Genomic DNA, 144,179 nt, shown 5'->3' on the forward strand with positions numbered 1-144,179 from the left:
AGAAGCAATGTATTTACCTTAACAGAGTTCAAAAGTCATAATATATATATATCAGTTCATGACATCGAGTCTTACAAATTTCCTTTTTTTGATGGACACATGTCCAGATCGTCCGCTCTCAAAACTCTGCCATCTCTCTCCCCACATCCACCAATGCTGGCGGCTCACCTCCAACTGCGCAACGCTACGCGCTGTTCACATCCAGCTGCCCAACAATACAATAGCAAACATTCCAACAATGCCAACCAGCCACATACTGCACACAGCACAGCCAGTGATTATCATACAGAGCGCTACGTGGCGTTACCAACATAAAAACCTAAACAGCCTACTTACAAAACTAATACAAAACGTGGAGTCGTTCACACATTTTTTTTCAGAATGGTCAAATGCAGACCGCCATACAGGTCATGTAATAAGACTCTGGTATCCTAACAGACAGACACACAACAGTTTACAGACAACTATGCATCGTTCTTGGAGATTTGATTATCATAAATTAATATGATCTTACTCTTCAATTCTCATGAAGTAATTAATGTTATGTTTATTGACTGAGACGAGCATGAACTAGAATCTTAACGAATATTGTGTGTTTTAGAAAATTACTCATAAAGTGTAGCATGGGTTTGGGGCGAAGTGGGATTCTAGCTGTGGGCTGTGCAGGCTGGAACTGATTTTATAAATAATTTAACTAAACATAACACACCCTTTTTGATAACTGGCAAATAGTAACATAAATCAACTGAATTTGTAGCTCTACTTTTTTTTTGTTTTTTAACTTTTGGTTACATGCAAATATGATCCTGGGATATGCCCTAAATACCTAAATAAAATTTCCCCTTCCATACAAAGTTCACATGCATCAAATTACATAATCTAACCACACTTTTTAAAGTAACAGAAGAAGAGACGAAAAGCAGTAGCTTACTTTGCGCAAGGTATGATTTTGGGCGTAAACAGACACTTGACTCAGTTCCATGAATGTACTATGTTGTGACAAACACAAAAACTAGCATCATTAATGTGTAAGTGACCCACCTTGTAGCTAAGTTACGTGCAGTGGACATGTTTGGACCAGACTGCTAGCCTAACCATTCTACGAGGGGTGTTCAATAAGTAATGCAACACATTTCTTTTTCTCACCCAATATCAGTTGAAAAAATGTGGAATTTCTTATGGGATATGGTGGAATATTCCCGCTTCAGCCCCAGCAGTTTGTTGAAGTTCCGATAGGTGGCAGCACTATTGGTAGTCTTCAAAATGGCGTCTTTAATGGAGGTGCGTGAGAAGCTGAGATCTGTCACCGAGTTTCTTTTGGCGGAAAACCAGAGAATCCCAGATATTCGCAGGCCACTGCAGAATGTCTACGGAGAACTGGCAGTGGACAAAAGCATTCTGAGTCGTTGGTTGAGGCTTCTGTCATCATGGCAGCAAGGACGGTGCAAACGTGTCAGAGATCCCAAGTGCTGGACAGCCGCACGCAGCTGTGACTGTCAGTGTTGGAATGTGCGGACGCTCTCATTCGAAGTGATCGACGGATCACAATCAAACACCTCACTGCTCAACTGGACGTCTCTGTTGACAGTGCTGACACACTCTTTCACCAGTTGGCGTACTCACAGACCATAAAGAGCGCCTGTTACGATACTGATCGTGACAATTTTTTGGACCAGCGAATGACGCACCCTGCAGGAGGCAGAGCGTTGTTAATGGGGAGATTATTGATGCTCCGACGTCAACCAGTAGAGTGGTACCAAGTGGGGACACTGGCTCTTCCAGTATGATGGCGTAAGGCTGTCGCACTGAACGGCGATTATGCCGAAAAACAGGGTTTTGTAGCAAGAAGAATGGGGAGTAATATGGTGTACAGGAATCCCGAATAAAAACAACCTGCTTTCTAAAAAAAAGTTTTGCATTACTTACTGAACGTATCTGGTATTTAGAAGTCTGAAATCCAAAGACGCAAAGGAATCACGTCATAGCTGAGATGGCGAAGTAAGATCCAAGACAGTTAAAGTGGGCTTGCACAGCCAGCAGACTGTATAAACATCAAAAGGATTGCTCCTGTTCTGTGGTGTAACTGCCTTTTGCCATGTATCAAGGAACTTTTATAGCTGAGGGTGATCCGTTACACAAATACAGCGCTTAACATTATCTACTTGCCCCAGAGTGTCAAATAGTTTAGAGTTCCATGAATATAAATTGAGTATTAGCTCCAGTTTCTATCCTAAGAGGAAAACCGTCCGATAGAAATTTAATTAGTGAACTCTAGAGCAGTCTATGAAGGACGGCACGTGACTGGACACTTGAAGTAATTTTCTCTCAGAGGGTACTGGAGACTACATTTTACAGGAGGAGGGAAGCTGTGCAGGTATGCACGTTGTGGCTAAGCTTAACGAACTAAGTAGTTACGTAATGAACATTTATGTAACGCATGGAGCACATTCCTGAAACTACACTTACATGAAACACGCATAAACTACTTAACTTATGGTTCCATAGAACTAAACGACAGTAATGTACCGATCATTACCAGTCAGCAAAGATTTGTGGACCAAGGAAATGCAACATGGACGTGCAATTACTCACACACAACGAATTTTCATAGCCGGCTTGTACCTCTCAGCGCAAAGAAACGTGGAAGTTAACTGGGCACATGATACCTGAAGTGAATCGTGAACAATTAAGGACCAAGTTCAGTCCCATTTAACTTTATATAAATCGGTACTAAACGCATCATTTGCGAGCATCCTATACTGCTCTTATCAATTGATATTTATCATTACAGAGAATCCTAACTCAAAACTGAACTAACTCTCATTCAATAATTACAGTTCACATGTGCACGCAAACAGCACGCCATGCTTACTTGATTACGGAGCAGTGACTAAATACTGGGAGTCGACTTGCCCGCACCTCAGTCACTTCTATTCAAAAACCAAACTACCTCACCTCTGCGTGCAGTCAGGGAAAATATTTGGTGGGGGCGCAGTGACGGGTCAAAAAGACAAATTTGTCAGGGGTCCACGCGGTTCCACATATCAGAACACAGGAGAGGAAGCGCCTGGTTCCTTCAGCCTAAAATTGTCCACCCGGTTTAACGGCTGCAAATTTGAAGACTTTGTCCCTACTCTTGAATTCGAAGGGAGCAGTCGCAGGACCGCACGTCCAGGGTCGTGCAGCCGAGTCTGACCACCACAGTTGGCTCCAAAGAATACATTCAACAGCTGCTGCGAAGTTAAGCTGAGAACTTCCACCTGAATTTATCCAGTTGCTTGCATTTGTAATCACATCCATATTTATTCGAAACGAGTGATCATCCGTGTTTTGGACAGGCAGCTGCAGGCACACATTGTGCTATCTGTTGTGTCGGCTACTGTGGGAGTCAGCACCGACACAAACAAGGAGCGAGAGAAGTTGCGATGGCTGGTGGCAGGAATCCATAATCATCTGTACAAAACTCTTTCTAATTAAAGGAAGACTTTACTTCTAAAAAGAAAAGAACCATTACTTAACTTGATTACTCTACTTTCTGTCCTTCCTACATACAAGTTCTTCGCTCCCTATTACTACTCACAGAATGCAGGCTAAGTATAATTATACCTATTACTCAGTACTGTTGCTCTCGTAGTCTGCGACTGAACTGCGGCGAACAGCATTGGGCGGCAGTTGAACCAGCGCTGACAGAAGGCACAGAACTCTGTCTTGCTGGAGTTGTGGTGCTGCACGCTGTCTCCACTGGTGCACGAGTCAGCGCCTTCTTGATACCGTTTCGTGGCGCTGCGCTAGCCGGTATGCAGTCGCTGCTTTAGGACTGCACACTATCAACTGCAACTACGTTGAGAATAAACATTTTCAACTTAAGTTCCCGGTGTGATCTCCTTGCCAGGCATGGGGAGTGTGAACAAAAGCGGTCAGAGAAAAAAATACTGAACTTCATATAACAGAACGACACAAATACATGAGATAAGGACTGACTGACGTCTTTCAATATGTTACGGCTCAATCCACACTAGTGTGCAAGAAAACGACAAAGAACTGAGGATATAGAATCACTCACTGGAAAAAGGTTTACAATAATATCCGCTTGCACAATGTACTTTTGATTATGCAAAGTTTATCACAATTAATGTCCAAAACTGATACAGACAAAAGTGTGCGATAGTAAATCAAAAACGTCCCAGTAAACATAGGTCCCATAAAGAGCCATTGGCGACATAACTGCACGTTTGCGGTTATGGGGTGCCACTGATTTCGGCATAAAGTATTGTCTGGGCTGTTACAAAGTAGTCTAAAATATAGAGTATGCGATTAAACTTTTATCTTATTGGGCTTAGATTTCGTACATGCCCCTTTCACAGAGTTAGAGAATGTGGTACATGTATGATGAGGCCGTATCAATTTTTTCTGCTGCCGATGTAACACGACATCTAACGCATCAAAATGGGTCAGTCACGCAGGGTGTTTACATATGCATCCCTCAGCACTTGATGTGAAGCCTCTAGATTTTTCTGTCTGCAGTTATCTCAAAAGTGAGGTGTACAGAACTCCCCTTCATAATGCTGAACAGCTGGAGCCGCGATCTGTAGAGTCTTGTCAAGATATACGAAATGATTTGGGGTTGTTTCAAAGAATTATTAGCTCACTGAAGAGTCTAACGCACTACTGCATCCAAATTCGAGGACAGCATGTTGAACGCCTCCTTTAACTGGTCCGAGTGTACAGTAAATTGTAACATGTAACGTGTTTATGAAGAATTATACTCTTTTATAAGACAGGCAATGCCTTAAATATGGGCCCAACTAGACAGAAACTTAAAACAAAACTTTATGTACTGCAATACTTTTACATTAAGTAGCACAATAGTTTACACTGAAGTCAGAGTTGTTTCGTAACCACACACTCGCAACTATCTCACAACACGGCTCTCTGCAGGACCCATCTTCTCTGGTATGTTTTTGCTCCCAGTATCGTATATTGTCATCCACTTTAGTTTTCGATACTAATTGTGGTACACCCAGTAGAAGCATGGGACACCCTGTCCATTTTACAGAGCTACAGCTGACGTCGACTATGCAAATGAGACAAAATTTAATGAACACTACCAAGCGATAGTCCAAGGAAGGTATACTTTGAATGTATTACAGAGCCTTTCGTTAGAGGGTGGTAACCTACATCGCACTAATATTCTCTCTCCTTTTTCCATCTAAGAAGAAATATTTCGACGAGATTTTCGTCGAACAAAAATGCTAGAATTGCAGTTCACCCCAGAAACGTCCGTAATCCATTTCCCTGGTTTCCTGTTTCCCCTGATATTTCTAGACAAGCGTGCTGACCATCCTTCAGCTTTGTAGTTTATTTGCATTAAAAGCGCACAGTAACCATGTAACGTCTTTAAGCTCATGCAGTTGCATGTAGAAGCTAGTATGATTTTGTACTTCATTAACTATATGTCTTAGGGCGTGTACAGTTGTGTATAAATATTAGTACTATTTTGTAATTTAGTTATCTAATATTTTGCTACTCCCTTTCATAGTAAACAGTGTAATGTATTCATCTACATACAGTTGTGTACAGAAGTTAGTGTGATTGTGTAATTTAGTGTCGTAGTCTTTTACTACATTAAGTCTCGTTTTGACCGGTTTTCAGATTAAAATGTTTCCGTGATATTTATGTTGGTGAACATTGGGGTTTGTATGAGAGGATTACGTTCTAATTAGTACAACACATTTTCTAAAGTGCAGAGAAAGCAATGGAAAAAATAATTAAAGTAATTAAAATAATAAAAAGGGGCGAAGTCAGTTAATCTTTTCAGTGTAATTTCCAATTTTTGTGCATGCTAAAATGATGAGATCACCACAAAACAAAAGATGTCTTTCCATTCAGGACAAAATAAACGAAACTGAAGGAGTGCAAGAAGACCAATTGAACATAAAGTGAGCAACACTAAGCATTCCAAAATCCCATTGCTACCTTAAATGCAAAGAAAAGCTGATAAGATCTAATGCTTCTAGCAGAAGATAAATACGGCGAGGCTTCAGAATATTTGATGCATATAAATTAGGAGAGATCTGGAGCACGTTTAACCCTCTACTGCTGTATCCATCAACACATGAACTAACACCACTTTCTTCCCATTAACTAGGGCGGCTTCTGTCCCATTTTCTCCTCTAACGACCAGCTTCTGCACCTCACCCATCACCTATTCCGTCAACTCAACTCCTGTAAACGTTCTATTTTTGTCTCTCTCTGCCTAGAAAAGACCTAAGACCGTGTATGGCATTCCAGTCATCTTTTCAAGCTCCACATACTCGCATTTCCGATTAACTGCGTCCTCCTTGTTGCATCCTTCCTCTCCAATCACCCTCCATTGTCACTATTAACAATATCAATTCCCATACCTTCTACCCCACTGCAGGAGTGCCCCAAGGCTGCATCCTTTCTCCTCTCCTTTATCTCCTCTACTGCTGATGTACCCAAAACACACCCACCAATCAGGTTTCTTCAGTATGCTGTTGTCATCGCTTTTCTCGCCGTCTACCCTACACTCCAGAAAACCCAACGATCCTCCTAAATCTACCACAAGCAGTTTACCTCCTGGTGTAACCAATGGCTCCTCAAGAGCAACCCCTCCAAAACCCAACCAATAATCACAGGGTAAACCACTGGCACCTCCCACCTCCATAACTTCTACCATACGATTTACAACTGTCCTATCCAGGTAACTAACACACAAAAATATCTTGGTCTTACCTTCAACTGGGAACCTCACCTACTAACCATCCAACAGAAAGCCCACAAGAGTCTGAAACTACTAACAGGCTGAACTTGGGGGTTACAACCCTCCACTATGCTCCATTCCTACAGAACCATGATCCAGCCCATCCTATGCTATGCAAAAGCTGCACAGATCTCCTTGCCAGCAGAGTTGTACAACTCCATCCAAATCCCCAAACGCCATGCACTCTGGCTTACTTTCTCCACATTTTTACCCACCCATATATTCTACAATGTCATCAAATTCCCACCCCTTCTCACCCATATGGAACATCTCTGCATCTCCTATACTGTCCACAAATTAAATTACAATCACCCCATTGTCTCCCCTCTGATCACCAATCCTTGTGTACTGTTCCAATGCAACTTCAGCCTACTCCCTCTCCCTGACAACGAGACCTGTGCTGATGTTTATCCCTCTTCCCAACCCTAACTCTTCCCACACATCCCATTGCACATCAGGACTGCTCTCTCCTTTCCCTCACCATCTATCTCCATCCCTTTTCTCTTACAACCACTGTCCTACCCACACAACACACTACTCATCACCCTCTGTCTCTCCAACTGGCTATATTTCCCACTACCCACCTCAGCTCCTACCTCTCATCTCCACCGTTTTTCATATCTAACAGACCCCTGTCTTCCTACCCACACCCCTACCCATGGGACTATGCTCTTTCCTCCAGCAATATCTTTCATCCTTTTGCAGGTCCTTCAGTTTTAAGTGAAAGTGCAGTGCTTCACTGTTTTTGAATACTTGCTCACACTTCATACTATTGGGACTCTGTCATCAGGGAAGCAGTTGAAATTAGACTATGTGAAAATAATTTCAACAGAGACTCCGGATATGCACTCAGCAATGCATGGATGCACGCATTTGATAAAGAAAGAGCGCAGAGGGAGACTTCTAACACCCCTCGCAGTTCTCCGCCTGTTGCGATGGATTGCGCTGCAAGCAACGCTGGATAAAGCGCGCATACAAAATCTATGGACATAGAGACCGCCGCCTTCGTACGCGCCGTCTTCACCGTGACGTCATCCAGCCAATGAGAAGCCGTCCACTGCTTATAAGAGCGGAAGCTTCATCGATCCACGACAGTCAGTTTCACCCCTGATGAAGATGACGGAGGTAGTCATCGAAAGCTCGGGATTTTATCCAAATTTGAGGCGGCAAGTAAACTGAGAACTTTTTATGCAAGGACTTCGTCGTCATATTCGTGGTCACTTTAATGTTTTTATCAGAATTTCACTTTCCTGTGATATGTTTTTAAAATTTATATATTTCCATTTTTTAACTGTCCATCTTTGATTTTTAATTTAAAACAGAAAAAAACCTCAAGTCTTGTTTTTTATTTTCTCATTAAACAGTTTTTAATACGGTTGGCTGAAGAGCAGAAAACTGTATTGCAGACAGCCCATCTCCGCCCATATGGGTTGAGAGGAATGAAAGAACAATAAAGGAAGAAAGAGCACGTATACTCTCTGACACCTTCACCATCCCAGAAGACCCCCACTGTAATTACTCCTTACTGTCGACAGTCCATAAGCATACTAATACCTCCCCACCACCCCTTGCTTTTTGCTTCCAGTACCTCGACAACATCCCACAGACAGAACTCTAAACTCTAATGACAAGACATTCAACAGACACTCTACAAATGACTGCACTCCTTCATGGAAATCCTAGTCAGGTTGACAATACTCTTCCTCAAACCTAATAAACCTGCCACTGACACCTCCTCTTACCGTCCCATCAGCCACTCCTCCGTGTTTAGCGAGATCTCTGAGTCAATCTTATCCCTCTGTATCTATAAACACATACAAGAACACCTACCCATTTCTGTCCAGCAATGTGGCTTCCTTCCCAGTTTTTCCTCTGATGACCAACTCCTGTACCTTACTCATATCCTATCACTCCCAATCTATAATCGAATATTCGCCGTACTTTTCTCCCTCGATTTTGAAAACGCTTACGTCCGTGTGTGGCATTCCTGGCCTTTAAGCTCCAGACTTATGCACTTCCCATAAATTATGTCCACCTCATTGCCTCCTTTCTCTCTAACTGCCCATCTTCTGTCACTATCAATAACACCAACTCCCATATCTTCCATCCCACTGCACATGCGTCCAAAGTGTCTGCCATCTCACCTCTCCTGCGTGTTCTCTACATTGTTGATATGCCACAGCCTAAGTCTCCTTTCGCTGTTCATCTCATTCAGTATGCTGATGGCACCACCTTCCTTGCCCTCTACCCTACCCTCTATAACTTCCAACGATCCCTCCAGTCCATTTCAAACTGGTCATCTCCTGATGGAATCAGTGTCTCCACAAAATCAATCCTACCATAACCCAGGCAATAATTATAGGCCGAACAACCTACAGTTCCGCTCCCATGACTTTTACCTTACCGTTTACGACCGTCATATCCATTTAACTAACACACTAAAATACCTCAGACTAACACTTGACCGTTGACTAACATGGAAGCTCCATCTGTTAACCATTCAACAGAAAGCCCATAACAAACTAAAATTACTAAAACTACTAACCAGGCGAACATGGGGATTGCACACTTCCACAACCCTCCACGCCTGTAAAGCCCTGATCCGACCCGTCCTCTGCTATGCCAATGTGGCACGGACTCCTGCTCCTCCCTCCTTTTATCACATCCTACATATCCTTGAATACCATGCATTCTGTCTAGCCTTTCAGATCAGCTTACCTTCCACCACCAGGATCCACTACCGAATTATAAAATTCTCCAGCGTACCTTCCATCTTGAACACATCCTAATGTCCTATGTTACTTGTAAACTCGGCAGTATCCATCTCCCAGTTTCCTGCCCTGCACACTGATCCTGGTATTTTGCTGCGCCTCTACCATAACATTCCACCAACACTATATCTCCACATCTTCCACATCCTCTCCCAAAGAAACTTTAATCGCCTTCCCTTACCTTACCATGAAATCCACTCTGATGTAACCCCTCCTACCACATCTAGGAGGTCCCAACTACCCTTCCCTGTCAGGGATCCCTTCCCCTCCAGTCCTCTCCACCCACTTCGGAACTGCATCTCTCTCCATTCTTCTCCCATCCCTCATCCAAACATCCACCCACACAAACCCCCTCCTATTCACTAACTTTAAATGCTGTGTTCCCATAATACTCTTTTCCCTGGCAGTCTACATCCACTCATTTCCTCACTTATCTATGTATCTATTTCAACTTTTTAATTAGTCAACAGATTGGCCTTTTCGTTTTACTTTGTGCAACTGTCTATCAGTCTTTGTACGTTAGTATGCGACATTCATTTTACATTCATCTGTGTCTATATGGTAATCATTCACTAAATCAACCTTTTATATTTTAAGTTATGCAAGCGACGATTTGTCTTTGGCTGAAAGATGGCAAATTGTGTCCGTTGACGGTCCTCCCCCTGCCCATATGAGGAGGAAGGGATGAAATAACAACAGAGAAAAAAAGAGCATGTTTTGACCTTTGTGTTTGGAAGCATGCCATGTTTTTAGCGTTTCAAACGATGTCCTAACGCGCTGGAAGTACTAGAATAGGTATGCTCTCTAACTATCTAACTAGGGTGGAAAAATCTCTGCCTGATTTACCAGTGTAAAAGTAGTCACAGTTCCTGCATTGTTATCGTATGCACTCCAGTTTTACCAAACGTATTAAGTTCTTCAGCCCGACATCATGTCTCAAACAAGAGTAAGTTTTCCATTGTATATTGAAGGAAACATTGATTTTCTCCTTTTTTATTTTTTTAAGATGTTAGCATTTTTTTCGCAATGAAGGACAAGGTAGTAAGTGCGTGCTCCTTACTAATCGGCGCAAGGTTGCACTGCGGGTTTACCTATTTTCTTAATTGCTTAGTTACTATTTTAGTTACCATGAATTTCAAATGTAAATTTTGTCATCTATCTGTTTTTAGTCTTCTGTGACTTAACATTGCCAGCATTGATTCTGTTCATAAGCTGTCCTAATTTACAACTTGTCACTCTTGTTACCTTTGGCGGTGCTTAGCTAGTATCTTCTTTATTGAAATTTGTGTCATCAATTTGATTCGACATTAACCACTGTGCAATTCTGTCGTGTCAGATGGTTTAACGTTTAGTAATTGATAATACTCTGTAACGCCTTCACCACGTACACTGTTGTGGTCCTTGTGGCCTGACTAGGCCAGTGCATTAGAAATGGCCTTGTTCGTCTTGCGCTGTACGTACGTCGACATAGACAATGTTATTCCTATGGTTCTTTGGTTCTTACTTTTAGCATTTACTCTGATGCAATCTTGTGGCTACTCGGTCACCACTGTTGGTGTTATGTTTATTTTATTCGCTGATTTTATGGATGACATAACATGCATCTCATTTCTTATTACTTATATTTGGCCCTGATAAACAACATTTCCTGCTATAAAGTTGGGTTCAGCATAAGAGCATCTTAACTGTATTATTAGAGCGTGGCCGGCAGTTTCAACAATTTACCTGTCAATTTATTCTCGTCATTTATTGCCTGTCCTTCCTTTTACTTTATGATCTTAATAATAACACACGAGAAATTCAATCTGTTACTTTTGCCTACATTGTAATTCGTTTTCAGACAGTTTTTTTCTGAGCATAAATTGTAATTTATATGATGCAATGTCACATTCTGTGCCCACATTGTAACAGTTATGAACGTAAGTTACATTATTTCTGTGTCTTACAACTTGCATGCTGTTATAGTTTACTCCATAATTGATAATTGCTCTCTGTTTAATAATTATACTTCTTTATATTTTTAATTTTTATTCTGTGCATTAGGAATTTTTTTTTAAATATTATGCCTGCATGGTTCCTGCGTGGCTTTCAAATTGTATGCCGCATAATCGATGTTCAGTGTATGATCTTGTATTGGTTACATTTTTCAATAGTCATTGAAGTGATCTATTAGTTGCCAAGGCCGTCTGATGATGACAGTTGTTTTTCTCACCATTAGTTGCTTATATACTTTCAGTCTGACACTGGGACAATATAATGGAAGGAAACATTCCACGTGGGAAAAATTATATATAAAAACAAAGATGAGGTGACTTACCGAACAAAAGCGCTGGCAGGTCGATAGACACACAAACAAACACAAACATACACACAAAATTCAAGCTTTCGCAACAAACTGTTGCCTCATCAGGAAAGAGGGAAGGAGAGGGGAAGACGAAAGGAAGTGGGTTTTAAGGGAGCGGGTAAGGAGTCATTCCAATCCCGGGAGCGGAAAGACTTACCTTAGGGTCCTGTCCTTTTTTCCCCCTAAGGTAAGTCTTTCCGCTCCCGGGATTGGAATGACTCCTTACCCTCTCCCTTAAAACCCACTTCCTTTCGTCTTCCCCTCTCCTTCCCTCTTTCCTGATGAGGCAACAGTTTGTTGCGAAAGCTTGAATTTTGTGTGTATGTTTGTGTTTGTTTGTGTGTCTATCGACCTGCCAGCGCTTTTGTTCGGTAAGTCACCTCATCTTTGTTTTTATATATACACACACACACACACACACACACACACACACACACACACACACACACACACACATATATATATATATATATATATATATATATATATATATATATATATATATGAGCTATTTTTCAGTATCTCATGTGTCCACTGCTGTATGGCTGCGTGGCTCATTCTTGTATTTCTTTGTAAGTGTCGATGCAACGGCTGACCACCCTGTGTGCAATTGTTCTGCACCATTTCACATTGTAATTCCTTCGTTTCCTTTCTAAAACAGCTATCAATAAATTAAACTGCGACCAATTCATTAAGTGCCAATTTTGAATAGTCGGATACCCCATAGATGGAAGCTTTTACCTATCAAGTGAAGGAAACGGTACTCTTTACCCAAAACGTAGTTGGTTCAGATAAATTGCGACAACTAGTGATTGGGAAGTCAACGAAGCCTTGATGCTCCCAGAGAGTAAAATCATATCCCACCGACTATGAGGTAATCAACATGGCATGGATTACAACCCCCTTCAAGAGTCACCACAAAGCTTGGTGTCCACATGCATCATGAGAAGAGAAAACTACTTTGCTTTTGGACAACTGTTCGACTCATCCTCAGGCACTGTAGTTGAGCAACATGGAACTTGTATTTTTACCAGCAAACTGCATGAAACATGTTCAGCCCCTAGATTGCCACAATGAAGACCACACGGAAAGAAGGGGATAAGGCCATTTTATAGATTTTTCAGGAGAGCAATTTCAAAGTTTAAAAAGGTAGTTTCATTGGTTACTGAAATATGCTTTTGTAGTTTTTACAGTACATTCAACGTCCTTTTCTTTAGGATTCCTTAAAAGTGGAAAAAATATATTTTTAAAAATTGTACCCTATATGTCTTTTTATCTGAATGTCTATTTTTTAATTTCTTTGTATAATGCACTAATTATATTGTAAAAGTCGGAATGTAATTTGATATTGGGACGGTACTTCACTATAAAACGTCCCTCTAACTCCCTTGACAAAGATCTATTCATCTTTGAGTCTAGTCATTATTGTGCAGGATGTTAATGACTAATCAGGTTTTAGGAACAATACTCAGGGTGTATATGACCCGGGACAACCTAAAGATCCGGGAAAACCCGGGAATTTTTTCATCTGGGAGAAAACCGGGAAAAACCCAGGAGTTTCTTAGAATTCTGGGGATTTTCATTGTTTTAATTTTCAGTTTTGTCTGTAATACTCTCTTTCAAATTCTGAAGGTGGCAGGAGTAAAATACAGGGAGCGAAAGGCTATTTACAATTTGTACAGAAACCAGTTAGCAGTTATAAGAGTCGAGGGGCATGAAAGGGAAGCAGTGGTTGGGAAGGGAGTGAGACAGGGTTGTAGCCTCTCCCCGATGTTATTCAATCTGTATATTGAGCAAGCCGTAAAGAAAACAAAAGAAAAATTCGGAGTAGGTATTAAAACCCATGGAGAAGAAATAAAAACTTTGAGGTTCGCCGATGACATTGTAATTCTGTCAGAGACAGCAAAGGACTTGGAAGAGCAATTGAACGGAATGGACAGTGTCTTGAAAGAAGGGTATAAGATGAACATCAACAAAAGCAAAACGAGGATAATGGAATGTAGTCGAATTAAGTCGGGTGATGGTGAGGGAATTAGATTAGGAAATGAGACACTTAAAGTAGTAAAGGAGTTTTGCTATTTGGGGAGCAAAATAACTGATGATGGTCGAAGTAGAGAGGATATAAAATGTAGACTGACAATGCCAAGAAAAGCGTTTCTGAAGAAGAAAAATTTGTTAACATCGAGTATAGATTTAAATGTCAGGAAGTCGTTTCTGAAAGAATTTGTATGGAGTGTAGCCATGTATGGAAGTGAAACATGGACGATAAATAGTTTGGACAAGAAGAGAATAGAAGCTTTCGAAATGTGGTGCTACAGAAGAATGCTGAAGATTAGATGGGTAGATCACATAACTAATGAGGAGGTATTGAATAGAATTGGGGAGAAGAGGAGTTTGTGGTACAACTTGACTAGAAGAAGGGGTCGGTTGGTAGGACATGTTCTGAGGCATCAAGGGATCGCCAATTTTGTATTGGAGGGCAGTTTGGAGGGTAAAAATCGTAGAGGGAGACCAAGAGATGAATACGCTAAGCAGATTCAGAAGGATGTAGACTGCAGTAGGTACTGGGAGATGAAGAAGCTTGCACAGGATAGAGTAGCACGGAGAGCTGCATCAAACCAGTCTCAGGACTGAAGACCACAACAACAACAGTTTTCAGTTAACTTTTTGTCATTTTGAGTGGTAAGAACCGATACTCTAGCAAAGAAAAATACTGTATCCAGCTACTGCAGAATAATAATGCAGCAATAAAACGTGAATGAGAGATAAAAACGAAAGCAAAACTTAAATTTTAAAGGAAATGCGCCGTATACAACAACTAAACACAGTGCTCATACAAGCGTCTGCCAACAGCAAAATGTGTCAAAAGCCTTATGAAGACTATGCGATGCTTCATAACAACGAATTGCCTCTGATGAGCGTGACGTTACAACTGGTTACCTTAGATTCGTTTTAGCAGTTACGAGCTGGCTCATGCGCATGCGCAGTTGATTCGCGTGTGACTAGTACTTTCTCCTGCTTCTGGCTACAGAAATGTGGCGGTGGCTGTTGGCTGTCTAAGCCGTCGCAGCAAGCAGCTAGAAGTTAGCAGGAAAAATTTTACTGGCGAGCCCAAGCTGCCAGATTCACGCAATCGCAGCAGGTCCGGTTATAGGATGGGGCGGGGGAGGTGGGGGGGGGGGGGGGGTCAACCGAGACCCAGGTGGCAATTCTGGGGGCGGGGTGGAGTCAAATTCATATTCTTGAGGGGGAAAAAAACCTTGTTTCGCAAAGCACCTAGCATCCAGAGCACGTTGGTCTATCGATTATTCATATGATTTTACAACGCATCCTTGTTGGTTTTTGAACATTTTTGAACACATTCTAAGCTGATTTCTGAATGAATCATAAGTTTATTTTTGAATGCGTGCATAGTGTAAATGATGCCCCTGTCAGTGGAATCCTCGTCGCATCTAGAAATAAACTTTCCTGTAAATAAAAAGGGTCGGGGTTATACGAATTGAGCGGAGTAAAGCCAAACGGATGAATGCCAATCGCTGACTGATTATGTGGTTAGCTGGGTGTGTGAATGGTCAGCGTTGTTATAATTACTAGCGAAATCCATAGATTCAGACTATCAGAGTGCAAATAAAAGACTAACAGGTAAGAAAGATTACGTATCTCAATTGTTCTTTTTTCTGCTCTTTTAATAAGATTTGGTTTAAATGAGAAAAAGTTTATTTGATTAAATAAAATTAATGTAGTCGAAAATATAATGAATAGGGAGAATCATCTCTGTGTATTCAAGAAAATGAAATTTTGGCAGAAAAGTTTTGGCCAGGTCGCTGCACTAGCCAGGGCCCGTTGTACAGTCCCCGGCTAGCAACCGGTTAAATTCTATTCTGGAAGTAGCGCGGAAAACGCGTTGTACGAACATGTAACAACGCCTAACCGGAGAATAATCGCGGGATATCTAAATCGCTGATTCTGGCAGGGTTAGTGAATTTAACAGGCGAATAAGTTTTGACAGCGGCAGGGATAGATACAGAATTAGCGATGACAAGATTGTTTGTTAGAACGAGGAAGGGGACATCACACATATTACGGAAGAATATGACTATTCCAAATTTATATATAAATTTCGTGCTACTACTTTTGATCTAATGCTTGAGAAACTGGAGCGTATAAATTAAATGTGAAACTATTTCCTAACATAAAGCTTTTTGCTTGTAGTAGGCCTAATAGGCATTTGACATTGGAACTTGGTGAATTATATTCTGTCGTGTTATAAAAATGTTAATTTGTGCCAAAACAGTCTCGTTTATTTGGTGTGTGTTACATTTGCTGCATATTAGAAAGGCCTACTTTGTTTTATCTAGCAGACAGTGACAAAATAGGCGAAATCAGATCGAGAAACCACACCAGTCTTGGGTACTATTTGTATTAATAGCTTTTTCAATATTAGATGACGATATTTTGACGAACTTTGATGAGGTAACAGATTCTTTCGCAGAAAGGAAAGCACGCCATATAAAGCTGTAGCAAGGTTAGAGAGAAAAAAATATGCTAGGAGCTAAGGATTGTTGAGGATTGAAAAAATGTGTACTGTCTTGCTTGTCTCTTGTCTTTACTGGTTTTGTGTTTCCTATGTTTAATTTTATGTCACACAAAACAACAAGTTATTAGCTAATAGTCAGTAAAGAGTAGAAGTTTTTCTGAAGAGTTCTTGTTTCTCCCAATTACAAATAATGCCATCCAGTATTAATTGAAAGCTTGTTCTTCTTTTTTTTTTTTTAAAAAAAAAAAAAAAAGGGGGGGCAGGATGTCAAACCGACCGACTGGAGCAGGAGACGCACCACAGAGCATTTTAATGTCCACTGTCCTGAATGTAGTTTGATGGCAACCATTACAAAAAAACACATGTTTCAATTCCACAAGGCGAAATACAGTGACGTTCGATAGAAGAATGCTGTGTGAATGGTACACTTAAGATCAAATAACATGTCTTAACATTTCCTCAACACATATGTTTTATATATCAGACTCCTCAGAAAGATGTGCGCTACAAAATGAACATATTTCTTAAAATTCGATTTTTTTAAATTTTTGACGTCCTATCTCAAATGCTCGAGGAAGTTGGGGGGGGGGGGGGGGGGAGGGGGGTGCCACTATCTATCTCCTCGGTTCGGAAATATCATAGATCCGGGGCTATGCGTAGAGCAGTCTGAATTATAGGTGGGGAAGTGGGTGGCCTCCAAGTAACTCGTGTTTACATTTAGTGATTTTGCTGTTTCCTCTTCGTTTACTGCTCTCACGTCAAATGAAAACAAACCGGATTTCTGTGGCCGGGAACTATCAAGTGAATTAAAATACATTCACATAATTATGGAAGGCTAAATATGTTATTAGTTTCAGATTTTATTTTATTTCCACCTTATAGAACAATGAAGTTATTTTTGTCGGTTTTGCTAAAAAAATTTGTCTTTATTAATCTTTTCATCTGAGGCAGTCAATGTATTTAAAACGAAGTGTTTAATTCCACACTACGGGCTAGTTTCAACAATTCGCTGCATTTCAAGTGTACGTTTTCATCTTCTAGCACGTATGGCACTATGCCGTAATAAAGAACCAAACATGAGATATCACAGTACTGGTACTCCAAGAAAATTTACATCCCAGAAAACCACACTGAAAAGCTTGATATAAGGTAGAGGCCTAATTCATTGGGAATCTGGACATATGAATGTGCTCTCTAAATATGCACATCAGATGTGCACATTTTACTATGGTTTACGAAATTCCGATGCTCTTGGAGTATCCTCTGTTTCTTTTGTGACATCATGTAAAACCTTTTAATGTTTTACACATACGAACATACGGGCTTCCTATGTCATTGTAGCTGCGGTGCAGTGGTGCCTCTTATCTGGCGCTCTCTGGCAACTGCTGAAAAGAACCTATTTCTAACACGTCGCGGGAAAATATTGCGAATAGTGGTTTGAAAAGCGTTACTTTCAAAGTAGATTTCCTTTTACACAAGTTGAAATATGGGAGAGAATGTACGATGAATTTCTTAATTCATTCACAGAGCGTTTGACTCTCATTTAAAAATCATCTCTTTGATGACGAGCCGTTTAGAAGAATTTCGAGCCCAGAAGATCAGACATTTATGTTGTTATTAAAAATTTTACTGACACATTTGTGTGGTATATCTTAAGGTGTAACACGCGCAAAAAAAATCAACATTTTATGTGAAAGCTTAGTATTAGTATTAGAAAGCTTAGTATTAGAGATCAATATTATATATTAAAGCTTTGTTTTTCTTGTAGCAACACCAGGTATATTAATTTAAACCATTAACTTTTCCTGTTTTTGTGTTCACACTAGTTAAATGTGATGTTGCTATTGGCTGACTACATCACGTGTCCTATGCTCTGAATATCCGCTGTCACCGGCTGGCGAAATCACGTGACATGAGCTATGACTGGCTTACAAAAGCACATCGCAATCTCGATTTCAATGCTTCGGAAGGTAACATCGGTGATTGTTGCAGTTCATATTTACACATTTGTAAAACGAAAATATGTAGCGTGCATGTTACTGCAAATCAAAGATCTTTCCAAAGCGTGTTTTTTTCCCCTGAGTTTCGTTTTCTAAAGTGCCAGGAAATTTTATGCCCATGTATACAACCATAACCATTCAAAGGATTCATAAGTTTTACAGTTCTGAGGGAAAATATTCTGTCAATTAACACGAAAAAGCGTGTTTTCACCTGAGAGAAAGTATATTTTTAACTGGGAAATCTGGGAATTTTTTTTTCTTTGTCCGTGTATACACCCGTATACTGTTTATCAATATTCTGTTTTTATTTTCACTGAACTCATGTAAATTATAATGATTAATAAGCCCATGCTTCAACTTTTGTATCTTTAAATCACCTGGTATACAACTACCAGCAATTAATCAATAAATGGTTAATAGGACGTAATTTTAGCTGTCAGCATAAATGACAGTTTTGATAACCCACAGTCTTGATTTGTCCCTTTTTACTTATTACAAACTAATAACACAAAACGTGTTTGTAAATTCACTACTTGAAAGGAATATTTGTATAGTATTCTTGGGCCCTGTGTCACAGAACACCTTCAGTTCTTTCAGATCACTATACTTCTCCTTGGTGATAGGTAGCAGTCCTGAAACATTGGACATGCGACCTCTTATTAGCATGGTATCTCAATAGGTTTGTTATAATAAAGCAGGACCTGCTATTTCACACACTAATATAATCTAGTTTCATTTCATTACTGTGACTAAAGTCTATACCAGCCTACCTTCGTAACTGGATGAAGGGAACAAAAACCCTCCTTCTGCAAGTTCTGGTTCGTCTTCCATTCATCCAACAGATACAGTAACAATTAATGTGATCCAAGATCCATTGTAAGTATCACAATAGATGATAAGCCTTGGATGGTGACGTTCTATCTTCACCTCCTTAATAATTCGCGATGGGAATGGACATTTTGGTCGGTACCTTGGTTCCAAGAAATCAGTTCAGTCACGTATCATTGAGCCATTAACTTCAACAACCTGAAAAGAAGTGAGTTTCGCATGTGTATCTTTAATTATGTCTGTCGAGTCCTTTGGGAGCTCAGCTTTCGTTTTACATTCCAGGTAGGAATGTCCTGTTTCTGGGAATGTCACACAAATTGATTAAAATCGCTTTGCATGATGGACAAGATAATGGATTAACCTCAAAAGGATGTAGTTTTGTTTTGACCACCACATGATTCAAAGAATATTTCCAAATTTTTAACCTCAGGATCCGGAAACGGGGTAACGTAATTATGCAGGAAAGTAACACGTTCATTTGAACCTTTCTTCCCTATAGTTTCAGGATAAACAGAAAAAAATGCATCAGCTTTATGCCGGTGCAATTCATATTTAATCTTCTCTGTCTTAATATTACTTTGAATGTCTGATCTGTTGCATCTGTGAGTTGTGCTTCTAGAGCTTTGAACGTAACAGAAAACTTACTACAAGTACTGTATGTATCACTTCGAAGGAAACCGAATGAGATATTAAATTTTGCATTAAATATTTTACAGTAAGTTTCAAATGATATGGAACAATTAGATGTGTCTCTTGAAACATACTGAGCATCTTCTTGATTGTGAATTCGTCAGGCAACTACTGCTTTTGTGTTTTATTTATGCTGTAATGACTGGACCATCCTTTAAATGACTTGATGTGAGCGCAGATATTTTGCTCTGTTTCTGTTGAAAATTAATGAATTAGGTTTCTGTGTTTCCCTCGTTTATCAACTTCCGCCATGCCCTCATTTTTTAAAGAATTCCTGATAGTTTACCAAGCGAGGTGGTGCAGTGGCTAGCACACTGGACTCATTCGGGAGGACGACTGCTCAATCATGCGTCTGGCCATCCTGATTTAGGTTTTCCATGATTTCCCTAAATCGCTCCAGGCAAATGCTGGGATGGTTCCTTTGAAAGGGCATGGCTGACTTCCTTCCTCGTCCTTCCCTAATCCGATGACCTTGCTATTTTGTCTCCTCCCCCAAACAACCCAGCCCCTGATAGTTTCTAATCTTTTCTTTGAAATACCATGCAGTGATATAAAGGCCTTTTGAGAAACAGATAATTCTGTCACAGTATTGTCTCTCGTTATTCTGACCTTATAATGAAATGTATAATCACGCAAAGTAGCTACTGTCTCATCTCTGTGAGGCCTTCAGCATTGTACATTGTCAACAGAAATCAGTCCTTTCAGGTGATAACTTTGCTCATTCCAGCCCTTCTGCAGACTGAAATCAGATATTAATGTTGATTTCTCTGTATCAATTAGCATATTAGTACAATTCCTCTTGCAGTTACAATGCTCTCCAATTTCATGTGACATTGTTCCTAGCTTTTTAGATACTTCAGATTGCCTACCATAGCTCTGTCATTTTATAGATTTACCTTGGCAGCCTGACTCTGGATACTCCGTCACCACTTGAAACACCGACCTCTGTTGATTTTTTACGAAATTCAATTCTATCTACCACACCACAAAGCGCTGAAGCAGTTGTGAAGGCTGCTCTATGTTAGCACAAATCATGGCACGTAATTCAGTTCCACCACAGCACAAAGCAAGGAAGCCAATGTCAAATCTGCTCAGTGTTAGCTTCGATAAAACATAAGAAAGATCAACAATGACATTGCATTTAACAGAGTCAACAATGAGACTTCCATAACAGCAGACAAAAAAATCAATACGGCTCAAAAATCCGCACATGCTGGACTTCACCCTTTCTGTCGCTGTATAGGATGGACTTGACCCGTTTTATCCATGTATACCATATTTTAATCTGGCTACAACTCGGTGACTATACCCATCATGTTCACTTAAGTTCACCCAACAGAAAGTACATCTGATGAACTTCATAATGATACCACTAACTCCTTTTCGTGAGATTTGGACTTAACCCCTTCTTTCCACGTAGTCTTCAAATGCAAAGTACAGGAAGATGCCGGTTCAGTGTTCATTGCACATCTCCACAGTGGGATGGAAGATCCTACAATTGACGTGTTGCAGGTAACCCAAAAGATCGCGTCATAGGTTAGGATACTGTTCACACTTAGGCTCCCTATATTACATATGTTTAGCATTCCCCATCATTTCCCTCTGAACGTCACTGAAATATTTAGAATACATTTTGACTTCATAGGCTTTCCCGCTGTAATAAGTGTTAAAAATCTCCTCGAATTTTCTGCCAGATCCTAAAATCAACTCGATTCAATATTTCGGCAATTTTACTGTATACCATTTTAATAAGAACGTTGCTTCTCCTGAGTCCCGCTGGACACAGCTGCCGAGCTGCAAATCGACGTCCTTTATAGGCCTCCGTACCATACACGGCGCATGCTCCGCTCATCATAGTTGCCGCCCTCTAGGACAGAGCAGGTGGCGCGCCCTTAGTAGAACACCAGCGGCAACGAAATATCGCACTCAAAGACCATTTCAAACACTCTGACTGTACTCACCGAAGAACGTTGTTATGATGCGGGATGGAACACAGTTTCACATCCAGCTAAGACGAAAGCTATTGTCTCTATTATCAAAAGATGAAAATCGAGCCGAGCCCAGAAACATTGAAGGTATTGATGTGGATTTTCATGTACCAGAATATTGGGGTCGTATCTAAAATGGAATCGCTTTTGATAATTTTGTTGACTGTGATGCTGATGCTGCTGTGTGTTGAGTGCAAAATGATGATGAAATAATTGAAGAAGATGTGCAGCTGTTAGCTGTAAAATCTAGTTCTGAGATATCTGAAGGAGTAGATGGTGAATCTGTGGACTGTCTTAGTCTGGCAGAAGCACTTAATGCATTGGAAGCAACACAACGTTTCTTAAGATCGAGAAACATTAGTGATAACAAGATGAGGACAGTAAATGCGTATACACACGTGATTATGAAAACAGTGTTGCTTCCAAAAAATGTACGACAGTTGATTCACTCTTCAGGCCTAAGTAACTTCAACCGCCCATAATTTAGGGATCAGCTTATTTGGACAACGATGCCTACTACTATACAGTATGTGTATTTTTGTTTGGCATGCATGTAAAATTACACTACTGGCCATTAAAATTGCTACACCAAGAAGAAATACAGATGATAAACGGGTAGTCATTGGACAAATATATTATACTAGAACTGACATGTGATTACATTTTCATGCAATTTGGGTGCATAGATCCTGAGAAATCAGTACCCAGAACAACCACCTCTGACCGTAATAACGGCCTTGATACGCCTGGGCATTGAGTGAAACAGAGGTTGGATGGCGTGTACAGGTACAGCTGCCTATGCAGGTTCAACACGATACCACAGTTTATCAAGAGTAGTGACTGGCGTATTGTGATGAGCCAGTTGCTCGGCCACCATTAACCAGACTTTTCGATTGTTGAGAAATCTGGAGAATGTGCTGGCCAGGGCAGCAGTCGAACATTTTCGGTATCCAGGAAGGCCCGTACGGGACCCGCAACATGCGGTCATGCATTATCCTGCTGAAATGTAGAGTTTCGCAGGGATCGAATCAAGGGTAGAGCCATGGGTCGTAACACATCTGATATGTAACGTCCACTGTTCAAAGTGCCATCAATGCGAACAAGAGGTGACCGAGACGTGTAACCAATGGCACCCCATACCATCACATCGGGTGATCCGCCAGTATGGCGATGCAAATACATGCTTCCAATGTGCGTTCACAGCGATGTCACCAAACACGGATGCGACCATCATGATGCTGTAAAAAGAACCTGGATTCATCCGGAAAAATGACGTTTTGCCATTCGTGCACCCAGGTTTGTCATTGAGCACACCATCGCAGGCGCTCCTGTCTGTGATGCAGCGTCAAGGGTAACCACAGCCATGGTCTCTGAGCTGATAGTACATGCTGCTACAAATGTCACTGAACTGTTCGTGCAGAAGGTTGTTGTCTTGCAAACGTCCCCATCTGTTGACTCAGGGATCGAGATGTGGCTGCATGATCCGTTACAGCCATGTGGATAAGGTGCCTGTCATCTCGACTGCTAGTGATACGAGGCCTTTGGGATCCAGCACGGCGTTCCGTATTACCCTCCTGAATCCACCGATTCCATATTCTGCTAACAGTCATTGGATCTTGACCAACGCGATCAGCAATGTCGCGATACGGTAAACCACAATCGCGATAGGCTACAATCCGACCTTTATCAAAGTGGGAAATGTGATGATACATATTTCTCCTCCTTACACGAGGCATCACAACAACATTTCACCAGGCAACGCCAGTCAACTGCTGTTTGTGTATGAGAAATCGGTTGGAAACATTCCTCATGTCAGCACGTTGTAGGTGTCGCCAACATTGTGTGAATGCTCTGAAAAGCTAATCATTTGCATATCACAGCATCTTCTTCCTGTCGGTTAAATTTCGCGTCTGTAGCACGTCATCTTCGTGGTGTAGCAATTTTAATGGCCAGTAGTGTAATACGGGTGTCGTTCGATAAGTAATGCCCCACATTTTTTTTCTCACAACATATTTATTGTTATGAGCTAGAATTTGGTGACAATATACATCGACATGTATTGTCCATGTCCTATTTTCCTACGTAGTCTATCACGTTATATGGATGTACACTAACGTTGTGGAAGATCATGTATTCCCTGCTAGTTACAGCTCTTGTCCTGTACGCATAGCCATACTTTCACTGTACATCATCTTCAAAGTGTGTTTCTCTTAGAGAATGTTTAAGCGGCCCCTAGAGATGGAAGTCCGAGGGTGCCAGCTCTAGACTGTAGGATGGATGAGGAAATTATGTTCAACAAAATTTGGCGATGTGTTCCTGTGTTTTCACACTTGTGTGTGGGCGTGCATTATCATGTTGGAGCCAGATTTCTGCTGGATTCTTGTCCGTACGAGCATATCGGAAACGGTTCTTGAGTTTGTTCAGAGTATTCACATATGCCTCTGAATTGATGGTTGAGCCTCACGAGAATGGCACCATGACAATCCCAGAAGACTGTCACCATGACCTTTCTGGCAGAGGGGGTGTCTTGAATTTCTTCTTTTGTGGTGAATGAAGATGAGGACTGCCTTTTTGCTTTCGGCGCAAAGTGGTGCACCCAGCTTTCATCCACCCATAACTATCCATGACAGAAGGGCCTCTCCATTGGTCTCAAAACGCTTCAACAATTCAGATGAAATGGCCTTTCTTTGAATCTTGTAGTTCACTGGGAGCATTGGTGAAACCCATTGTGAGCACCTCTTTGAATATCCGAGAGTCTCGATCATTGCAGATGCACTTCCAACGCTGAGCGACAACTGTACATCCAGTTGACGAGTTCTGAAGCGCCGGTCGTACACCAATAAAAATGTGACTCATATATAACCTTTCAAAAGAAATCTCGTAATGTGACCTTTCAATAATTAACCGACTGAATCTAAACTGGATGTCAGCAGTGCTGTGTCATGGCCCTGAAAAATCTTTCTAAATAAACTGAAAATTCTTACCTCAATGATGTCGCCGGATAACGTGTATATATCTGCTCCTGTAAGACATTTTTCTGGCACAGCCCAGTGCAATTCTGGCCACTAGATTTTGTTATGTATGAAAAAGAACTGATTTTCTTTACGATAATCGGCATGACTACGGATAGGAGAAATTAGTAAAATCATTAAATTCAGATGAATGACTGTCATAACTTCTCTTTATAAGAATGATTATTATTGAAAGATTTTTGACATAACAATAGTATGTAGCAATTAACATATGCACGCAGCAATAAAGAACAATAATATTTTGCTTTTACCTTATACTATATTGCTCAGGCACCACCACCTTTCTCCACTACCAGCCTTGGTAATTCCGTAACTCTACTGCTCTTCTCGAGCTACAAAACACCACTCTCTGTGAGCTATACAACTCGAGAACTGCTCTCTACAAGCGACATGACCCAACCGCCCGACTGTGAGCTACTACTACTACTACTACTGCTGCTGCTGCTGCTGACACTGCTCTCTGGTCTGCGATTCTATTGCAGCTTAAATATCGCAGGCAACGCGTGAGGAATCCATCGAAGTTACATCTGCACGAGTGCGCTAGCAATAAATTCCTTAGTCATGGACCTCTTACAACATATACACGAGTTTCTAGTTTTGTAACTCACTTTTAGGAATAGTTTTCAAACTTTTTGTATAAAGTTTCCTAAGTCATCGTTGAACTTTATTTGCACAGAGTCAAGCAGTACAATGGTATCAGCAAATCGTAGGTGCTTTGTAGACACACACAGTCCATTAATTTGTATTCCTCCTTCGTTTTTCCAGTATCTGTAAACTTGATGTAACGCTGCTGGGAACTGTCTTTGTAATAATGAAACTGCCCGACTCATCTCCCCATTCTGAAATTCACGCTTTCCTGACGAAATCTACTGAAAACTGAAGTAAAGGTGTAAAAATTCCTCAGTGTATTGACGCAGGTTGATCCAGCGCTTCGTTTCTCAAGCACTGTGAGTATATATTTTGTGGAAACTGAGGCAAAAGCTCTCTCAAAATCTAAGATCCAAAGACCGAGTGGAAATTTCTACTGATTTCTTCATTCTGGTAGTTCACCCTTGACTTCTGAAAGGTGTATTATGTTATACAAGGGTCATTTAGAGATTACATTTTCCTATTTTCATAAAAAAAATTTTTAGGCAACAGGTGCAACAACGTTTGAGCTGTTTTAGACAGTCATCACCAGAACCGAGTCACTTGTCATTTTGTAGGAACAACTTTTGTATTCCTGTGTCGCAGAAGTCCTCCGTCCGAGAATAGAACCTCCACTTGACAGCCATCTTCAGCTCTCCGTCATCGTGAAAGTGCTGACTGAAGGACAACTCTGATATGGGTGACCAAGTACTTCACAGCTGAAGTCCCTTACTGTCTGCTAAGCTGTATGTGCGCAATCAGTCTCAAGGATCAAAACAACACTTGCACCGAGGATTCTACGCCAGTTGGCCAGTCGCAATTTCAATCATGTTTTGCAGTACACGTCAGCGTTTACTATTTACTCCCTGGGTAGCAGGACAATGAAAAGAATGTCCTCCCTCTCCCAGAAAAATGTGCACATCACTTTCCACACAAGATGCATGTAGCTGAGATTGACTGTTCCCAATGCATGGACTCCTGCTCAGTTTCTGGGGTAAAGCAAGCAACCCTCGTCTCATCGCCTGTGACGAACCTGTCATCGTCAACATGATACAGAAATGTTGATGCTGCTCCTAAGTGATTCTTCTTATATTTGGGTGCCAGATCTTTCGGCACCCACCTGGCACACACTCTCTTGAACAGCATGTGCTTAGTGAAAATCTGAAGCAAGCAGAAAGGCGATATTTGCGGAAAATCGCTGCTATGATCCATAAATGTGGAGAGACCTTCAGGAAATTGCATGCACCAACAGCGCACCATCTGTCTGCTCAGGTCCTTCGGCCCGCACATCTCAAACAGCTGATTGTTAATTTTGATTGGTTCTAAAGGATAAGAGCCGCCATTTTCAGCCCCTACCATAGTGCTCCTGACTCCAATAAATTTTTTTGCGATTGTCATACGACTGTTAGTTCTGTCGCACTCGCGTTCTATTTCCGGCTAAAAATGCTTACTTTAAAAAAATTGGGAGAGTTACTTTCTGGATTATTCTTGTACCTGCTTCTGATGACAGTTCGTTTGCTTGATGGAAATATACACACATCAAAAAATGTTTTGCATCACCCCAGTTCCCAGAACTCCTGAAGATAGACTTTGACTGTGGATGTTGTATCACAGACACAGTCTCTTTGACTGTTCAGAGGTGTCACTAAACACGCCCAAAGATGTAAACAACCACGCATGAGCAGCACGTAATAGACGGAGAGGGTCCGACAGCTGTTCAGTTACAGTCATTCCACCAAGAAGGAGGTACACGGTTCGTGTTGTCTGTAGTTCAACCATGCCTAGACGGTCAATACCATGCTTCGATCGCGTCCGCATCGTTACTTTGTGCCAGGAAGGGCTTTCAACAAGGGAAGTATCCAGGCATCTTGGAGTGAACCAAAGCGATGTTGTTCGGACATGGAGAAGATACAGAAGACAGAAACTGTCAATGACAGACCTCACCCAGGCCGCAGGACTACTACTGCAGTGGACGAGTGCTACCTATGGATTATGGCTCGGAGGAACAGTGTCAGCAACGCCACCGCGTTGAATAATGCTTTTAGTGCAGCCACAGGACATCGTGTTACGACTCAAACCGAGTGCAATAGGCTGCACGATGTGCAACTTCATTCCTGAAGTCCATGGGAAGGACCATCTTTGCAACCACGACACCATGTAGCGTTGTACAGATGGGCCAAACAACATGCTGAATGGACAGCTCAGGATTGGAATCACCTTCTCTTGTCTGATGAGTGTCGCATATGCCTTTAACCAGTCAATCGTCGGAGACGTGTTCCGAGGCAACCTGGTTAGGCTTAACACCTTAGACACCCTGTCCAGCAAGTGCAGCAAGGTGGAGGTTCCCTGCTGTTTTGGTGTGGCCTTATGTGGGGCTGACGTACGCTGCTGGTGGTCATGAAAGGCACCAGATGTGCAACATGTGAATGCCATCCTCCAACCGATAGTGCAACCAATCAGAAGCATATTGGCAAGGCATTCGTCTTCATGGACAATTCACACCCCCATTGTGCATATCTTGCATATGACTTCCTTCAGGATAACGACATCGGTCAACTAGAGTGGCTAGCATGTTCTCCGGACATGAACCCTATCGAAAATACCTGGGATAGATTGAAAAGGGCTGTTTATGGATGACGTGACCCACCAACCACTCTGAGGGATCTACGCCGAATCGCCGTTGAGGAGTGAGACAATCTGCACCAACAGTGCCTTGATGAACTTGTGGACAGTATGCCACAACGAATACAGGCATGCATCAATGCAAGAGGACGTGCTAATGGGTATTGAGGTACTGGTGTGTACAGAAATCTGGACCATCAACTCTGAAGGTTTCGCTGTATAGTGGTAAAATATTCAGTGTGTGGTTTTCATGAACAATAAAAACTGTGGAATTGATGTTCATGTTGATCTCTATTCCAATTTTCTGTACAGGTTCCAGAACTCTCAAAACTGAGGTGATGCAAAACTTTTTTTGATGTGTGTAATATTTTTCCTAAGAGATTGTTGATACCTTTAGTGAAAACTGTGTTTGTTACGGAGAGGAAGCTGAATGGGATGTAGGGGAAAGAGGACCTAAACGACTTTCTAAAGTGTTAATTGTGTTGCACAGATCATTTATTCCAATAAAAATTACGTAAATGCAATTTTACTTTAGACTGAGGTTTCTAGTGTGCCTTACGCATAAAGAATTCAACATAAAATAATTAAGTTATGTTGGTAATTTTTACTTTTGGGTCATCTAATTACAACTGCATGAAACATAATTTTTGTCCCATACGCGCTTCGCCTGTATTCTTTGCAAGGCATCTCCAGTGGGCTGGAGTATGTACATATTTTTACTATAGATCATGTTCTACATGTTACGTTTTTGTTAAATTTTTCGCTCTTTCCAGAAGTGAAAATTACCACCATATTGTAATATTACACACAACTGAGGACGACAGGAATACAAAAGTTGAAGATGTTAAAATAATTTCAGTAAGAATTCGCAGTTTCAAAAATGTTCTCAGTTTGTCATTCTGGGCTCTACGGTGGGGCAAAATAACACACCTTTTCTCTTAGCAGAGTTATTTATTCATTTTTGCTCCTTATTGTTACTGTAAGCTCAAGTTATAGCACAAAGATGCATCACAAGTTAATTATTAGACATAAGATCCTAACAAAATAACAATGTGTATTAGTAAAATACACAAACATTTTTGGCAAAATGTTTTCAGGAACTTACAATAGTATAATATTAGTTGTGTCTAGTCACTTTCCAAATTACTAATAGGCTTTTTACCAACGGACACACTGCATTTTAGTAAATGATAAGGGATGTGATGGAGCAGTGCAAAATCGACATAGACCCGTATCTCTTTCCCCACTTCAACCTCGACAACTATCAGACACACAATGAAAATGTGGCTACATATTTATATACGTATTTTTATAAGGCATCACCGTGACTTTAAATCTCCATCACAAATAGCCAACATTGCACAATTTTAATATTTCCCAACAGAAACATTGGTTTTGTTGACTTTGGTAATGGTTTGCTGCATCTCACGTCACCAAATGGAAGCATGGAAAGATTAATGGCTCGTGGGCCAAGCGTAGGTACCACAAGCAATCAAGTAAACCAAAGAGAATGATCCTGTCAGTCGCAAATTTAAAAAAAAAAACAAAAAAAACACTGTAGTAAAACAAGGCCGTTTCTAGCCCAAAGTGTGTCACCAATGACTTCACTGATGATTCATGGGATTTACCCATGCCCACCCCTACCCTGTCTGAAAAATGCCAATTATTGTATGTATAAATGGTCGAAATTCAGACTTTGGCAGTAAATTCAAAATTTTGGCAGTAAATTCAAAATTTTGGCAGGAGATTAAAAAAATAGTCCAGTTGCACTAGAGTATTTCACATTGTAGTAAGGCTGTTGTCTCAACTCTAAATTAGCAGGAAATGAAAACTGGTGCACTGGAATACTGTCCGTGGCTCTATTACATCACACTCCAAGACTTTGAATACGAGCACCAGCTTTAGTATGATGTCAGTATTCAAGATGCCTGACCTAGAATACAAGAAGGCAATTACATCATACCTTTGCAGCTTTATAATGTCACAATCCAACTCAGACTTGCTGGGTTATTCGTAACAGTGAAATCTTGTTAAGACCTGTTACACTATTTTTATAAAAGTATGGACCTCTGGCTCAGACCTGAGATACTGCCTCAGTCCTACTATGAGCTACTATTCCCTCTACGGTGTATGGTCACTGATATGCTAAGTTTTGATGTGCGTTTATTGCTGCACCTGTATTGCCACCCTCATTCTGATACTGCCACCCCCTCCGCCAACCCACCTGTGTCCACTCGCATCAGCTGCAGGAGCACAGCATGTCAGACTGCTATCACCACTGCCAGCCCATGGGCTCTGCAGCCAGCATCTCACCTGCAACTCTCTCCACAGAATTATCGCTAAGTCCACTACTCTCCCCGTCTGTCTGACATCTAAGTATACATGCTCCTATTTCAGTAGTTTTAGTGAGCACATCCTTATAAAAGGACATTTGCAGTGTAGATGTCTCTGAAAACTGTAAACAAATTTGAACAATTAATGCAGCTGTATCTGCTTAAATTAAAGTGTAAAGAAACGCATTCTTAACGAAAGGACACACAAAATGTAGATGTAAGTGCACATTGTAAAACAATTACATATATAAGAGGGTTGAATGGAAGAAAGCACGCAATGCTTCAAATACGTTCACAAGAATACCGTTCTTTCAAACAACCCTTTGTCGTTTCCCTTTTAACTTTTCAAATAACTTATTCGATAAAACCTTAAATTTATGATTTTTTTTCAACTGTATCCTCATAACTATTATTTTTTGTACCTTATGTAATATTGGATTAAGATATTTGTAAGAAAATTTTGTACAAATTCAGAGGATTTATTTTTCTGACTTTTTTGAAATACAGAAAATAGTCTGAAAATACCTCTAAAAAACACTATTAGCTAAATTCTTTTGGTGCGACAGGTTTGTATGCATGTCAAACTATTAGAGGGAGAAGGAAAAATAAAAATTAAATTACTTTTTTAGTTGTTGTTTAGGCGAAATTTACACTGATTGTCATGAAACTTTGCATGCACTTCTTATAACAAGTTCCACGTCTCAGCCCAAACAACGTCTGCACACACCTTTTTCTATGCTTCTATCTTCAGCAGACTGTCTTTATAATCTTGTGATTTTATGCTGCAGAGACCGGGATATTTCTCCACTTCAATTATTATCAGTTCACTGTCCACATGATCAACTGGAACAACATTTACAAAGTTTTCAGACATTGCCACATGCAGATGTGACCAAACTGAGTACAGTATCCTTGTGGCTGCTGCTTGACTGGTGATGATAACAGACTAGTGTGGCAGGGATGCTGACGATTACTGCCACACTATAAATAGGCCTGGGTCCATTCGACAGTGACAGTCGCGTGAGGAAACTTAACAGAGTGACAATTACAGCCCAGTGTGGCACCTTCCATTTGCAACATAGAGTTCCATTTCCAGTGTGCCAAACTCATTGACCCTCAGGGTAGAAAATCGCCTAGTGTTGCATTAGCCTTATCAGGGTGTGTAGGTGGGCACTGGATATCGAAAGATAGCAAAGATGGATGTTTGACATTTTAGGGAGGTGGGAGCAACAGTTTCAAATGTGGTGCTGGACTCTTGTGCCAGCTGATGTCACTCAGATCTGCAGTGGGCAGACTCGTAGTTCAGCCTTCTCTGATTGGTGCCAGAGGCTGTATAAGCAGAAAATTATACCAGCCCTGGCAGTCAGTGGTTTTTACTCCTGAAGACAATGGCAGAGACAGCCATCGAAAGCTTGAGTGTTTTATTCGAACTGATGTTTGAAACCTGAGAAGACTTTATTCAGACGAGCCATCACAAAAGACTGAGGAAACAAATATATGTATGCTTTAACACCACAGGGTAGGTGGTTGGCCACAACCTTGAAGTGACTTAGGAAAAACTAATCAAGATGGCCAGATACAGCAAACTTCTCTAAGATATCAGGATATTGTCTTCACAACTACACTGTCTCAGTCAGTTGGTCCCTACTGTAATTTATTTATTTATTTATTTTTTTTTTTTAGATAAACTCAGTTTTACTCTTCATCACTGCTCTCATAGGACACCCCCCCCCCCTTCCCACTCCTAACAGATGAATCTGGATTCTTCATGTCCTCCCCCGAGTCCATCTGAAAAACAGTGTCAACGTCATCCCCCTCCCAAAAAAAAAAAAGTGAGATGTTGAACTCAGAAGAATGATAAATCATTACTATCAAGCACTATAGATCTTGGCTCATGATTTCCTTGCAGAATCGTTATGGTATTGTGATGTGATGTGAAATGGTGTTGTAGTTATCTCCTTTAATAATTAATCACTATACAATCCTATAACTAATCTTCAATTGTGAGTATGCGTTACTTTAGTGACCTTTTTCACTTCCTTATTCAGTTTATTCTATAATTTTATTCCCCGATAGAAAATGCAATTTTGAGTTTTTTGTTTGTTTTTCCTTCATAACCTTTTTTTTTTTTTTTGTTTTTTTTTTTTTTGTTTTAGGGCGCAAAACTTCTATGGTCATTAGCGCCCAGCCCGTGACGTAGAAAAAAGGAAAAAAACGAAATTTAAAATCAGCAGCAATGGGAACAAAGTCATAAAATTTGAGAAACTAAAGGCAGAAGGAATGCTTAAAAATCCACTATAGAAAGGGGTTGGTTGTCCCCAAAAAAAAAATCAAATGACTGACGTCATTTCACTGTCACTAATAAACTGTAGAACGCGGTCAGCTGAGCGCGTGTCATCTGCTAAAATCAACGATAGATCAGGCGATAGCTGTAGACGGGAGCGTAACGGATTAAAATAGGGGCATTCAATTAAAAGGTGTCTGACCGTCCACAGCTGAGAGCAGTGGGGACAGAGTGGGGGAGGATCACCACTTAAAAGATGTCGATGGCTAAAAAGACAGTGCCCTATCCGGAGTCTAGCTAAAATTACCTCCTCCCGACGACGCGTTCGGGAGGAAGAGGTCCAAGCGCAAGGAAGGGCTTTCACTTCCCGCAATTTATTATGCGGAAGTGTTGACCAATGCGCATGCCATAAATGAGCAACTTGGCGACATAAACCGCTCCGTAGATCGGTAAACAGAAGAGACTGAATAGCTGGCCGAGGAAGAGAGACTGCAGCCTTGGCCGCTATATCGGCCGCCTCATTCCCACAGATACCAGCGTGTCCCGGGAGCCAGAGGAACGCCACTGAGACGCCCCCCAGGTGGAGCAAGCGCAGACAGTCCTGAATCCGGTGGACCAGAGGGTGCACAGCGTAAAGCTCCGCAGTATAAACCGAACACTGGTCGGGAAGCCGAAAGTGATTTGGGGTGTCGCCAACAATATAGGCACTCCCTACACCTAACGATGTTTTCGAGCCGTCGGTGTAAATAAATGTGGCTTCCGTCATTTGTGCACATAGAGCAGCAAATGCCCGACGGTAGACAAGTGTAGGGGTACCATCCTTGGGAAATTGACATAGGTCTCTGAGCAAGTCGATCCGGGGACGGAGCCAAGGCGGTGCTGTACCCCAAGTTGTCAAGGTGGTTTTAGGAAAGCGGAAGGAGAGAGAATGGAGCAGTTGACGGAAGCGGACTCCTGGGGGTAGTAGGCAGGAGGAGCGGCCTGCATACCCGACATCAAAGAAGGTGTCGAAAAAAAGGTCATGGGCTGGATTAGCAGGCATGGAAGACAGATGGCTAGCATAACGACTCAGAAGGACTGCCCGCCGATTGGACAGCGGAGGTTCAGCAGTCTCAGCATAAAGGCTTTCCACAGGGCTGGTGTAAAAAGCTCCAGACACTAAACGTAATCCACGGTGGTGGATAGAGTCGAGACGCCGAAGAATAGACGGCCGAGCAGAGGAGTAGACTATGCTGCCATAATCCAATATCGAGCGCACTAAGGCGCGATAGAGGCGGAGAAGGACCACTCGGTCCGCTCCCCAGGAGGTACCATTCAGGACACGGAGGGTGTTAAGGGAACGCAGACAGCGAGCCGAAAGATAGGAAACGTGGGAGGACCAGCACAGTTTTCTGTCAAACATAAGACCCAAGAATTTAGCGACGTCGGAAAACGGAAGGTTGACAGGACCTAGATGTAAGGAGGGCGGAAGAAACTCCTTACGTCGCCAAAAATTAACACAAACGGTCTTACTGGGTGAGAAACGGAAGCCGGTTTCGATGCTCCACGAGTGGAGGCGATCGAGACATCCTTGAAGACGTCTTTCAAGCAGGCTGGTCCGTTGAGAGCTGTAGTAGATCGCAAAATCGTCCACAAAGAGGGAGCCCGAGACATCAGGAAGGAGACAATCCATAATTGGATTAATGGCGATGGCAAACAGTACAACACTCAGCACGGAGCCCTGGGGTACCCCGTTTTCTTGGGAGAAAGTACGGGGGAGAGTAGTGTTCACCCGCACCCTAAATGTGCGCTCTGCCATAAATTCGCGAAGAAAAAGGGGCAGCCGGCCTCGAAAGCCCCAAGAGAACAGTGTGCGGAGGATGCCTGTCCTCCAACAGGTATCGTATGCTCTCTCCAGATCAAAAAATATTGCTACCGTTTGGCGTTTCCAGAGAAAATTGTTCATGATATAAGTGGAGAGAGCAACAAAATGGTCAACGGCAGAACGATGCTTTCGGAATCCGCATTGGGCTGGTGTTAAAAGACTGCAGGATTCCAGCCACCAAGCTAAACGGTAATTCACCATACGCTCCAAAACCTTACAGACACTACTCGTGAGAGAAATGGGGCGATAGCTAGAGGGGAGATGTTTGTCCTTTCCAGGTTTCGGAACGGGAACGACAATAGCTTCCCGCCATCGCCTGGGAAAGGTACTGTCGGTCCAAATTCGATTGTAAAGGCGAAGGAGGTAACGCAGGCTATGGGTTGATAAATGCAGCAACATTTGGACATGGATACCATCCGGTCCTGGGGCGGAGGAGCGAGAAGAAGAGAGGGCATGTTGGAGTTCCCGCATGGAGAAAACAGTATTGTAGCTTTCGCGATTTTGAGAGGAGAAAGCAAGATGTCGCACTTCCGCTGCACGTTTCTTCGGGAGAAACGCTGGCGGGTAATTTGAAGAGCTCGAAATCTCAGCAAAGTGCTGACCCAATGAGTTAGAAATTGCGACGGGGTCCACTAAGGTATCATGCGCGATAGTGAGCCCAGAGACCGGGGAGAAACTAGGCGCGCCTGAGAACCGTCGAAGCCGACTCCAAACTTCCGAGGAGGGAGTGAAGGTGTTAAATGAGCTAATAAAGAATTTCCAGCTTGCCTTCTTGCTATCGCGGATCACGCGACGGCATCGCGCACGGAGCTGCTTATATCGGATACAGTTGGCCAAAGTTGGATGGTGACGGAAAATGCGAAGAGCACGTCGCCGCTCACGTATTGCGTCACGGCATGCCTCGTTCCACCAAGGAACTGGGGGGCGCCGGGGCAATTCGGAGGTGCGTGGTATTGAACGTTCCGCAGCTGTGAGAATAACGTCGGTAATATGTGTGACCTCATCGTCGACGCTGGGAAAGCGACGGTCATCGAATGTCACTAGAGACGAAAAAAGTGTCCAGTCGGCTTGGGCAAACTTCCAGCATCGCGAGCGCATATATGGCAGTTGAGGCTGCAGTCTAAGAACACATGGAAAGTGGTCACTCGAGTGTGTATCATCAAGGGCGAACCATTCGAAGCGCCGAGCTAGCGGAACAGTACCGACCGCAAGGTCCAAATAAGATAAATTTGTCGTGGAGGCAGACAAAAATGTGGGGACCCCAGTGTTGAGGCAGACTAGATCCCGTTGGTGGAAGACGTCTAGCAATAGTGAGCCACGTGGACAAGGATGTGGAGATCCCCAAAGTGGGTGGTGGGCATTGAAGTCCCCAACCAGCAAATAGGGGGGTGGAAGCTGACCAAGAAGATGAAGGAGATCAGCTCGTGCCATTGGTGTGGACGATGGAATGTATACCGTACAAAGAGAGAACGTGTATCCAGAAAGGGAAAGACGGACGGCGACAGCTTGGAAGGAACTGTTTAAGGGGATTTGGTGATAATGGAGAGTATCGTGGAGCAGAATCATGAGTCCTCCATGGGCTGGAGTGCCTTCAACAGAGGGGAGGTCATATCGGACGGACTGAAAATGAGGGAGAACAAAGCGGTCATGGGGACGCAGCTTTGTTTCCTGAAGACAGAAGATGACCGGCGAGTAGGATCGGAAGAGGATCGACAATTCATCCCGATTGGCTCGAATGCCGCGGATATTCCAGTGGATAATGGACATAGGGTGAACAGAAAATGGAGGAACGTGACCAAGGGTGCTGTCAACTCAACGACTGCTCAGAGCTTGCGACCGACAGCATGGAATGGCATTCAGTCGAAGGCAGAAGATCCTGATCTATAGGTTGGTCAGGAGCAGCTCCAGCCACCAACGATCGGCCAGTTGACCGGCCACCAGCAGTGCGCCTCGGCGACACAGAAGACGGCCGAGGGCGATTTCCGCCAGGTGGTGCTGTAGATGGGACACGCCTTGGCGGAGAAGGAGAGGAACTGTGTTTCTTCGTAGCCTTCTTGGAAGTATGATGTTTAGATGAAGGAGGAACCGATGGTTGTGAAGTTGCGGTACGTAAAAACTCTTCACGAGAATGCTCTTTTTTGGAAGACTTGGCGTCTGACTTTTGGGCTCGAGATTTAGCAGAACCCAACGAAGGGTGAGCCATTGAGTGGGCAGGCGGAAGTGGTGAGGTTGAACGGGCGATCTTTGCGCTGGCCGATCTGACGACCGTGGTACTAAAGGTGAGGTCGCAAGTCTGCGTGGCCGCCTCCTTTGTTGGCCGAGGAGAAGCAAGGACAGAGCTGTATTTTCCTTTCTGAGGCACAGTGGGCTGTCGACTGGCGAGTAACTTTCGAGCAGCAAAGGTCGACACCTTTTCCTTCACTCTTATTTCCTGGATGAGTTTTTCGTCCTTAAAAACGGGGCAATCTCGAGAGGAAGCAGCGTGGTCACCCATACAGTTGATGCAGCGAGGGGATGGAGGTGGACAAGCACCCTCATGGGCATCCTGGCCACACGTAACACATTTGGCCGGATTGGAACAGGACTGGCTGGTGTGATTGAACCGCTGACATCGATAGCAACGCGTGGGGTTTGGGACATAAGGGCGAACGGAAATTATCTCATAGCCTGCTTTGATTTTTGATGGGAGTTGAACTTTGTCAAATGTCAAGAAGACAGTGCGGGTTGGAATGATGTTCGAGTCAACCCTTTTCATAACCCGATGAACAGCTGTGATGCCCTGGTCAGACAGGTAGTGCTGAATTTCTTCGTCAGACAATCCATCGAGGGAGCGTGTATAAACGACTCCATGCGAGGAATTTAAGGTACGGTGCGGTTCCACCCGGACAGGGAAGGTGTGGAGCAGAGAAGTACGCAGCAATTTTTGAGCCTGGAGGGCACTGTGTGTTTCCAACAACAGGGTGCCATTCCGTAATCTGGAACAAGACTTTACAGGACCCGCAATTGCGTCGACACCTTTCTGAATAATGAAAGGGTTGACCGTGGAAAAGTCGTGACCTGCGTCAGACCGAGAAACAACAAGGAACTGTGGCAACGATGGAAGAACCGTCTGTGGCTGAGACTCAGTGAACTTACGTTTGTGAGCAGACATAGTGGAAGGTGAGGAAACCATTGCGGAAGAATCCCCCATGATTACCGGCGTCTCCGATGGCGCGCTCCTTCCTTGTGGGGGCCCTCACCGAGGGCACACCCGCCTTAGGTGATTGTTCACACCTCAGGTCACACCTCCCGACAAACGGACGGAGGGACCAATCGGCACTTTCGGAAGGTATCAGCTCGGGTAATCACCCCTCCCTGGGCCTGGCCGTTACCAGGGGGTACGTACGTGTCCTACCTGTCTACCCGGGGTGGGGAATTACGCGTTACCCCCGTCACCGGCTACGCATGGAAGTGCGTGGGTCGGCCTTCAGACACGCACAGGGAGGAAGAAAGAGACAGGGAAAGGAAAGAAGAGAGGACTCAAACGCCGCAGCGGAGAAAAGGGTAAAGAGAAGAGGTAAAGAGAAGAGGTAAGGAAAAGAGAAGGACGAAGAAAGATGAAGACATACAAGCAAGGAAGGCGAAGAGTGCGGTACATTTACAAGCGTCCGTCTCCGGACGTAGGCACAAACCATACTCCCAGAGGGGGAGAAAGGGAAGGAAAGAGCCAGAGGTGAGGGGGGAGGGCGAAGATGGGGGACGGGGAAGGATACGGAAAGGGAGGGTATGCAGCCCGGAAAGGAAGGAGGGCCACATTAGCTCGGGGTCCCGTGCTCGCTACGCACGTGTCCACAAAAGAGTTGTGGACCCCCTGGGGGGCCCTTCATAACTGTAAGTCCAAACTGCTCATGTTCCACAATTATGTAAGGAACTGTTAGTGAAATACTTATAATGGTATCCCTGCCACGAACCTGTTATGGTGTCATAATAGAAGAGGTGCACTCCTACATGGTGCATCCCAGGTGGTGGATAGGGGGGTCCTCACCAGCTTGCTGGCGGACTTTAACGAAATAAAACAGCTTTCGCAGACCAAACACACATCCCATCAATTTCATTTTTTACCATCCATAATTCACCCATCACCTTTCCAGATAACATCTGGCCTTGGTCAGACACTTTATCATTGATCAGACAATCAAACAAATATGACGAGTCCTCTATAGAAAGAATCCACTGGTTTGGACAGTCACGATGAGATTATCCAGGCGAAGACACGATCCGGATACGGTGGGGTGTCACAACAAACATGCAACATATTCCACATAAGAAGGTGCTAAAAAAAATTAACAAACCAGGAAGATTTTCGTATTTTGCAATAGTAAATATTAATTCTTAAAGGAAAGTTGGTAAATTGAAACATTTAACAGATATCTTAGATCAACAGAACATAATTATCACAGCCCTTCAAGAGTTACAAAATACTGACCAGGACCCAATCAAATCAGGAGGATATCGACTTTATAATGGACCACCACGAGAAAGGGTAATAGAAAATGTTCCCCAATTTGGTGTGGATTTCTTGGTACATAATAGAATATTGGATTCCACTGAGGCTTTTTCATACAATTCCTCAAGAATGGCATTGTTAACAATTAAGGTGGAAAAAAAAAAGACACACACTGATAAATATTCATGCTCCAACTAATGTTAAAAATAGAACTGACAAGGATGGAACAGAAAAATTCTGGGATGAACTTGATCAATTAGTAAGGATCATACCCGATACTAACATTAAAATTCTGCTTGGAGACTGTAATGCGAAGATAGGACAAGAGAAGAAATTTCGAGGTGGTGTGGGGTGACGGCCAGAGCATAAACTTACAAACAAGAACAGGGAATGGCTAATTGAATTTTGTACTACAAATGGATTGGTTTTGAAGACAAGGTTTAAGAGAAGATCGCATAAGTTAATGACATGGAAATGCCCTAACATCAAGCTAGGAGAGCTCCAGATAGATCATGTGGCCACGGATCAGAAATTCCATAAGGAAATCTACAATGTTAAACTGCTGCGTGGCATCGATGTTGCTTCCGACCATTACATTTCAAAAATTAAAAGCAAACCGACACCTAAAAGAAAAAGAAAACCTCAAAAGTTAGATAGAAAGAGAACATATGACCCTAGTTATATTATTAATAATCAGATGTATTATGAGAGATCAAGAATACCTTTAAGTGACAATCTAGATGCCACTTTCAATCGATTGAAGGACTTGGTTGAAGAAGCAGCTCCTGTATGGAAACACAAGAAAAATGCAGGGAGGAATGAGGAGTGCGATGTAGCGATTCAACATAGACATGAGGCCTGATTAGATGACTAACAAAAGAGAACTGAAAACTCCAGGTAGGAATTAATAAATGATAGATGACCAACTGCCAAACAAATTACAAGGGTCAAAAGGCAATTTCATAAGGGCTCGCTAAAATCTATCAAGGGTGCTTTCAATTGCCACAAGACAAGAGATTATTATCAGACATTCAAACAGTACCAGTCAAAATACACTCCACCTATTCTTATGATGAAGGATACAAACGGAAAGGTAGCACAAAACAATGATGACAATTCAATGATACTGGCTAAATATTTCAAACAGTTACTACATAGTGTGAAACCTAAATATCATTTGGAATTTGACCCCTATCCAAGAAAAAACGCATTTAGAAAGAGTTATACCACGACATCTAGATGAAGTACAAGCACGATTATCTTACTTCAGAATTATAAAGCAGCAGGTGGGAAACAACTAGTGGCAGAACTTTGGAAATATGCAAATGTACAAACTATTATGAACTTACACAAACATCTTACAGACATTTAGAATACTGAGAAGTTACCAGAGGAATGGAAAGTTGGAATGATCCATCCACTACACAAAAAAGGAGATAGATCGGAACCAAACATAAAATTTTTTACAAGATTCTGTATTTCAGAATTCATGAACAGCTTGATGATGAACTAGGCAAATATCAAGGAGGCTGATCAAATTATTAGTCTCAAATGGATAATGAAACATCAAAGGGTCAGGAACAATAACCTAGTGATCACCTCTGTCGATTTTAAAAAAAACCTGCAATAGTATCCATTGTGAATTTCTACTGTCAATTCTTAAAGAATTTGGTTTACATCAGAAACTTGTCAACCTCGTTGCAGTCACCCTTCGAAATACCAAAGCTAGAGTAACGTTCAGAAATGAATTCTCTGAACCTTTTGAGTTTCATACTTGCCTTTGACAAGGCGGTGGATTGTCTCCATTAGAGTTCAATTGTGTGCTGGAGAAAATCATGCATGAATGGAACAAGATATGCCCACCATCTGTTAAGATTGGAAGAAAGATTCGATTTAACTGCCTTGCATTTAAGATGATTTGGCGCCGTTAGCAAAAAATATTGATTAAGCAATGGTTCAGATAGAACAACTAGAACGATTAGCGGCGAAGGTTGGACTGCAGATTTTGTTTGAGAAAACAGAAATGATGCCCAGCTTCCCAGTTGACACATCCCATATAATACTCCATAATGATAAAAAAATTGAAGTAGTAAAAAAGTTTAAATATCTTGGTGAGATTATTACCTGGAATGCTAATGAAAGAGCATCAATAGATAGTAAAACATTAAAACTACAGTGAGTGCAGAGAACCACATGGCCAACCTGTAAAAAACGATCTCTCTCAATAAATGCTAAATTTTGACATTATTCCTCCATCGTTAAACTGGAAGCAATACATCCAAGTGAAACACTATTCAAACTAAATACTCAAGCAACAACTGACGAATTGCAGAAAGTTGATAGAAGAATACTTCGAACACTTATCAGTAAAAAAACATCTAGTTAATGGGCAGTGGAGACTTTTGCCCAATTCAGTAGTGTATAAAGAAAGTGACTCCATTATTGATACATTGCAGAGGAGGAGGATTGCATTTTTCAGCCACATATCACAACTACCAAATACTAGAATCCTGAACCAACTTTTTGACTACTTCTGGAACGCTAAAACAAAAAACATCTGGTTTAAAGAAGTACAAAATGATCCGGATGAATTGAACATCACCACACACCAAATTCAACACAGATAAGAGAAACTGGTTCTGAAGAACAAATACACATGGCTGACATTACAACCATCAGAACGGAAGAAGTATGTCATATCTACAGAAGAATGAGCAGCTAGATCACAACGAATGAAGAAATTTTGGGAAACGAAGAAACTGCTGACTGCTAAGACTTAAACTCAATCATTGTAGACTCTGTTGTATTATGTTTGATTTTAGTGCTCCAATTCTGGCATAAACTATGTAAATAAATAAATAAATGGTTTCCCTGATATGCACAACTGATTGACAGATGGACGCACTAGGTCCAGTAAAGACACCAGTCCCCCCCCCCCCCTCCCCCCCCCCCCCCCCCCCCCCCAATTAGCCCAACTATTACTTCTAGTTATTACTCTTATGATCCGTTTAACAAGTTTAAAAACTGTACCCATGTTTTGTGCCTTCAATCCCCAGAACAGAATCCCATAGCTAAGAACTAAGTTTGCATAATGATAGTATGTCAAAACAAGACACTGACTGTTACAAATTTATGATAAAGACCTACGAGCAAACCATGCAAATAATATTATTCTTGTCCACTCTTGTGTGTTCATTCAACATTAATCGACAATCAATATTCATTCCTAAAAACCTTGTGCTTGTTCTCTTTATAGCAACTGCATACAGTTTCTTTTGTTATGTTCAGTTAATTTATTACATACTGCCCAATCGTACACACCCCTGAGAGTTTCATTTGCTTTTTCTAGTAGTAGTTCTGCTGCTTTATCAGTGACTATGATGTAGCTGTCATCAGCAAAGAGCACATTTCCTCCATGTCCTATACTGTCCAGAAAGTAACTGATATACACAGCTCAAAACTACTGTGTGTTTCAAAAAGAATATAGGTATTACAAAGTATTATTTTGTCCAAACTATCGATTGCTGAGCCTTGGCTTGGCTATTGGAGAAACAAATACATAATCTAGTTTATATTAATAGCTGCTAGATGTCAGTTGTTTTCTGTTTTGCTTGGTAACTGTCATATGTTTAAAATGACTACTCTGCAGCAGAAACCATTTTGTGTTCTTGAGTTTGCGAAGTGAATTTCCACAATTAAATTGCAAAGATGTTTCAAGCTGAGGTACCAAACTGATCCTCCAAATGGGTGGAACATTCGCAGAAGGTATTGATAGCTTCTTGATACAGGATATGTGTGTGTGTGTGTGTGTGTGTGTGTGTGTGTGTGTGTGTGTGTGTGAAGGAAAGAGTCCTGGCTACCCTCTTGTTCCTGGAGAAAATGTTGCACAAATTCAAACTTCTTTCCAACGTAGTCCTTCAAAATTAACTCATCGTGCCAGTGGTGTTTCATTAAAGACAATGTTTATGTACCACCATTCCCACAGAACCTGGAAGAGTTGAAGAAACAGATCCATACTGTCATAACATTAGTGACAAAGGACATGCTTGCCCGAGTATGGGAGGAATTTGAGTATCAGTTCGATATTGTTCATGTTGCTGATGGAGGACATATTTAACATCTGTAATCTGAACTTGAGAGGTTTGTAAATGTGTGTTAAAGTTTCATATTCATATGTCTTAAAGTTTAATAAATATATGCATTCAAAATATGTATATTCTTTTTGAAACACCTTTTATTAGGGGAACATGAATTTGGGAATCTGCATAATCCACTGAGAAATAACTGAGGACGGGTATTGTAACATATTATTCCTTGATCTTTCACAAGTTAAATACACAGCACATCATCGTTACATCCTCAATTGTTTGCATACAAAGAAATGAAATATCTGACAGGTGATGAAAACAAAATGGAAACAATCATTCACCCCATCATCCTAGGTGATCTTCATTGGACTTTGAGAGACTCACTAACATGGATGGTTGCCGTGAGTATTTATGATTGTGGTATCCATTCACATTCTTCAATGAGAGACCATGAGAGTTTCTCAACAAGACAACAACAAACACATCTGTCAAGCATATCCCACACATATACAATTTAGGTATGGGCTCACTGCCAGCCATTCGATTACTTCAGTGTCCAGGCTTCGGAGGACATCCATGCTGATGCCAGCGACATGGGCTCTGGCAGTAGAAGGAGTTCAGGTCCAATCTGTTCACTGCATGATATCTGTTCAAAAAGCCTGGAGCTTTGTACACAAAATTTTTCTATGCTTATCTTTTACTTATTGTGCATGGTCTCCTTCAAAATACTCTCCTCCACAATTGATACACCACCCCTGACACAATTCCTCATCCAGAAGCAGTCTTGGTACACCTCTTGCTGGATCGCGTGAAGCGTCATCTGCGAATTTTCTTTTATCTTGTCTGTCATTGTAAATCTTCATCCTTTCAATAGGGTTTTCAACTTTGGAAATAATATAAATCTCATCACCAGTAATCATTCTTTTAAGGAACATCTCGTACTCATTTGCATTATCCAAAAACTCTTCACAGATTGTGAGGTGACAGTCTTTCTGGTCTTGACTCATGAGTCATGAGACAAACTTGGCAGCAACATGATGCATTCGAAGATACTGTCAGGATTTCATGGCATGATCCACTGAATCTCTCGGACAGTCAGTCTTCAGTTAGCATGCACAATTTCGTTGACATTCCTGACATGAGCGTCATCAGTAGACGTCCTGATCGAGGGTCATCTTTAACTTGCACCTGGCCATTTTTAAACCATGTAAAACATTCACAACACCGAGTACAGCTTCAGCATTCATCACCACAGGCTTCCTTTATTATTCGGTGCGTCTCTGTAAAGGTTTTCTTGAGTTTCATGCAAAATGTAATGTAGATGCATTGCTCCTCTAATTCTGCCATCTTGAAATTCGCAAACTGTGTGACGTAAGTTCTACTCAATACATCACTGAACAATTACTAACACACATACAACAGTGAAACTTCTGGCGTTACACATTAAACAGAGGCATTTGTTGTTGGTTGGTTTGTGGGATTAAAGGGACCAGACTGCGATGGTCATCGGTCCCTTTGTCCAAAAAAAATTAAAACCGCCCAAAGACAATAAAAAACGAACAGCAGGAAAGACGTCAGACGACACAGGACGAGAAACACTCCGACAGAGATCAGACAAAACAAATTAAAACACACAGAGTGTGACGGTGGTTGGCCGACCATAGAGAAAAAAAAGGAGGAAAAGCCGACCACCAAGAACACATTAAAAACTCAGTTTAAAATCAGAGGCTAAAAGCCAGAATCAACACTAAAAACAAACACTCAGATTAAACTATAAAAACCCCCTGCCCGAATAAAACGCAAAACTAAGTCCACCATGGCAGAGTCATCTAGTAAAAGGGCAGGGAGCATATCAGGCAGCGCAAATGTTTGCCTGAGCACAGTTAAAAGCGGACAAGTTAAGAAGATGTGCACCACCGTCAAAACCGCCCCACAGCGACAGAGAGGCGGGTCGTCACGACGCAATAAATAACTGTGAGACAGTCGGGTGTGGCCAATGCGGAGCCGACAAAGAACAACTGAATCTCTGCGAGTGGCTCGCATGGATGACTGCCACACACGTGTCGTCGCCTTGAGAGAACGGAGTTTGTTTGGCGTGGGCAGATTGTGCCATTCAGTGTCCCAAAGCGAGAGAACTTCGCGGCGGAAGACTGCCCGCAAATCAGTCTCCGGGAGGCCAATGTCCAGGGTGGGTTCACTGGTGGCCTGTTTGGCCAGGCGGTCAACACGTTCATTGCCCAGGATACCGACATGACTGGGGGTCCATACAAAGACCACAGAGCGGCCGCAACGCGCAAGAGTATGCAGGGACTCATGGATAGCCATCACCAGACGAGAACGAGGAAAACACTGGTCGAGAGCTCATAAACTGCTCAGGGAATCGCTACAGATAACGAAAGACTCCCCTGAGCAGGAGCGGATATACTCTAGGGCACGAAAGATAGCGACCAGCTCAGCAGTGTAAACGCTGCAGCCATCCGGCAAGGAACGTTGTTCGGAATGGTCCCCTAGAGTTAGCGCATACCCGACACGACCAGCAACCATCGAACCGTCAGTGTAAACAATTCCAGAGCCCTGATACGTGGCCAGGATGGAATAAAAGCGGCAGCGGAAGGCCTCTGGAGGGACTGAGACCTTTGAGCCCTGTGCCAAGTCGAACCGAAGGCAAGGGCGAGGAACACACCATGGGGGTGTACGCAGAGGTGCCCAGAAAGGAGATGGAACAGGGAAAAACCCAAGCCCGGAGAGAAGCTCCTTGACGCGTACGGCGATCGGACAACCCGACCGGGGCCGACGGTCTGGCAGATGGACGACTGACTGCAGGAACAGGACACGGTAATTTGGATGCCCGGGCAAGCTAAAAACATGGGCAGCATAAGCAGCCAGTAATTGTTGGCGTCATAACCGCAGTGGAGGGACACCTGCCTCCACTAGTATGCTGTCCACAGGGCTGGTGCGGAAAGCACCAGTGGCAAGGCGTATCCCGCTATGGAGGATTGGGTCCAGCACCCGCAATGCACATGGGGAAGCTGAGCCATAAGCCAGGCTCCCATAATTCAGACGAGACTGGATTAACGCCTGGTAGAGCCGGAACAGGGTAGATCGGTCAGCGCCCCAGCGGGTGTGGCTCAAACATCACAGAGCATTGAGATGCCGCCAACAAGCCTGTTTGAGCTGCCGGATATGAGGCAGCCAAGTCCACCGGGCACCGAAAACCACCGCCAAAAACCTGTGTGATTCCACCACTGAAAGAAGTTCGCCGTTAAGAGAAAGCTGCAGCTCCGGGTGGACAGTACGTTGCCGGCAGAAATGCATAACGTAGGTCTTGGCTGCCGAAAACTGGAACCCATGAGCTACAGCCCAAGACTGCACCTTGCGGATAGCACCCTGTAGCTGACGTTCAACAGCTGCAATGCCAGTAGAGCTGTAGTAAAGGCAGAAGTCGTCAGCATACAGGGAAGCGCAGACAGAATTTCCCACGGCCGCAGCGAGCCCGTTAATGGCTATTAAAAACAGGCAGACACTTAAAACAGAACCCTGCGGCACGCCGTTCTCCTGGACATAGGAGGAACTAAATGAGGCTGTGACTTGCACGCGGAAGGTACGATACGACAGGAAATTGCAGATAAAAATCGGCAGAGGGCCCCAAAGACCCCATCCATGAAGCGTAGAAAGGATGTGATGACGCCATGTCGTATCGTACGCCTTCCGCATGTCGAAAAAGACAGCGACCAGGTGCTGACGGCGGGCAAAGGCAGTACGGATGGCCGACTCTAGGCTCACCAGATTGTCGGCGGCGGAGCGGCCTTTACGGAACCCACCCTGAGACGGAGCCAGAAGGCCGCGAGACTCCAGTACCCAATTCAAGCGCCGGCTCACCATCCGTTTGAGAAGCTTGCAAAGAACGTTGGTGAGGCTAATAGGGCGGTAGTTGTCCACCTCCAAAGGGCTCTTGCCCGGTTTCAAAATGGGGACGACAATGCTCTCCCGCCATTGCGACGGAAACTCACCCTCGACCCAGAGACGGTTGTACTTGCAGTCCACTGAAAGGTGTTTCAGCATCTGACAGTGGATGCGATCGGGCCCGGGAGCGGTATCAGGGCAAGCGGCAAGGGCACTGTGAAATTCCCGCTCACTGAATGGAGCGTTGTAGGATTCAGAAGTGTGTGTGCGAAAAGAAAGTCTCCGACGTTCCATCCGCTCTTTAATGGAGCGGAAGGCCTGGGGGTAATTCGCAGAAGCGAAACTCATAGCAAAATGCCCTGCTAAGCGGTTTGCAATGACGTCGGAGTCAGTACAAACTGCTCCATTCAGTGAGAGCGCAGGGACGCTGGCAGGGGTCCGATAGCTGTAGACGCGTCGAATCTTGGCCCAGACCTGCGATGGAGTGACATGGAGACCAATGGTGGACACATACCGCTCCCAGCACTCCTCCTTGCCTTGGCGGATAAGGAGGCGGGCCCGCGCACGCAGCCGTTTGAAGGCGATAAAGTGGTCTAAGGAATGGATGTCGCTTGTGACGCTGGAGCGCCCGCCGGCGATCTTTAATCGCTTCAGCGATCTCAGGCGACCACCAAGGCACAGCCCTCCGCTGAGGGGACCCAGAAGAACGAGGAATGGCAGATTCGGCGGCAGTAACGATGCCGGTGGTGACCAATTGAACCACCGCATCAATGTCATCACTAGAGAGAGGCTCAATAGCGGCAGTGGAGGAGAACAAGTCCCAGTCAGCCTTATTCATAGCCCATCTGCTAGGGCGCCCAGAAGAGTGACGCTGTGGTAGTGACAAAGATCGGAAAGTGGTCACTACCACACAGGTCGTCATGCACACTCCATTGGACAGACGGTAAGAGGCTAGGGCTACAGATCGAAAGGTCAATGGTGGAGTATGTGCCATGCACCATATTGAAGTGTGTGAAGGCACCATCATTTAAAATCGAGAGATCGAGCTGCCACAATAAATGCTCAACGGTGGTGCCTCGACCTGTCGCCACTGACCCACCCCACAGAGGGTTATGGGCGTTGAAGTCACCCAGTATCAAGAAAGGTGGCGGCAATTGGGCTATCACCGCAGCCAGGACATGCTGCGAGACATCACCATCCGGTAGAAGGTAAAGACTACAGACGGTAACAGCCTGTGGCGTCCACACCCGAACAGCGACAGCCTCTAAAGGTGTTTGGAGAGGGACAGACTCGCTGTGCAGAGTGTGAAGGACATAGAGGCACACGCCACCAGACACCCTTTCATAAGCTGCCCGGTTCTTATAATAACCCCGATAGCCACGGAGGGCGGGGGTTCCCATTGCTGGAAACCAAGTTTCCTGAAGAGCAATGCAGAAGAAAGGGTGAAGGCTGAGATGGTGGTGGAAAAAACCGCTGCAGTTCCACTGGAGGATGGCATTGTCCATGTCTGAGAAAGGCGTGACGGGACTGGGAAGGCAGATTACGCCGCTGGGTCACCTGCTGCCTCCGATGGAGCACCCGTGCAAGTGCTATCCATTGCGTCTGAGGGACCAGCGAGATCGAGGTCCTCAGCGGACGCAAGGATCTCCACCTCATCCTCAGAAGCAGAGCTTTTAGGTAGCGGTGGAGTAGGTGCCACTGCAGGTGTCTTGGTCTTACGGGTCTTCAAAGTCGTTTTCTCTCGCTGTTCCTTTGGTTGCCATTGTTGAGAGGGCTTATTGGAGTCAGTCTCCGGGACCAAAGAGGATCGCGAAGCCCGTCGACCAGCGACCTGTGGCTTCTTCAGCCACTGGTTGGTGTCTGCTGTGCCGCTGGTAGGAACCTGGGAAGGGAGTGACCCAAGGGATCCCTTCCGAGCGAGAGACGCCGAAGAAGACTTACGCTTCTCCGGCTTAGAAGTGGGGACTGGTGTCCCCAGTGGTTTAGTGGGTGCTGCTCCTGAGGTAGATGGTGTGGGAGCAACAGCAAGAGAAGGGGGCCCCATCGTCAAGGGGGCAGGTGAGGTCCTCTGACTCTGAGAGCTGACTGTAATTCTTGCAGCTGAAGGAGCTGGAGCAGGAGTGACAGTGGAGGCATAAGATGACATCATGCGCACGGGATGTAGCCGTTCAAATTTCCGCTTAGCCTCAGTGTAGGTCAGTCGGTCCAGGGTCTTATATTTCATGATTTTGCGTTCTTTCTGTAAGATACTGCAGTCCAGCGAGCAAGGTGAATGAGGCTCTCCACAGTTGACACAGACGGGAGGCGTAGCACATGGAGTATCGGGATGAGATGGGTGTCCACAATCTCGACATGTGAGGCTAGAAGTACAGCGAGAGGACATGTGACCGAACTTCCAGCACTTAAAGCACCACATCGGGAGAGGGATATAGGGTTTGACGTCACATCGGTAGACCATCACCTTGACCTTCTCTGGTAATGTATCACCTTCGAAGGCTAAGATAAAGGCACCGGTAGCTACCCGATTGTCCCTCGTACCCTGATGAACGCGCCGGCCGAAATGTACACCTCGACGCTCTAAATTGGTGCGCAGCTCGTCATCAGACTGCAAAAGTAGGTCCCGATGGAAAACAATACCCTGGACCATATTTAAACTCTTATGTGGGGTGATGGTAACGTTAACATCCCCCAACTTGTCACAAGCAAGTAACCTGCGTGACTGGGCAGAGGATGCTGTTATTATCAAAACTGACACAGAGCGCATTTTGGACAAGCCCTCCACCTCCTCCCATGGTGTGGCCAGGGATGGGAACGATTTGGGGTCATAAACGTTAGCTTTAAAATGAGCCCTCGAACGCTTAGAGACTGCTGGTGGCTGGCCACCAGCGAGAGATGATGTACCACGCTTCATTGCGGGTCATCCGCCCTGATGCCACCTACTCCGACCAAGGGCCCTCTCCACGGGCGCCACCCAGCCGCAGCAATAGCCACCTGGCAGGATGGCCATTGCCGGGAGTCCTGATGCCCCAGGGAGATGGGCATCTACTCCTTGGCATACGTGGGGAGTTAACGGCGCAGGCATCAGTAGAGCGATCCCTGTGTTGTCAGGGAGCTACAACCAACAGGGTACATGGCGGCCCCACCACAACGGACTGGCTACCGTGCTGGATCTTAGGTGCAAAAATGTCCAAGGTCGTCGTTGCAGTTAAAAGCAACACTGCAGAGTGCAGCGTGGTAATCGCACCCAGGGACGTATCCTTACCCAAGAGATGGAAAACGAGCGGGACACCATTGCAACAACGAAAAAGCCGGCTAAAGGTCTCAATGCACGGCGGATACAGTGCACCATGTAAGGCGCCCTTCCCCAATTGGCTCGCTCTTCGGAATAATTTCGAAAGATGGAGGTCAAACCCAAAGGGGACCATCACATAAGGCCGAAACATTTGAGACTCCTTTTAGTCGCCTCTTACGACAGGCAGGAATACCGCGGGCCTATTCTAACCCCCGAACCCGCAGGGGGAAACAGAGGCATTTGCAGGGATGCCAACTGCATTTCACTCCAACACACCTTTGGTGCGAAATAACAAATGTTTCAGAATTTTTTCAGCAGACCTCATACTGCCTGGAAAACAATAAGATACATATGGTTCTCAACACTGAAGCCTCCCCACATCATCAAATAACTTTAGAAATCTGTCAATTTGCTGGACAACATTTGGCAACTAACACTAACCACGTGCATCCACACACGAATGTGGCCATCACCTCGCATCACAGGATACCTGGACTCTTCTATGAATAAAATGTTTCACCAGTGGCAAAGTTGCCAATTGACATGGGAATGGCAGAAGTGAAGGAGAGCTGCAAGATATTGTCATGTCAAGTGGGGTACTCAAACGGGATGTCTGGGGCATATGGTCCTTTCTCATAACCTGTTCATTACAGTCTGATCAGACACAGCAGCTCCAGTGACTCTTCCAAGATCACCTTGCAGTGCTCTGGCAGTATCAGTATGCCACTGTAATGCAAAGATGGCCAGGTATTAGCTTTCACATGGGGTTATAATGTCTCGGCAACCTTATCCACCTTTCCTTGTGTGCTGACGTGTCTCCCTGTAGTGTGCCCACAACCTATAGATGACAAATGAAGAGGCATTGCCTATCTGCAGCAACGTGACTGGAAGTTCATCCTTTTTTGATCAAACAGATTACTCTTGCAACTTGCACTGCATTAAGATGTTGCACTGCATGTGCTTGGTTGAATATGACATCCACAAATGGCAACAGCTATCTGTGTACCTCACTTGAAAACATTGGGACACTGGAACCCACTTCCTGCTGAGGGGGTTATCTGACACTGTAATGCACAACACAGCCAATAGGTGGCAAATAATTGCTGCCTTCTCTAAAAGTGAAGCCTTGCAAAAAGACCAAAGGTACTGACTGCCTATATCAAATCAAATTTAACATATCATACAGAAATACATGTGTTCCCCTAATTCTTTTGAGAACACCTGTGCTGTACTTTTCTTAGCAGACAATCATTTCAGTAAAAATTTATCAGTAGATCTACCTTCTGTTTTCCAAGTAAGACTGAAACCACTTGTTTCTGTTCCTCTTACACCTAGTGCTTCTAGTTTGTTTTGTAGTATTATATGATCAATAGTGTCAAAAGTCTTGTTCACATCTAAATATATGCCAGTGACACAGTCACCCTTGTCAAGAGCTTCAAGTAACACTTTTGCTAATTCTGTACTGGCCAATATTTTACTTTCCCCACTTCACAAACCAACCTGTGCTTCATTAAAAAGGTATCTATTCATGTAACTCATTAGTCTATCCTTCATGACAAATTCAATCATTTTTGAGAATGAAGATACAGTAGTAGTGAAACTGACCAGTGATTTTCGATTCTCTCGCATTACCTTTCTATAGTAAGAGCACAATTTGTGCTTGCTTTAGGCACTCTGGAAAAATATGGGCCTATATGCGCTCTGTGCGTGCCTTCAGAACAGAGACTGGAATCTCATCTATACCTCTTGACTACATTTCTGTATTGTCTTCCTGACTTCAAGCACTGTTGTGGTGAACATCTTCAGTGTGCTTGCTGTATAAGTCACTATGGATGCTACATGTGTTTTGGAAGATTTTGTTGCAGCTTCCCCACAATACCAAAGAACTTTTCATTTACAAAATTTGCCAATTCCTCAAGAATTTCTATTATTTATACCCATCTTTGATTTGGATGTTATTATACCAAGTCCAGAAAAATGACCTCCCATATTTAGTGAACTGTAGTGGGGCTAACAATGTGGAGGGACATTGTTCGATAGCAGTATACCTGCCACTTTCAATAGGTGCAACACCTTGGCTAGGTGAGCATCATACTTTTGTTGTGGATGAGTATATTCAAGGTAGTTCTGTGATTACTAGTCAGCAAGCATTTCACATTTGGTTCAAACTTGACTGACATGATTCTGTTCTTGATAGAAAAACCATTAATAGTTCAGGTATCAGACTTTAGAGCATCAGGCTCTGCACTAGAAAGAAAATCTACGGGCCGACCTCAGACAGTAAGAACGCTGGAAAATGCAACGTGTGTCAGTGTGTCCATCCACAAATCTCTAATGCATTCAGCACTTAAACATACAGTTACCCTGTGATTGTCCGAGAGGAATGTAAGAAGAATCCTGCACAGAGATCTTCACAAGCACCTCTAAAAATTATGGGAGAGTTGTTTCCTAGACTGCTCTTCGCACAAAGACATTGGCTGGCTCCCAAAGTCACTCGATTTATCACCCTGTAATTTTTTTCTTCGGAGCCACTTCAAGGCACAAGACACATTGCTCTACAACCCTGCACGCATTTAAGGAGACAATCACCCAGGACATAGATGCCATTCCACCAGGAATACCACGAATAACTACGGACAACATCAGGGAAAGGGGAACACAATTTACCAGACAATTTCAAAAACCAGTTAATGCAAAATAACATCGTATTTGCTGTTCACAAATAAAAGTATTTCCTCTGTTCCTTGTTTGTTTGTAATTACTTTTGAAATATGGGAGGTCTTGTTGCCAGATCCTGTACCTGTGTCTGCCTTTTCCAAGCTTTTATGATATCCCACACTACCTGGCTTTTATTCTTTGCATTGTGCTATGTGTTATTTTGTCCCTGAATGATATATACATATATTTTTCCTGCAAGCAGTACTCTCCTCCCTCCTGCATGTATATTTTTTATACCTGTTATAGTAATCTAAGAACTGTAAATTAGTGTAGTGCTTTTGTTTTGTAAAGAAAGGAAAAATTTAAGTGTCTGAGAGGACTTTCTAATAGCCATAGTTATCCATTTATTTTCCTTAGCCACTGCTGCTGCTGCTGCTGCTGCTGCTGCTGCTACAGAAATGGCTACTTTTGGAAATACCTCCTCAAAGATAAATATAACACACTGAGTGCCATGTGGTCACTGAGTGTCATAGCAGAACTGCACACTTAATGCTGTATGGCTGCCAGCAGTCCCAGCTAAGCCTCACACCTAGCACTGTGTGCCTAGCCTGGTGAGGAATCCATCATTAAGCATGTTGCAGTAAATGAGTTAAACAATGTGTAGAATTTAGAGAACATAGCATCCACCTTGTTTTCCATACACACTACTCCCAGCTTTTATTTGACATTGCACTAGAAAAAGTATGTATTTTACATTCCAAGAAGATCTTTTTGTAGGCCTGCAGTTTTGCAGGTCTGACAGAGCCTGTCTTTGGCTTTATTAAACTGACAATAATAATCAAACAGACCAAGTTCTCTTACAAATATTTCACAGTTTTCCCTGTCAATATCTGTAAGCATATGGTCTCAGACTGATGCTGAACTTATTTATTACCCTAGCAGCAGTGTTTACCATTTGTATCATGCCAAAAGTGTTCAAAATCTTTAGAAAGTTATTACTAATTTCATCATGTCTCCACACAATATTATATTAGTTATTCAGTTAATTTGGTTACAAGAACTGACAAATTTGATAAAGTGCCCACGTTACCACTAGGTGAATATTACACATATAAAGTGTGATTCTATTTTTTTTTATCATTCATTCAGAAGTGTAATATACAGACCGTAAGCTTTAACCTGGCCCCTGAGTGGAGGATTCTGGGAAGAGAAGCTTGTGATTGGCTCTTAGTGTGCAGACTTTTGGGACAGGCCCCACCTCTTCCTCCCATGTAAAGGCTTAATGCACTGCAGAAGTGACACAAAGGTATACAGCGAGCCACTAGTAGGACCAGGAACAGCCTCTTAGCTCATTTTTGTAAATACACAAATGCATTAAAAAAATGGCACACCACAAAGGAATTATATGAATGGGACAGAAATCAACAGATGTGATGTACATGTACAAACAAATAATTACAATTTAAGAAAAATTGGATGATTTATTCACGAGGATAAGCTTCACAAACTGAGCAAGTCAATAATGTGTTGGCCCATATCTGGCCCTAATGCAAGCAGTTGTTCAGATTGGCACTGATTGATAAAGAGTTGTTGGATGTCCTTCTGAGGGATGTTGTGCCAAATTCTGTCCAATCAGTACACTAGGTCGTTAAAATCCCAAGCTGGTTGGAGGGCTCTGCCCACAATGCTTCAAACATCCTCAACTGGCGCAGATCTGGAGACCTTGCCGGCTAAGGTAGAGTTTGGCAGGCACGAAGGCAAGCAGTAGAAACTCTTGCCATGTACGGGTGCCATTATCCTGCTGAAATGTAAGCCCTGGATGGCTTGCCATAAAGGGCAACAAAACATGGCGCAGATCATCATCAATGTACTGCTGTGTGGTACAAGGCCAACAAAACGAGGCATAGAATATCATAGATGTAAGGCTGTGCTGTAAGGGTGACGCGGATGACAACCAAAGACGTCCTGCTATGAAAAGAAATGGACCCCACACCGTCACTTCCAGCTGTTGGGCGGTATGGCAGGCAACAGCCATTTTGGTATCCCACTGCTGTCTGTGATATTTCCAGACATATCTTCGATGGCCATCAGTGATCAATTTGAAGCAGGACTCATCACTGATGACAATTCTACTCCAATCAATGAAATTCTTGGCCGAAGACAATCTTGTGTTGTCCGCGACAACAGTGGGATCCCAAATTGACTGTTACCCGTCATTCAGCCCAACTTTATCAACTGAAGACATCAAGTCTTTATCTCAAATCTTCCAACGTGACAAAACAATTAAAACATAGCTGTAAGTGTAGGGTAATTAACAAAACAGTGACTATTTATAACAATTTCCGTAGCTGATAATACAATTGGAATGGGATTTCAATGGTGCTGCCGCATGGCTTCTCTGTATAATTTTCTTGTTTTCCTGCATTGGAGCTTGTGGAAGAAGGCCCAACCTCTTCGCCATCAGTGGCTGGTGCCCATGACTATACACCAAGCTGCCATGGCACTTTATGCTGCTCAGAATACTAGGTTTCTGAATACAGCAAAATAAGCATTCATGTTAAACTCATTCTGCTCATTCAGCAGTAATTGCAGTTACTCTTTTCTGTGTACATAAATTTACATTTCTCCAAGTCATTTCAGCGATTTTCCCTTTAGTACCTTATGTAACACTTCCGTATTATTCTCTATGCTTCCTGCTACATGATTTTCTTTATCCAAATTTGTACCAAAAGTGCTCTTTTTATCGACTATATATATGGTCTCTAAAACATGTCTTGAAATTTCTTCCCGACTGACTGATAAAAAACTTCTCACAGCCTTGACATCAGATTTTGTAATCACCAGACTCTGAATATTTGTTGCTGTTATTGCCAACTGTGCGGCATAGCCTAGAACAAATTGTACCTTCCATTTGAAATCCAATTTTTACTTCCATTTTTCTGAAGGCTTGGGCAGTTCTGTTGGAAAATGCACCATTGTAAGACACTGCAAGAAACGTCTTGCCTTCTGGATCTATTGTATCCTTTTGGGTCACATATTTTTGACTTAAGTTTATTACACTAAAGAGCCAAAGAAACTGGTACACCTGCCTAATAGCGTGTAAGGCTCACACGAGCACGCATAAGTGGCACAACACAACATGAAATGGACTCAACTAATGTCTGAAGTAGTGCTTGAGGGAACCAATACCACAAATGCTGCAGCATTGTCCATAAATCCTTACGAGTATGAGGGGATGGAGAACTCTTCTGAACAGCATGTTGCAAGGCATCCCAGATGTGCTACATAATGTTCATGTCTGGAAAGTTTGGTGGTCAGTGGAAGTGTTTAAACTCAGAAGAATGTTCCTGGAGCCACTCTGTAGCAATTCTGGACATGTGGGGTGCCGCACTGCCCAGCTGGAATTGCCAAAGTCCATCGGAATGCACAATGGATGTGAATGGATGCAGGTGATCAGACAGGGTGCTTACGTACGTGTCACCTGTCCGCGTCATATGTAGACATATCAGGGGTCCCGTATCACTCCAACTGCACACCCCTGACACCATTACAGAGCCTCCACCAGCTTTAACAGTCCCCGCTGACATGCATGATCCATGGATTCATGAGGTTGTCTACCCATACACATCCATCTGCTCAATTTGAAATGAGACTCATTCGACCAGGCAACATGTTTCCAATCATCTAAAGTCCAATGCTGCTGTTGATGGGCCCAGGAGAGGTGTAAAGCTTTGTGGCGTGCAGTCATCAAGGATACATGAGTGGGCCTTCAGCTCCGAAAGCCCAGATCAACAATGTTTCATTAAATGGTTCACACACTGATGCCTGTTGATGGCCCAGCACTGAAGTCTGCAGCAGTTTACAGAAGGGTTGCACTTCTGATTTGTTGAATGATTCTCTTCAGTTGTCATTGATCTCATTTTTGCAGGATCTTTTTCCGGCCACAGAGATGTCAGAGATTTGATGTTTTACTGGATTCTTGATATTCACGGTACACTCGTGAAATGGTTTTACGGGAAAATCCCCACTACATCGCTCTCTCGAAGGTGCTGTGTCCCATCGCTGGTGCGCTAACACCATGTTCAGACTCACTCACATTTTGATAACCTGCCATTGCAGCTGTAGTAACCGATCTAACAACTGCGCCAGACACTTGTTGTCTTGTATGAGCGTAGCCGACAGCAGCGCAATACTCTGCCTCGTCTACATATCTCTGTACTCGAATACGCATGCCTATACCAATTTCTCTGGCACTTCAGTCTATGAAATTTCATTACATCGTGATCCTTATACCCATTTGTCCTGGCTACTTGTCTAATTACATTTAATTCATCCGCTTCATTATTAGGGATGAGTGGTCTTACCTGTTTATCATGGCTCTCAGGTATGCTCATTTACGCATTTATAATCCTTTCAGTAGCTGTTGTCTTCCTAAATATGCTAATCTTATGCCTTCCATCTCTTTTAGTCAACCTAAGATCCAAAAACACTAGCAAACAAATTTAAATTTTTTTCTGTATCTGGTTTGTAAATGGATGGATTTACCTAATTTTGGGTTCCTAGACACATACCAGAATAAAAATTGGTAATAGCACAAATTTACGCAATTAAGTCAAACTAAAATAAACATTCAGAACATTTGAAATCAATACTACTTTGTGTGTGTGTGTGTGTGTGTGTGTGTGTGTGTGTGTGTGTGTGTGTGTGTGTGTGTGTTTCTTGTATGATGCTAATAAAAGGTCCAAATTAGTTCAGAAGATATTTTCACCTTTAATCATCTTTGGTTCAAAAATGGCTCTGAGCACTATGGGACTTAACATCCGAGGTCATCAGTCCCCTAGACTTAGACTACTTAAACCTAACTAACCTAAGGACATCACACACATACATGCCCGAGGCAGGATTCGAACCTGCGACCATAGCGGTTGCGCGTTTCTAGACTGAAGCGCAGCGCCTAGACCCGCTCGTCCACAACAGCCAGCTAATCGTCTTTGGTTCTGAAAAATGCAATGATGGAGCTTTTCTTTTGTTAGCCGTTTCATCACTCTTCCTAACAAGACCCCAGCAATAGTCATCCATCATCAAAGGGTTCCAAGGGCCTTGGTAAAGGTGTTCTATGGTAAGAATATCTTGGTGAAAGCGTCACAATGCTCATCACTTATGGCTCGCAAATTTTCCGGGAAGAAATCAAAATGAGAATGTAAAAAGTGAATTTTAAGCAACATTCTACACCCCACGTTCTTAGTTGTCCAACAGATCATTCACAATGGTAACAAAGTTTTTGTCTTTTGTGTTACCCAAAAAGCCCTTCACCACTGCTTTAAAAGAAGACCAAGCAGCTAATTGGATATCTGGGGGTTTAGTGTCATAGATTAGATCTTTCAGCAATTTTCTTATAGGCCATTCCTTGACTGCATAGTGGTTCCTGGTGTCATGGTTGTCCCAAAGCCACAAAAAGCAGCAGTATTTCATGAATCCAGCCTGTAAACCTGTAAGAGTGCAACTTTTAGATCACAGCAAAGCTTTTTTTTTTTTTTTTTTTGTTATGGTTTTAGGGCGCAAAACTGCTATGATCATTAGCGCCCAGTCTGTGACTTAGGAAAAGGCAATAATGGGAACGAAACTCAAGAAACTGGAGAAACTAAAAATAGAAGGAAAGCTTAAAAAAACACTATAGAAAGGGGTTGGTTGTCCCCAAAAAGAGCTTCAAACGAGTGACGTCATCTCACTGGCACTAATAAACTCGAGAACGCGATCGGCTGAGCGCGTGTCATCTGCTACAATGGAAGATATATCAGGCGACAGCTGTAGATGGACGCGTAACGGAGTAAAATAGGGGCACTCAAGTAAAAGGTGTCTTACCGTCCACAGCTGAGAGCAGTGGGGACAGAGTGGTGGAGGATCACCACTTAAGAGATGTCAATGGCTAAAAAGACAGTGCCCTATCCGGAGTCTAGTTAAAATTACCTGCTCCCGACGACGCGTTCGGGAGGAAAAGGTCCAAGCACAGGGAAGAGCTTTCAAGTCCCGAAATTTATTATTGGGAAGTGTCGACCAATGTAACACAACGACATAAAACACTCCATAGATCGGTGAAGGGAATAGTGGGAATAGCTGGCTGAAGAAGAGAGACTGCAGCCTTGGCCACTATATTGGCCGCCTCATTTCCACAGATACCAAATTGTCCTCCTGGGATCCAGAGGAACGCCACAGAGACGCCCCCCAAATGGAGCAAGTGGAGGCAGTCCTGAATCCGGTGGACCAAAGGGTGGACAGGGTACAGAGCTTGGAGACTGAGGAGAGAGCTGAGAGAATCTGAACAGATAACATACTGTATCCGCTGATGGCGACGGATGTATTGGACAGCCTGGAGAACAGCGTAAAGCTTCGCAGTATAAACCAAACACTGGTCGGGAAGCCAAAATCGATTTGGGGTGTCGCCAACAATATAGGCACTCCCTACACCTAACGATGTTTTCGAGCCATCAGTGTAAATAAATGTGGCTTCCTTCATTTGTGCACATAGAGCAGCAAATGCCCGGCGATAAACAAGTGAAGGGGTACCATCCTTGGGAAATTGACAAAGGTCACGGAGCAGGCAGGTCCGGGGACGGAGCCAAGGCGGTGCTGTACCCCAAGTTGTCAAGAAGGTTTTAGGAAAGCTGAAGGAAAGAGAATGGAGCAGTTGATGGAAGCGGACTCCCGGTGGTAGTAGGGAGGAAGGGCAGCCTGTGTACCCTAAATCCAAGGAGGCGTCGAAAAAAATGTCATGGGCCGGATTAGCAGGCATGGAAGGCAGATGGCTAGCATAACAACTCAGAAGGACTGCTAGCCGATTGGACAGTGGAGGTTCAGCAGTCTCTGCATAAAAGCTTTCCACAGGGCTGGTGTAAAAAGCTCCAGACACTAAACGTAATCCACAGTGGTGGATAGAGTTGAGACGCCGAAGAATAGCCGGCCGAGCAGAGGAGTAAACTATGCTTCCATAGTCCAATTTCGAGCGCACTAAGGCGCGATAGAGGTGGAAAAGGACCACTCGGTCAACTCCCCAGGAGGTACCATTCAGGACACGGAGGGTGTTGAGGGATCGCAGACAGCGAGCCGAAAGATAGGAAACGTGGGAGGACCAGCACGGTTTTCTGTCAAACATAAGACCCAAGAATTTAGCGACGTCGGAAAACGGAAGGTTGACAGGTCGTAGATGTAAGGAAGGTGGAAGAAACTCCGTCCGACGCCAAAAATTAACACATACGGTCTTACTGGGAGAAAAGCGGAAGCCTGTTGCGATGCTCCAAGAATGGAGGCGATCGAGACATCCTTGAAGACATCGTTCAAGAAGGCTGGTCCGTTGAGAGCTGTAGTAGATCGCAAAATCGTCCACAAAGAGGGAGCCTGAGACACTGGGAAGGAGACAGTCCATAATTGGATTTATGGCAATGGCAAACGGTACAACACTTAGCATGGATCCCTGCGGAACCCCGTTTTCTTGGGAGAAAGTACGGGAGAGAGTAGTGTCCACCCGCACTCTAAATGTGCGCTCTGTCATAAATTCGTGAAGAAAAAGGGGCAGCCGACCTCCAAAGCCCCAAGAGAACACTGTGCGGAGGATGGCTGTCCTCCAACAGGTATCGTATGCTCTCTTCAGATCAAAAAATATTGCTACTGTTTGGCGTTTCCGGAGAAAATTGTTCGTGCTATAAGTGGAGAGAGCAACAAGATGGTCAACTGCAGGTTTCGGAACAGGAACGACGATAGCTTCCCGCCATCGTCTGGGAAAAGTACTGTTGGTCCAAATTCGATTATAAAGGCGAAGGAGGTAACGCAGACTATGGGTTGATAAATGCAGCAACATTTGGATGTGGATACCATCCGGTCCTGGGGCGGAGGAGCGAGAAGAAGAGAGTGCATGTTGGGGTTCCCGCATGGAGAAAACAGTATTATAGCTTTCGCGATTTTGAGAGGAGAAAGCAAGAGGTTGCACTTCCGCTGCACGTTTTTTCGGAAGAAACGCTGGCGGGTAATTTGAAGAGCTCAAAATCTCAGCAAAGAGTTGACCCAATGAGTTAGAAATTGCGACGGGGTCCACTAACATATCACGCGCGACAGTGAGCCCAGAGACCGGGGAGAAACTAGGCGTGCCAGATAACCGTCGAATCCGACTCCAAGCTTCCGAGGAGGGAGAGAAGGTGTTAAATGAGCTAGTAAAGAAGTCCCAGCTTGCCTTCTTGCTATCGCGGATGACGCGACGGCATTGCGCACGGGACTGCTTATAGCGGATACAGTTGGCCAAAGTAGGATGGTGGCAGAAAACACGAAGAGCACATCACCGCTCACGTATTGCGTCACGGCATGCCGCGTTCCACCAAGGAACTGGGGGGCGCCGGGGCAATTCGGAGGTGCGTGATATTGAACGTTCCACAGCCGTAAGAATAACGTCTGTAATATGTGTGACCTCATCGTCAATGCTAGGAAAGTGACGGTCATCGAATGTCGCTAGAGACAAAAAAAAGTGTCCAATCGGCTTGGGCAAACTTCCAGTGTCGTGGGCATATATATGGCAGTTGAGGCTGCAGTCTAAGGACACATGGAAAGTGGTCACTCGAGTGTGTATCATCAAGGGTGAACCATTCAAAGTGCCGAGCTACCGGAACAGTACTGACCGAAAGGTCCAAATGAGACAAATTTGTCGTGGAGGCAGACAAAAATGTAGGGTCCCCAGTGTTGAGGCAAACAAGATCCGCTTGGTGGAAGACGTCTATCAATAGTGAGCCACGCGGACAAGGATGTGGAGATCCCCAAAGTGGGTGGTGGGCATTGAAGTCCCCAACCAGCAAATAGGGGGGTGGAAGCTGACCAAGAACATGAAGGAGATCAGCTTGTGCCATTGATGTGGACGATGGAATGTATACAGTACAAAGAGAGAAGGTGTATCCAGAAAGGGAAATACGGACAGCGACAGCTTGGAAGGAAGTGTTTAAGGGGATTGGGTGATAATGGAGAGTATCATGGAGAAGAATCATGAGTCCTCCATGTGCTGGAGTGCCTGCAACAGAGGGGAGATCAAATCGGATGGACTGAAAATGGGGGAGAACAAAGCGGTCGTGGGGACGCAGCTTTGTTTCCTGAAGACAGAAGATGACCGGCATAAGAGGATCGACAATTCATCCCGATTGGCTTGAATGCCGCAGATATTCCAGTGGATAATGGACATAGGGTGAACAGAAAATGGAGGAATGTGACCAAGGTTGCCGTCAACTCAACGACTGCTCAGAGCTTGCGACCGACAGCATGGAATGGCATCAGCCGAAGGCAGAAGATCCTGATCCATAGGTTGTTCAGGAGCAGCTCCTGCCACCAGCGATCGGCCGGTTGATCGGCCGCCAGTAGTGCGCCTCGGTGACACAGAAGACGGCCGAAGGCGGTTACTGCCAGGTGGTGCTGTAGATGAGACACGCCTTGGAGGAGAAGGAGAGGAACTGGGTTTCTTATTAGCCTTCTTGGAAACATGATGTTTAGATGGAGGAGGAACCAATGGTTGTGAAGTTAGGGTATGTAAAAAATCTTCACGAGTAGGCTCTTTTTTTGGAAGTCTTGGTGTCTGACTTTTGGGCTTGAGATTTAGCAGAACCAGATGAAGGGCGAGCCATAGAGTGAGCAGGCGAAAGTGGGGAGGTTGAACGGGCAATCTTGGCGCTGGCCGATCTGACAACCGTGGCACTAAAGGTGAGATCATAAGTCTGCGTGGCCGCCTCCTTTGTTGGCCGAGGATAGGCAAGGACAGTGCTGTATTTTCCTGTCTGAGGCACAGTTGGTTTTCGACTGGCGAGTGATTTTCGAGCAGCAAAGGTAAACACCTTTTCCTTCACTCTGATTTCCTGAATGAGCTTTTCATCTTTAAAAATGGGGCAATCTCGAGAGGAAGCAGCGTGGTCACCCATACAGTTGATGCAACGAGGGGATGGAGGTGGACAAGCACCCTCATGGGCATCCTTGCCACACGTAACACATTTGGCCGGATTGGAACAGGACTGGCTGGTGTGATTGAACCGCTGACACCGATAGCTACACGTAGGGTTTGGGATGTAAGGGCGAACAGAAATTATCTCATAGCCCGCTTTGATTTTCGATGAGAGTTGAACTTTGTCAAATGAAGGGGTCGGAGAGATATAGTCATAAGCCACATCAAACTAGTTTTGAGATACAGCGAGTTTAAAGTTCCATAGAGATCTGAAAATGTTTAATACACAATAGAAACCTTATTTCTACTGCAAACACTTGCTTAATACTTGCAAAGCATGTTGTTAAATAGTCAACTCTCTGCATGCTATAAAATATTAATTTTAGAATGATTCTAATTAAGATGTAGTCAACAGTGGCTTATGACTATATCTCCCAAAAAATTGTTTAAAGCATAAAGTATGAATTTGTAAGGATTTATTTTAACTACTCTTACTCAGCAAGCAGAATATATAATTTTTACACATTAATATATACATATCAGGTATCTGTGATGTATAAATTACTTTTTCATTTACACAGTCACATCAAGGAAGTTCCTCTACCTCATTATTGTACACGTTATTTCCAGTACATGACCAAAAGAGAGCTTGATTTGCTGCAGGTATGTATGGCATAAGAGACAGTACATCATCAATTTTTTTCTGGATAATTGGTAGTGGCTTTCTGTACTTTATTGGAAGCTGATATGGATTTGGTTCAACTAGCTTTTCTTTTTGACACGAATATCCACTGAATGAAAGCTCCCATGTCTGAATAAGAGTGCTTTACACTTAGCTTGAAGGGATCTTCAGACTCAAACTTAAATTGAGTAGCTTCACTGAAATGGTGGGGATCTCCAGGCGTGGATTCTGTACGTTTTGAGGTCAATGTCTTCAGGTTTTCCAAACTTCTGAAGTCTTCTCTTTCCATTTTAGTTACAATGAAATGTTTTGGACTCGCAGATTTTATTACTTCTGCCCATTCATCTGGAGTGTACACTATTGGCCGTCTGTTTCTTGCATACCGTTTAATGAAACCAAAATCACAATCGCTAGGTACCATGGTGTGACCTACCACAGGGAAGTAATGCTGGACAGAATCAAATCTTTTGGTAGCAACAAGGGACCTTTCCAAAGCAATAATAGTCCAATTCTTTGTCTGACCCTTGCAGTTGTCTATGATTATTTGGAAATGTTTTGTCTGAGGATTAGTTATCTGCAAGTACTTCAATAAGCAGTTCCCAACCTCATCTGTACCCCGTCCTCCATCTTTCTCGCTCCACAGAAACATATAATCATTATTTGATCCACAGTCGTGGATACCATAGTTGTATGTCCATATTTTCCTCTTGTAAAATTCTGGACCTGCTGTTAGTTTAGGTGTGGGGAATGTTTGCTGCATGTCCATTGCTATCGTATGATGCTCTTTCGAATTTTCTTTAGCCAGAACAGTTAAAGAAGCAATCATATTTTGTCCTCTGTCAGCCTTTTTGAGATGCAGTTCATATTGTTGTTTCTTTTCTGTGACTTCTTCTGCACATAATTCTGGGTTGTTTATAGCAATTAGAAATCCATCACATTTTGAACAGGTGTCACTTTTTGGTAGTTTGAAGCCTACATTAAATTCAGATACGAAAATTTCTCTGAATTTACTTTCAGATACTGCAGGAACCTACTTTTCCTTGTAGTATTCTGAGTATTTATCTCGAAATAAGGAAGCAATTGTGAGATCACAATCCAAATACATTTTATTGGGGTTCTGTTGCCTACTGTAATGACTGATATATTTCGGTATTGCGTTGAGAAATTCTCTAACACTTTGTACAGCTTTGTCTTGAAATTTATATGGGTAGTTTCCATGTTTTCCTGAAAGAAAAAAAAGATGAGCTTATATCCTCTTCCTACTAGAAATATTTGTATAGTACTCAGTTTGAGTACATCCCTAACTTATAGCACAGAGTGACATACAAACCTCTTCCATCTTCTTTCGGCACTGCAAATCCCTGCTTCATTTGATGTTGCAAATTCCTCACTCTTCGTGAATGTATCTGTAAGCCATGAACCCTTAGGAAAGCTTCCTTGCAGATCATGACTTCTATTCCGCATACCCTCACATTATAAGAAAATGTAACATCCCTGGATGATATTTTCTTGGAAGTCTTTCTTGGATAGCTTTGAAAGAAATTATGACAAATATAACAAAATGAAATAAATGTACAAAATATTAAACCATTTGTATTTAAATAGTGAACAAACCTCCGCTTTTTCGGTTCCATTTTCATACAGCTCATCAGGTAAGTATTCGGGGCATTAAAGTTTCTTATGTCCCAAAATGAATGAAAAATGTTTTCTTCCTCTGCAAGCAGTTTTGTGAAACATTTAATTGAACAAGTACAGGGACTTCCTATAGTAGCAGCCTGAACAGTCTTGTGTGCTTTTAAAGACTTATACTGCTGACCAGCATTTCGTCGACTTTTGCTTTATTTTTCTTCCACTGATCAATATTTCGCTTTCTCTGCCGTGAAGGCTTTGGTTTTTCAGATGATTCTTCATTTATTCCACTTATTTCAAAGTATAATATGAAGAGCAAAATAGTCTAAGAATGTGTGTGAGATATAGTCATAAGCCACACAAAACATTAAATTTCGCTAAAATCACATTAATAAGAAAATATTTTTTACACATCTTTTGCCTTTGAAACTACATTATTGCACCATTAAGCAGTAATATAAATGTGCCCATCAAGTTTCATCATTAACACACAGGATGGCTGAGAAATGCGTTGCCAATGTTGAGAGAAACAAAGTCACAAGCCACAGGAAATTAATCACCAGAAATAAACCATTTTATTTCCTTATCGAAACATCATCTGAGCTGGAACTGCTGGTCAATGGATGCCAAGATTCATCACTGTCAGGATGCAAAGGGTAAAGCTCTTCACTTCCACTACTGTCTGTGTCAAATATGCGTTGAAGACCCGAAGACGCTTCAGACGTTCCTGACCCACCCGCCATTTTGCCGTGGCTTGTGACTGTGTATCTTCTGAAACAACCACCAAATGGCACAGCATAGAACTGCACTCCATCATAGCCTGCCATCTGTTGCAGTAACACGGAACTTTTTCAACTTATTGTGAAGAAGACATGGTTAAGAATGCCGCAACATGAATAACTCAATTTCGTGAAAGTTGTGGCTTATGACTATATCTCCCCGAGCCCTTCAAATGTCAAGAAGAAAGTACGGGTTGGAATGATGTTCGTGTCAACCCTTTTCATGACTCTATGAACAGCCGTTACACCCTGGTCAGACAGGTAGTGTTGAATTACCTCATCGGACAATCCATCGAGGGAGTGTGTATAAACGACCCCACGTGAGGAATTTAAAGTGTGGTGTGCTTCCACCCGGACAGGGAAGGTGTGTAGCAGTGAAGTACGCAGCAATTTTTGTGCTTGGAAGACGCTGACTGTTTCTAACAACAATGTGCCATTTCGTAATCTGGAACAAGACTTTAACGGACCTGAAATTGCGTCGACACCTTTCTGAATAATGAAAGGGTTGACCGTGGAGAAGTCGTGACCTTCGTCAGACCGAGAAACAACAAGGAACTGTGGCAACGATGGAAGGACTGTCTGTGGCTGAGACTCATTGAACTTACGCATGTGAGCAGACATAGTAGAAGATGAGGAAACCATTGCGAAAGTATCCTCCATGATTACCGGCGTCTCCGATGGCGCGCTCCTTCCTTGTGGAGGCCCTCTCTGAGGGCACTCCCTCCTTATGTGATTGTTCACACCTTAGGTCACACCTCCCGAGTAACGGATGGAGGGACCAATCAGCACTTTCGGAAGGTATCAGCTCGGGTAATCACCCCTCCCTGTGCCTGGCCATTACCAGGGGGTACGCACGTGTCCTACCTGTCTACCCGAGGTGGGGAATTACGCGTTACCCCGTCACCGGCTACGCATGGAAATGCGTGGGTCGGCCTTCAGACACGCACAGGGAGGAAAAAAGAGAAAGGGAAAAAACTAAGGGAAAGGAAAGAAAAGAAGAGGGGTCTCAAACGCCGCAGTGGAGAAAAGGGCAAAGAGAAGAGGTAAGGAAAAGAGAAGGACAAAGGAAGGACGAAGACTTGCAAGTAGAGAAAGCAAGGAATGTGTTACATTTTCGAGCGTCCGTCTCCGGATGTAGGCACAAAACATACTTCCAGAGGGGGAGAAAGGGAAGGAAAGAGGCGGAGGTGAGGGGGGGGGGGGGGCGAAGATGGGGGATGGGGAAGGATGCGGAAAGGGATGCAGCCCAGAAAGGAAGGAAGGCCACATTAGCTCGGGGTCCAATGCTCGCTACACACGTATCCACAAAAGAGTTGTAGACCCCCTGGGGGGCACAGCGAAGCTGCCATTCATGATCCTTGTATTTGATTGCCTCTAGCAGCAAAGCCATGGTTTCATAAGTTTCTTTCATGTCTGCTGCATAAGCCAAAGTTACTGATGGAAATGCATTGCCATTATGCAGTAGTACTGCTTTCAAGCTGGTTTTACTGGAGTCAATGAATAGTCGCCACTCCTGAGGATTATGTTATACACCTAGCTGCATCATCAGAACATTGACATCTCTACATACACACACTGAATTCTGCATATCGAAATACTGAGCAGAGGAAGCACCTCTTGATCTGAAACAGGAAATTTTTGTCCCTGGAGCTAGAAGGTTCCGCTGTTGCAGTCTCGACCAAGTGTTCAGCCTACGGTTTCGAAAGTTGTAGATTGCGAACCAAATCGTTCAATTCCTGTTGATTAACGAGCTGAGGCGAAGTGTCATGATACTGAGGGCAGTGCTCTTCTGTATGTTCAACATTTGCTGATTCACTTGGTATGGTGTCTGGTTCCGTGGCTTTCAACTTGCAGACAGGAACAGGTAATCCCTCATCATGGGGCACAGGCAAATGCACTGAAGATACATTTGGATACTTTATTTTATATCTAGTTTTGCTTGAATGTCCAAAAATATTTGTAATACAGAAGTAACAGTCTGAATAATGGACTTTAGGCTCACACCACACCATTGGAACAGCGAATGGTATGGCTCGGCGTTTCCCTTTTAATCATTTTGTTAAGGTTGTTGTATAGGTTATGCAGGCAATATGAGGTGCAAAATTTTTGTCTTTATCACCAACAGGACAATCATAATTTATATGCCATCTAAACCAAATCAGTGATTGGTTTTCTTTGGGCTGTTTGAGCGAATTTCCCACACACAGAACAAAAGTTGTCGGGGTGGCTTGGACAGCAGTGAGATTTACTAGTTGTCATTTTTTCTTAGTGTAAGTCTTAAACACAAAAAGTTTGCGCTATCTTTCACAGGAAACACACACTGAGGATCTATTTCACACCACTGCTGGATTATCACACCAACCATTTACTGATGATTTGTAGATCTTCTAGCTCTCCTCTGCAAATCAAAAACAAACATCAAAATAGAAGAACAGCAAAAAGCGAAACACTGAATACGAAAACTAAAAAGCCTTTAAAAACTGAAAAATGGCACATGCTAGAACATTTTGAGAGGTATATTTGTATTCTACATACCAAAATAATACTAGCTGATGTATCACATCCCAGTTGCAAAATGGCTGTTTACTAGTGAAATCTTACACGTCATCCTCCTTCCAGTTCCACTGTCAACTTTTTTTTTTTGTGCATCCCACTCATTCTTTCGGCTATCTCATGTATTTCATTTTCATCACCTTTGTACAGTAGCATGCATGAAAAAATTAAGTTCACAGTGGAACTGGAAGGAGGACGATGAATAAGTTTTTTGACCTTAGGTTAACTAAGAGATGGGACCCATAAAATTAGCACATTTAGGAAGATGACTGCTACTGACATGATTATAAATGCAAACTCCAATCAGACTAAGAAGCATAGATGAGCATACTTGAGGGCCGTGATAAACTCAATGCTAAAACTACTGCTCACCCCTATAGACAAAGTGGAAGAATTAAATGTGATTAAACAAGTAGCCAGTGCAAACGGGTATAAGGACCTTTATGTAATGAATATTTACAATAAACTAAAGTTAAAAATATGTGACAAGGCTGAGGCAATAAATCCAGAAGGCAAGAAGTTTGTTGCAATGTCATACAGTGGTGCATTTTCCTACACAACTGTGCAGGCTTTCAGTAAAATGAAAATAAAAATTGAATTCCAAACAAATAGTACAATTGGTTCTAGGCTATGCCACAAAGTTGGCATTGGCAATAACTTTTAGAATCTGGGAGACTGAAACAAGTTATATATTGGTCAGATGGGAAGGAATTTCAAGACTCATTTTAGAGACCATACGTAGAAGAGCACAGTCGGTACACATTTTTATAAGGAAAAACCATGTGACAGGAAACAGAGAATAGTACTGAGGTGTCGCATAAGACCCCAAAGGGACAATTACTGAACCTGCTTGAAGAAATGGAAATTTATGTGCTCAGAAAACGGTAACTGAAATTACTGCGGAATGAATAGAATGAATTTAACCTGAATCTTTATTTTAATGTATTCGGAAACTTATCAGTCTGAGCAGCATCACGTGCCATGGCAGCTTGGTGTGTAGTCACATCCACCAGCCAATGGTAGCAAAGAGATTGTGCCTTCTTCAGCAAGTTCCATCACAGAAAAGCAAGAACTTTGTATTGAAATCCCACTCTGGATGTCTTATCGACTGTTGAGATTTTCATTAATAGCTTGTTTTGTTAATTACCTTATGCTCGTGCATATTTTTTAATTGTTTTGTCATGGTGGAAGGCTTCCATTTATAGATGTGATGTTATTTTTAAATTTCTTATTCTGACTTTTACACAACTCAGTATATTTACTTTGCTAGGCTCAGAACTTCCCAATATTACTCTTTACACCTTTCATGTGGATTTTTTTGAATATGGATATAATTCCACATATTGTATGTCAGTATGTTTTATTATCGGACACTCATTTTGGCATGTTAAGTAACTTAATTAATGGCCATGCATACTGCATTTTAATTATTAAATTTAGGATACTGGTTACTCATGTACCCTAGCTATAGTGCTCTCTGCTGGCCTCATATAAATACCAGATGCATACAGGCCATCACCAGTACTTACTGTGTATCCACAAAGTATAGATTTTGAACTGATACCTACATCAGAACATTTTATGGTATACATGGCTGTTAATTGTGTAAATGCTTTTTATTTTTCTTATGTATTACCACTATGATTTTGCTTCAGCTAACTGAACATAGCTGGTTACACCACTGCTTTTTATTTTTTATTTTTTATTTTTATTTTTTACGCATCTGAAAGTGGCAGTAGCTGAAACCAGCAATAATGTACTGTAAAATACACAGCCCAACAACCAGGAGTGATGGTCTGGATAGCCATTTCTTTTCTTATCAAGACCCCTTTGGTTGTCATACACAGCATTCTTACATCACATTGGTACAGCAATGATGTTCTATGCCCTGTTTTGTTGCCATTCAAGGTAAACCATCCTGGGCTTACATTTCACCAAGATAATGCCTGCCCACACACAGCACGAGTATCTACTGCTTTCTCATGCTTGCCAAACGCTACCCTGACCAGTGAGGTCAGCAGATATCTCCCGAACTGAGAATGTTTGTAACATTGGGCCCTTCAATCAGCCCAAATTTTGACGACCTAACACGCCAATTGCTGTTGGTTTGGTCCAGCAACACATTCTAGTGTCCTTTATGGTTTGACAAAAAAATATGTATTGAACAACCCCAGTTCATACTGACTTTTCTGAACATTAGTGATTATATTATCAAGATAGAAAAACTTGTATGTGAATTGCCATTAATGCAGTACAAACAAACTTTCACATGTTGTTCAGAGATATCCTCCATTTATATTTATATAAAGGACACATGGTCTCTGGCAGCTGATTACAGAGTAATAATGTAGTTATGACTTATTCAGTTTGTTACTGCAATCACACTAATTTATTTGGAACAGCATGCCTGACTTAAGAAATTTGTAATATGCAATAACCAAAATGTACAAAACAACACAAGATACAGAGTAATGAAACAGCCACAAGGCATATGTAAAAGTAGGTGTGGTGCCACTGCTGTGGGAACACCTCAGCACAATGCCATGTAGCATTCAGTTAAGCCATACACAAGGTGCATACTAGCTAGCTCTTCACCAGTAAACCATTCCTAATGCTGTGAATCACTGTTAGCACACAATTAACACTGCCAGAAAAGGAAACCCAAGGCAGAACCAAGCAGTACTGAATACAAGCTCGAGGGTGAGACAAACTAGGCATTACTGTTGTCAACAGCAAGTACCGTGAGTGAAGGGAAAAAGTTTGTTTACAGGCAGGACACAGCACATATTGTTGACATTTTTACTGCTGTCCAGGTATGGTCAGTGCAATACAGATAACTGGGATAAGAAACCAAACGAGCTGTGATATTCTACAATGAGCTGCCAGGGACCACAGGTTCCTTACACCACAATATTCAGAAAGCATCCCTGAACAACTTCTGAATGTTTGTCAGTGGAGTTCTGTGTGCGATTGTGAGTACATATACACACACAAATCAAATTATCATCTTCCAACATAACCCAGCCATTGGCCTATGCTACAGATCAGCCTACAACCATAACCAAATGGATATTCAGTCTCATCATGCCCATATTCGTTTAGGCACATAAAATAAATGGTCGCATAATCTGAAAGTTCATTGGTTTATGGACTAAGTAAGAAAACAGCTTTTGAAATGTTATATTATGAAAATGTGCTCCAGATTATATGGAGAGATCAATAACTAAGAAGGTGATACTGAACTGAATTAGGAAGTGAAGAAATTTATGGAGTAATTTCACTAAATGAAGGGGTCAATCGGTGGGACACATCTCGAAGCATCAAGGAATATCACTTTTGTAAAATTTGTAGAGGGCATAAATTTGTAGAGGTATGCCAAAGATTGACTATAATAAGCAGATTCAAACTGACGTAGGTCACAGCAGTTATGTCAAAATGGAGAGGCTTGCACACGACTGACTCATGGATAGCTGCAACAAGCTAGTATTTGTGCTGAAGAAGAAAGCAATGACATTATCTGGAAATTCTGGAGTTTACATTTATATCCCAATGCATTGAGATTTTTTCCCCCTCTGTGTAATTTGCAGGTACATGTTTAAATTATACTTCTTTTATATTCAGTTGGCGCATTTGGTCAATCAGCCTCAATTTTTCTTCCACTTTATTAATTTACAATTGTCTACAGACAGTTCAAGACTCATCAAGCCTAACATATTTAAATGTAAGCCACCATTCCCACACAGACTAAAAAATGTGTTAGGATCAAAAGATACTGCAGCCAGGTCTTTTACAGTTGTAATGTTTAAGTTTATTTAGCTGAGCGAAACACTTTCTTGCATATACAGATATATCTTGTTCAGACATTGCATCTTTTACATAACAGCTTGCTTAGCAGTGTGCTTTATAATCAAATTTATCAGTTTTCTGAGTCAACTAATTATAACTACACCATAAGTTTTAACAGTTTGACACTGTCATGGGTTTGTGTATAAATAACTGTCAGGGTTACTTCTAGTGGATATAAAATATATTTCTGGATATTTATTATTTTTAGTGGTACTACATACTATCAACAAACATTTTAAATAATACAGGGTATATGCAGAGTCATTTATAACATGGCTCCAGCATATTCAAGAAAATATCGTGATTCAATTTTAAATGTGTTCTGACGAAAGAAAATTAGAATGCAATTGATTTGCACCATTTCCTTTCTGTATTTTGTAACTCACCAGCATTTTTACACTAAAAACATTAGATACAATAATTTTTATCTATTCTGTTCTTCCAGTATTTAGTTTTCCCTTCTAATACTTCTTATTGTTCCCTTCAAGCAGATTTTTGGGTCTCTAAAATAAATAATTTGTGTGTTACAAAATAAGTGACTGTTTCAGAAAAAAAAGTTAAACAAACAGAAATTTCTTTTCAATGAATTAAGACTCTGATATATACATTTCATTGCAGGAAGCAAGTGATACAGGACAATCCCTCGTAATGAAATCGGCATCCTTTGGTAGTACTTTCAGTCTGTGAATAGTGTTACAAATGTCTGTACCTCATGCTCAGATTCCCTACGAACTAGTTAAATCTAGAAAATTAGAGAAGATAAATCTCAGGAAATATTTTAACTTTAAAAACAATTCTAATTCAACAGTTTTTTCTTACTGCATTTTTGCTACAACTGAGTAATAAATATGGAAAAATGCAATTGTAAAGATTGTAGTAGCAAATAGATCTACTGATGACTACCAATACTGAATGCACATCTGCATACATGCTTTGCAAGCCACCATAGGTGCACAGCAGGGGTACCTTGTACCACACCTCATCTCCTTTCATTTTCCAATAGCAAACAGTGAGAGGGGAAAATAGCTGTCTACATACCTCTACATGAGCCCCAACTCCTCTTACCTTTGTGATCTTTACACAACATGTATCATTTATCATTTGCAGCAGAAGAGTAGTTTGCAGTCAGCTTCAAACGCTGGTTCTCTAAATTTTCTCAACAGTGTTCCATGAAAAGGATATTGTCATCCCTCCAAGGATTCACACTCGACTTCACGAAGCATCTCCGTACTACTCACCTGTTGATAAAACCCACAGATAACAAATTTAGCAGCTCACTTCTATAGTGTTTACAAATTCACTTTTATACCAACTTCAGGATATACTTATACTTTAATTATGAACAGAAGCAAAGTCACTTAGTCCATTTGATACTGAAATAATGAACTGAATATTTCAAATATATCAGGGAAAGCTTGTTATGATAAAAGTAGGAAGAAAAATAAACAAATATTTATTTTCTTTATTAACAACTGTCAGATTTTCACACTGCCATAAGACGTACTCATTTTTATGTGGCACATTTCCCTAGTAGTACTATCGACCATGATTTGAATTGAGGACAAATCAAGTTAATTCTTACACTCTGTATGATCAGAATCAGCACACACAGTCAACACTTCACTGTTAGATGCTGACTGCCACTTATGGCAAAATCCCTGATGACAGAGGGCCTGCTGAGTCATGCCGAGTAATGCCCCTTTACTTTCTCTGCTTATTCAGTATGGATGGAGTGTCTCCCATCACCCAAATTCCTCAGTGAAGTTACAATTTCCACAGTTTTATCTGTAACAATTCAATAATTATCCCAACCATAAACATATTATCAAAAAAACACTCCTAACTACACATGACATCCTAGTGTTAATACTGTTCTGTCAGGCCAAATCTTGTGCAGCAGCACATGGTCTGAACTGAACATTTAACAGAACACCTATTTACTGCAAGGTAAATACTTACTGCTGTTCAGGAAGGACCGCAAAACAGACTAATTTCAATTTAAGCGGGATATACAGAAATTACATTTTTAACAGTACTGAATGGTGTTTGAATTTTTACTTTTAGTTTATGGAAGAGACATAGGCAGCACTAACATGTTTGACTGTGTATAAAAGGCTACAAGGATTTGGCAGATATACATAGCCAAAATACTGTATACTGATGTACACTTACTAACAACATACACCCGAGTAATATATTTACTTTACTCCAGGGGAACACAGATAAACTAGAGGGTTTGATACCATACATCGACTTTGCCCAATGATGTCATATCAAGCCCCAAGATGCAACACAAACACTATTTCAAAATGGCAACAGTAACCTTAAACCTTTCCATAGTGCACAAATATAAACAAATATAGAATGGTACAAGTTCTTCATAATAATCACTGAAGCTAATGAAACTATCACAGGAAAATAGGGTTCTGTGCTAAGACAAATTGAGACCTGACATAATATCCGCAAAATCACAATACCAGAGACAAACAAAATGCAACAACAGAAACGTGATAAAACAATAATTTCAAAAATGCAGAAACTGTGCAATGAGAGATAATAAACTATAACCGCTACCAACATTCGATGAGCTACACTGCTCAACTTAAAACCGTGAAACAGACCGCACTACAAACAAAATCAAAAGTCAAGACTGACACACATAGCGAAAAACAATGGAAACTGGCAACAGGCAGTATTGACAACGCCAGTTGACCTATATAATTCAACTTTAAATACTGGTACAGAGAGGCCTAAACTCTCACAACAAAAACAACTTCAACAAAACCAAGAATCAAACTTACCAGACACCAAATTCCTCATCAGAGGTCCAACTCAAACACAGATAGCACAAAACATAATGAAAAAATGGTGTGAACAATAATAAAATAACAAAATTCACCAACCAATTTAAAAACACAGAAACAATAAGAACACACACCATAGTCAACAGAAAACTATGCAATACATGAAAGAAACTCATTCCAAACCTCCCCCTTTCCATTTAAAAAACAAACACAAAAACACACTACCACCCAACTTAACCCATACCCCATCCTACCAAATAGAAACAAACAACAAAAAACATGCCACCCACTCCTATTTAACTCACAAGCCAGAGCCTGTACAACTTGTCCATTAACTACACAAATACCTGAAAAATACGTATCTGCAGTACACTTTTACCACCAGCAATACCCACCAAGATGAGCTTGTAAGGCAGAATAGCACCTATCACCACCACAACAAATTTGATGACGCCCCCTCCCCCCAAATCCCACAATAGTATTAGCAAAGGTCCCAGTCTCAGTCTTTAAATTCTTTATTGTGGCTCACAAAAAGGGGATTATTTCACCTGTTGCCCAACTCCTTATATAAAGCAAACCCATCTAACATAATAGTACACCCCTCTGTTACACAGCCTTTTCCACTGTTAATGACTTCAGAATATGCTTGCTGCAAGAACCACCCAATGAACATCAGAATCCCCGTCAGAAACAACGGCTCTAAAAACCCAAAACCAACATCTTTTACGGCCTCCACCACTCTTCCTCTTACCAAAGCATGACTTATCTACTTCCATTATCAGCCTTAGCCCTCCTGATGATCACCTCTACTTAATAGATTCGCCCACATCCTTTAAAAAAAAAAAAAAAAAAAAAAAAAAAAAAAAAAATCAATTACCCTACTTTCAGAACCATCAGTTTCTTGCATGGTGTATTTGAATGAGAGCTGTTAACAAAACTAGTATGTCAGCATAACTATAACAAAGACAGTCTCAAGCTGTCAAACCATGTTCGGCATCTGACAGACTGCTGCAAATTATCCTGGCAACACTACCATATGTAGCCATTGGAAGAGTGACGACATAGCCTCTTCGTAAATCTCTTATTATTCTCATACATGTGATATTTACAGTATCCCTTAAGAACATCAAACAGTTGCAAAAATTTAGTAGTTTATACAACACACCCTATCTCAGCCCATAAAACTGAACTACTGAAGATTAATTTTGAATCTCTGTTGCAAAAAATAACACAGCAAGATTACAAGTAAACTAAACCAAACAATCCTTATACCATAGACCATATACCTTATTAAAAGCAAGAGAATTTACCTAGAAATAAAAGAAGGGATACAATAAATAGAACTAAGACAACAGAACATCTGATCACCAAATGTAATTACTACGGTGAACAAAAATTTCATTTCAAAAAATAAAATTGTTGAGCTACTATTCAATATAAAATTCAATTGCACTTACAATTCGCAGTTCACATGAATTCCAATCTTAGTGTTCTCCAGTTACTAAGACTAGCACTACACCCTTGTAAATGACTGAGCTTTTTTGCCAAGCACATACAGTGTACACATACCAACAAAGTATGTCAATTTAAACTCACTTTTGAAGTAAACAGTATTCATGCATGCTATATTTTGATTCTAGTAAGAAAGGCTAAAAATACACTTAAAGCATTTCTAAAATTGACTTTGGAACTGTGAGTATTCAACAAGAAGAAGAAGAAGAAGAAGAAGAAGAAACAAAACAAGGATCTGATCCTGGAAATGATTTAGAATGAGAGAAAAATATATACATTACAACCTGTTAAAGAGAATGTTACACAGAAAATCTGATTATTACATCAGCTTCCTGTGAATGGACAGTGAAACATTTAATATCTTGTTTAAGAGCTAATTTTGTCCTCTGAGTGACAAACTACCCTCAGTGAAAATTTATTCTCCTCTGCCCCTAATAACAATTCATAAAAATATTATGACTGTGAGGGCATATAGCTTACATCATCCAGGGGCATATAGCTTACATCATCCGTGGAAGAACTGAAGCGCTCATATGTTATATTTTATTGCACTACTCCTTGTATGCTGCGTGTAGAATATTTATTCTTTTACAAATTTCCCCTGTGTAATGTATGCTGGGAAAGATGTGACAACTCTACCATTTTGGTAACTGTCACTGCTAATTTATTTTTAACCACAATTTCAGTTTCCATAGTTGTGGAAACTCATTATACAGTAAGATAAATTGTAATAAAACTATTTTTCGCCAAATATATCCAGCAAAGTATCAACATAAAAAATGTCTACCATCTTGTCAGATATTCCCATCAGTGAAAACTTCTGACAAACTCACTCTAAATTTGAGAAGCACATCAAATGGTACCGTACACTGTCAAATATTTGGCAAACATAGTACAATTTGAAGTATTGTCTGGCATGGGCCTATAGACAATATTTAATCTCTGGATACTTATTGGCTTAATATTGTAAACAAGTGACATCATGGCTCAATGCAGGATGGCTACTCAAACTTGGGGAAAAAATGTCCTAAAAAAGGCGTGTGGAGGGAAAGACAGAGTAAAGAAGCTCCTGATAAATTAATATGGAGAGCAGAGGGGGAGGGGGGGGGGGGGGGCAGCATACCACAATGACTTCTTTCCTCTCAGCTGAGCTATATGCCAGCCATAAGCAGTAGTTCAACTGGAGTTTTTAAGCATCATTAATTAATATGTGATAATATTCATGTAATTAATGCACTTTGCAGTATTACATATTTTAAAATTTTTGATTTATAAAACTCAATAAAATTCAGTTTCAATGCTAGGTTAAAATGTTGCATTCCTTGAGACCTTATGAAACTCCTGAAATTCCCTGAGATTTCCCCAATTTTTTCCAGGTAAAATTTAATTCCCTGAGAATTCCAGGTTTTCCAGAAGAAACATCACTATGTCAATGCCAATAAGTGGTATCAAACATTTGAGTTGACTCCAAACACTATCTGGAACAGAAGTGCGACACCCAGTAGGGCAAAACAATTACTACAGAGTATCCATACAAATCTGTTCTGAGTCAGCCATTTTATGATAACAGACCGACAACATTCACATAAACATGGGTGATTTCTGACATGTTCTGTTAATTAATGTATTATATTTTCATTACGTATGTTCGTAACTTCGTACTCTGCTAACGTACTGATTTCAAAACGTGAATGCCTATGCTAATTTGTAAGAATCCAGCTAAAACTGTCAAAAATCAATGCACAAAAAAAGTATTTTATAGAGTGGCAATATTAATCCAAAATCAGTCTTACACTAAGGAGAAAAAAGGCTTCAAAACTAGTACAAATGAACACATTGCAAGAACAGCTATCGTATAAAATACAGACTACACCCTTTATTATTTTCAAAAATTCTGTAAATTACAGTCATAGAAAAATCTTCAGTACATTATATTTAAATACATTCAACATAAAAGTCAGAATAAATGTAATGAAACATCACTTAAGGAAATTAATTAAAGACAATGTTATATACATGCAAACCAGCAGAAACAGAACAACACATGAAACTGTGGTTAAAAATACCAACAGTGTTCTGGACTACAAAGCGTCTAAACATTTAAAACCCAGTTGCACATCAAGATATACAGTACGGAAACTGGAAGATCTAATTGTGAGCAAAAGTAAGGGCAGGTGCTGCAGAAACATACTGGTGAAAAATCTAATCAAAGTATGGCATTCAAACTATTATTAAGCCAATGCTCCCCTCCGCAAATTTTTTTAATAAAAAATATAAACACTTTTAGCCTCAGTGGTTTCTGGTTTGAGGCAGAAGCCCCTATTTCTCATATGGTTAACAGAAGACCTGACTGCAAGTGATACTGTTATATCAATGATACTAAAAACATATATGACAACATTCTTAAAAACATCAATAATATCTTACTTAGTGTTCATCTTCATAACACAAGAAATTAGTTTTATGCCTAATTCCTAAAAATTTTGGTAAAGAATATATGAACAAACAAATCAGAACAGTTAACAATACTTTAGTGCAAACAGCAAACTGTTTGCAATCATGGAACAAAAGCAGGGATAAACTATGAAATTGAATGACTAACAAGTGATAAATTCACAAATCACAATTCTCACTTGAACAAAAAATGGAATGGGAAGGAGCTTCTTTCATTAATTAAAATTATCAGTTGTACAAAACAACTGCAGCCATCCTTGAACCAAAAAGTCTGGCTGAAGACATCTGTGTTTCACCAGCAATAAAAACAGAGTAAAAGCCAGTAAAGTATGAGTTTTTGTTTTGTTTGAAGGGGCAAAAACAACTGGGGTCATACGTGCCCAAGTCAAAACTACAGAACATGAAGAAACAGAGGAGTTAAAAAATTACTATATGTCAGTCCCACTTGACATAAGAGAAGACAGCTAAAAGCAGGGAGGTGGAGAAAGGGCTACAGAAGACATCATACAGAAATGGAGGTCCAAAACTGACAATTAAATGGCCTTCGCCATATTGCCTTGATGGATAAAAAGTAAAACATGGTCGACAGTCCGCATGTCATTTGATAAAACAGGCGATAACTCAGACGGCAAACCCAAGTGGGAACGTAAACAGTTAAAAAATGGGCATTCTATTAGAAACTGATGGACAGTTAAAACTTGGGGGCAATGTGTACAAAGCGGTGGGGGACCATCACCTATCAAATGACGATTACTAAAAAGAGTGCCCAATAAGCAACCTAGTTAAAATGACCACGACCTGGCGGGAGGACCGAGATGAGGACATCCAAGCCACTGGGAGTGGCTTAATAAGCTGGAGCTCATTCCCATGAAGAGAGGACCAATAGCAATGCCAAAGGGACACCACCTTCTGACAGACAGCAACACAGAGATCATTGGAGGGAATACAGGAACTAGTGGGCTAAGGTACAAGGACTGCAGCCCTGGTAGCAGAGTCAGCAGCCTCGTTTCCTGGCAGACCGATATGACCAGGAACCCACATAAACATCACATTGGCTCCACCAAGAGTGAGCAAGTGACAGTTTTCCTGGACCCACTGAATTAATGGATGGGCAGTGTACAGCGCACATAAACTCTGAATGGTGCTGAGTGAGTCTGAGCAGAGAACAATTGAAAAGTGTGTGTCACCAGATGTACGCTGTGGCCTCAGACAGGGCGAAGAGCTCGGCTATAAATAATGAGCAGTGTGCCAGAGGACCAATATCAAAAGATGGGGTCGCCAATGATGAACGCACACTTGACACCACTGTCAGTCCAAGAGCCATGAGTGTACAAAAAGGTACTATCGCAAAGTTCCAAGCGAAGGTAGTGAAACTGAAGGTGATAGAGTGAGGCTGGAATAGTGTCCTCAGAAAATTATTGAAGGCCATGGTGAACACTGGCTGCCACAAAAAGCCAAGATAGTAAAGCATTGTCACCCACCGGGAAAGTTGCAGGTAGCGTGAAGTTAAGCTGCTGGAACAAGAGCCGAAAGCGAACTCCAGGAGGTAACAGAAGAGGGATGCGCCCCATACTGGCGATCAAAGGAACTTTCGAAGAATGAGCATAGGATAGGTGGCCACGCATGGCAGACAAACGGAATGCATATCTGCTGAGGAGAATGGCAGTAGGACAGAGGTAGTTCAGCAGCTTCTGCATATAGACTCTCAAATGAGCTAGTGTAAAAGTCACTAGTGGCCAAACAGATGCCACAATGGTGGATAGTATTGAGACAGTTTAAGAGGGACAGATGTGCAGGTGCATTAACGAAACACCCGTAGACTAGTATTGAATGGACAAGGGACCGGTGCAAACAGAGGAAGATGGTTGGTTGGTTGGTTTGGGGGATTTAAAGGGACCAGACTGCTAGGGTCATCGGTCCCTTTTTCCAAAGACAAAGAACACCCACAGAGAATAAAAACGAGTAACAGAATAGAGCACAGACGACACGTAACAAGAGAAACTGAGACAAAGACCAGACAAAACGAACTAAAAGCACACAGAGTGTGACGGTGGTTGGCCGACCAGAGAAATAAAAAAGGAAAAGCCAACCACTAGAAACACATTAAAAAATCAGTTTAAAACCGGAGGCCAAAGGCCAGAATCAACACCAAACAATAAGAGAAAAACAGAAACACTCAGATTAAAGAATAAAAACCCCCTGCCCGAATAAAACGTAAAACTAAGTCAGCCATAGTCGAGTCATCTGTTAAAAGGGCAGGGAGCGAGTCAGGCAGTGCGAACGACTGCCTGAGCGCAGCTAAAAACGGACACTCCAATAAAACATGAACCACGGATAAAACAGAGCCGCAGCGACATAGAGGCGCGTCCTCACGGCGCAATAAGTGGCCGTGCGTAAGCCGAGTGTGCCCAATGCGCAGCCGGCAGAGGACAACAGACTCCTTGCGAGAGACCCGCAAGGAGGAGCGCCACACACCGGTAGCCCCCTTGATGGCCCGAAGTTTGTTGCGTGAAGGCAGGGCGCGCCATTCAGTGTCCCAAAGGTCCAGAATTTTGCGGCGTAGGAACGCTCGCAAATCTGTCTCCGGGAGGCCAACGTCCAGAGATGGTGCACTAGTCGCCTCTTTCGCCAGCCGGTCAACATTCTCGTTGCCGGGGATCCCAACATGGCCTGGGGTCCACACGAAGACCGCAGAGCGGCCGTAACGCGCAAGAGTATGCAGGGACTCCTGGATAGCCATCACCAGACGGGAACGAGGAAAACACTGGTCAAGTGCTCGTAAACTGCTCAGGGAATCGCTACAGATGACGAAGGACTCACCTGAGCAGGAGCGGATATAATCTAGGGCTCGAAAGATGGCGACCAGCTCAGCAGTGTAAACGCTGCAGCCAGCCGGCAAGGAACGTTGTTCGGAATGTTCCCCTAGAGTGAGCGCATAACCGACTCGACCAGCAACCATCGAGCCGTCAGTGTAAACAATGCCAGAGCCCTGATACGTGGCCAGGATGGAATAAAAGCGGCGGCGGAAGGCCTCTGGAGGGACCGAGTCCTTCGAGCCCTGTGCCAAGTCGAGCCGAAGGCAAGGGCGAGGAACACACCACGGGGGTGTACGCAGAGGCGCCTGGAAAGGAGGCGGAACAGGGAAAAACCCAAGCCCGCAGAGAAGCTCCTTGACGCGTATGGCGATCGGACAACCCGACCGGGGCCGACGTTCCGGCAGACGGACGACTGACGGCAGGAACAGGAGACGATAGTTAGGATGCCCGGGCGAGCTTAGAACATGGGCAGCATAAGCGGCTAGCAAACGTTGGCGTCGGAACCGCAGTGGAGGGACACCTGCCTCCACGAGTAAGCTGTCCACAGGGCTGGTGCGGAAAGCACCAGTGGCAAGGCGTATCCCGCTGTGGAGAATTGGGTCCAGCACCCGCAACGCAGATGGGGATGCTGAGCCATATGCCAGGCACCCATAATCCAGACGGGACTGGATTAACGTCTGGTAGAGCCGTAACAGGGTAGAGCGGTCGGCTCCCCAGCGGGTGTGGCTCAAACATCGCAGTGCATTGAGATGCCGCCAACACGTCTGTTTGAGCTGCCGGATATGAGGCAGCCAAGTCAACCGGGCATCGAAAACCACCCCCAAAAACCTGTGCGATTCCACCACCGAAAGAAGTTCGCCGTTAAGAGAAAGCTGCGGCTCCGGGTGGACAGTACGTCGCCGGCAGAAATGCATAACGCAGGTCTTGGCTGCCGAAAACTGAAACCCATGCGCTACAGCCCAAGACTGCGCCCTACGGATAGCGCCCTGTAGCTGACGTTCAACAGCTGCAATGCCGGGAGAGCTGTAATAAAGGCAGAAGTCGTCAGCATACAGGGAAGCGGAGACAGAGTTTCCCATGGCCGCAGCAAGACCGTTAATGGCTATTAAAAACAGACAGACACTTAAAACAGAGCCCTGTGGCACACCGTTCTCCTGGACGTGGGAGGAACTATACGAGGCCGCGACTTGCACGCGGAAGGTACGACACGACAGAAAATTGCGGATAAAAATCGGCAGAGGACCCCGAAGACCCCATCCATGAAGCGTAGAAAGAATGTGATGACGCCATGTCGTATCGTACGCCTTCCGCATGTCGAAAAAGACAGCGACCAGGTGCTGACGGCGGGCAAAAGCAGTACGGATGGCCGACTCCAGACTCACCAGATTGTCGGTGGCGGAGCGGCCTTTACGGAACCCACCCTGAGACGGAACCAGAAGGCCCCGAGACTCCAGTACCCAATGCAAGTGCCGGCTCACCATCCGTTCAAGCAACTTACAAAGAACGTTGGTGAGGCTAATGGGACGGTAGCTGTCCACCTCCAGAGGGGTCTTCCCAGGTTTCAAAACGGGGATGACAATGCCTTCCCGCCATTGCGACGGAAACTCCCCCTCGACCCAAAGACGGTTGTAAAGATCGAGAAGGCGCCGCTGGCAGTCCACTGAAAGGTGTTTCAGCATCTGACAGTGGATGCCATCTGGCCCAGGAGCGGTATCAGGGCAAGCAGCTAGGGCACTGCGAAATTCCCACTCACTGAATGGAGCATTGTAAGATTCCGGGTGGTTGCTGCGAAACGAAAGGCTCCGACGTTCCAGCCGCTCTTTAATGGAGCGGAAGGCCTGGGGGTAATTCGCAGAAGCGGAACTCATAGCAAAATGCTCTGCTAAGCGATTTGCAATGACGTCGGAGTCAGTACAAACAGCTCCATTCAGTGAGAGCGCAGGGACGCTGGCAGGGGTCCGATAGCCGTAGACGCGTCGAATCTTGGCCCAGACCTGCGAGGGAGTGACATGGAGGCCAATGGTGGACACATACCGCTCCCAGCACTCCTTCTTGCCTTGGCGGATAAGGAGGCGGGCCCGCGCACGCAGCCGTTTGAAGGCGATAAGGTGGGCTAAGGAGGGATGTCGCTTGTGACGCTGGAGCGCCCGCCGGCGATCTTTAATCGCATCAGCGATCTCAGGCGACCACCAAGGCACAGCCTTCCGCCGAGCGGACCCAGAAGAACGGGGAATGGCAGATTCGGCGGCAGTAACGATGCCGGTGGTGACAGATTGAACCACCGCATCAATGTCATCAGTAGAGAGAGGCTCAAAAGCGGCAGTGGAGGAGAACAAATCCCAGTCAGCCTTATTCATAGCCCATCTGCTAGGGCGCCCAGAAGAGTGACGCTGTGGTAGTGACAAAAAGAGCGGAAAGTGGTCACTACCACACAGGTCGTCATGCACACTCCATTGGAGAGACGGTAAGAGGCCATGGCTACAGATGGAAAGGTCAATGGCGGAGTAGGTGCCATGCGCCACACTGAAGTGTGTGAAGGCACCATCATTTAACAGCGAGAGATCGAGCTGTGACAACAAATGCTCAACGATGGCGTCTCGACCTGTGGCCACTGACCCACCCCACAGAGGGTTATGGGCGTTGAAATCGCCCAATAGCAAGAAAGGTGGCGGCAATTGGGCGACCAGTTCAGCCAGGACATGCTGCGAGACATCACCATCCGGTGGAATGTAAAGACTGCAGACGGTAACAGCCTGTGCCGTCCACACGCGTACAGCGACAGCCTCTAAAGGCGTCTGGAGAGGGACAGACTCGCTGTGCAGAGTGTGAAGGACATATACGCAGACGCCACCAGACACCCTTTCATAAGCTGCTCGGTTCTTATAATAACCCCGATAGCCACGGAGGGCGGGGGTTCGCATCGCTGGAAACCAAGTTTCCTGGAGAGCAATGCAGAAGAAAGGGCGAAGGCTGAGAAGTTGGCGGAGCTCAGCTAAATGGTGGAAAAAACCGCCGCAGTTCCACTGGAGGATGGTATTGTCCATGGCTGAGAAAGGCGTAAAAGGACTGGGAAGGCAATTTACGCCGCTTGTTCACTCACTGCCACCGATTCAGTACCCGTACAAGAGGCATCCATGGCGTCTGAGGGACCAGCGAGATCAAGGTCCTCAGCGGACGCTAGAATCTCGACTTCATCCTCAGACGCAGAGCGCGAAAGGTGCGGTGGGGTTGGTGCCACCGCAAGTTCTTTGGCCTTAGAGGTCTTTCTCTTGGACTTCTCTCGCTGAACCTTGGGTTTCACCGGCTGGGAAGGCTTCACCGATTCAGTCTCCGGGACAGAGGAGGATCGTGAAGCCCTACACCCGGCCGCTGGTGAGGACTTATGCCACTGGTGGCCGTCATCCTTCCCGCTGGTGGAACCCTGGTAAGGGAGGGTCCCAAGGGAACTCTTACGGGCGAGAGTAGCCGAAGAAGTTAGACGCTTCTCCGGCTGAGAAGCGGGGACGGACGTCCCCGACGGGTGGGAGGAGGTTGCTCCTGAGGTAGGTGGTGCAGGAGCAACCGGTTGGGTAGAGCCCCCCACGGGCAAGGGGGCAGGAGGAGTCTTACTGCTTATCGAGCTGGCTGGAAGTCTCGAAACTGATGGAGCTAGCACAGTTGTTGTAGCAGCTGCATAAGAAGATGTCATTCTCACAGGATGGAGTCTGTCATATTTCCGTTTGGCCTCAGTATAAGTCAGCCGGTCCAGGGTCTTATATTCCATGATTTTGCGCTCTTTCTGATAGACTTTGCAGTCAGGCGAGCAAGGTGAATGGTGCTCCCCGCAGTTGACGCAGATGGGAGGCGGGGCACATGGAGTATCGGGATGAGATGGGCGTCCGCAATCGCGACATGTGAGGCTGGAAGTGCAGCGGGAAGACATATGGCCGAACTTCCAGCACTTGAAGCACCGCATCGGGGGAGGGATATAGGGCTTGACGTCACATCGGTAGACCATCACCTTGACCTTTTCCAGCAACGTATCACCCTCGAAGGCCAAAATGAAGGCACCGGTAGCAACCTGATTGTCCCTCGGACCCCGATGAACGCGCCGGACGAAATGAACACCTCTACGTTCTAAGTTGGCGCGCAGCTCGTCATCAGACTGCAAAAGGAGATCCCTATGGAAAATAACACCCTGGACCATATTTAAACTCTTATGTGGTGTAATAGAAACGTTAACATCCCCCAACTTGTCACAAGCAAGTAACCTGCGGGACTGGGCGGAGGATGCCGTTTGTATCAGTACTGACCCAGAGCGCATTTTAGACAAGCCCTCCACCTCCCCATACTTGTCCTCTAAATGCTCGACGAAGAACTGAGGCTTTGTGGAGAGGAAAGACTCCCCATCAGCTCTCGTGCAAACTAAGAATCGGGGCGAATAACTGTTACCTCCATCCTGAGACTTACACTCTTCCCACGGCGTGGCCAGGGAGGGGAACGTTTTCGGATCGTACTTCTGAGCATTAAATTGAGCCCGAGAACGCTTAGAGACTGCTGGCGGCTGGCCGCCAGCGAGAGATGATGTACCACGCTTCATTGCGGGTCATCCGCCCTGATGCCACCTACTCCGACCAAGGGCCCTCCCCACGGGCGCCACCCAGCCACAGCAATAGCCACCTGGCAGGATGGCCATTGCCGGGAGTCCTGATGCCCCAGGGAGATGGGCATCTACTCCTTGGCATACGTGGGGAGTGAACGGCGCAGGCATCAGTAGAGCGATCCCTGTGTTGTCAGGGGGCTACAACCAAGAGGGTACATGGCGGCCCCACCACAACGGACTGGCTACCGTGCTGGATGTTAGGTGACATGTGGTCCATGGGCGTCGTCAGTGCAGAAAATGGCCCTGCACAGTGCTTGGCAGAAAGTGCACGCAGGGGCGCATCGATGCCCAAGAGATGGAGAGCGGGCAAGACTGCAATGCAACAACGAATAAGATGGCGAAAGTTCTCAACACAACACGGACACAATGCACCAAGTAAGGCGCCCTTCCCCAAACGGCTCGCCCTTCGGAAAAATTTTGAGATATGGAGGTCAAACCCGACAGGGGACCATCACATAAGGCCGAAACGTTTGAGACTCCTTTTAGTCGCCTCTTACGACAGGCAGGAATACCGCGGGCCTATTCTAACCCCCGAACCCGCAGGGGGCACAGAGGAAGATGGTTTGATCTGGACCACAGGAAGTGCCATTGAGGACACAAAGGACATTGAGGGACTGCGTACAATGGGCTGCCAGGTACGACATGTGGGAGGACCAAGGAAGTTTCCTATCTAACACAAGCCCCAGGAATTTCTAGTTCCAACAAATGGAACAGCAACAGGCTCAAGATGTAAGGATGGTGGAAGAAACCAATTGCGCCGCCAGAATTTCATATGAACAGTTTTGTCAGTGGAAAAACGAAAGCCATTGTCAATGCTCCATGAGTAAAGACAATTGACACACTGCTGAAGATGCCACACAATGAGACAAGTCCTTGGAGAACTGCAATACATGGCAAAATTGTCACCGAGAGCTGTAGATGCCCGGCAGGAGACAGGCCATTATGGGGTTAATGGCGATAGCAAAGAGGATGACGCTCAGGACAGAACCCTGTGGCACAAGGTCTTCCTGGATAAAGGTATCCGACAAGGCAGAACCCACACATACCACATACCGAGAAAACTCGGCCTTTTAAAATTTCTGAAGGAAACAGGGCAGGCGGCTAGGGGAGCCCCACGTGTAGGGAGTATGGAGGATACCAGTCCTCTAGTAGGTGCCGTAGGCTTTCTCCAAATCAAAAAACACAGCCCTTGTCAGATTTCCACAAGAAAACCATTTATGACATGGGTGGACAAACTGCAGAATGACGTGCTCGAAATCCACGCTCTGCAGTGATTAATAAACTGCGAGTCTGGGGCTACCATACCAGCCACGCATGAATCATACATTCCATCACCTTGCAAATACAGCTGGTGAGAGAAATGGGGTGGTAGCTAAATAGAAGGTGTTTGTCCTTACCGGGCTTAGGTATGGGCATGACAGTGGCCTCACGCCAGTGTTTGGGAAACGGGAAACCTGCCTTCTGCCCGGATGTAGTTGATCATATTAAGCAGAAAGTGCTTGCCCGCAAGAGAAAGAGAGCCATGGCGAGCTGGCGCCAGTGTTATTTTGTTCATGTATCATTGTGACCAATTATGGTTGAGCTAAGTTATCTTTGCTTTTCACGTGTCTCATCTTCGGGTTGGCGGGTGAAGCGAGTTAATTGTTAGCCTTCGACAGGTAACACTGGAGATCTTGTGACTTCACAGGGAGACGAGTGTCAAAGTCTGCCGAACGAGCATGATGACCGTTACATGTTGTGGTGTGAAATTGGTTGGGCATTTTGCCGACACAGGCAGCTTGGAGATACAAGTTCTGCGACTTCGCTGGGAACAAAATTTGAAGGGAAGTGGTGAAGCTGTGGAACCCACTCCCTCGTATTGTGTACCTGATATGAAGTAAGCCGTCGTAATTGTGTTTGTTCACTAACACTCTCAGAGCCATTTAAACTTACTATTATGGTGAGACTTTCATAGTGCAACCTAAAGATGATGTGGAAGAGTTCAGTTGGCTTAGCTAAATGGTGGCCGTTACTTGAAAGCTTTCTCAGGAGTTTTACTAGTGCTTTGTGTCTCTTGCAATCAAATGATTTTATGTTGCCGTTTTTGAAGCCTGCACTCTATTAATACAGTTGTCCATGTGTAAGTGAGTTGAAGGTTCTGTCGAGTGTTCCTATGTTTCAGAGTTATTGGAATGTCTGTGATTTGGGCAGAAACTTTTGATTGTGCCAGCGCCTTGGCGGGGAGTGAAATGTCATCTGAGGTCTAGGCTTGGCAGTGTTTAAGAACCTGGCCACTACCGGGAGTTGTTCACATATTGCCTTCCAAAGTTTAGTACTTATCTTCCTTCCAGCAAGGCGGTTTAAGCTGGTGTTTATATAAATACGTATTTTATGTAACCTGTTCGTATATGAACAAGTTTCCTTAAATGTTAGGGACTGGCAACTGGCCGAACCTTAAACTGCACAGCATCTTCTGAGATCCTTGTGCAACCTTTTCTAGTAATATTTGATTTATTAACACATCTGAGCATGTGAACATTTATTTTTTAAAGATCAATGTTTCTGCTGTAGTTTTTCCTATTTAAGTGGTCCTGTCATGTTATGTAATTGGATCTTAGCTTGGCACTAGTGTTCAAGTGTCATTGAATCACCTGTTACATGTAATTGTTTTATTACATGTATTTTCAGGGAAATCCTATATGGGAGTTTGAATTTCTGAAGTTTGTCAGTAATTCCGTTTTCTTAATAAGGGACTGTTTGAGTACTCAGTACATCGGGTATCTAACTAGTAGCTCATCCACAATTTGTAATTCTCAAATTTCTTTTTAAAGGCATAGTGTCAATTAATTGTCTTAATTATGAAGTCTGACTTCCAACCACGATTCCATCCCGCTTCTCTTTTATGGTATTTAAGATATGGTGTGTAAGTGTGGTACGATTAATGAATCGCATGTCACTTGGTAGCAGAAACAGAAGGGAGTGGGGGTTTGCTTTTCCTATCCTCTCCTATGGTTGGTAGTCCTTGCTTAGTAAGCGGTAAAATTGTCATTATTGTGTTTTGAGACTTGTCTGCCTGTTTCAGGAAGTTACGGAACATGAGTTTTCGAGCTTTCCCGGCAAAACTTTTTTACGGAAAGAGCAGTTGATGTATGAACTCCGTATGTGCCAGCTGCTCCTAGATGGAAATGTGTGATTTGGTGGCCACGCTTCGTGCAGCGGTTAACACTCCCATTGCCCTACCGACAGACATCGTTAGCAAGATAGGTGACTTCTTGTCGAATATCAAAACAGCTTTAAGTGATGTAGGTCGGACAATTGAATTTCTGGCGTCCTCTCAGCTGACGCACAAACAAATTTGTCACATGCAGGTGCATTTAGCCCATTACTGTAATTGTTTATCAGATATCGCTTCAATCAATGTCAATGATGCAATGGGTGCTCTCCGTACTAAGTTGTTTGGTGTTGCCGGAGGTTTGCAGTCACGCGCCGTAGCGCTTGCTTTAAGAGAGGGAGGTTTAAGTACTAATTCTAAGCCTGAAAATATGAGTGAGGTCACGCATTAAGGGTAATGAAGAATATTCGAGTTTATTTTCCAAGTTATTTAATCCAATTATGAATGTCTTGAAAGCTATAACTGTCTTGTATATCGAAAATTTTAGCCAAATTCAATCCTTCCTGTGGTTGTTAGTCCGTCTCCGGATTCACGCTGATGCGTTGCATGTTCCACAGTCTGTCATATTAGCATTATTATATCTGATGGCCAAGGGTGTGCTTAGTAGCATGATCACCGAGGAATTGGAACAACAGGGTACCTTAGTTCAGCTCTGTCAGTGTATTATTAATAGAAGGCTCTTGGCAAGCGTGCACGTCAAATTAGAGCAGGAACGTTATTGGAAGGTCAAGCGTGTAACGAAACCTAAGTGCAATATTTTGAGAGGGTTCGCGCAGCCGTAGTGGCGTGGGATAAGCGTGTGACAGACTTTGATTGTATCGAACATATGTTGGAAGGCATGCAGGTACAGGATCGCGCCAGGTTGAGCCTTGTACAGCGCCCTTGCTCTATGGAACAGTTTCTACATTTAGTTGATTCTATTCATGCTATTTCTTGGGTGGATGAACAGCATTCCGCTGCACAAGGGAAAGTAATATCTGAGGCACCAACATATAGTAACTCTATTAATACCAGTTCTAATTCAGTAGCTCGGTGTTGCTGCCGTTGCCACCGTTGCCATGTGGTTGATCATTTAGTAGGGGGTTGTCCGGTACTTAGGAGCCCTCGCTCAAATAGCTGATGAGAGGATGGGAAAAAGGGGTGAGAGTACCAACTGGCAAATGAATTGTAAAGCCATTCAGACGACGCGTGTTCCAGCACTCCCTTTTATCTGTGCTAGGATAGGACAGGAACCAGTGTGTGCATTGCTGGATTCGGTTAGTACCGTATCCTTAGCTGATTATGACTGGTACATAGAATATAGACATTTGTGCAGGTTTTTGTCTCCACAGTCACCAGTTCACAGATGTCGGGTCACCAATGGCCGAGAGTTACCTCTAGTAGGGGAAGTGTGGGGGTGGTTGCACGTCGATAAATTCTCATGGCCTTTTAGATTTTTCGTAGCTAAGAATTTGAGGGTTCCTTTGTTGCTCGGGTGTGATTTCATCCAGCATGCTGGTTTGGTATTCAATTATGCTGGGAGTGTCTTGTTTTAAGTTTGCACCTCACCACTGTCTCTGTGTTCGTGCCAGCGGTCTTGTGCAGGGAATGTGAGCTAAGTTCACAATGTGCAGGCTGACATGGGTTGTCTTATGGCGCATCAAGTGCAGGCTCTCAACCAGGTCTTTGAGCGCTATCCTCAGGTCTTATCGGATAAGTTGGGGGAGACAAGAGATTCTTAAGTATGACATCCAATTAACTAATAGTGTGCCTGTCCATCAGGCCCCTTATGGCTCTCTCCACCAAAGATGAAGATTTTGAGAGTTAAAAATCAATAAGATGCTACAAGAGGGGGTGATTAAATCATCAACTTCGTCCTATGCTTTGCCTGCATTTCCAGTGCCTGAAGACCAGGGTAGCGATTTTCATTGATTACCAGAGGCTTAATGAAAAAGTGGTGTTGGAGTCGTTTCCCTTGCCCGATTTGAACAATTGCTTTATGTGGTTTGCTGGTGCTAATGCGTTCACCATCTTATATCTCAATCAGGCATATTACCAGATCCACCTAGCCGAGTCATCTAAGCCTGTGACAGCGTTTTGCACAGATTGGAATTTGAGTTCAACCATGTCCCTTTTTGGTTGGCCACTGGTGCGGCTGTGTTGTCCCGTTTGTTGGATGTGGTCTTAGGGGACTTCAAGTTCATCTGTGTCCACAACTATTTAGATGACTTAGTTATCTACAGTCACACCATTGAGGAACACCTTGTTTACCCGGAGCACCTTTTCCTAAGGTTGCGTTCGGCTGGCCTCACCGTGAAATCATCTAAGATCACCTTGTGCAAACAACAGATTTCTTTCTCAGGCCATGTGGTATCTGCAAAAGGTGTAAGCATCGACCACGATGGAACCAAGGCCTTATGGAATTTTCCCCCTCCCCAAGATAAGAAAGATGTCGCTCGCTTCATTGGCATGGAGAATTTCTTCTGTAAATTCATTGCTGATTTCGCCCATCTTGCAGCCCCCCATAATGATCTTCGGAAGAAGAATAGCGACTTCATACAGGGAGAAAATCAGCAGCGAGCCTTCGTACATATTTAGACTGCAATTACTGATCCCCCATTGTTGGCTATTTTTTTTTTTTTTTTTTTGGGTAGGGTTTAAGGGCGCTCAACTGCTGAGGTCATTAGCGCCCAGTCACTGGTGTTAGAGCACATGGAATCTGCTAAAACTCAAGGGGATGTGGGGACATCAGAAGGACCTGACAAAGATGCAGATAAAATAAGTAAAAAGGTTAAATGTCTTTGGACAAGCCAGTTAAAGTTATAAAACGCAGAATACGAGCAGCTGCTCAACCGTCATCAGCTAAAACATCCGGTAAAGTAGATGGCAGGGACAGGATAACACGAAATTGACTAAAATGGGGACACGACAATAAAATATGGCGCACTGTTAATGCCTGACCACAACGGCACTGCGGGGCTGGGTCACCGGAGAGCAGGTAGCGGTGGCTAAACCGGCAATGCCCAATCCGCAACCTGGTCAGAAGGACCTCCTCGCGCCGAGATGGTCGGGAGGATGTTGTCCAAGCAGTTGGGAGCGGTTTTACTGCCCGGAGCTTGTTTCCTTGGAGGGATGACCAAGCATCCCACCACAACGACACAAGCCTCTTACATACATCCCCACGAATGTCAGATGACGGGACACAATGGGAGGCTGGCCGAGGCAGGAGGACTGCAGCCTTGGCTGCAGCATCCGCAGCCTCATTCCCAGGCACTCCTGCATGTCCGGGAACCCACAGAAAGCTGACAGAACCACCATTATCAGCGAAAGAATGGAGGGACTGCTGTATCCGTTGAATCAAGGGATGGACCGGATTGGGAGCTCCAAGGCTCTGAAGAGCACTGAGTGAGTCAGAGCAGAGTACATACGATGAATGGCGGTGGCGGCGGGCATACTGAACGGCCTGATGGAGAGCAAAAAGCTCGGCCGTAAAGCTGGAACATTGGTCGAGGAGCCGGTATTTAAAGGTGGCGGCCCCGACGACAAAGGCACAGCTGACACCGTCGTCAGTTTTGGAGCCATCGGTGTAAATAAAGGTGTGACCGGCAAGTCGAGCACGAAGTTCGACAAACCGTGAGCAATACACTGCAGCCGGAGTACCCTCCTTCGGGAGTGAGCTGAGGTCGAGATAAATAGGAACCGGAGCCTGGAGCCAAGGTGTTGTCGGGCTCTCACCCTCTCTGAAGGTGGTAGGGAGGGCAAAATCCAATTGTCGAAGCAGGCGACGGAAGCGGACTCCGGGGGGCAGCAGGGCAGACACATACAACCCGTACTGACGGTCGAGAGAATCGGCGAAGAAGGACTCGTAAGAGGGGTGGTCGGGCATAGACAACAGCCGGCAGGCATACCGACACAGCAGCACGTCGCGCCGGTAGGTCAATGGTAACTCGGCAGCTTCAGCATAAAGACTCTCGACAGGACTAGTGTAGAAGGCTCCGGTCGCAAGACGTATCCCCCGATGGTGGATGGAGTTGAGCCGGCGTAAGAGGGATGGCCGAGCGGACGAGTAGACAAAGCTCCCATAATCCAGCTTCGATCGGACTATGGATCGATACAAGCGAAGCAGAACAGTGCGATCCGCTCCCCAAGATAAACCGCTAAGAACTATGAGGACATTAAGGGAACGTGTACAACGGGCCGCCAAATAAGAGACATGTGGAGACCAACACAGTTTCCTGTCCAACGTGAGCACTAGAAACTTAGTTGTGTCCACGAATGGGAGAACAACGGGACCGAGATGTAAGGATGGCGGAAGGAACTCTTTATATCGCCAAAAGTTGATACAAACCGTCTTCTCTTCAGAGAACCGGAAGCCATTTGCCACGCTCCAAGAGTAGAGGCTGTCTAGACAACGCTGTAGGCAGCGCTCCAGGAGGCATGTTCTCTGGGCACTGCAGTAGATCGCGAAGTCATCGACAAAGAGAGAGCCTGAGACATTAGGTGGAATGCAATCCATAATTGGATTGATCGCGATGGCAAAAAGGGCTACACTCAAGACTGAGCCCTGAGGCACTCCGTTCTCCTGGAGGAAGACGTCGGACAATACGGAACCCACACGTACCCTAAACTTTCGATCCGTTAAAAAGGAATCAATAAAAAGGGGCAGGCGACCGCGTAGGCCCCACCTGTGCATAGTGCGGAGGATACCTCCTCTCCAACAGGTAGTCGAAGAACACGGCTACCGTTTGGCGCCTTCGCAAAAAGTTGTTCATGATGAATGTCGACAAGGTCACAAGGTGGTCAACAGCGGAGCGGCGGCGACGAAAGCCGCATTGGACATTAGTAAGTAGTCGTCGAGATTCAAGAATCCAGACTAACCGAGCATTAACCATGCGCTCCATCACCTTACAGACACAGCTTGTAAGAGAAATGGGGCGGTAACTAGAAGGAAGGTGTCTATCCTTCCGGGGTTTGGGTATAGGAACAACAACGGCATCACGCCAAAGCATGGGGACTTGACCTTCGGTCCAGACGTGATTGTAGGTACGAAGAAGGAAGCTTTTGCCCGCCGGAGAAAGGTGTGCCAGCATCTGAACGTGAATGGCATCTGGCCCCAGAGCAGAGGACCGGGACAGTGCAAGCGCACGTTCGAGTTCCCGCATAGTAAAGGGGGCATTATAAGTTTCCAGATTCAGCGAGTGGAAGGAAGGTCGCTGAGCCTCTTCTGCCTCTTTCCTGGGAAGGAAGGCAGGATGGTAATGGGCGGAGCTTGAAACCACCGCAAAAAAGCGGCCAAAGGCGTTGGAGACAGCCACAGGATCAACGAGGACCTCATTACCTGAGGTCAGGCCAGGTACCGAGGAGTGAGCCTTAATGCCAGACAGCCGGCGCAGGCTACCCCAAACGACGGAAGAGGGAGTAAAACTGTTAAAGGAGCTGGTGAAAGAGGCCCAACAAGCTTTTTTGCTGTCTTTGATGACTCTACGGCTTTGCGCTCGGAATCGTTTGTATTCAATACAATTCGCCAACGTAGGATGGCGGCGAAAGGTGCGTAAAGCACGTCGTCAGGCACGGATAGCGTCCCTACAAGCCTCGTTCCACCAGGGGACGGAAACGCGACATGAAGAAGAGGTAGTATGAGGAATGGAACGTTCAGCAGCATTGATGATAACAGCCGTGAGGTATTCGACCTGACTGTCACAACTGGGAAAATCGTGGTCCGGAAAGGTCGCCAGGGAGGAGTAAAGTCCCCAGTCAGCTTTCAGTATGTTCCAGCTCGAAGGACGTGGGGATGGGGTGTGGTGCAGGAGACGAACGACACAGGGGAAGTGGTCGCTCGAATAGGTGTCAGAAAGGACATACCACTCGAACCGACGGGCAAGAGTGGTAGAACAGATCGAGAGATCCAAGTGGGAGTAGGTATGAGTAGAGTCCGAGAGGAAAGTCGGGGCGCCGGTATTGAGGCAGACAAGATTGAGATGGTTGAAGACATCCGCCAAGAGTGAGCCTCTTGGACAGGATGCAGGAGAGCCCCAAAGGGGATGATGGGCATTGAAGTCGCCAAACAATAAGAACGGCGGGGGAAGCTGAACGATCAGGTGCATCATGTCAGCCCGACTAACAGCAGATGACGGTGGAGTGTAGATGGTACAAACTGAAAAAGTAAAAGCAGAAAGAGTAATGCGGACAGCTATTGCTTGGAGTGGGGTGGTCAATGGGATGGGATGGTAATAAACATCGTCCCGAACGAGCAACATGACCCCACCATGAGCTGGGATACCGTCCACAGGGGTGAGGTCATACCGCTCCGAGGTATAGTGGGTAAAGGCAATACGGTCAGTCGAGCGCAACTTGGTTTCCTGGAGACCAAGGACGAGCGGACAGTGCAGGCGGAGGAGCAGTTGTAATTCCTCCCGATTAGATCGAATACCTCTTATGTTCCAATGGAACAACGCCATCGCTAGTCAAAAGGTTGGGGGAACGAGACGGGGGAAGAGCTGGTCACCTCGAAGGCCCCGGAGGGCCAGGTTGCGAGGGAACAACGCTACAACCGACGGGAGGCGGATCCGGTTCCATCGACTCGTCGCCAGCCGCGGCCGCTGTCCCTGGTTGTGTAGGAGGTGCCGCATCATTTGCCGACGAAAGGCCGGCGGAGCGCCTGGCAGCAGAGCGTCAGACGAAACGCGCCGGGGTGGAGAGGGGGATAGAGACTTCTTCTTGGAGGCCTTCTTGGAAGGCCGAGGAGGCACAGGGATGGTGGGCTGGACCCGAAGAAGGTCCTCACGCGCGGGGTCCGTTTTGGAACGCCGGACCTCGGAAGCTGGGGTCCGGAACGTTGCCCCGATGGACGCCTGAGAAGAGGATCACTTCTCAGGTGGCGTGGGGGGAGGAGGGGGAGGAGGAGGAGGAGGAGGAGGAGGAGGAAGGGTGGCCCCTGGGGCAGAGGGGGTGGGGGCCACGGGCGAGGAGGATTTGGAAGGGAGGGATTTGGGAGGTGGAGGCAGAGCCCCCTGATAGGCGGAGGAGGCGGAGGGGGGAGAGGATAGGGGTGAGGATACCGCGGAAGGAGTGGACACAACTGAGGCGAACGAAGTGGTCAATGACACGGGATGGAGGCGGTCGTACTTCTTCCGGGCCTCAGAATAAGAGAGCCGATCCAAAGTTTTGATTTCTTGTATCTTCTTCTCCTTCTGATATGCGGGGCAGTCTGAGGATCTAGGCGAGTGGACGCCAGGACAATTAACGCACCGAGGTGGTGGGGTGCATGTATGTTCCTCACGAAGAGGACGTCCACAATCGCCACAAAGGGGCTCAGCCTCACACCGTGATGACATGTGCCCAAAGCGCAAACACCTAAAACAGCGCATAGGAGGCGGGACGTAAGGTCGCACGTCACACCGGTAGCACATCACCTTTACCTTCTCTGGGAGAACGTCCCCCTCAAAGGCGAGGATAAAGGCCCCGGTGTCGATGCGACGGTCTTTGGGGCCGCGCTGGACTCGCCGGACAAAATGCACACCTCGGCGCTCCAGGTTGGCCCTGAGCTCCTCATCAGATTGTAGCAGGAGGTCACGATGAAAAATAACCCCCTGCGTCCTATTTAGTGCCAGATGTGGGACAATGGATACTGGGATGTCCCCTAGGCGGTCGCACGCCTGGAGCGCCGCCGACTGTGTGCCGGAGGTGGTCTTGATAAGAACGGACCCCGAACGCATCTTGCTGAGAGCCTCGATTTCCCCGAAGACGTCCTCAATGTGCTGAACAAAGAACATGGGCTTGGAGGTGGCGAACGTCCCCCCATCGGTTCGAGAACAGACCAAATAGCGGGGGAAGTACTTCGCCCCAAGCCGGCGGGCCTGTCCCTCCTCCCATGGAGTGGCCAAGGGGGAAAGGGCAGGAGAACCAGAACTAGAAACGGTTCCTTTTCTTTTGAAAGACTCTGCCGCAGAGCGATCTGATACAGGTTGACGTTTCATCTGCGAAACGTCCGCCCCGATACCACCCACTCCGACCAGGGGCTCTCCCCACGGGCGCCACCCAGCCGCAGCAAGGGCCACCTGGCAGGATGACCATTGCCGGGAGTCCTGATGCCCCAAGGAGACGGGCATCTACTCCTTGGCCGACGTGGGGAGGGTGCAGCTCAGGTATCGGCAGTACGATCCCTGTGTTGTCAGGGGGCTACAACCTAGAGGGTACATGACGACCCCACCACAACGGGCTGGCTACCGTGCTGGATTTCTGGTGCCATGGAAAGTCCATCATAATCTCTGGTGCAGATGGAGATGCACTATGGGCGTAACTTGGACAACCCATCACGCCTTGAGGCCCAATTTGAGGAATAGTGGGTATGGTTACAACGCCAGTGCAATGCTGAGTGCCAAGGTCTTAGTGCACTTAGGACCAGTGGTACACCATGTAAGGTGTCCATCCCCAAAAGGCTCGTACTTCTGTAGAATTTTGAAAAATGGAGGTCAAACCCCAAGGGGGACCATCACATAGAAGGCCGAAACGGTTGGAACTCCTTTTAGTCGCCTCTTACGACAGGCAGGAATACCTCGGGCCTATTCTTACCCCGGACCCGCTGGGGGTCATTGTTGGCTATGCCAGACTAATAGTAAATTTGTGGTACATACCGATGCCTGTCACACTGGGGTAGCGGCAGTTTTACTTCAAGAACATGAAGGGGAGAGGTGACCTCTAGCTTAGGCCTCACGGCGACTGGCTGCTCCTGAATCCAACTATTCTGTATATGAATTAGAGGCTCTGCCCGTTGTTTTTGTCTTGGAAAAGTTTTGTTTCTATTTGGAGCATGAAGAATTTGTATTAGAGATGGACAACCAAGCATTAAGTTGGGTCTTGGCTAGGCCAAGGAAGACTGGCCAAATTGCACATTGGGCAGTCCGTATATCTGCCTTTTGTTTTCGAGTCAGACATATTAAAGGCTCAGATAAATCAACTGCCGATGCTCTGAGTCTTATGTTTATATCTGACTCCCAGGAAGGTCAGAATCAAGGCTAACAGGACACAAGTGATGGGGCAATTTTGTACAACCTTCCTAACCCGTTTGGTGGGCTTAGAGATAAGCAGGCGCAGAACCTGTGTTGTTGTCCGATTCGAGAAAGGGTCATGGCTGGGGTTTCAGTGCCGTGTTATTGCCTCCAACTGGGAGTACTGAGTAAGCAGGGTAGTGATGATTGAGAATGGAGGCTGTGTTTGCCTACTGAGTTAGTACTGATGGTCTTCCGGTATTATCATGAATCTGTTCTTGGCAGCCATTTGCGCCTGTATAAGACCTTTGCCAGGATCCATGAACATTTTGTGTGGCTCTCTTTATCACGACATTAGGCAATTTGTTGGGCAGTGTGATCTCGGCAAAAATGCAAAGCCAGATTCCGGGGTCTCTCGTGGGCTTCTACACTCACAGTGGCAGCAGTATCCCCTTGATAAAGTTATTATCTACTATATTGGATCATTGCCCTGGACAAAGAAAGGCAACCGTTACATCTTGGTTGTCGTGGATGCTTTCTACCAGTTTACATGGCTGCTTCCTACTTGGGGGGGGGGGGGGGGGGGGGGGGGGGGGGGTGTCACTGTAGAAATCACCACCCAGCAATTGTCGAAGGTTCTATTCTGGTTCGGACCACCAACATCATTGGTAAGCAACAATGCACCCGCCTTTCTGTCTCGTGTGTTAAAGGCTTCTGTTTCAATCAGGGTATTAAACAAATTACCACCATGGCTTATTATCCTACAGCGTCATTTGCAGAAAGAGTTAATCGGAATTTCAAAAGAGCCCTAACCATTCTACCATGCCCGGTCACCTGGTAGATGGGATATCATCTTGCCCTGGCTGAATCGGGCGTTTAATATGGCCAAACATGAGGCAACCTGGATGACACCCACTGCGTTGATGTTTGCCTATACCATTAATTCTCCATTGTCAAACTCGTGGAGTATAAACGACCTCTTACCAATGTCCATCACTCCTCAGAGCCTCCATGGGAATTGGCAAAGAGCCAGACAAAATATCCGAGCAGCACACTGGTGACAGTAGCTTTGATATAACAAGTGTCGAGGCCATTTTCAAGAAAGATTGGAGACCTGGTTTTTATCTGTAACTTGGCGGCTCTGTCTAGCCAAGATACTTAGGGAAAATTAAAACTGTGACATAGGGGCCCTTGTCGTATCTGTAAAATCTTGAGCCCAGTTAAGTTCGAGGTAAGGGAGATCACATCGGGCAAGCTGTTTAGGGTACATCTCAGCCGGGTTAAGATGGGATGAGTAGTGATGGTCTGTCCCAGCCCTGGGCCATGTCCTCTCACTTAGGAGGGCAAGGTTGAGCCATGACGAGCAAGCGCCAGTGTTATTTTGTTCATGTGTCGTTGAGACTGATTGTGGTTGAGCTGTGTTATCTTTGCTTTTCGTGTGTGTTATCTTCCGGGTTGGCGGGTGAAGCAAGTTGGTTGTTAGCCTTCAACAGGTAACCCTGGAGATCTTGTGACATTCGCAGGGAGATGAGTGTCAACAGCTGCCAAACGAGCATGATGACTATTACATGTTGTGGTGTGAAATTGGTTGGGCATTTTGCCGACACGGGCAGCTTGAATATAGAAGTTCTGTGACTTCACTGGGAACAAAATTTGAAGAGAAGTGGTGAAGCTGTGGAACCCACTCCCTCGTATTGTGTACCTGATATGAAGTAAGCCGTCGTAATTGTGTTTGTTCACCGACACACTCAGAGCCATTTAAACTTATTATTATGGTGAGACTTTTGGAGTGCAACCTTAAGACAATGTGGAAGAGTTCAGTTGGCCTAGCTAAATGGTGGCCATTACTTGAAAGTTTTTTCAGAACTTTTACTAGAGCTTTGTGTCTCTTGCAATCAAATGATTTTATGCCTGCACTCTGTTAATACAGTTGTCCACGTGCAAGTGAGTTGAAGGTTCTGCCGAGTGTTTATGTTTCAGAGTTATTGGAATGTGTTTGTGATTCGCGCAGAAACTTTTGATTGTGCCAGCACCTTGGCGGGGAGTGAAATGTCATCCGAAGTCTAGGCCTGGCAGTGTTTAAGAACCTGGCCACTTCCGGGAGTTTTTCACATATTACCTTCCAAATTTAAGTGTCATTGTAATTGTTTTATTGTATGTATTTTCAGGGAAATCCTATATGGGAGACTGAATTTCTGACTTTTGTCAGTAATTCTGTTTTCATAGTAAGGGACTGTTTGAGAATTGAGTATGTTGGGTTTCTAACTGTATTTGCAAAGCTTTATCTAGTGGCTCGTCCACAATTTGTAGTTCTCAAATTCCTTTTTAAAGTTGTAATGTCAATAAATTGTCTTAATTATGAAGTGTGACTACCGACCATGATTCCATTCCGCTTCCTCCTTTATGGTATTTAAGATATGGTGTGTAAGTGTGGTTCGATTAAGGAATCACATATCAGAAAGGTGCTGCAGCATTGAATGTGAACAGCGTTTGGCCCTAGGGTGGAGAATCGGGATGAGGTGAGAGCATGATCTAGCTCCCTCATAGTAAAGGCGGCAATGAAGCACTCATGATTCTGAGAAGAGAAGGGTATCACCTGAGCCGCCTCCACTCATTTAAGATGGAGGAATGCAGGGGGAGGAGCTCAAAACTCTGTAAAATGGCGACCAAAGGTGTTGGAGATAGCAATAGGGTCCATGATGACATCTTCTGCTGCTACGTTGCCGGAAATTGGGGAATAGATCTTGGTCCCAGAGCGCCGTCTGAGGTTGTCCCACATCAGGGAAGAATGAGTGGATCTGTTGAAATAACTAGTGAATGAAATCCAGCTAGCCTTCTTGCTACCCCGAAGAATGCGATGACACTGTGCATGCACCTGTTTATAATGAATGCAGTTTGCCATTGTAGGATGGCGGTTATAAATGTGGAGAGCACGTCTCCATGTGCAAATAGTGTTGCGGCATACCTCAGTCCACCAGGAGACCGGGACATGGCGTGATAAAGAAAAGAGGAAGTGCAAGGAATGGAATGTTCTGCTGTGGTAACGGTAACGGTTTTAAGATATTCCACCTGGTCATCACAACTGAGGAAATGTTGTTCTTCGAAAGTCACCAGGGAGGTGTAAAGCTGCCAGTTGGCCTTAGTTAGCTGCCATTTGGATGTGCACACTGGTGGAGTAAGAGTCAGCAAATGAATAGCACATGGGAAGTGGTCGCTAGAGTATGTGTCAGAGAGAACAGACCACTTGAGATGACGGGCAAGCTGGACAGTGCAGAAGGATAGGTCCAAATGGGAATAGGTGTGCCTGGAGTCTGAGAGGAATGTGGGTGCGCCTGTGTTAAGGCAGAAGAGATTAAGTTGATTAAGAAGGTCAGCCAAGAGGGCACCTTTCCGACAGGTTCTGACAGAGCACCAAAGGGGACTGTGAGCATTAAAGTCAACGAGTAGCAGAAAGGGGTGAGGTAGTTGCCCAATAAGCTGGAGGAAGTCTGTCCTGTTGACATCAAATGACGGACGGATATTAACAGTACAAAGGGAAAAGGTCATGTGAGGAAGGAAAAGGCGAACTGCAACAACTTGATGATACGTAGACAGGGAGATGGGTTGAACATGATCATCATACCAAATGAGCAGCATGACTCCCTCATTAGAAGGAATGCCGATCTGAAGGTGATAGAGCGAGGCTGGAGTCATGTCCTTAGGAAGCGAATGAAGGCCAATGTTAGCACGGGCTGCTTCATGGAGCCAAGGTGGTGAAGGGTTCACACCACCCGGGGAAGTTGCAGGTAGTGTGAAGTTAAGCCGCTGGAGCAGGTGCCAAAAGAGGACTCCAGGAGGTAAAGGAAGAGGGACATGCCCCATACTGGTGATCAAAGGAATCATCGAAGATGGAGGCATAGGATGGGTGGCCATGCATGGCAGACAAATGACATGAATACCGGCTGAGGAGAAAGTCATGGTGGTAGGACAGTGGTAGTTCAGCAGCTTCAGCAAACAGACTCTCAACCAGGCTAGTGTAAAAGGTGCCGAGGGCCAAACAGATGCCACGGAGACGGATAGTGTTGAAATGCCCTAAGAGTGACTGACATGCAGATGCATAAGCAAAGCACCCATAGTTGAGTTTTGAACGGACAAAGGACTGGTACAAGCAGAGGAGGATGGTTCTATCTGCGCCGCAGGAAGTACCATTGAGGACACGTGGGACATTGAGGGACCGCATACAGTGGGCTGCCAGGTAAGACGCATTGTAGGACCGAGAGAGTTTCCTTTTGAGCATGACCCCCAGAAATTTCATAGTTCCAATGCACGGAAGAGTAACAGGCCCAAAATGTAAAGGCAATGGGAGAAACCAATTGCGCCACCAGAAATTCAAAGAGAGAGTTTTGTCAATGGGAAAACTAAAGCCATTGTTGATGCTGCTGGGGTAAAGACAATCAAGAAATCGCTGAAGACGCCACTCAGTGAGACAGGCCCGCGGAGAACTACAATAGATGGCAAAATCATTGACAAAAAGGGAGCCGGAGATGCCCAGTGGGAACACGCGATTACAGGGTTAATGGTGATAGCAAAGACGATGGCGCTCAGGACAGAACCCTGAGGCACACTGGTTTCCTGGATAAAGGTGTCCGACAAGGCAGAACCCATATGCATCTTGAAAACTGTCTTTTTCAAATTCCTGAAGGAAACAGGGCAGGCAGCCATGGAAGCCCCACGTGTAAAGAGTATGGATGGTACCAGTTCTCCAGCAGGTGTCTTAGGCTTTCTCCAAATCCAAAAACATGGCCACAGTCTGGGATTTCCACAGAAAACCATTCATGACATGGGTGGATAAAGCAACAATATGGTCAACTGCAGAATGCCGCCGCACTCAAAATCCACCCTGTGCAGTCATTAGTAAATTGTGAGACTCGAGCCACCATACCAGCTGACGTTAATCACACGTTCCATCACCTTGCAAACACAGCTGGTGAGAGAAATGGGGCAGTAGCTAGAGGAAAGGTGTTTGTCCTTACTGGGCTTAGCTATGGGTATGATGGTGGCTTCACACCAATGCCCAGAAAATTTATATTCTGAATGGTCAGCGTCTGGCCTTGGGGCAGAGGATCGGGAGGAACTGAGAGCACCATCTAGCTCCCTCATAGTAAAGGCAGCATTGTAGCACTCATAATTCTGAGAAGAGAAGGGTATCTCCCGAGCCTTCTCTGCTTGTCTACGATGGAGGAAGGCAGTGTGATAGGGGGAAGGGCTCGAAATTTCCTTAAAATGGCGGCCCGAGGTGTTGGAAATAGCAAGAGGGTCCACGATGACATTGTCCGCTACTGTCAAGCTGGAAATTTGTGAATGGATCTTGGTCCCAGAGAGCCATTGGTGGTTGGCCCACACAACTGAGGAAGGGGTGGAACTGTTAAAGTAACTAGTGAATTAAATCCAGCCATCATTTTTTCTATCCTGAAGAACGCAATGACGTTTTGCATGCATCTGTTTATAATGAATGCAGTTTTCCATCATAGGATGACTGTTAAAAACGCGGAGAGCACATCTCCGCGGGCAAATTGCGTCATGACACGCCTCAGTCCACCAAGGGACTGGGACACAGTGTGGTAAAGAGGAAGTGCGAGGCATGGAATGTTCTGCAGTGGTAAGGATAATGTTTGTGAGACATACCATCTGGTTATCTCAACTGAGGTTATCTTGTTCTTCAAAGTTCGCCAGGAAGGAGTAAAGCCACCAGTCAGCCTTAGTAAGCAGCGATTTTGGTGTGCACGCATGTGGGGTAGGAGTCGGCAGATGGATAGCACATGGGAAATGGTCGCTCAAGTAGGTGTCAGAAAGAATAGATTACCCAAGACGATGGGCAAGCCGGGCAGTGCAGAAGGATAGGTCCAAATGGGAATAGGTGCGTAGGAGTCAGAAAGGAATGTGGGTGCTCCAGTGCTAAGGCAGAAGAGGTTGAGCTGATTAAGAAGATCAGCCAAGAGGGCACCTCTCTGACAGGTTTTGGGAGAGCCCCAAATGAGATGATGCACATTAAAGTCACCAAGTAGCAGAAATGGGTGAAGTAGGTGCCCAATAAGCTGAAGGAAGTCTGCCCTGGTGACATTGAATGATGTAGGGATGAAAATGGTACAAAAGGAAAACTTCAGGTGAGCAAGGAAAAGGCAAACTGCAACAGCTTGAAGATGCATAGTCAGGGGATGGGTTGATTATGAATGTCATCCTGTATGAGCAGCATGATGCCTCCATGAGATGGAATGCCACCTTCAGGGGGAAGGTCAAAACGAATTGGGAAGAAACGTGAGAACCCAAAGCAGTCATGAAGAAGCAATTTTGTTTCCTGAGGGCAGAGTACAAAGGGACACTGCAATGTTAAAAGCAGCCATAAATCCCCTTTGTGGGGCCAAAGGCCACGAACGTTTCATTGGATAAGAATCATGAGGAGGAAGAAGTGAAGGGGTCACCTCAGTGGCTGTTGAGTGACAGTCTGCAAGACACTCAGCTACAGGGCACGGAAGCAGAAGGATCCTGCTCCATGAGGACCACAGAAGCATCGGCTTGCTTGTGCTGTTGGTCTGTGGAGTCCAATGCAGAAAAACAGGTGGTGGTGTGCACCGGTGACACGGAGACCGGACAGGCTAAGGTATAACATGGCAACACCATCAAGGAGCACCGTCTTCAAGTCTGCGAAGGAGAAGATTGTTTACCTTTGTTGGACTTCTTTGAGCCTTTCCGGTTAGCAGAGGAAGACACAGGTGTCGGTTGGTTGGAGGGACATAGGATGTCTTCAAAGGAGTACTCCTTCTGTCCTTTCTGGCCTCCCCTTTGTGTATCTGGTAGCTTCGCCCCTTGAGGCGAGAGTTTGATAGCTTGTTGTACAGCTGGATGGAGGGATGGTGATGCTACCTTGACACTGGGTGATTTCACAAACTCAGAGCTGAATGTAAGGTCACATGGCTGTGTGGCCATGTCCTCCATGGAGCGAAAGGTAGCAAGAACAGAACTGCAAGTGCCAGACGGGAGAACACAGGGTTTGCGACTTGACAATAGCTTGCAGCCGACTGGGTAAGGCACTTTTTCCTTTACCCAGATCCTCTGGACAGCCTGCTCATTAAGACACATGGAACAATCCCCAGAGAAGGTGGCGTGGCCACCATTGCTGTTGATACAGTGGGGAGGAGGTGGTGCATAATCACCCTCATGCGCATCCCTACCACATGTTACACATTTGGCTACGTGTCGACAATACATTCTAGTGTGGTTGAAACAATGACACTGGTAGCATCGCATTCGGTTCGGAACGTACAGTTGGACTGTGATAATTTCGCAGCCTGCTTTGACCTTGGATGGAAGCACGATTCTATAAAGGTGAGAAAAAGAGTGCAGATGGGCACTAAGGAGGAATCTACCTTTTTTCATCACCCGATGGACGGCAATGATACTCTGATCAGAGAGGTAAGACTGGATTTCAGCCTGTGTCAGACTATCGAGCAGCCTAGTGTAGGTAACACCATGGGAAGAATTCAGAGTTCTACTGTCCTTGACACAAACAGGATAGCCGTGGAGAAGCAAGGCAGCAAGCAGTTGTTGGGTTTGAGAATCAGAAGTTGTCTCCGTAAGCAAGTGCCATTCCATAAATGAGAGCATGATTTCACAGGGCCAGCAATACCATCAACACCTTTCTGAATAGTAAACGGATTTATCGTTGTGAAGCACTGACTGTCTTCATTACATGAAACCATGGGGAACAGTGGTACAGCTGGCAGTGTCTTTGAATCATTATCCTCACTCCATTTACGTTTCGTAGACGTTGACTGTGAAGATGATTGACTCATTGCAAGAAAATACCCCATTTTTTGTTTTTTTTTTTTTTTTTTTTTTTTGTTTTTTTTTTTTTTTGGTTGTGGTTTTAGGGCGCACAACTTCAATGGTCATTAGCGCCCTGACTACTCTAAGAATGCACCGCGAGGCACAAGTTGACCACAACAACTAAAAGGGAAAACACGATAAAAGACAGACTGACAGGCATAGGATTAAAAAACAGCATCATCAAATGTCCTTAGCGAGGTTTGTCAAATTGATAAAACGAAGAACACGAGCAGCTGCTCGTGGGTCATCCGCTAAAATGGCATCGAAAGTATTTGGCAGGTTAAGATCGAGGCGCAGTGTGTTAAGATCTGGACAGGACATTAAAATGTGTCTAACCGTCAGCAAGTGCCCACATGGGCAGAACGGCGCCGGCGCAGCCGTCAGCAGATGGCGATGGCTGAACCGGCAGTGTCCAATTCTTAACCGGGCTAAAACGACCTCCTCCCGCCGAGAAGGGCATGAAGAGGACGTCCAAGCCACGGGAAGAGGTTTTAAGGCCCGAAGCTTGTTGTCGGTAAGTGCAGCCCAATCGGCATGCCACAGCGATAAGATGCGCCGACAAATGACCCTGCTAAAATCGGACGAAGGGACACAACAAGAAGCTGTCCGAGGCTGGAGGACCGCAGCCTTGGCCGCGGCATCTGCAGCTTCGTTCCCAGGGATACCGACATGGCCAGGAACCCACATAAAGCTAACTGGAGAACCGACGTCCACAAGCTGCTGAAGAGAGCGTTGGATCCGGTGTACGAAAGGGTGAACCGGGTATGGATCACTGAGGCTCTGGATGGCGCTCAGGGAATCTGAGCAGATGACATAAGCAGAATGTCGGTGGCGGCAGATGTAAAGAACAGCCTGGTAGAGGGCAAAGAGCTCAGCTGTGAAGACCGAACAATGGCCATGGAGCCGGTATTTGAAACTTTGTGCCTCGACAATAAAGGAACACCCGACCCCGTCATTGGTCTTAGAGCCATCTGTATAAATGAAAGTCATGTTGATGAACTTCGAACGAAGTTCCAAAAAACGGGAGTGGTAGACCGAACCGGGGGTGACCTCTTTTGGGAGCGAGCTGAGGTCAAGGTGAACGCGGACCTGAGCCTGGAGCCAAGGTGGCGTGCGGCTCTCACCCACTCGAAAGGTTGCAGGGAGTGAAAAATTAAGGCGTTGAAGGAGGCAACGAAAGCGAACTCCAGGGGGTAGGAGGGCAGAGACATACAACCCGTATTGACGGTCAAGAGAGTCGTCAAAAAAGGAACGATAAGACGGATGGTCGGGCATTGACAGTAGCTGACAGGCATACCGACAAAGCAGTATATCGCGCCGGTAGGTGAGTGGCAATTCGCCAGCGTCAGCATGAAGACTCTCTACGGGACTGGTATAAAATGCTCCGATCGCAAGTCGTAAACCCCGATGTTGTATGGAGTTGAGGCGGCGTAAGATGGATGGCCGTGCAGAGGAGTATACGAAGCTCCCATAATCCAGCTTGGAGCGGACGATCGACCGATATAGACGAAGTAGGACGGTTCGATCCGCTCCCCACGACATACCACTGAGAACACGGAGGACATTTAAAGAACGAGTACAACGGGCAGCCAAATATGACACATGTGGAGACCAGCTAAGTTTCCTGTCAAATGTAAGGCCTAAAAATTTGGTTGTCTCCACGACTGGGAGAGCAATGGGACCGAGTCGTAAGGACGGTGGGAGAAACTCTTTGTAGCGCCAGAAGTTAATACAGACCGTCTTCTCGGCAGAAAAACGGAAGCCATTGGCGACACTCCAGGAGTAAAGACGGTCAAGAGAACGCTGAAGACAGCGCTCCAGGACACGTGTACACTGCGCGCTGCAATAGATGGTAAAATCGTCCACGAAAAGGGAGCCTGATACATCAGCTGGGAGGCAATCCATTATTGGATTGATCGCGATGGCGAAGAGAGCGACGCTCAAAACTGAGCCCTGTGGCACCCCATTCTCCTGGCGAAAGGTGTCGGACAGGACAGAATCCACACGTACCCTGAACTGTCGATCCATTAAAAAGGAACGAATAAAAAGAGGGAGGCGACCGCGAAGGCCCCATGTATGCATGGTGCGGAGAATGCCCGCCCTCCAACAGGTGTCGTAAGCCTTCTCCAAATCAAAGAACACAGCCGCGGTCGGGCGCTTCCGCAAGAAGTTATTCATAATGAAGGTCGACAAGGTAACCAGATGGTCAACAGCAGAGCAGCGCCTACGAAATCCAAATTGTACATTGTACATTGATAAGTAGGCGTCGAGACTCGAGCAGCCAAACCAATCGAGAGTTAACCATTCGCTCCATCACTTTACAGACACAGCTGGTAAGCGAGATAGGTCGATAACTGGAAGGCAAGTGCTTGTCCTTCCCCGGCTTAGGAATCGGGACAACAATAGACTCGCGCCAGCATGCGGGAACATGTCCCTCAATCCAGATGCGATTGTATGTACGAAGAAGAAAACCTTTACCCGCAGGAGAAAGGTTCTTCAGCATCTGAATATGAATAGAATCTGGCCCTGGAGCGGAGGACCGTGATCGGCCAAGTGCGTTTTCGAGTTCCCGCATGGTGAATGGGGCATTATAACCTTCACAATTCGAGGAGCGGAAGTTACGTGGCCTAGCCTCCTCTGCCTGTTTGCGGGAGAGGAAGGCAGGGTGGTAATGAGCGGAGCTCGAAACCTCTGCGAAAAAGCGGCCGAAGGCATTGGAGACAGCCTCAGGGGCCACAAGGACGTCATTCGCGACCTTCAAGCCAGAAACTGGTGAGTGGACCTTAGTGCCAGATAGCCGGCGCAGGCTACCCCAGACAACAGAAGAAGGAGTAAAACTGTTGAAGGTGCTTGTGAAATCAGCCCAGCTGGCTTTCTTGCTTTCTTTGATAATACGACGACACTGAGCACGTAATCGTTTATAATTGATACAATTCGCCACTGTAGGGTGGCGTTTAAATGTGCGTAAAGCACGTCGACGAGCACGTAAAGCGTCTCTACATGCTGTGGTCCACCAGGGGACCGGTACGCGACGTGGAGAAGAAGGAGGGTGAGGGATGGAATATTCAGCAGCAGCGAGAATGACTTCCGTGAGGTGTGCGACCTGACGATCGCAGCTTGTAAAGGTTTGATCCTGAAAGGCCGCCCTGGAAGAGAAGAGCCCCCAGTCTGCCTTGGAGATGGTCCAATTAGAGAAGCACGGAGAGGGGGTATGCTGCAGGAGATGGATAACACACGGGAAGTGGTCGCTCGAATATGTATCAGAAAGTGCATACCACTCAAACCGGCGTGCAAGTTGGGGAGTACATATAGAGAGGTCTAAATGGGAATAGGTGTGAGATGTGTCCGAAAGAAAAGTAGGGGCGCCAGTATTGAGGCAGACAAGATCGAGCTGGTTGAAAAGGTCTGCTAACAAGGAGCCCCTCGGGCAGGATGCTGGAGAGCCCCAAAGGGGATGGTGGGCATTGAAGTCTCCAGTTAACAAAAATGGTGCAGGTAGCTGAGCAATAAGTTGCATCACGTCTGCCCTGGTAACGGCAGATGACGATGGAGTGTAAACGGTACAAAAGGAAAACGTAAAAGTGGGGAGAGTAATGCGGATGGCAACTGCCTGCAGGCCGGTGTGCAACGTGATGGGATCGTAGTAAATATCATCCCAGACCAGCAACATAACCCCTCCATGAGCTGGGATACCTACCACAGGGGGTAGGTCAAAACGCACAGAAGTGTAGTGTGCCAAGGCAATTTGATCGCATGGGCGTAGCTTCGTATCCTGGAGGGCTACGACGAGCGGACGGTGCAAGCGGAGCAGCAACTTCAAGTCCTCTCGGTTGGAGCGAATGCTGCGAATATTCCAGTGAATAAGTGCCATCGTAAGAAAAGGAAGATGAGAGAAGTGGTCACCTCGAAGGCCGCTTAGGGCCTGGCTTCGAGCGAGCACTGCCGCCGCTATCAGTAGGCGGACAGTCATCGTCCATTGGGTCTATAGGGTCATCGGCCATCTCGGGAGGATGGCCGGGAGGGGGAGCTTCCTCCGCCGGTGAACGGCTAGATGTACGGCTACCAGCGGTGCGGCCAGGCGAAACGGATGACGGCCTGGGGCGGCAACCGCTGGGTGGCGCAGGAGAAGAAATGCGCCGTGGCGGAGAAGGAGAACTGTGCTTCCTATGCGCCTTTTTGGAAGGACGTTGAGTGGAAGTACCGGTCGAAGGCTGGGAGGTCGAGGTACGGAGGAAGTCTGCACGGGACAGTTCCTTCTTAAAGGCCCGTGCATCTGACTTCTCTCTCTTCGTCTTGGCAGAAGCTGATGAAGGTGCTTGTGTCTGAGGGGTGACGGGAGGAAGAGGAGACGTCGACCGGGCGATCTTAGCACTGGCCGAACGGACGACCGTGGTGCTGAAGGTCAGATCGCATGTCTGGGTTGCCACCTCCCTGGTAGTCCGAGGAGAGGCGAGGACAGTACTGTATTTCCCCGCTGGGAGCAGCGTGGGCTTCCTACTAGCCAATAGCTTGCGAGCAGCCGAGGTGGACACTTTCTCTTTGAACCGAATTTCTTGGATACAGCGTTCTTCCTTATAGACAGGACAGTCACGGGAGGACGCGGCATGGTCACCCTGACAGTTCACACAATGAGGAGATGGAGGTGGACAGTCACCCTCATGGGCATCCCTGCCACAAGTGACACATTTAGCCGCATTGGAACAAGACTGTCGAGTGTGATTGAAACGCTGACACTGGTAACAGCGCGTAGGTGTCGGGACATAGGGGCGAACAGAAATAACCTCGTAGCCCGCCTTGATGCGCGATGGCAGCTTAACACTATCGAAGGTCAAGAAAAGTGTCCGGGTCGGTACAAGGTCATTGTTGACCTTTTTCATGACCCTATGGACAGCCGTCACGCCCTGCTCAGCGAGGAAAGATTGAAGCTCCTCGTCAGTCAATCCGTCGAGGGAGCTAGTATAGACTACACCACGAGACGAATTCAAAGTTGGGTGGGCCTCCACCCGGACAGGGAACGTGTACAGGAGGGTGGCCCGAAGCAGTTTTTGTGCCTGAAAGGCACTCTCAGTTTCTAGTAATAAGGTGCCGTTACGAAACCTGGTACAAGATTTGACAGATCCGGCTATGGCATCTACGCCCTTCTGAATAACGAAAGGGTTGACAGAGGAAAAATCCTTTCCATCCTCAGATCGAGAAACTACGAGGAACTGTGGGGCAGGCGGTAGTACTTTTGTCACTGTTGGCTGGTCACGTTTCCGTTTTTGGGTCGAAGTCGAGAGAGATGGAGTAGAATCCATTGCGGAGGAATCCCCCATGATTGCCAGCATCTCCGATGGCGCGCTCCTTCCTTGTGGGGACCCTCTCAGAGGGCACTCCCGCCTTAGGTGAATGTTTACACCTCAGGTCACACCTCCCGAGAAACAGACGGAGGGACCAATCGGCATGGTCAGAAGGTATCAGCTCAGGCAATCACCCCTCCCCGGGCCTCGCCTTTACCAGGGGGTACGCGCGTGCCTTACATGTCTACCCAGGGCGGGGACTTACGCGTTACCCCATCACCGGCTACGCGTGCGAACGCGTGGGTCGGCCTTCAGGCACGCACAGGGAGGAAGGAAGAAGAGGAAAAAGAAGAGAGAGAGGGAGAAAGAGGACAGACTGTCTCAAACGCCGAGGCGGAGACCAGAGAAGGCAAGGAGAAGAAGGCAATGAGAAGGCAAGGAGAAAAAGGCAATGAGAAGGCAAGGAGAAAAAGGCAATGAGAAGGCAAGGAGAAAAAGGCAATGAGAAGGCAAGGAGAAAAAGGCAATGAGAAGGCAAGGAGAAAAAGGCAATGAGAAGGCAAGGAGAAAAAGGCAATGAGAAGGCAAGGAGAAAAAGGCAATGAGAAGGCAAGGAGAAAAAGGCAATGAGAAGGCAAGGAGAAAAAGGCAATGAGAAGGCAAGGAGAAAAAGGCAATGAGAAGGCAAGGAGAAAAAGGCAATGAGAAGGCAAGGAGAAAAAGGCAATGAGAAGGCAAGGAGAAAAAGGCAATGAGAAGGCAAGGAGAAAAAGGCAATGAGAAGGCAAGGAGAAAAAGGCAATGAGAAGGCAAGGAGAAAAAGGCAATGAGAAGGCAAGGAGAAAAAGGCAATGAGAAGGCAAGGAGAAAAAGGCAATGAGAAGGCAAGGAGAAAAAGGCAATGAGAAGGCAAGGAGAAAAAGGCAATGAGAAGGCAAGGAGAAAAAGGCAATGAGAAGGCAAGGAGAAAAAGGCAATGAGAAGGCAAGGAGAAAAAGGCAATGAGAAGGCAAGGAGAAAAAGGCAATGAGAAGGCAAGGAGAAGTCAAGGGAAAGAGTAAGGAAGACAGTGAGGTGGAGAAGAGCAAAGAAAGGAACCAACAAAAGGAAGGAAGAAACGAGAAGTGAAAAACCAAAAAGACCACGATTATAGGTCGTGGAACCGTCCATCTCCGGACGCAGGCGCTAACTACCCCCATGAGGGGGATGGACTCCTTTTAGTCGCCTCTTACGACAGGCAGGAATACCGCGGGGCTATTCTAATCCCCGGACCCGCAGGGGGGGGGGGGGGGGGGGGGGGGGGGGGGAAAAAAAAGAAAATACCCCATGATTGCCAGCATCTCCAATGGCCACTCCTTCCAACTGGGGGGAGACCTTCACAAGGTCGCGCACCCACCTTAGGTGATTGTTCACACCTCAGCTCACACTTTCCAAACACCTGACAGAGGGACCAATCAGCAATATGGTAAGGTAGCAGCTCAGGCAATCACCCCTCCCTGGGCCTGGCCTGTGCCTGTCAACCCGGGGCTAGGAATTACCCAGGCACCTGTTATGAGTCAGAGGTATGGGCTGGCCATCAGGAGTGCACAGGGAGGAAGACGAAAAAGAGTAATCTCTAACTCTGAAACGGAGGAATGAGACAAGAAGGGAAACAAAGAAAGGAAAAGGGAACAAATTACAGTGGTGAGACTGTTCTTATGTCAGCGACACACAATGTGGATCATTCCAATAACACACCAGACATTTTCTCCAAGGGAGGGGAAAAAGAGTAGCAAGAGGATAGACATAGAACACAGAAGGGAAAAGATTCTGCAAAGGCCGGGGCCCATGGTGGCCAAGCACGAACCTGCCACAGAGTGGCATGCTCCCTCGGGGGTGAAGTATGAGTGCCTAAGATGAAAGAAAGACTTAACAGGTGGATCACTATTAGAAGCATCAAAGCACAAGAAAGACAGGATCCAGAGTACCGGCTGGCAAGGAGAATTTGTAACAGCTAACAATGCTACATATACAAAAAGTAAGAGGTCAAGGAAGAAGCAATACATTCTCTATTGCTTCTTTCTTCAAATTGATCCACTACAATGTTCAGTCTCCCTCCAACAAACTGAATTAAATAAAAATCTTGCTAAACAAAGTGAGTGATTTCTGTTTCATGCTTTACTGAGCACTGGTTGAATAAAGACATGTTAGAACAGTTCAAATTAGTTGCCAAATTTTGTAAATTCTCAAGCACTCTGTTAGCTGCATATGTGTTGATAATATATAATCCTCTAATATAATGAAATTTGACAACTCTCACACAGAATGAGACAGTTGTCAAATCAAAATATTGTTACCTGTATATATAGACCACCAAATTTTAATAAAGTTTTCTATTATCATACCATAGAGTTGACGAAAAATTTCAACATCGTCCAGATAAATATAATTATGCGTTAAGACTAACACTAATTTCCCCAAATCCAATAAATTTAAAGGTGAAGTCAAGGATTTGCTGAAGGCCTTGGCTTAAAACCAACTGTAACTAATCCAACTCGTATAACCGGTACTTTTGAAAATCATATTAAAAAAAACAAGTGGTTTGTTAGACTACAACAAGGAACTTCATGGAAAAAACAGTACAACAACTGACCCCACTGTAGTGGCTGGTAAATTTTAAAGATACTTTTCAAATATAGCACAACACCTACTTACCAAACATAACAATACACAAACCAACAGAATAAACTACAACCAGATTCAAAAATCTGTACAAGAATACATTTCGTGCCTACTATAACACCTGAGGAATTATCTAAAGTTATAAACAACTACCCAATAAAAATATCTTGGGTGCTGAAGAAATGCCGGATATTATCATCAAAGCAAGTGTATTCATTGTAGAACATATTCACAATTCGTCAGGCACGAGTGGCATATTGCCTAAAAATCTGGAAATTGCAAAAGTAACACCACTGTACAAGAACAGAAGACGTGTGAAGCTGCAAACTATAGGAGTTTTTTTGCGCTTCAGCAAAATTCTTGAGAAACTGTTTGTTAGGTGATTAACAGCCTTCCTAAATAAAGGGATGATAAGTGATTCACAATGTGGATTTCAAACTTGCAGATCAACCCTGTCAGCTGTTTTTGCCGTCCTATACCAAAACAGCACGTTTCCGGCATACTCCTTGACCTTGGTGAAGCTTCTGATGTAACTGATCATGATATTCTGTTGCAGAAACTAAGTAACTATGGAATGCCAGGCCTACCAAACAACTGGTCCAGTCTTACCTCCATGATCAACAACAAATCCCTCAAATTGAACACTAAGATACAAAAACATACAACATTTCTAATTTATACAACAAAGTGCAAAAAAATCAGATGAGAACATTAAAGGACAGTTCTTGTGTTCATTCTTTTCAATCTCTTAAGTTAACAATCTAGCAGAAAATGTAACTAATGGGGCCACAGTACTTCTCGCAGATGACATAAATACCCCAATTAAGTCACACCATGAAGACACTTAAAAAAGTTGTGGATTTAATACAATACTTAACACAGTGGTTCAGAACTAAGTGGCTAGTAATAAATATCTGAAGAACCAGTGACTCAGTTCCTACACTGCAAAGAAACTCAATCCTGCAACATCTATAAAATTTTTAGTGAACATATAATTCATAAATAAATAAATCTGAAATGGGAGAAACAGCTGGATAACATAAATGAAAAATTAAATACACCAACACATGCTACAAAAATGGGTTAACGGAAACATCCGATTCCACCCATCAGCTTTGAGCTATGATTGGCAGAAACGACCATTCACAACAACTCCCATATCACGACTATGACGTCATTACATAAACATGACAACAAACAGAAAAATAGATCGAAAAACCATCAAACACATATTTCTCCAAAAACATAATGAAACTAACGGGACAAGCAGGGGAAATTAGGGGTTTCTGGGTGGGGACAAATTAAAAAACACAAGCACTAAACCAAACGATAAAATAAAACTACCACAACCTTCCCAAAATCAACTGAAAACAATATCCACTGGAATCTAACACTTCCCTTGCCCTATACGGGTCAACAGAAACTACCGACAAAAAACCCCACAATAATCACTACCTCAAAAAACACAAGACAAAATTGGAATCTAACACTTCCATTGACCTATATAGGTCAGCAGAAAATACAGATACCAAACCACCCACAGCTACAGCCACACATTGAAACTGAATACTTCCCTTCACTTATAAAGACCGACAGAAACTCACAATACCATATCACAAATACAACCCCCCCCCCCCCCCCCCCCCACACACACACAAAACCAACCAACGATCTAAACAAACAAAAAATAAACAAAAGTAAACAACTTGCCACAAAAAAGCTCTGGCACTGCCCTCTAGGCCAGACACCCCCCCCCCCCCCCCCCCCCCCCCCCCACACACACACACACAAATCAAAGCCCTTTAAACAAATAATAACCAAAAACAAAACAAAAGAAATCAGAATCTCACACTACAACTAAAAAAACTACAACAAAACAAATCCTCCACAGCATAATCAAAAAACCACGACCACCCCACACCCACCAACCTCCCCAAACCTTACCAACACCCCCACCCCCTCCCTCCCAAACCTAACTAACCCACAACCTTCAACCTATACATCTTACTGACAGGCCTTAAAACATCTCTAAAAATACAACAGCCCTCAGGGACGCTCTTCCGCCAACAGTACTCATCTACATGAGCCTGAAGGCTAGAAGAGCGCCTCTTCCCCCTCCCAATAACAGATTTAACAGCCTCGCAAAACCCCTCTATAGTATTAGTACAGGCTCCACTCTCAAAATTCTTAAACTCGACATTGTGGTTAACTACTAAATGCTGGTACCACTCCCGACCCAACCCGCTATAAGAAGAAAACCCATCTGAAACTACAGTACTACCCTCTTCTACATATTCCTGAACCAAACCCACTAACTCCCTTGTTGTACAATGCTCAACAACTCTAAAAACACATTCTGAAGACCCAGCCCCCAATACCACAGCTCCCCACACCCATAAAACAACCACAGGCTTACCCCTCCCATACTTTCTCCTCCCAAACTGCGACTTGTCTCTCTATAACCACCCCAGGCCCACCCCACTTACCCCTGTATTTAATGTATTCAGAACAAACCGCATGACAAAAAGAATACCAGCCAAGCACCGTTCGCTCACTCACACCAACCTCATGTCACAGAAACTGTGAGAGGATTGATAGCAAAAAATGATAACTCATCAACACAATCTCACGCATGTCCAACTTGGATTTCTTGCACCAGGAACCTCAACATATGGAGCGCCATACGTTATCCCTCCGACATCTTCACATACAGCTGTCCCTGGTCCACGACACCAAAACTTTGGTAAGCATCATAGGTTCTCCGCACAACAAACGCCGCACAAATTCTGCCCAAAGACCGAAAAGTTGTAGGAACTCTATAAGCGACAAGAGAGTGTCGCCCATTAGCCCCCATAACCAAAAACTATTAATCTTCTGGGTCATATCCATACCTAACAAAGACATAACAACAGTAATATAGAAAATTCACACACGGCAAACCGAAAACGACACTACAGTAACTTAGGCATAAAAAAAAACTACACCATCAACTCAACGCAAAATATTCCACTAGACACAGTCGGCACCACAACAAAACCCCTCATCTACCACTCAAATGAACCCAATACAACACACAACCCACAAACACCACCAGATAGCACCGCCGACTGCATCAACACGACACCTACAAACACGCGCCGCCATGACGACACACACCACAACCACCTTACATCACGGGTCAAAGCCGACGGGTGGAATTAGTCACTTCGGTTGACCCATAAAAATCCTTTCACAAAAAGACAATGTACCAGCAGTCACTGGGTACCATGGCACTATCCAGTCATTAGCCTACTGCTGCATGGAATTATCTTTAGTAAGAACCTCATAATTAGCAGAAAAAAATTAACGACAGAAAACAATTGTCAGAATAATAAATGATGCTGAATCCAGACCAACAGTTAAGTGTCCCAACATCTTATGTTCCTTCCTTGTTTATGAATCTATGAAGTAGGCCTACTTATCTTCACAAAAGTAAGCACATTACCAGGAGAAAATATCTTCAAGAATAGCTGTGACTTTTCACTCATATTATGCAGAAGCATAACCTACATGTCAAGAGTTCACACGTACAAATATTTCTGTAGTAGTGTATGATACTGGTATGTTGTACAAACACATGCCATCTCTTCTGAAACAGGATACCATATGCACGTAAGTTTAATGTGAAGTAAATGCTCGACCACTGCTTCTGGTCTGTTTCTCAGTTTTGGAACACCATAAAAAGCAGTGTAAATAATCAAATGTTCTTAACCATACTATTCCTTCAATCATGTTATTTGTTTTTAAAAATATGTTTCTGATATATGCAATATATACTCAATTATTTTTCAAAAGCTTAATAAGGCCTATGTATTTACCATATAAAACCTGATCTGTCCCATACTGTGTGCGAACTATGTACTAAATTACTATTTGCATGGTCAATAAAGAAATACAAATATTTAACAGTATTGGCTAGTAAATGGAGGCATTATCTGTATCAACAGCATGGTCGCGTGATAGTCCAATACGCATGGAAAATGCAGTTACATCAGATTCAGAACCTGAAAGATTGGTAAGTTTTGATCTTTTGCGTAGATGTTTTCCTAGTTTAAAAGAAATTAATTCTGTGGGGGTTCTTGCATATTTGCAGATACTTGTGGGCATGTGCACTGGATTACCCTTCTGCAGAATACACTGCAGTCTTTCGACTTAAAACTTTTGATATTTTTGTAGGTTTCAATTTCTCATTTCTTGGCCTTTTATTTTATTGATATGCTACCACCATGCTCCATCAACGTGACACGAACAGCGTAACTGTTCAGTTCCTGGCCCACACAAACAACCTACACTATGTGATCAAAAGTATCCGGACACCTGGTTGAAAATGACTTACAAGTTAGTGGCCCTCCATCGATAATGCTGGAATTCAATACGGCGCTGGCCCACCCTTAGCCTTGACGACAGCTTCCACTCTCGCAGGCATACGTTCAATCAGGCGCTGGAAGATTTCTTGGGGAACGGCAGCCCATTCTTCACGGGGTGGTGGACTGAGGAGAGGTATCTATGTCAGTGTCCATTACAGCGATGTTATTGTCGTGTAATCACTCCCCCACAGGCCTTGCATTTTGAACAGGTGACCGATCGTGTTGAAAGATGCAATCGCCATAGACGAATTGCTCTTCGACAGTCGGAAGCAAGAAAGTGCTTAAAACATCAATGTAGGTCTGTGCTGTGATAGTGCCATGCAAAACAACAAGGGATGCAAGCCCCTTCCATGAAAAACACCACCTCACTATAACACCACCGCCTCCGAATTTTACTGTTGGCACTACGCACACTGGCAGATGACGTACACCGGGCATTCGCCAAACCCACTCCCTGCCATCGGATTGCCACATTGTGTACCGTGATTCGTCACTCCATACAGCGTCTTTCCACTGTTCAATCGGCCAATGTTTAGGCTCATGTGTTAAGAACGCAGTCGGCCACGTCTGACATGTGCAACTGTGACATTATTTCTTCGCCACATAAAAGTACGAGGCGCATGGGAAGCCTTACCTTAAATCATCAAGCACTAATAACGTATACAGCTGAATTCTGTAGTTATCCGTACCGCGCATATCATCTAGCATCTACCCAAACGAAACCTCTACAGTACTTCTTCGGCTACTCTGTTTGACACTGATTTGACAAGATCAGAAATCATGTTTGTCAATTTGGGGCAGCGTTGCCAACTGTGACACGTATTTCGTCTAACCAACTCCATCTGCCGGAAATCGACCAGAAAAAGTACTTGTATTAGGATCATGCTTTACATATATTAAAAGCACTCTATTTTTTGCATGCTCTTTCTTTCTTCCGACTAATGACTATTAACATTTCCATATTACGATAACACTTTCCCTTAGTACCGGTATAACACGTGAATTTTGAATGGAACACTTAACTCCATATGAAAAACAGGTCTATCGTGGTAATCCACTTCTGACTTCTGTTTCTACAAACTGTGTTAAATATTGAGGCTTCTGGGTTGTCACTACTAACGCCACTACACTTAAGGGCGGTCCACACGCAACGATCTGTCTGCGCAGACATCGGCGCAGATGTCTGTACATGCAAAAGATCGCTGCAAATATGGTGTGTTCACACGACACAAACCCCAATCTACTACTCGCCCGCCATCTGTCGGTGTTGAAAAGAAATATCAGTGGCAAGCGACTACGCTCCCCGTAAACGTCAAAAATTTAATTAAGTTATTTTGAAATATAGAAATGGAGGAAGTTCTGTTGTGGTCTGTGGTCGCAACTTGTGTTGCAAAAACCTTCAGACCAACCGCAGGGAACATAGAAAGCGGTCAAAATGGTGTAGACAGTGGCTGCTAAAGCGAAAGCAGTTTTCCCACGTAAATTTACTGCGAGATTTGCAGGGCGAAGCTTAAGAAAGCCAAACAGATCAAAATACCATTACGTCGGCTGGTATACTTGATCTACTCCTACACCAAATCTTCTAGATTTCTGAACTTTGGATAACTCTTTTCGGTAAACAGTTCGCAACGATTTTTTTTTATTACTGTTTCTCTGTTTGCCGAGGCGTCAACTGCCCGCAATTTTTCAATTACAGCATTGTATGGTGCTGTCTTTTTGTCGCGGTCACTATATTCTTTACTTTTAATCTTCCACAAACATGGGTGGTTTCTATATATTTCAATGAATTCACTATCAAACTCTCGAGAACACTGACGAGTATCAGCCATTTCACTGCCCTGTGCGCACAAATAAAAACACTAGACTGAGCAAACAGCTGTTTCGCGCCAGATTTGCGGCGATCTCCTGTCCACACGCTCCAACTTGTCTGCGCAGATGTAGTCTGAACCCACAGATGTGAGAGGTTTCGCTCAAACCTCCAACTCCAACTTCCAGGTTTACACACACCACAGGTTGGTGCACATCTTGTGTCCACACGCGCAGACAGATCGTTGCGTGTGGATGGGCCTTTACCATAGGCTTGGATGGTACCTATAAAACAAACAATATTTATTTGGTAAAGCATTGTAGTGTAGTAACCCAAAACATTTATAAATTTTTGCAGTTATTTATTTTTCAGAACTACCTCCTTAAACTGAAAGTTGTGAAACACGTTCAGAGGCGCTGAAGCCCAGCACGAATCTTTAGAATAAGATTGAGCGTGGCGCTCCTCATCCTGCTCGCATACGGACTTTTGGCAATATTAGATTCACTGAAGCATGTCTCTTCTTCTGCATTTGACCAAGGCAGAACTAGAAGTACCTTAACCAAACTGCAGAATTCACTAAAATACTTCTGATGGCTTGCATCCTCATATTTTGATACGTCAAACCATTATCCAATCGTGTCTGTCACATTCTCCCGCTCCACAAAGTGGATTTTCTGCCATTGGCGTTCTAAGTAAGACCGAGGCCGGTCTGATACCTGTTTCCAAAGCTAATGGTGTGATACTGTCCTCTAGTTTTCTGGTCCTGTAGACAATGCCTTGCATAGGACTTCAACATTCTTAGAGAAACAGGATTGGAGATCCCTGATAATGTATGCAGTAAAGTTAATGCAAGATTTCCAAATTCCCATTTCAATACCCATAGTTATTCTATGATTGGTATGCAAAATTCCTAATAGCTTTTCAAAAGCAGAACTCAAATGTGCCTTTGGACAAAGAATAATCTTAACATTTACAAAAAAGGAACAGGTCGTCTTGACATCCTTTTACCTTTACCACTTGCACAAGTGTTGCGATTAAAACAGTGAGATCTTGCAGCAGCTTGGTGAGATAGGCAGATCTAAACTGGAGTGCCTTACTAACAGTATTGCACTCTCACAGAATTGGTCGTAGACATATGGAAAACAATTTGTTCTTAATGTCTTTATAGATTTTATATAGAGGCTGATCAGTGTAGCACTTCACTAGGCTCCCCTGAAGTGTTCCATCAGAACCACCCACTGATTAACTACATGCTCACAGACGGGTTCAAATGAGGTTCATCGTTTTCTGGCGATTTTCAGTATCTACAAGGGATCCTGTTCATAAAGTGTATTACGTAGATAACTGTAGGCCTTTCGCCTTACAGATTAGCAGCAAAACCAATTGTGTTTTTCTGAAAAAATGAATTCCAAATGGGCTGGTAATTCTTCTTTACACAAGTGAGAAAGGGCCAACTGGATGTAGTGACGAGAACATGATATGAGGATTAGGTATGGAATTGTTCGCTTATGGAGAGTATAACTCCATTGTCTTTGCAGACCATAATAGGAGCATTCTCTGTGCTAATATCATGCATTTTCTGTAAATTCAGTCAAAGTCAAATAATATAGCTTTCAAACATTCAACAGTTGCTGTTTCATCACCTGAGTCAATCTCTAAAAGTTTCAAAAATTTTGATACTACACACCCTTCGTTTTCTGAGAAGTACAAAATAGCAACACATACCTGTTTCGTAACAGTAATGTCATTGTTCTCGGCCACAAGTATGATAACAAACTACCATCAACATCATTTCTCAACAAAATTGTTATATATTACATTTTTATCATTTCACTGCATTTCCTGTGATGTATTTTCGAATCTCTTATTTGGAAACCCCACTTGTTCAGCTCTCTGTGGTGGTCAACAAGCTACCTGGCATGAGACATATTCACAAATTATGTCATTCTGACCTCAGTTCTAGTTGTTGCAACTGTTGTAACTTTAGGCTGAAAATTCAGTTTAGACTGCCTATCACAAGAAAATGGTTTAGCCGCTTTCACATGCTTGACAGATTTAGAATGATACCCCAGACCCAAACATTTGCAGTTGAGGAGTCATTGACAAAGACAACATTGCACCTTTCTTTCATCTGACAGTACCTTTTTAATACTGTGTTTTACCTCTTCATTCTTTAATCACTCTTTTCTACATTTTTACGTATATTGAGGTTTCTTTAGCATTTGTAATAAAACGTGTATATTTCTAAGAAAACTGACTTCTTATTCAACGTGAAAAGATTCAAATACAAGCACTGAAAACGATTAGAGACTGCTGTCAGTGTACTGTTGATAATAAGAATGGCTGTAACAGCATTGAAGACGGTAGTATGTTTTAGGTAGTGTGATTATCTATACAGGCAAACCACCGCGCCCCATATTTTTCACACATTCGATACGCACCTAGCCTTTGTCTTTGCTTTCGATGACTTATTAAAATGTGTGCTGCAGTAGAGAACACTGCAACTTGTGAGGAACGTTGTGTGTAGGTTTTTGTTGGCAAGAAAACTGCAAACAAATTGGAATTTATCGTGATCTTTGTTATGAGTACGAGAAAAGAGTAATGACTGAAAGCCAAGTGAGACAAAAAAGACGGCAATACCAATGTTCACAACGACGATCGCTGTGGTTGGACTAGCCTAGTGACTGACGAACTGGTGATGAAAATCAACGATAAAATTCGTAAAAATCGTCGTTTCACGATTACGGAACTTTCCCAAGATTTTCCCCGAATTTCATGGAGTTTGTGGGTGAAACTATGGTGCAGAAGCTTCGTTAACACAAAGTTTGCTTTAGGTGGCTTCCCAAAATCCTAAGGAAAACCATAAAAATAGAGACTGGCTAAAGCACTGACTGTCCTCGAAGATTACGTGAACAGTAGATATTAAATTAGAAGTTAGATTAACAGTGGTAACAAATGTATCTATTGTATCGTAACTAGGGACGAGACTTGGTTGAAACATGCCAGTTGTGAAATAAAAAGGCAGTCGATGGAATGGGGACACACAAGTTTTCCCAAGATACCATGGAAGTGTTTTCAAACACTACCAGAAAGAGAAATCATGGTTACTGTTGTTCAGGGCCCTAAGGGAGTGATTCTCGTTGATTTACTTGAAGTGACACAACAATTAACTCAGAGAGCTACTGTCAGACACTGAAAACGTTGAGGTGGGCGATACAAAAAAAGATTCCATTTCTATTATCAAAAATATGCTGAGTGATAGATCGAACTATACACTGGAATCACAGCTTCGTTCAGAAGCATTAATGAAACTTCTACATAGTGCACTAGCATTACTGTCAACATTAAATTAGTTTAGGTTCTAGAACTGCTACATGGAACAAAATTATTAAGTTTCTTAATGATAGTGTTTCTCGAACTCCCCTCGAACTTTCTTTTGGTTTTGCGTTTATGTGGCAGCTAGGTCACTGGGTGTGTGTCTCTTCTCTTTGGTATGGTTTTAGATCACGTCTGTTGCAGCATAAATGTGATGCTATGGGCGATCAAATTAATGAGGACTACCATAAAACATTACCAAAGAAGAAGCCTCGTTATATGTGTGCTTATCTTTCAAACTGAGAGAAAACAAATAAACATAAAGTGTACTGTTCCTTATGTAGGAAAAAAATTATCATTGCAGGGGGAGGGAACATTGACTGCCTATAACACAGATCTACTACAGGTAACTAATCATTTAATGTATTTGGTAGAGTGCAGTATAAAGTTACGTTTTGTTGGCTCATTTCATCTAAAGAGTGTATATGTTAAACTAAAGTAAAACATGATACCAGACTTTGAAAAGGTGAAGTAATTATACAGTTTTATACTCATAGCTCATAAAAGTAAGGGGCACAAAACGAAACAAAACTTTAAAATCTCTACCTTCCTCAACAGGCCTACAGGCTTGGCAACAAGAATTGATGACAAATCCTTAGTCACAGAAGTAGCTATAAATTACCATGCAGTGAAGAACAAATTAAGTTCTAATACTATAAACTGTGGCAGTAAACAGTTAAGAGGATTATCCAGTGGCTGCTGTAGCACGAAAAATGTCCTGTAAGCTGAGAAATGCAGAAAAAATGGTGAAAAATCATGTTGTTTCTTTCTGAATGCATATCAAATTGTGTTTGTAACCATATTTGTTCAATCACGTATTTATGTATTTTAAGTCTGCAAGATTAAAAAATTTGGTTGAACTCATCAAAGTGAAAAACAGTAATACTACAAAAAACGTTGATAGTGTAGTAGTACATCCTACTTCATATAGTATGAAGACTATTTTAAGAAACTCCATTATTTTTGGTTAGAACATCTGGCAACCCTAAATTGAAGATTTATGAAAACACATCGCTCTTGGTATGATTCAATATAATTAGATGTCACATAGTGAAACACCAGTGGTTGAAGGCTACATGAAATCTAAGTTACAGCACAAGCGCTAAAATTTCGCAAATTCATTGCAGAATGGCGACTGAAATGGTGCTGTTGCAAAGTTCACATTTTGCCATGTCAAAATGTTTATTTTCGCCTTTGCGTTTCTAAAAGGTCATGGGGCATCGTTCTTTATTAATTTATTAGTTAATAAAAGTATTTTATGTCATATTTGATGTTATATAAATATAAGAATTCTCTTTATATATATATCTCTTTCTCTGTGTGTGTGTGTGTGTGTGTGTGTGTGTGTGTGTGTGTGTGTGTGTGTGTGTGTGTGTGTGTATCTCTTTGGAGTGAGTTGTCAGTGTTGACATTGTCATTAATTTACAAATTAGGTATGAAAAATGCAAATGCAAATACATATTCATAACCTGTACACCATCTGGTAAAACAAATTACCACTCTGAATAAAAAGTATAGGTTATAAGATAAAACAGCTGCTACTTTCATTCATCAGCTAGAATGGTGACCTGCCCATTCTAATTAAAGAGTAACTACTGAAACTAGTTCCCAGAGTCTCTAATAATAAACTTATGTTGCTGAGACGCCATAATTAATATTGTTGAATATATATGTTATTGAATTCAATGCTGCCTGGCTTCAGTTTTTTTGTGAATTAGCAAGTCATTTCACTTTTAGGGTTGATGAAGGTATATTAAGAAAAATAATTAATACAAATTTTTTGTATGTTTCGAAATTCTTGCAAACGCTTTAATACCTCCCTTACCCAATGCCTATTCTACATAAATACAGAACTTTACATATTTATGAACAATGTAGCTTCGAGGTTAATGTACTGTGCAGTAAAGAAAATTCGCAACCTCTTTACGTGCAGTGAATGTTACCGTTTTGAACATCACGTTTGCTTCACACATTGAGAACCCAATGACCACGAAAGTCGACAGACAGCTCTTTTTGTCTTCGATTCAGAGTGTAACACCAAACTGATGTCATATGTTTATGAAGCCTTGTGAGCTTTAGGTTACCTGCCCTACAATGTGTAACTAAATTGATGATGTACAACCATAGAAGATGTGGCAGAAAATAACTTAACTGGAATAAGTAATTATTATCAAGTATTCACAAATATATATCGAGCAGTTTTTTCAATAAGTACCAAAAACTGCAATCATGTTTGTCAGTTTGAGTACATTGTACATCACTATTTCTATCAGACATAATACTGGTGCGCAGTGGATTTTTTGCAGAAACCAAAGCAAATGTTATTCATATATTTTGGTGTGCTGAACACAAATATCACAATTAAAACTGTTTCCTACCTCCGGGTTACAAGTAAGCTTGGGACTTTACGATTCATGTAGATTGTTAACATAACCAAAAGGATACGTACATTAATTGTACTTCCCTAGCGTATTCCCACCTTTTCTTTGCCTTCCTTTCGAGGATGGTGTCTGGAGCACCTCCCTGCATCATCCAGCAGAAATCAGCCAACATGGCAATAGTTCACAGTCCTGTGTACCGATTTCCCCTGAGAGAAATGTACTTGTGGAACCACTCACTGTGCTCAGCATTGAATGCAGCACAGTTCTCTGGAAATTTTTCGAGGTGGCAGTAAAGCAAGCGCTTGTTCAGGGTCATGTTACAGCCAATGACCTTAAATGTACAAATGAGTTTGTTCTTGAGGTCCTTGGTTCTTCTGTTCCCTAAGAATGCTGTTGTCACACTATGAAAACAATATGGTGCATGCAGCTCATCATAGGTTAGAGTGGACTCAAAGTGCAGGTCTCCCCACAACTGGAATATCTGTGGACGAATGCCTACTCCATTTGTGAACTGCTCTGTGCTGAATCGTGGAAACTTCTAACACAAATACTGAAATGCTGCTTTATTTCTGGGCACAGCATTAACAAATGAGTCCCAACTTAATGTGCAATGGTGGGAGAAGCATTTTATTTAAATTCACTAAAGGTTCCACAATAATATTTTTTGATGCAGGCACCAGAGCTGTCTGTGTTTGTTTTGCACACCTGCGCCACTCATACAGGTAGCAGCAATACTTGGTGTAGCCCCTCTGGCAAATCCAACGGCATCACAATGACTTTGAAATCTCCATATATCAGCCATTCATGCTTACAGTTTTAATGCAGTTTACAGCAGATTACAGCATTCTTTATCTATCACAGCATACGTGACAGTGATAAATGGCCCTTCATTACTACTGTATAACAGTACTGCCCTCAGTCTTGTTTTTGAGCGTCCCATAAAGGGTCTCCACTTCTCTAGCTTGTATGTAATGTTCAGATTTCCAAGAAATCAATAACACTGCAGAATCCGATGTGACCTTCAGAACTGAAATGACACTCAGGTTTTTTTCTGATGCTGGTGTAACACACAGGTAACACACGCATGTACTGTGTCAAAGAGGAAATTCCACTACTGCAGTTCTGAGGCCAAGAGTTTGGTTCTAAGCTTTGGAAGATCTAAACCCCTAACAGGTCACTGGGTTCATGCTGAGTGATTTTGTGTGTTCTCCAGATGACGATGTTGGTGTTATGTATGTCAGAGTCACTGGAGGATGATAGTTTCTTATTTGTATATATCAGTTTAGCATTATTGCTAGCACTGGTCGATGGTGGTACAGCAATCCCATGCATGATTGTGGGTTCACGCCAAATAGCAGGCACAACAAACTTCATGGTGTAAAACAGTTTTGCTGAAGTGTACTGGAAGAATCCATCTCACTTAGTTATGACAGGGGAACCCTTGTCACGATGACTTTGCATGTAGCTCTCATAATGTCCTGTAAGTGTGACTGTGAAACGTTAACACCTTATTTTCTTGTAAACCTGAGCTAGGACACAATTTCAACCTTGATATTCGTGTTCAGTGCAACTATATTTATAAAGTATCCCTACTTCTCTTTCTGTAAAAAATAAAAAGTGAAAAAACGAAACAACATTTCAAAGCATAGGCACTTATTTGCTAGCAAATATATATGCGTGCATACACATCAAACAATATTCATAATTGAATAAATAAAGCCTGTGTACTTAATCCATTATTTTTTCTTACACGATTAATATTGTCATAACAACTGCATTTTTCTCCTTATTAGAGCTGAATTATTCACACAAAATCTTGTTTAATGAAAACTGCTTCATAAACTTATGTCCTTATTTGTATACCGTGTGAGTGTTAGCTCTGTTCAGTTACCGTAAAACCTAAATAATTTTTCGCTTGCAGATATTTGACCTCCCTTGTGGAAGAACTAAGAATGAAAGAAAATTTCAGGTCGTTACGAAACATTTTCGATTTGCCACGGAAAGAAAGCATAATAATAAAATAAAGTTGACGCAAAAGTACTGAATATACTACTAGAAAATGACTGAGCATGGCCAAAACAGGTTAACTTCCGATGTTAGCAAACGATAACACCGTCAAAACTTTCTTTCCGTGAAACTTTTACGTGACGTGACGGTCCGATGATGGCGTATATTAATGCTGCCATTTGAAATGCACTGTGGAATTTTTTGACATGATGTGATGGCTATTGTGAACTGCCCTTAATACTGCACACCGTATGGTTACTGATGGATGTCGTTCTAATTCTGACTCGCTCTATCAGGTCATCGACAAATCACAGTGAGATTATGATAGGCTTACTTCCATGGGAATGGATTCTGTCGAGTAAAGGTATAGCTACTGATTGTAAACGTTTTCAAACTGTCTTTACCCTGCATGTATAGCTTCATTATTGTTGTGATTGTGATGACTCCTTTGCATTACTCGGATGCATATTTTGTCTGTCCTTATTTTGGCACCTGTAGTGTTTATATGAAAGAAATTAACTGAAATAGATTTTGCATGATTGCTTATATCCTTTATTCTTGCATTTGCAAATGTCGTATTTCTTTTGTTTTATACACGAATGAACATACATTTTAAAAACAATTATCGAACAAAAATGCTTTTAGATTTCCCCTAAACAAGGAAAAGACAATACACATTATTTTTACTGACACGTTGAACATTTCAATTCCTTGTAGAAATCGGCTATTTCTATACTGATAAAGATTTCTGTTCCATGGCCAACGATATTCATTTCGTATTTTCTGTTTTTCTATGGGCATTCAATTAGCAGCTGTTATTTCCAACAGACTTAGATGTCCCCTATATGTACAAAGTGCCAAGAATTAAAATATGTGGAGTGCTGGACGAGAGGCCTTCTACATATGTCTTGGCTTTGTACTCATTGTTCTCTCATGGTTCTTTGTAAGTGAGATGATGACTATATCGATAAAACACTAAATGCTGCTGATGCATAATTTACCAAAGAATAACATTCTGTGAATTTAAAACATGTTGTTGTTGTTGTTGTTGTTGGGGTCTTCAGTCCAGAGACTGGTTTGATGCAGCTCTCTATGCTACTCTATCCTGTGTAAGCTTCTTCATCTCCCAGTACCTACTGCAACCTACATCCTTCGGAATCTGTTTAGTGTATTCATCTCGTGGTCTCCCTCTACGATTTTTACCCTCCATGCTGCCCTCCAATACTAAACTGGTGATCCCTTGACGCCTCAGAATATGCCCTACCAACCGATCCCTTTTTCTAGTCAAGTTGTGCCACAAAGTTCTCTTCTGTCCAATTCTATTCAATACCTCTTCATTAGTTATGTGATCTACCCATATAATCTTCACAATTTTTCTGTAGCACCACATTTCGAAAGCTTCTATTCTCTTCTTATCTAAGCTATTTATCGTCCACGTTTCACTTCCATACATGGATACACTCCATACAAATACTTTCAGAGACAACTTCCTGACACTTAAATCTATACTCGATATTAACAAATTTCTCTTCTTCAGAAACGCTTTCCTTGCCATTGCCAGTCTACATTTTATATTCTCTCTACTTTGACCATCATCAGTTATTTTACTCCCCAAATAGTAAAACTCATTTACTACTTTAAACGTCTCATTTCCTAATCTAATTCCCACAGCATCACCCAATTTAATTCTACATCTACATCCACACTCCACAAGCCACCTGACGGTGTTTGGCGGAGGGTACCCTGACTACATTCCATTATCCTCGTTTTGCTTTTGTTGATGTTCGTCTTATATCCTTCTTTCAAGACACTGTCCATTCCGTTCAGCTGCTCTTCGAGGTCCTTTGCTGTCTCTGACAGAATTACAATGTCATCGGCGAACCACAAAGTTTTGATTTCTTCTCTGTGGATTTTAATTCCTACTCCAAATTTTTCTCTATTTTCCTTTACTGCTTGCTCAATATACAGATTGAATAACATCGGGGAGAGGCTACAACCTCGTCTCACTCCCTTCCCATCCAATGCTTCCCTTTCTTGCCCCTCGACTCTTATAACTGCCATCTGGTTTCTGTACAAATTGTAAATAGCCTTTCGCTCCCTGTATTTTACCCCTGCCAGCTCCAGAATTTGAAAAAGAGTATTCCAGTCAACATTGTGAAAAGCTTTCTCTAAGTCTACAAATGCTAGAAACGTATGTTTGCCTTTCCTTAATCTTTCTTCTAAGATAAGTCGTAGGGTCAGTATCGCCTCATGTGTTCCAACTTTTCTACAGAATCCAAACTGATCTTCCCCGGGGTCTGCTTCTACTAGTTTTTCCATTCGTCTGTAAAGAATTCGTGCGAGTATTTTGCAGCTGCAGCTTATTAAACTGATAGTTCGGTAATTTTCACATCTGTCAACACCTGCTTTCTTTGAGATTGCAACAATTATATTCTTCTTGAAGTCTGAGGGTATTTCATCTGTCTCATACATCTTACTCACCAGATGGTAGAGCTTTGTCAGGACTGGCTCTCCCAAGGCTGTGAGTAGTTCTAATGGAATGTTGTCTACTCCCAAGGCCTTGTTTTGACTTCGGTCTTTCAGTGCTCTGTCAAATGCTCCACACTGCATCATATCTCCCATTTCATCTCCATCTACGTCCTCTTCCATTTCCATAGTATTGCCCTCAAGTACATCGCTCTTGTATAGATCCTCTATATACTCCTTCCACCTGTCAGCTTTCCCTTCTTTGCTTAGAACTGGGTTTCCATCTGAGCTCTTGATATTCATGCAAGTGATTCTCTTTTCTCCAAAGGTCTCTTTAATTTTCATGTAGGCAGCATCTATCTTACCCCTAGTGATACGCGCCTCTACATCCTTACATCTGTCGTCTAGCCATCCCTGCTTAGCCATTTTGCACTTCCTGTCGATCTCATTTTTGGGAGGTTTGTATTCCTTTTTGCTTGCTTCACTTATTGCATTTTTGTATTTTCTCCTTTCATCAATTAAATTCAATATTTCTTCTGTTACCCAAGGATTTCTATTAGCTGTCGTCTTTTTACCTACTTGATCCTCTGATGCCTTCATTATTTCATCTCTCAAAGCTACCCATTCTTCTTCTACTGTATTTCTTTGCCCCATTCTTGCCAATCGTTCCCTAATGCTCTCTCTGAAATACTCTACAACCTCTGGTTCTTTAAGTTTATCCAGGTCCCATCTCCTTAGATTCCCACCTTTTTGCAGTTTCTTCAGTTTTAATCTACAGTTCATAACCAATAGATTGTGGTCAGAGTCCACATCTGCCCCTGGAAATGTCTTACAATATAAAACCTGGTTCCTGAATCTCTGTCTTACCATTATATAATCTATCTGAGACCTTTCAGTATCTCCAGGCTTCTTCCATGTATACAACTTTCTTTCATGAATCTTGAACCGAGTGTTAGCTATGATTAAGTTATGCTCTGTGCAAAATTCTACCAGGTGGCTTCCTCTTTCATTCCTTACTCCCATTCCATATTCACTGACTACATTTCCTTCTCTTCCTACTATCGAGGTCCAGTTAACCATGACTCTTATATTTTCGTCTCTCTTCCCTATATGAATAATTTCTTTTATCTCATCATACATTTCATCAATCTCTTCGTCATCTGCAGAGCTAGTTGCCATATAAACTTGTACTGCTGTGGTAGGTGTGGGCTTCATATCTGCCTTGGCCACAATAATGCGTTCACTATGATGTTTGTAGTAGCTTACCCACATTCCTATTTTCCTATTCATTATTGAACCTACTCCTCCATTACCCCTATTTGAGTTTGTATTTATAACTCTGTATTCACCTGACCAGAAGTCTTGTTCCTCCTGCCACCAAACTTCAGTAATTCCCACTATATCTAACTTAAAACTAACCATTTCCCTTTTTAAATTTTCTAATCTACCTATCCAATTAAGGAATCTGACATTCCATGCTCCGATCCCTAGAACACCAGTTTTCTTTCTCCTGACAACAACGTCCTCCTGAGTAGTCCCCACCCGGAGATCTGAATGGGGGGCTATTTTACCATCGGAATATTTTACCCAAGAGAATGCCATCTTCATTTAACCATACAGTAAAGCTGCATGCCCTCAGGAAAAATTACGGCTGTAGTTTCCCCTTGCTTTCAGCCGTTCACAGTACCAACACAGCAAGGCCATTTTGGTTAGTGTTACAAGGCCAGATCAATCATCCAGACTGTTTCCCCTGCAACAACTGAAAAGGCTACTGCCCCTCTTCAGGAACCACACGTTTGTCTGGCCTCTCAACAGATACCCCTCTGTTGTGGTGGCACCTACGGTACAGTAATCTGTATCGCTGAGGTACGCAAGCGTCCCCACCAATGGCAAGATCCAAAACAACTCTAATTAAGAAATAACATGACACCTGGAGAAGGTAAAAGACAGATGTCGAAACATGTCTTGTGAATGCTATGTTTTAGTTCACATTACTGACTAATTTCGGCTGCTCATTCCCTTCAAGTAAATATGTTCGTAGATTCAGTAGTAACAGGTCATGCATTAAGTGATAAAAGAACATGTGAGAGTACCACAAGAACATTGGAATTACTATCAGAATTATTATTATGAAAACTCGAATTTGGCTTTAATTACAAGTGAACCAATAGGTTTGTTACACAATGAGTACTTACCAATATTTTTCTTGCTTTATTTTATGTTAGACTACATGGAGAACCTTAGCTTTAAAATTCGACATACATTTTTTATTTTAGTTGTAGTAAGGATTGACCAGTTTTGGGCATCTTCGTTAGGAACTGTTCACTTTAAAACTATACAGAGGCGAGAAAAGTTGTCCCGAAATTTTAATCCTGGGTAGCTGTTCCAGTAGGAACCAAAATTACTAATGTTGTGTAGGTCGACAACGCACCATTTTTCAACTACAGAAGCTTAGCGCCACACACTGTGATTGGCCATGGGATTGCCCTGTGGCCATTCGTTGGTTGCAGGGCAGTGCTATGGTTGTCAGTTCACACATACAAACATCCCTCGTCCTGTCACTGCCACAACAAGATACATTGCGATCTCTGGCAGGCAAAGCAATAGTGGTCATGCATTGCCCACAGCATCCTATAATAGGGCAATCCCACAGCCAATCAGAGCATGTGGCGCCAAATTTCCATAGTTTAAAAATGGTGTGTTGTCGACCTACACAACATTAGTAATTTTGGTTCCTTCTGGCAACAGCTATCCAGGGTTAAAATTTCGTGACACAATTTTTCTCCATCCTCTACAACCTAGAACGTATTTTCCAATGTTAACGAAATTTTAACAGGTTATAGTGGAAATACAAAGTTACAAAATTTTTCAATCATAGCTTTTCTAAAGCGACTTTTTCTCAGCCCTCGGTAAACCTATGACAGTAAGCGTTGGGTTGTTTTGAAGGTCTCTTTCGTGGTTGTAAGAAGCTGCAGTCACTGTGACCATACAGTGCTACAGGAATTTTATAAAAAGTAATATTGAAGAGTTGTTGTGTGCATTTTGGACTGCGTGATTAGCAGGTGCTACATTGCCATAGTCAGCTTTAAGAGCTGCAGTTTGGAAGGAATGCAGCCTTATTTTCAGTTTGAGATGTTAATTCTATTTTGTCATATGAAATAATCCATTTCCTCATGTTTTCCCATGAAGGTTCTGGCCCTCTAATGGCAGGTTTAAGAATGGTTTACTTCCATTTATAAATATCTTATTTTGCAATTTTTTGCAGGAGCTATTTACATTATTTACAAATTTTTAAGTAATTATGTCTACAAATATTGTTCATCTGAAAATCACAGTGTTTCAAATAATTGGAACCACTGTCTTTATGTTGATTGTGATTGGCTCATCATGAAGGACACTTTCAGACAGTTCATCTTTCTCCCAGTAGTTGTCTTGAAATTTCCTGTCCTGATCGATACACTTTTTCCATAGTTCTGGAGTTACAGCATGTAAGGTTCCTCGGAATAAAAAATTGAATGCTTCCATACTTCTGTCTTTTTCTAATATGTTATTGTTGTTTTCTTACTTTTCCATTTACATAATCCCATATGAGATTGATTAGATTAAGCTTGCAGTGAGCCACTGACAACCTGACAAGGATTTTTCACTTTTACTGTATTAATTTTGTTTTCTCATGACTAGTTTCCACCTCCTCGGCCTTTCTTCAGTTATTTTTTGGTTCTGCAACAGAAAACTCTTGAAATTCGAGTTTTCTTTCGTTTTAATCCACAACTGCTGCCTTTTTGGTTTGACAAATGACTCAATACATTAATTGCAGTGGTACCTGCTACGAAGGAAAATAAAGTTGTTTTAGTTACTTGTTCCATTTCGCTTACTGGTGTTTGAAAGTAAGGCCTGGCTAGGAGAATCAGCTTTGCATTAGTCAATATGCTAAAATCGTCAACTCCAGGTGTCAGTGAAATGCACTGATGGGAAAAAATTAATTAATGTACAGTAATGAAATTTTAGCAATGAATTTGTGTAGGTAACATACATAAGATGTAGAAGTAACTTCAATTGGGCCTAGGGAAGTGTATTGGGACTCTTGCTGTTCATGTTGTATATTACCTACCTTGCAGACAATATTAATAGTAAATTTAGGATTTTTTTGCAGATGATGCAGTTATCTATAATGAAGCACTATCTGAAAGAAGCTGCATAAATATTCAGTCAGATCTTGATAAGATTTCAACGTGGTGCAGAGATTGGCAACTTGCTCTTAATGTTCAGAAATTTAAAATTTTGCACTTCACAAAATGAATAAACGAAGTATCATATGACTATAATATCAGAGAGGCACCATTGGAATCGGCCAACTCATACAAATACCTGGGTGTAACACTTTGTAGCGATACGAAATGGAATGATCATGTAGGTAGAGTCTTGGATAAAGCAGGTGGTAGACATCAGTTCATTGGTAGAATCTGGGAAAGAACAATCACTCTACAAATGATTTGCAAATAACTCTTGCGATCAGCTCTAGAATATTTCTCAAGCGTGTAGGATCTGTACCAGACAGGACTAACAGAGGATATTGAACGTATACAGAGAAGGGCAGCACGAATGGTCATAGCTGTATTTAATCCATAGGAGAGCATCACAGAGATACTGAAGGAACTGAACTGGCAGACTCTTGAAGATCGACATAAACTACCCAGAGAAAGTCTATTAACAAAGTTTCTAAAACCGGCTTCAAATGATTACTCTAAGGATATACCACAACCCTCTACACATCTCTCACATGGGGTTGGTGATGACAAGATTAGAATAGTTACTGCACACACAGAAGGATTCAACAAACCTTCTTCCCATGCTCCATAGTGAATGAAACATGAAGACACGCTAATAACTGGTACAATTTGACATACCATCTGCCATCCACCTCTCGGTGGTTTGCAGAGTATAGATGTAAATTTAGATGCAGATGTAGACCGCAAGACGGCAGGTTAACATTAAGTGCCGGAAAGCCGTTGCAAATATGAAATGCTGGTACATTAATAGCCAGTGTAACTGCCAGAATGCTGGATGCACGCAAGCAGAGGTGCATGCATTGTGTTGTACAGGTGCCGGGTGTCCGTTTGTGGGATAGAGTTCCGTACCTGCACTTGGTAGAGATGGATAATGCTGTTTGTGGATGACGCTTGAATGTTTTGCTGATGATATCCCATGTGTGTTCGACTGGAGTCAGATCTGGTTTTCGAGCAGCCCAATGCAACATGTCGACACTCCATAAATCATCTTGGGCTACAACAGTGACATGTATGCGAACATTTTCGTGTTCGAAAACACTCCCTAGAATGCTGTTCATGATTGGCAGCACAACAGGTCGAATCACCAGACTGACATAGAAATCAGGGTCAGTGGGATAACCACGAAAGTGCTCCTGCTGTATTACATTTATGTTTGCTTTTGAATGGCACTTAAATATTCCTTTCACTTTGCAACGTAATGTGCTCGTTGAAGCGAAGCAGTCTATGGGGGTAATGTAACTCAGTAATAAATAATACTTAGCTTGAGATCTGTTCGTTGTCACGGAGATCTTGCCCAGACTGTAACTCCAAATATAGTTCCAGTGTGTCCATCACGTAGACAGTTTGGTTGCAGGCTCTCAACTGGCCTCCTTCTAACCAACACACAGCCATCACTGACACCGAGGCGGAACCAGCTTTCATCAGAGAACACAACAGACCTTCATCCTACCCTTCAATGAGCTCTGAAGTCGCAAATGGCGGATGTTTGAGGTTAGTGGAATGCATGCTACATGGCGTCTCGCTTGGTGCTGTCCGTGAAGCAACCGATTTGTAACAGTTCGTTGTGTCACTGTCACGGCAACTGGCGATCAAATTGCCGCTTCAGACTCAGTACAATGCAACTGAGCCATATGCCAAACACGATAGTCTTCCCTCTCAGCAGCGTCATCTGGAACTCGGTCTTCTTGCACCTCTACATTCTCGTAACCATCGCTGTCAGCAGTCATACACACCAGCTACATTCTTCCCAAGTTTTCTGCAATATCCCAGAAGAAACGCCTAGCTTCTCGAAGCCCTATTACGCGACCTCAGTCACACGCAGTGAGGTGTTGAGAGTGGCGTCTTTGTCTTCTTAAAGGCACTCTTGACTAATATGAACTCACCATGTCCAATATTAAAGGTACCTAATGCTCACGACTGTTACGACTTATATTTGAACCAAATCGGATCTGCATACTTATAGTGATGCCACTAGCACCACTCTTACACGTCTGGTGCGAAATGTGAAAACGGATCGTCTTTCAGATGTAGTAACACGCCAACCAACTTTCGTCTGTGTCACACTACTCCTTCTTGGTGTCACGATTTTTTTCTTTGATGCTATCCAGGATATGATTTCAACATTCAGCTTGGGATTTTACAATCAAGCTCATAAATTAAGGATAATTGCAGAATGTGCTGCCACACAACGTGGCACTACACAAACGGGCGCTATTAGCATAGTCACATAGGGAACACACACAAAACAGATATGTAAGTCCATAGTATTGGTGATATGTTGAGAAAACCGTCCCAAAACACATGTGATACAAAACGCCGCTGTTTCCTGCGCATGTACCCCAACATCAATATAAGATATGATCACCACGCACACGCACACAGACCGCACAACGGGTTAGTATACTCTGGATCAGGTGGTCGAGCCTCCCATTCTTGCACCAGTGCCTGTCGGAGCTCCTGAAGCGTCGTAAGAGTTTGAAGACATGCAGCGATACATCGACCGAGAGCATCCCAGAATTGCTCGATGGGGTTTAGGTCTGGAGAACAGGCAGGCCACTCCATTCGCCTTATATCTTCTCTTTCAAGGTACTACTCCACGATGGCAGCTCAGTGGGGCAATGCATTATCATCTGTCAGGAGAAAGGTGGGACCCACTGCACCCCTGAAAAGGCGGACATGCTGGTGCAAAATGATGTCCCGATATACCTGACCTGTTTTCAGTTCCTCTGTCAAAGACATACAGGGGTGTAAGTGCACCAATCATAATCCCACCCCACACCATCAAACCACTACCTCCATACAGGTCCCTTTCAAGGACATTAAGGGGTTGACGTCTGGTTTCTGGTTCACCACAGGTGAAAACCCGGCGAGAATCACTGTTCAGACTATACCTGGACTCGACCATGAACATAACCTAGGACCACAGTTCCAATGACCATGTACTGTGTTCTTGACACCAGGATTTACGGGTTCTCCTGTGACCAGGGGTCGGTGGAACGCACCTTGCAGGTCTCCGAGAGAATAAACCATGTCTGTTCAGTCTTCTGTAGATTGTGTGTCTGGAGACAACTGTTCCAGTGGCTGCAGTAAGGTTCCAAGCAAGGCTACCTGCAGTACTCTGTGGCAGTCTGCAGGCACTGATGGTGAGATATCGGTCTTCTTGTGGTGTTGTACACTGTTGACGTACTGTACTGTAGCATCTGGACACGTTTCCTGTCTGCTGGAATCATTGCCATAATATTGAGATCACACTTTGTGGCACACAGAGGGCCCGTGCTACGACCTGCTGTGTTTGACCAGCCTCCAGTCGTCCTAGTATTCTACCCCTCATAATGTCATCAGTACTTGTTCTTTGAGCCATTTTCAACACACTGTCAGCATTAGAACGTCTGAAAACGTCTGCACACTTACTCGCTGCACCGTACTCTGACATGCACCAACACACCTCTGCGTATCTAGACTGCTGCCAGCGCCAACATGCGACGGCTACAGGTCAGATGCACCACATGGTCATACCCTGAGCTGATTTAAACCCTCAAACCGCCCACCAGAGCGTTGTTCACCATGTACCAGCATTATCCTTAATTTATGAGCATGAGTGTAGTTAAACCATCGATCATCTTATGATATGGTACACGATCTGTAAAATTGCTTAATCTTTGAGGCTATAAACTTAGGTCCTTCTTGAACCATTCTTCATAATGAGCCAAGTCGATTTCTTTGTGGTAATTTCCAACTCCTTTATTCCAAATAAAATAAAAGTTCTGTGCTATCAAGAAATCCTTCTTCATTTCTGGTGTGTAAAACTGTGATGCATTTCCCAGTTTCTGACGTTGTCTTGGACCGTCTATGCCATTCAAAAAATTCGGTGAATGTACCCTCGGTATTGACTATTGTTGTCAAAGATATTTGCTAAAGAATCAGCGACATTTTAGTGCCACCTACAGTTCTCTGTGTAATTCTGCAAAGATCTTGTGGCCCTGTATTCGTAGCTCTCTCACTGTTCTAAGGAAGGTATGTTAGGATGCATTAGCTGTCACAGTACTCAACAGCACTGGCTTTCTGTTAATTTTTTTGAAATGGAATCCCAAGCTCTTAACTATTTTTAGAAGGGCAGAGATTGAAATACCGAGAAAATCTGCCATATTTTCTATCAGTTTCATGTGGAGATTTTTAATCATGGGGAACATCCTATTTACGTAAAACTGTGAATAGTTCTTCATATTGTGCACAAAGTAAAATCATTGAATTGGATTTTCGGATGCCCTGGACAAACGCATCGTTTTTCGTTGAGCTGAGTGACGTATTTTTATCATTCTCTTCTGAAGCTGTTTCGACTCTCTTCACTGTATGATGCAGGGTGATTCAAAAAGAATACCACAACTTTAGGAATTTAAAACTCTGCAACGACAAAAGGCAGAGCTAAGCACTATCTGTCGGCGAATTAAGGGAGCTATAAAGTTTCATTTAGTTGTACATTTGTTCGCCATTTCAGCCAATAAAGTTTTTGGTCCCTTTTTCTTCGAAGGTGCTACTGTAACTGGACTACAGTATCTGGAGATGTTAGAGAATTGGCTGTTCCCTCAGCTCGAACAAGAAGCACAACAATTCATATTTCAGCAGGATGAAGCGCAACCACATTGGCACTTATCTGTCCGTAACTACCCGAACGTCAACTACCCGAGGCGATGGATCGACCGCCAGGCAGCCCGTGACAGAGCACGTCATCACTGGCCTCCAAGAAGTCCTGATCTTACCCCCTGCGATTTTTTCTTATGGGGGTATGTTAAGGATATGGTGTTTCGGCCACCTCTCCCAGCCACCATTGATGATTTGAAACGAGAAATAACAGCAGCTATCCAAACTGTTACGCCTGATATGCTACAGAGAGTGTGGAACGAGTTGGAGTATCGGGTTGATATTGCTCGTGTGTCTGGAGGGTGCCATATTGAACATCTCTAAACTTGTTTTTGAGTGAAAAAAACCCTTTTTAATACTCTTTGTAATGATGTATAACAGAAGGTTATATTATGTTTCTTTCATTAAATACACATTTTTAAAGTTGTGGTATTCTTTTTGAATCACCCTGTATTTCTACTTGCTTTTGGATGGTACTTAAATATTCCATTCACTTTGCAACGTAATTTGCTCATTGAAGCAAAACAGTCTATGGGGGTAGTGTAACTCAGTAATGAATAATACTTAGCTTGAGATCTGCTCGCTTTCCTGGAGATATTGCCAAGAACTGGTTTCACATTTTGGGTTTGTACAGCGCATATCGTGAAACAATTTCAGGATGCACTGAGAAACATAATACACTGAAGCGCCAAAGAAACTGGTATAGGCATGCGTATTTAAATATACGTAAAGAGCCAAAATATGGCTCTGTAGTCGGCAACGTCTATATAAGACAACAAGTGTCCGGCGCAGTTGTTAGATCGGTTACTGCTGCTACAATTGCATGTTATCAAGATTTAAGAGAGTTTTAATGTGGTGTTATAGTTGGCGCGCAAGCGATGGGATGCAGCATCTCGAAGGTAGCGATGAAGTGGGGATTTTCCTGTTGTACCGTGAGTATCAGGAATCTGGAAAAACATCAGATCTCAGACATTGCTGCGGCCGGAAAAAGAACGGGACCAACGACGAGTGAAGAGAGTCGTTCAACATGACAGAAGTGCAGCCCTTCCCCAAATTGCTGCAGATTTCAATACTGGGTCATCAACTAGTGTCCGAGTGCGAACCATTCAAACTTTGATGATTGCACAACACAAAGCTTCACGCCACGCCTGAGCCTGTCAACACCGACATTGGACTGTTGATGACTGAAACCGTGTTGCCTGGTCAGACAAGTCTCGTTACCAATTGTATAGAGCTGATGGATGTGTATGGGAATGGAGACAACTTCATGAATCCATGGACCCTGCATGTCAACAGGGGACTGTTCAAGCTGATCGAGGCTCTGTAGTGATGTGGGGTGTGTGCAGTTGTTGCGGTATGGGATCCCTCATACGTCTAGATACGACTCTGACAAGTGACACACACGTAAGCATCCTGTCTGATCACCTGCATCCACTCATTTCCACTGTGCATTCCGACGTACTTGGGCAATTCCAGCAGGACAATGCGTCATCTACACGACCGGAATTGCTACAGAGTGGCGCCAGAAACACTCATCTGAGTTTAAACACTTCCGCTGGCCATCAAACTCCCCAGACATGAACGTTATTGAGCATGTCTTGGATGCCTTGCAACGTGCTGTTCAGAAGAAATCCCCATCCTGTCGTATTCTTAAGGATTTATGGACAGCCCTGCAGGATTCATAGTGTCAGTTCCCTCCAGCACTACTTCAGACACTAGTCGAGTCCATGCCACATCGTGTTGCGGCACTTCCGCGTGCTCGCGTGGGGCCCTACATGATATTAGGCAGGTGTAATAGTTTTTTGGCTCTTCAGTTCATAACATTTTATTCCACAATGTGGTAGAAATCTTATGTTGCGAAAGTCGGAACAACAGAGACCCCCTTCTCCCATTATTCAATTGCTTTCATGCATTTCATGACAATTGGAATATGGTCGATAGCATAGATTTTGCGTGTTACAATAAAAAACATCACACCTTGTTGATTTAACATACAGCTGGAAAAGTTGCAATTGAGGGGTTACTAGCAAAAAAGAAATTAATCAAAAAATGGAAAAATGAGCTGCTGATGCCATCACGTAGTGTTCGGCGTTCGGCATTATGCAAGAGGTTACACAACCGCTTTTGTCAAAAACACCTTAAGTTGTACTACATAAGCCTCTAAAATATGGCGATTCTGCAAAAACCCCGCAAGTTTGGACTGTCACTACTTTTACATGTGACACATCTTCCGAAAGACGAAAATCGAATTTCGGAAACGGCTTTTCGCTGTCGTGTTTACATGTTAAAGTCTGAGGCGGATTTGCTAGCCCAGTTACATATGACGTCTGGAAAACAGCTGATCCAGTTTCTGATTAAATCAATGCAATCGTTATTTCTCTTCACTTAAATGTTACAGGTAGACAGCTTCACGCTCAGTCTAAATTTCTGCTTCTGCTTCACTGCAAGATATGCCCATACTAACCAAAGATTCTCAAAACAAGATGTAACATGACAACCCAAGCACGTTTCAAAACCGGTCCGTTTACATGGGAGCGAAAATCTATTGCGTAACTGGAAAACCGGCACCTAGAAGCGGACTTCCTTGATCGATTTTGACCACCCAGAAGCAGTATTGGGAAATCGGTTTACGTAATCTGGGTTTTGGAGCCCCGTGTAAACGAGCTGCGTTGCTAGCGAGAACACCACTAAGTCAGTCGTAGGCAGTTGCAGCGAGAGTGCTCTGCCCAACTCCTCGTAAACCACTGATGTGTTACAAATTGTTTACAACCGCCCTCGTTCTTTTACATTATACTTCTATTCCCCAAGTGTTTTCGTTAATATGGACACAAATGGTAAAGAGTGACCATGAAAGAGAGCAAGAACGACAAAAATTAGGATAATATTCGTGATGCTAAAGCACGTTGGGTAATTGGTACCAGCTTGAAAGACTGGAGAGATCTGCAGGTTTGTAGCACTACATAGTTACTGTATTGTCGTTATTCATTGGTATCGCACACATTACCATATGGTGATCACCTTTAAAAACCCCAAATAATCCATTTGAAATAGCTCAGACATCAGTTTTATCTCTATTTGTCTTCATTTTCTTTTAAATTCAAGAAAAAATACTATAAAATGTACCTTTTTGTTTACATTATAAAAGTAATTTTGTAAAGTAAAACATGTAATTGATGTTTACATGATTCCTACTTTTTTTTCAGCAGCAGTACTGTATTGGTAAAATAAATGGCCACTTCAACTATGATCATTGTTATCGTTAATTCATATTCTTTCTTTCATTGTGCTTCAACAATCATATCTAAGGAAAATCTAGTCCCTAATCAGTTTACCTTTAGAAGATAATCAGTTTTTTTCTGGCTGGTCTTGGCTAGGTGCTCGAGGCTGCACTGTTTTCAGAAAGTGGGGGAAGAAGCTTGGCGCAATATCATTGAAGGCTTTAAGAAAATAATGTCGAAAGACGCCCAAGCTACTCATCTCAGTGGTTTGATAGGCAGGCATGGTACAGCGAATTTTCGATCAAGAACTGATGATGAAGACAATATGACACCTCAGTTGTGACATTCACCTACAAAGTGGGCATAACAGAAGAAAATGTTGCTGCTCGCAAAAATGATTTTTAAGTTTGCATGGAGTTAATTGTGACAGATTGAGATGACTGCGAAATTACGGAAACTCTCCAACAGACAATCATGGTAATCTGACTTCACCAGAAGATGATGGGTACGAAACTCATCGAAACGTTGCGACAAGACGACGCCACTACTCGGCTGATAACCCGAGAAGAATTCATCAGTGGAATACGCCAAGATAGACTGCAATCGCATATAATCGTGGTAAATATTCCAGCCGACCACACCGAGCAAAAAAAAAAACACCTTGTAAAGGCTACGGAGGCCCATATCATGTATTTCTCCGCTGGGAAATTCCTATACTCACTCAAAGCTCATCCCAACAGGAGCTGTTTGCCATAAGTTCTCACTGCCAAGGATGTGCAAGAGGATTTCCTTAACGCCTAACTAATAAATGTGCTCTACAAATTTTACTGGCGGATTTCCAGATCTTTCTTTCGGTTGCCCCAGAT

The 144,179-nt window shown here is 43.7% G+C and overlaps 2 long non-coding RNA genes across 5 annotated transcripts; both read right to left on the reverse strand.

The window, feature by feature from the left end:
* Positions 1-64,793: 64,793 nt before the first annotated feature.
* LOC124619761 lies at positions 64,794-65,744 on the reverse strand. The gene is made up of 3 exons (XR_006980120.1): positions 65,386-65,744; positions 65,102-65,301; positions 64,794-64,995 (listed from the first exon to the last, which is right to left on the reverse strand). It is a non-coding gene; the product is annotated as an uncharacterized LOC124619761 (long non-coding RNA).
* A 2,338-nt stretch (positions 65,745-68,082) lies between these two features.
* Positions 68,083-119,928, reverse strand: LOC124619598. 4 transcript variants are annotated; one of them, XR_006980099.1, is made up of 5 exons: positions 119,767-119,928; positions 73,644-74,363; positions 73,185-73,320; positions 72,965-73,079; positions 68,083-68,577 (listed from the first exon to the last, which is right to left on the reverse strand). It is a non-coding gene; the product is annotated as an uncharacterized LOC124619598 (long non-coding RNA). The 4 variants fall into 4 exon arrangements; XR_006980098.1 differs by lacking the exon at positions 73,185-73,320; XR_006980097.1 differs by lacking the exon at positions 68,083-68,577 and having other exon boundaries at positions 72,518-73,079.
* Between the last annotated feature and the right edge of the window lie 24,251 nt (positions 119,929-144,179).

This window comes from Schistocerca americana, chromosome 6, assembly GCF_021461395.2.
Source record: "Schistocerca americana isolate TAMUIC-IGC-003095 chromosome 6, iqSchAmer2.1, whole genome shotgun sequence".
NCBI classification, from domain to species: domain Eukaryota; kingdom Metazoa; phylum Arthropoda; class Insecta; order Orthoptera; family Acrididae; genus Schistocerca; species Schistocerca americana.